The 113940-nt window shown below is 46.7% G+C and overlaps 3 protein-coding genes across 5 annotated transcripts; 2 read left to right on the plus strand and 1 right to left on the minus strand.

Annotated features, from left to right (window-relative positions):
- Positions 1–11431: 11431 nt before the first annotated feature.
- On the plus strand, positions 11432–41404 carry tmco6 (transmembrane and coiled-coil domains 6). 3 transcript variants are annotated; one of them, XM_078411162.1, is made up of 13 exons: positions 11432–11538; positions 13840–13952; positions 16175–16284; positions 17230–17413; positions 18556–18660; positions 19989–20074; positions 26689–26805; positions 29790–29904; positions 30826–31006; positions 32577–32671; positions 35260–35430; positions 38481–38600; positions 39805–41404. In XM_078411162.1, the coding sequence occupies exons 1-13, from the start codon at positions 11457–11459 to the stop codon at positions 39811–39813; spliced, it is 1488 nt and encodes a 495-aa protein (XP_078267288.1). In that variant the 5' UTR covers positions 11432–11456; the 3' UTR covers positions 39814–41404. The 3 variants fall into 3 exon arrangements, with proteins under 3 accessions (XP_078267288.1, XP_078267290.1, XP_078267289.1); XM_078411164.1 differs by lacking the exons at positions 30826–31006; positions 32577–32671; XM_078411163.1 differs by lacking the exons at positions 26689–26805; positions 29790–29904; positions 30826–31006; ... (2 more) ...; positions 38481–38600; positions 39805–41404 and adding an exon at positions 20674–21932.
- A 2627-nt stretch (positions 41405–44031) lies between these two features.
- Positions 44032–51137, minus strand: ndufa2 (NADH:ubiquinone oxidoreductase subunit A2). The gene is made up of 3 exons (XM_078411165.1): positions 50987–51137; positions 46400–46506; positions 44032–44242 (listed from the first exon to the last, which is right to left on the minus strand). The coding sequence occupies exons 1-3, from the start codon at positions 51091–51093 to the stop codon at positions 44154–44156; spliced, it is 303 nt and encodes a 100-aa protein (XP_078267291.1). The 5' UTR covers positions 51094–51137; the 3' UTR covers positions 44032–44153.
- Positions 51138–51337: 200 nt separating this feature from the next.
- ik (IK cytokine) lies at positions 51338–98472 on the plus strand. The gene is made up of 20 exons (XM_078411166.1): positions 51338–51470; positions 53236–53302; positions 55770–55862; positions 59115–59174; positions 61193–61360; positions 62259–62373; positions 64145–64215; positions 65612–65658; positions 67270–67433; positions 68203–68311; positions 69693–69738; positions 71616–71832; positions 80441–80459; positions 83834–83911; positions 84893–84974; positions 87554–87611; positions 89422–89510; positions 93263–93371; positions 96984–97018; positions 98097–98472. The coding sequence occupies exons 1-20, from the start codon at positions 51455–51457 to the stop codon at positions 98122–98124; spliced, it is 1671 nt and encodes a 556-aa protein (XP_078267292.1). The 5' UTR covers positions 51338–51454; the 3' UTR covers positions 98125–98472.
- The last annotated feature ends 15468 nt before the right edge of the window (positions 98473–113940 follow it).

The raw sequence follows: 113940 nt of genomic DNA on the forward strand, positions 1-113940 counted from the left end.
AAGGCGACCAGCATAATCAAGGATCAGTCTCACCCCTGTCACTCACTCTTCTCCCCTCTCCCATCATGCGAGGGGTACAGAAAAGTGAGAACGCACACCTCCAGATTCTGGGACGATTTCTTCCCAGCTGTCAACAGACAACTGAACCGTCCTCTCACCAACTAGAGAGTGGTCCTGATCTACCATCCACCTCATTCGAGATCCTCAGACTATCTTTAATTGGACTTGACTGGACTTTATCTTGCACTAAACGTTATTCCCTTCATCTTGTATCTGTACACTTTGGACGGCCCGATTATAATCATATAATAGTCTTTCTGCTGGCTGCATAGCTCGCACTTAAAAAGCTTTTAATTGTACCTTGATACAGGTGACAATAAACCAAAATAACTAAACTAAATCACATTGCCTGTTTCCACGCTTTATCTCCAAACTAAACTTGTTTGAAATGTCATTGAGACAATCGAGGAAGAGTCAAAGGACACTGAGCATTTCACGAAGATTAAAACACCAATCTTGTCCATTCCTGGACTTCCTCTGACTGACCTTTCCTCCCGCGTTCAGCACCAAAGCAGTTGAACTTCTTAAATCTTTGATGGTCACAGATGTTAATCCTCCTTCTTCCTCGTCTGCACATCCAGAAAAAAATGTTGTCAGTAAATGGAAGTGGTGTTCCAATCATTTAGAACATAGAGCCGTACAGTACAGGAACAGGCCCTTCAGCCCACAGGCCCTTCAGCCCACAAGTCTGTGGTAGACTTGATGCCAAGTGAAACTAATCTCCCTTGCTTGTACATAATCAACTACAATGCTAGTTATAGAGTCATAAAGTCATACAGGATGGAAACACGTGCTTCGGCCCAACGTGTCCATCCTGCCCAAGATGCCCATCTACACCAGTCCTACCTCAATGGTCAATGGTCATTATTGTCACATGTACAAACGCAGAGTGAACACAGGGAACGGCAAGGTGGCGCGGCAATGGAGTTGCTGTCTCACAGCGCCAGAGACCAGAGGTCGATCCTGACGACTGACACAAAAAGCTGCAGTAACTCAGCGGGACAGGCAGCATCTCTGGAGAGAAGGAATGGGTGACCTTTCGGGTAGAGACCCTTCTTCGGACTACAGTCGTAGAAAGGAAAACAAAAGATATAGACGATGATGTATTGGGATATTAACAATAAATGAAAGAAATGCAAAAAAGTAACAATGGTAAAGGAAACAGGCCATTGTTAGCTGTTTGTTGAGTGAAAACGAGAAGCTGGTGCAACTTGGATGGGGGAAGAGAGGGAATGCTGTGGTTACTTGAAGTTAGAGAAATCAATATTCATACCACTGGGCTGTAAGCTGCCCAAGTGAAATACGAGATGCTGTTGCTCCAATTTGCGTTTAGTCTCACTGTGACAATGGAGGAGACCTCACTCAGACAGAGAGGTCATTGCGGGAATGGGAAGGAGAATTAAAGTGTTTAGCAACTGGGAGATCAGGTGGACTGAGCGAAGGTGTTCAGTGAAACAATCGCTGAGTCTACATTTGGTCTCACCGATGTATAAGAGTCCATATCTTGAACAACGGATAGAGTAGATGAGATTGGAGGAGGTGCAGGTGAACCTCTGCCGAACCTGAAAGGACTGTCGGAGTCCCTGAACAGAGTCGAGGTAGGAGGTATAGTGACAGGTGTTGCATTTCCTGTGGTTTCCGGGGGAAGGCACATGGGGAGGGGGTGGTTTGGGTGGGAAGGGATGAGTTAACCAGGGAGTTGCGGAGGGAATGGTCTCTGCGGAATGGGGTGGAAATGGAATGATGTGAATAGTGGTGGGATCCTGTTGGAGGTGGCAAAAATGTCCGAGGATTATGTATTGTATGCGACGGCTGATGGGGTGGAAGGTAAGGACTAGGGGGACTCTGCCTCTGTTGCAACTAGGGGGAGGGGGAGCAAGGGCGGAGCTGCGGGGCACAGAGGAGACACGAGTGAGGGCCTCATCTACGATGGGAGAGGGGAACCTCTCAAGGGCGGCACGGTAGCGCAGCGGTAGAGTTGCTGCTTTACAGCGAATGCAGCGCCGGAGACTCAGGTTCAATCCTGACTATGGATGCTGCACTGTAAGGAGTTTGTACGTTCTCCCCGTGACCTGCGTGGGTTTTCTCCGAGATCTTCGGTTTCCTCCCACACTCCAAAGACGTACAGGTATGTAGGTTAATTGGCTGGGTAAATGTAAAAATTGTCCCCAGTGGGTGTAGGATAGTGTTAATGTACGGGGATCACTGGGCGGCACGGACTTGGAGGGCCGAAAAGGCCTGTTTCCGGCTGTATATATATGATATGATATGATATGATAAGAATGAGGACACCTTGGATGTCATGGTATGGAATGCCTCATCTTGGCCGCAGATGGGGCGTAGATATAGGAATTAGTAGTAGGGGATAGAGTCTTTGCAGGAAGCAAGGTGGGAAGAAGTGTAGTTGAGATATTTGTGGGAGTCAGTGGGTTTGTAATAGACGTCAGTCGATTGTCTATCTCCTGTGATGGAGACTGTGAGATCAAGAAAGGGGAGGGAGGTGTCGGAGTCCAAGTGAATTTGAGTGCAGGATGGAAATTGGTGGTGAAGTTAATCCCGATCCTGAGTACGGGTGCTGTCTGTACGAAGTTTGTACATTCTCCCTATGACCGTGTGGGTTTTCCCCGGGTGCTCTGGTTTCCTCTCACAACCCAAAGACGTACAGGTGTACAGGCCTCTACACATACCAACATAGACACACACACACACACAGATTTATACACACAAGGATACAGACACTCACTCAAAGACACAGACATAAACACACAAACAGACACACGCATACACACAGATGCACACATGCAGCCACAGGCACACACGCACACACCCACACACCCACACATGCACGCACGCTCAACGGTAGAGTTGTTGCCTCACAGCACCAGAGATCAGGGATCGATCCTGACTACGGATGCTGTGTGTACGGAGTTTGTACGTTCTCCCCGTGACCGTGTAGGTTTTTCCTCGGGTGCTCCCGTTTCCTCCCACATTTCAAAGACTTGCGGATTTATAGGTTAATTGGTTTCTGTAAATTGTCCCGAGTGTGCGGGATGATCGCTGGTTGGCACAAACTCGATGGGCTGAAGGGCCTATTTCCACACAGTATATATAAACTAAACTAAACACAAACACACATACACTAACTCTGAAAGCACAAGCACATGCACACAAACACATACATACACACACCCATAGACACACATACACACAGGCACACACTTACAGACACACTAACACAGATACGATAACACAGACACAGTGACAGTGTGAGCTGGCTGCAAGATGGGAAGGGTCCATCTCGTAGTCCTCACCTGGTATCTGCTTGATTCCCACTGCTACTCGCACTGCAGCCTCTTCTGTCATCTAAAACCAAAAGCACAAGCAGCTGGAAATTCCATCTGACAATCAAGAGTCAAGAGCATTTAATCGAAACAAAACAATGAAATTATTTCTTGCAGCAGCACAACATATCTATATACACTATATATCATTTCATTTCATTTCATTTTATTTTATTTCGAACATGTTAAAAGACATCAATTAAAAAACAAAATAAACAAAAAAACAGAAGAAATACAAGGAATTTCATCCATTACTTAACATGTGCGAAAAGGAGTAGGAAGAAGTGTGAACTTATTTAATCCTACCCCCATTCCCTAATCAATATTTATCAAGTATCAGATATTAATACAAAAATACCCATACACCCTTATATGTTCATATAGATATACTTATTTAAATAATGATGTGTTATTATATGTAGACCCCTGGTGACTGCTAATCCCCCTCCTCACTGTACCTAGAAAAAATCATGTGTTTATATTTGTTTTTAAACTGGATGATGTTTGAACATTGTTTTAATTCCGCATTCATTCTGTTCCATAGCTTTACTCCACTGATTGATATAGAAAATCTTTTCATTGTTGTTCGAGTATTGCGAATCTTGAAATTAAATGTTCCCCTTAAATTATACCCCCCCTCTCTTTCATAAAACATTTCCTGTAAGTTACTTGGTAGCAAATTGTTTCTCACTTTGTACATGAATTGAGCTGTTTGATATTCCACAATGTCATAAAATTTGATTATTTTAGACTTTATAAATAATGAGTTGGTGTGTTCACAAAAACCAACATTATGAATTATTCTAATGGCTCTTTTTTGCAGTATGAATAGTGGTTGTAGTGAACTTATATATGTACTTCCCCACACCTCTATACAGTAACTTAAATAAGGTGAAACTAGTTAACAGAACAGAATGCGAAGTGATTTGTTATCTAGGAAATGTTTTGCTTTGGCCAGAACTGAAATGCTTCTAGATACTTTACTGTGGATATGTTTAATGTGAGATTTCCAGCAAAGTTTTTCATCTATTATCACCCCAAGGAATTTAGTTTCATTTACTCTTTCTATGTTAACACCCTCTATCTGTACCTGTGCTTGATTGTTTATTTTACTGTTCCCAAATATCATAATTTTTGTTTTGCTCAAGTTTAGTGATAATTTGTTAATGTCAAACCATTTTTTAATTTTGCAAAATTCTGAGGTGATACTGTCCAAAAGTTGCTGTAAATTTTCACCAGAACCAAGAATGTTAGTGTCATCAGCAAATAGGATGAATTTCAATATTTTTGATAATTTACATATATCATTGATGTAGATGATGAAGAGTTTAGGACCCAACACTGACCCCTGGGGGACTCCACACACAATGTCCAAACATCTAGACTGATATTCTCCCATCTTCACGAATTGTTTCCTGTTCTTTAAATAACTTCTAACCCACTCTAAAGCCAACCCCCTAATCCCATATAGTTCCAATTTATTGATTAATATTTCATGATTTATTGTATTGAATGCTTTTTTTAGATCAATGAATACCCCAACAGCATATTTCTTTTTATCTATAGAATTTGTGATTTGTTCAATGAGTTCAGTTAAAGCTAGTGATGTTGACCGGTTACTTCTGAATCCATATTGACTATTAGAGAGTAAATTGTGCTTATCTATGAAATTGTCTAATCTGTTGACGAAAAGTTTTTCCAGAATTTTAGAGAACTGTGGGAGAAGAGAAACAGGTCTGTAATTTGTGAAGTGGTGTTTATCTCCAGTTTTATACAGCGGAATAACTTTAGCTATTTTCATATTATTAGGAAATTGACCGGTTTGTAATGATAAGTTAAAAATGTGTGTTAGTGGTTTAGAAATCCCATCAATTACCTTTTTTTACTATTTTCATATCTGTCTCATTATAATCAGTGGATGTTTTATTCTTGCATTTATTAACAATATCTACAATCTCCATTTCTTCTACCGGTTTAAGAAACATTGTACTTGGATTCGTTTCTATAAGATTATCATTAGATGTCACCGGATCTGGGATTTTTTCTGCTAAATTAGGTCCAACACTTACAAAAAAATTATTAAATTTATTAACCACGTCATCCATGTTATTTATTGTCTTATCATTTTCTATAAAATACTGCAGGTAATTAATCTGTCTAGTTATTCCATATACCCTTAATGTTGTGTTTATTGTTTTCTAATAGTTTATTATAATATTCTTTCTTACAATTTCTCATGATATTAGTTAACTTGTTTTTATATTTCTTATATTTATTTTCTGCTTCTATAGTTCTATGTTTAATGAATTCTCTGTATAGTGTGTTTTTCTTTTTGCAGGCATTTAGCAATCCTTTTGACATCCAATGATTATCTTTATACTTTATTTCTCTACAATATTGTTTCATTGGACAATTTTTATCATATAGTATTTTAAATATTCTTAAAAATTCGTCATAAGCTTTATCAATATCATTTTCTTTATATATTAATTCCCAGTTTTGTGCAAGTAAATCATTTTTAAGTGCAACCATGGTCTCTTCTGTCCTAACCCTTCGGTATTCTTGTTTATTATCCTGCCTATTTTTTCTGTAGTTGCTGTTATAAACTGTAAAAACTGGAAGGTGGTCACTGATGTCATTTACTAATAATCCTCCTACTGTATTGTTATCTATATCATTAGTAAATATATTATCAATTAATGTAGCACAATGGGAAGTAATCCGACTGGGTCTGGTGATTTTGGGATATAGGCTGATACTGTACAATGTATTGATAAATTCCTCAGTCATTTTATGATTATTCGGATTTAGCAAATCAATATTGAAGTCGCCGCAGATAAACATAACTTTATGATTTGTTTTTGTAAAATGCTCCTCCATCCAGTCTTTAAATGTGTCTATATTAGACCCTGATGTTCTATATATACAACTTACAATTACATTTTTTTTCTTTCCCATACATATTTCTATTGTAACACATTCAAGTACATTATCTACCACAGTTGAGATTTCTTCCACCACCTTATAATTATAATTCATGTCTACATAAAGAGCTACACCACCACCATTTTTGTTTTTTCTGTTCATACAAATCAGTTCATATCCTTCAAGTTCAAAATCCATGCCCCTTACACTGTTGATCCAAGTTTCTGATATTGCAATTATGTCAAAGGGCTGTGTAAATTGATTTAAATAATCCTTGATGTCATGGAAATTAACATACAGGCTTCTACTGTTGAAGTGGATTATTGAAATATTGTTTTCGGTTTTGAATGTGCTATTGTACTGTTCATCAGTATAATAGTGACAGTCGTTGTTAATGTTCAAGAAAAAATTGTTTTCTGGATCAATGTCATTTTCGATATCATGTGGCTTATGAATAGTGTATAGATGAGTAGTTAACTCCAGATCATCCAGTTCAGCAATCCGTGTTAGCATGTGATTAGCTTCAGGATATGGGTGAATTGTGTTTGTAGTCATATGCGAGTTTTATGGTTCAGCATACCTGTTGTGGATTAGATGTCTCATGGTAGTTTTGGTGTGCTGGTACGTGGATGAATAATCAGTTTGTCATGGCGTAGAAAAGCGATATCCCCCCTCCCTCTGGCAGCTCTCAGCTCCGGCATCAGTTCTTTCCTCCTTCGTCTGACAGCGTCCGTGAAGTCCTCGTTAATGTATATTTTAGATCCCTTGAGAGACTTGGTGCGTTGTAGTATGGTTTCTCTGTCCTTATACCTTAGGAGTTTCACCATTATGGACCTCGGTCGGTCGCCACCGGGTTTCCCTGCCCGGTACGCCCGTTCAACCTCCACCTCTCGCTGGAGCTGGAGCTTCTCAGCCAGAACTTTCTGGACTTTCTCCTCCGTCTCGGTCCAGGTTTCTCCCGGTGACTCCACTATCCCGTCGAATACCAGGTTGTTGCGTCTGGTCTGCCCCTCCAGATACTCCATCTTGTCTGTGATAGTCAGTAAACCGTCACAGACTTTGAAAATGTCCGACTGCATTGTGTTGCAGCACTCAGCTAGTTTGTTGTGGTCGGCCTTCAAATCGTCCACATCCTTTTGTGTGAACTGCAGACTCGTTTTGATATCTTGTAAGTCCCGGGTTATTGCATCCAGTCTGGTGTTTGTAGAATCCACAATGATTTGGACGAAACCTTTGAAGTTTTCCTGTTGTTGTTGAAGTAGCGCCGAGAACATTTCCTTCTGCTGTTGCAAAAGTTCTGTTACCTGAGTGAGTGACACATACTCCTCGTCCGGTTTAATTTCGGCTTTTGACCCTTTTGGTGGCTTTCTAAGGCAATGTTTTCCCTCCGTTTCCCCTCCGACCCTTGTGCTGCCCGCCGCCTTTAGAATTTCTTTCTAATCCGTCAAGTTTTCTTTTGACTTCTAGTTGTCGCTCCCCCACTCATTCCAATACAGAATAGTGCGATTTATGTGGCAATTAGTGAATTAAGGGAGGATAGTTTTAACTTGCTATCGGGAGCTCAAGATTAAGCAGCCATCTGCTCGCCCCGCCATCTTATTCTCAATAGATAGATAACAATAGATAGATAGATAACAAAATAAAAGAGACAAAAAAAAGTTAAATAAATAAAAATTAATTAGAATAAAACAAAGACATTCCAAAGACGTGCCTGTTTGTCGGTTAAAAGTGTAGGAAGGGACTGTAGATGCTGGTTTATACTGAAGATAGACACAAAATGCTGGAGTACCTCAGCGGGTCAGGCAGCATCTCTGGAGAAGGGTTCCGAAGAAGGATTCCGACCTGAAACATCACCTGTTCTTTTTCTCCTGAGATACTGCCTAATAGTCTTTTTTTAGTTGTGTATTATGTGGGGGGGGGGGGGAGGACTTTAAAAAAATCTCTTTCTTCAACGGAGATGCAACTTTTTTTCCGACGTATCTCCTTTCGCACTGCGGCCTAACATCGGGGAGCTGGGCGGCCTCCAGCTCGGATCGACGTTGAGGGCTCCGATCGCAGAGCCTGTGAACTCGTGGAGCTGGCTGGTCTTCGGAGGCTGTGGTGGGGCTGCGATTGTGGCTGCGACTCAACTTTTGTAGGCTTCGGGCCCAGTGGTCTGTAACATCGGGAGCTCGCAGGTTCCTGGTTGGAGACCGACGTTTCGGGAGCTCCAGCCACAGCAGCTTCGTCCGCCCCGAATCGCAACCCGTTGCAGGACCTATCATCACCCGGTGCAGCTCGGCCGTGGGATCTTCCATCGCCCGGCGGGGGCTTCAATATCGGGAACCTCGATCGCCTCGACACAGCAGTTTTGACTGCCTGACCGCAGGAGAAGAAGCAAGGAAGAGATAAGACTTTTTTTACCTTCCATCACAGTGAGGAGGTGACTAGACGAGAGTCACTGTGATGGATGTTTATGTTAAATTTATGTAATTGTGTGTTTGTTTGCTTTTTAATATTATGACCGTATGGTACCGACATTTCATTCAAATTTTCTTTTTTGAATGACAAATAAATTCAATTCAATAACCTGCTGAGTTACTCCAACATTTTGTGTCTATATCAGGTTTGTAGGTTCATTGGCCCCTGCAAATTGTCCCCAGTGTGTAGGATAGAACTAGTGCACGGTGTGATCACAGGTCGGCATGGACTCGGTGGACCGAAGGGCCTCAGAGACTTGTGGACGATGCCCAGACCATCACACAAACCATGTCCCTTCCATTAACTCCATCTACACTTCACACTGCCTCGGCAAGGTCATCAGCATAATCAAGGACCAGTCTCACACCGATCATTGGAGTCCCTCTGGCTATCTTTAATCTGACTTTACTGGACTTTATATTGCAATAAACGTTATTCCCTTGATCCCGTATCTGTGCACTGTGGACGACTTGATTGTAATCATGTATAATCTTTCCGTTGACTGGATAGCATGCAACAAAACAGCTTTTCACTGTACCTCGGTGACAATAAACTAAATTAAACTAAAATGCAATAAAAGCTCCTTGTTAATGTTTTGGACACACCGAGTGCTCCTGTTTCCTCCCACATTCCAAAGATGTGCAGGTTTGTAGGTTAATTGGCTTTGATAAAAATGGTAAATTGTCCCTAGTGTGTGTTAGTGTATGGGGATCGCTGGTCGGCGTGGACTCAGTGGGCCAAAAGGCCTGTTTCTATGCTGTATCTCTAAACTAAACTAAACTAAACCAAGTTAAACTAAACCAAACTAAAAACTCAAAACTAAACTCAAACTAAATTAAACTCAATCAAATTACCTCTTGCAAACTTACCTCTTTGACCAAAAGCTTCTTACCTTTGCTCTGCATCAATTTGGGGCTGAAAACCTGGATGCAAAGAAGTCGAGCGATGTTTAGTAATCCTGGTTTGTGGCGCTGTTGTTCTGCAAAGTATCATTTAATCCACTTAGTCATTTCAACTGGGAATCCACCACACCCAATACCCAACCAATTAATAATTAAAACCCGGCCAATCCATCTACTGCAAATTTACAATGAATATTTTATCAAGCTGGGAATTGGTTTACAATGGAAAGAAAATGGGGTTAAATTATAAATAGTGTTTCAATTTATCTGTTTTTATCTACTTGTTCTCACTGCTCAAACCTTTCTTGCCTTTTGTCCCCAGACTTTGCTTCCTCCCATTTGCAGTTTTTGAGCTCCCAAAGGATTGTTTCATCAATTCAGTGATGTTTTCTCCCAAAGGTTGGTGATCTTTCTCTCTGCGTCAATGTATGCGAGAAATCTTTCTTTCCAGAACAGAATGTGAAGGTTGTTAGGTTTAGGTTTAAGTTTATTATTGTCACGTATAGCAGTTCCATAGACAAAGTTCAATGCCCGCAATGGGGTGGAGGTGAATGGGACAATACCCTAGCTGATGGAAGGACCATACATAGCGCAATGCTAGAGATGCTGCTTCACAGCACCAGAGATGCTGCCTCACAGCACCAGAGACCCAGGTTCAATCCTGACCTCGGGTGCTGTCTGTATGGAGTTTGCACATTCTTCCTGTGACCGCGTGGGTGTTCTCCGGGTGCTCCGGTTTCCACTCAAATCTCAAAGATGCGCGAGTTTGTAGGTTAATTGGCCTCTGCAAATTGCCCCTAGAGTGTAGGATTGAACTAGTATGGGTGATTGCTGGTCAGTGTGGAGTCAAATGAGGTGGGGGATGAGGAGGGATCTTATTGAAATGTACCAAATAATGCAAAGCCTGGATAAAATGGATGTGGAAAGGATGTTTCCACTGGTGTGAGAGTCTTGGACCAGAGGGCCCATCCTCAGAATAAAATGATGTACCTTTAGAAAGGAAATGAGCATGAATTTATATAGCCAGAGAGTGGTGAATCTGAGAGATTCATTACCACATTGGGTATTTTTAAAGAGGGGATTGACCGATTCTTGATTAGTAAGGACGTCAGGAGTTATGGGGAGAAGGCAGGAGAATGGGGTTGTGAGGGAAAGATAGATCAGCCATGATTGAATGGTGACGCGGTGGGTTGAACGGCCTAATTCTGCTCCTGTGTCCTATGGTCTCTTGTGCCTGCGGTGCTGCTCCAAGCAAGACTTTTATGATAACTGTATGCAAAGGTACCAGAGGAGCAAGATGAACCACTCTGTCGAAATCACCTGTACTGAAGTGCAGTATGCAAAGGAGCGTAGTATGCAAAGGAGCCATTTTAGTATGCAAAACCTGCCGTTTGCTATGCCTCTCGCAGTGTAATCAGTGTTGTGATGATACCATAAAAATGCAGAATATATCTCATCTATCAATTCGCAGATTTTTATTCTTTTTTTTAAATGTCTCTGCAGGTTTCTGCCTACTAAAATGGCGCCATGACATACTACGGTTTTTAGGGTCGAGTGGTCTATCACTGTTCTATCGGCTTCACCTGTACCTCACCCCACTTGCGGCCATGGGACATGAGGGGTGTCAGCCTCATTGCTTGGGAGCTGAGGTCCTCCTGGGCTGCGGGGGGCGCTGTGGTGGCGGCGCCAGGCCGGGCAAACGTCATCGCCAGGCGCCCGCGGCGTCACCAGCGAGCGCCGGAGAGCCGGCGGTGGAAACGGCGGCGCCATGTTGCGGGCGGGCGGAGCCTTGTCCCACGGCCACGGGGCCGTGGAGGCGATTAGAGCCCGGAGGAGGCAGCAGGAGTGGGGTGAGCGGCGGGGGCCGCGACCCGGAGAGCTGGGTCTCCCCCAATCTGCCCCCACCCCTGTCTCCCCGCTCCCATACCCCCATCTCATGACAGTCTCCCCTCCCACATCCATCCCCCACCATCCATTCCCTCATGTACCTCCTCCCGTGTTCCCCCTCCCACATTATTCCCCGTCCCGCACACCCCCGCTCTCCCCCTCAGCACCGACCCATTGTGACACGTGGGGTATATTAATTAAAATACAGATTCACAACATCAAACGTATGAAACTAATAATATATTGAAGGGTCCCGACCTAAAATGTACCATATCCACGTTTTCCAGACCTGCTGAGTTACTCCAGCACTTGTGTGAACCTGCATCTGTCGTTCCTTGTGTCTCAATATATCGTGGAGCTGCTGGCTCTCCTGGCCAGAGACCCGGGTTCAACCATGCCCTCAGGTGCTGTTTGTGTGTGGAATTTGCCAATTAACCTACAAACTTGCACGTCTTTGGACTGCAGGAGGAAACCGGAACACCCGGAGAAAACCCACGCGGTCAAAGGGAGAACATGCAAATCCACAGGCAGTGCCTGAGGTCAGGATCGAACTCGAGTCTCTGGTGCTGTGAAGCAGCAACTCCACCGCTGTGCCACTGTGTGCCGCCTTTGCGAATGTGTTGTTGAAGTGTCAAATAGTCCACGACAGTAGAGGACCTGGTTGGGCAGTGATATAGCTAGTTGTTTGGGAACAGTTTGGGTTCAAGCAAATACTTCTGATCAAACGCTGGATGTTGGAACAGGTTGGGAACAGGCAAGGAGTCAGGAACAGGCTTCAAGTTTCAGAATGGATTTGATAAGACAGAGGTGGGGTTGATGTTTTCAGTTGGGGGGCAGGAAAAAAGAGACAAAGTGCTTTAGATTTTCGACTTTAGAGATACAGCGCAGAAACAGGCCTTTTGGCCCTCCGTGTCTATGCCAATCAGCGATTCCCGTACACGAACACTTTCCGACACGAGGGACAATTTACAGAAGCCAATTAAGCTACAAACCTGCATGTCTTTGGAATGTGGGAGTAAAATGGAGCCAGAGACCCGGGTTTGATCCTGACTAAGGGAGCTGTCTGTATGGAGTTTATGTTCTCCCTGTGACCGCATGGGTTTTCTCCAGGTGCTCCGGTTTCCTCCAACACTCCAAAGATGTACAGGTTTGTAAGTTAATTGGCTTCTGTAAATTGTCCCTGGTGTGTAGGATAGTGCTAGTGTACGGAGTGATTGGGCTGGTCAGCGCAGAATCGGTGAGCGGAAGGGTCTACCCTGGTTTAGATATACAGGTTTCCACCCTGTATATCTAAAGTCTAAAATGTATGAAAACAAACGTCCAGGTTCAGGAACAGCTTCTTCCCTACAACCATCAGGCTGTTGAACACTACGAACTGCCAGGGTTGCACAAGGGACTTTGGGCTTGTTTTTACACCGTGTGGGTTTTTTATTTATTGAACAACTTTTGTTCATAAGATTATTGAGTATTATGTTTACAAACCAGTTGTGCTGCTGCAAGTAAGAATTTCATTGTTCTGTTTTGGTACATGCGATGATAAACTCTTGACTCTCTTGGTTGTGCTTTGTACAAGGTGAAATAAATAGTATGAGAACACTTGTGTGGAGTTTCTATACTGCAGTGTATCGCCAGTCGTGTGCCTGTGCTACTGTCATTTTAGTTTTGCTGTCACATTTCAGGCCACAGTCCACAATAATTCTTGGCTTAAATCCACACAGTTCCTGACAACTTTGAACTTTTCTGCAACGTTTTGGGTGACATAAGTTCTAGGAGCAGAATTAGGCCATTTGGCCCATCAAGTCTACTCTGACATTCAATCATGGCTGATCTATCGTTCCCTCTTAAATCCATTCTCCTGCCTTTGTCCCATAATCCCTGACACCCGTACTAATCAAGATTCTGTCAATATCTGCCGTAAAAATATCCATTGAGTTGGTCTCCACAGCTGTCTGTTAATGAATTCCACAGATTCACCACTCTCTGACTAAAGAAATTCTTTCTCATCTCTTTTCTAAAGGTACTTCCTTTTATGCTGAGGCTATGCCCTCTGGTCCTCGACTCTCCCACTAGTGGAAACATCCTCTCCACATCCACTCTATTTAAGCCTTTCACTATTCAGCAGGTTTCAATGAGGTCCCTCCTCATCCTTCGAAACTTCAGTGTCGAAACACTCATCATACGCCAGCACATCTTTCCTCAGGATGTGGAACGTTACTGCAGGACAGTATGGTTTCAAAGCGGCTCCATTTTCTTTCTGTTCTCAGCTCTGAGGAAAGCAAGGAGGGAGACGCAACTCGTCAGTAAGAGATTGTTGAGGGAGCTTCAAGATGATGGAGAGGAGATGGAGACGCGAGAGCCCTCGGTCACTCAGGAAGAGGTGAGACCCAGTCAATCCAGGCACTGTTTAGTTTAGAGATACAGCGTGGAAACAGGACCTTTGGCCCACAGAGTCCGTGCTGACCAGTGATCACCCCATACACTAGCTCTATCCTACACCAGCGACAATTTACAGAGGCTGGTTTACTTTCAAACCTGCACATCTTTGGAAACCGGAGACGTCGGAGAAAACCCACGGGGTCACAGGGAGAACGTACAAACTCCTTACAGACAGCACCCAGGATGGAACCCAGGCTTCTGGCGGTGTGAGGAAGCAACATTACCACCGTGCCTCCCACACAGGCCTAATGCTAAGGAATGTCACAGCAGTTATTTTAATGCATGGCACGCTTCTTACATATTTGCAGAGCAGAAGGATCTAGGAGTAACGGTGCACAGTTCCCTGAGAGTGGCATTACAGTAGATAGTGGTAAAGAAGGTTTTTGCTACATTGGCCATCAATCACGGTACAGAGTATAGAAGTTGGGAGACAGACACAAAAAGTCATAACTATCTAGACGACACTTCTTCCAACCCTGCTTCCAGCAAAGACTCTATCCCTTACTCCCAATTCCTCCATCTATACCGTATGTGCATCCAAGATAAGGTGTTCCATATCAGGACATCGGAGATGTCCTCATTCTTTAGGGAATGGGGGTTCCCCTCTTCCATCATAGATGAGGCCTTCACTCGTGCCTCCTCTGTACCCCGCAGCTCCGCCATTGCTCCCCCTCCCCCAAACCACGCGGTCATAGAGAGAACGTACAAACTCCTCACAGACAGCACCCGTACTCAGGATCGGGATTAACTTCACCACCAATTTCCATCCTGCACTCAAATTCACTTGGACTCCGACACCTCCCTCCCCTTTCTTGATCTCACAGTCTCCATCACAGGAGATAAACAATCGACTGACATCTATTACAAACCCACTGACTCCCGCAACTATCTCAACTACACTTCTTCCCACCCTGCTTCCTGCAAAGACTCTATCCCCTACTACTAATTCCTCCGTATATGCCGCATCTGCGGCCAAGAAGAGGCGTTCCATAGCATGACATTCTAGGTGACCTCATTCTTTAGAGAACAGGGGTTCCCCTCCCATCGTAGATGAGGCCCCCACTCGTGGTACCCCGCAACTCCGCCCTTGCTCCCCCTCCCCCTCCCCCTAGTTGGAGAGACAGAGTCCCCCTAGCCCTTACCTTTCACCCCCATGAGCCATCGCATACAATACATAATCCTCGGACATTTTTGCCACCTCCAACAGGATCCCACCACTATTCACATCATTCCATTTCCACCGCATTCCGCAGAGACCATTCCCTCCGCAACTCCTTGGTTAACTCATCCTTTCCCACCCAAACCACCCCCTCCCCTTGTACCTTCCACTGCAACCGCAGGAGGTGTAACACCTGTCCCTATACCTCCTCCCTCGACTCTGTCCAGGTCGTTGAACACCATCGTTCAGTCCACCTGATCTCCCGGTAGCCAAACACTTTAATTCCTCTTCCCATTCACACACAGACCTTTCTGTCCTTGGCCTCCTCCATTGTCAGAGTGAGGCCAAACGCAAATTGGAGGAGCAGCATCTCATATTTCGCTTGGGCAGCTTACAACCCAGTGGTATGATGTTAATTTCTCTAACTTCAATTAACCCCTGTTTTCCCTCTCCATCCTTCCCCCACCCAAGTCGTACCAGCTTCAAAGTCATCTTGAGTCTCATTGTCTGTTCTTGTTCTCCCCTAACAAACAGCTCACAAATGGCTTGTTTCTTTTATCATTGATACTTTTTTGCACATCTTTCATTCATTTGTTCTATATCTCTCCACATCACGTCTATATCTCTTGTTTCCCTTTCCCCCGACTCTCAGTCTGAAGAAGGTACTGTAATAGCATTTAAAAGATATTTGGACAGGTTCATGGATAGGAAAAGTTTAGAGGGATATCGGACAAACGCAGACAGATGAGACGAGTGTAGATGGGGCATCTCGATCGGCATTGGCAAGTTGCGCTGAAGGGTCTGTTTCCGTGCTGTCTGACTTCTTATTTGTTTCGTTTTATTCACATGTACCTAACATTTGTCCATTACTACCACCGTTTGCATGGGGGTAGATTAGGAAAGGGGTCATAAGTGTTGGAGGAGTGTGGTCCTGTGAGTAAGTATTTGTACGTTGCAAGTAACTTGACAATTAAAGTTTAACAAAGTACCTTCCTTTCCTGAAGGTGTTGCAACTATACCAGAGGATTCAGCGTGGATCAGAAGATCGGCTTGCTGCCTTACAATCCCTGTGCCAATTACTGCACCTGGCAGAGGCACAGAAGATGTTTGTCAGGTACCAAGGAGAGAGGTCTAATATTTTTATTGTTTTAGGTGCATCCATGCACTCGGCCGATCCTACGAATCGAATGCCTTCTGAGATCTTTGTATTCTAATTCTGTCCTTGAGCACATCATTAATTTTACCATCGATCAGAACCCACCCCTCACCTGTATCCACCTATCACTGCCCCCACCGCTCTTCCAGCTTTCTTCCTCCCACGACTTACAATCAACGTGGAGATGGGTCTCGACCCGCAACGGCATCTATCCATGTTCTCCATAAATGCAACCTGGCCCGCTGAGTTACTCCAGCACTTTTTGCCCAATTTTAATGATTTTAATTTACCCTACTTTAGTTTACTTTAGAGATACAGTGCGGAAACAGGTCCTTTGGCTCACCGAGTCCGCGCCAACCAGCAATCACCCCGTCCACTAGCACTATCCTACACACTGGGAACAATTTACAATTTTACCAAAGCCAATTAACCTGCAAACCTGTGTGTCTTTGGAACATGGGGGGGGGGTACTTGAGCACCCTGAGGAAACCCACACTGTCACATGGAGAACGTACAAACTCCGTACCGCCAGCAGTCAGGATCGAACCTCGGTCTCTGGCGCTGTGAGGCAGCAGCTCGACCACTGCTCCACTGTGTCGACTCCTGCACCTTCATCATTAGAGGCCTTAAGTTGTCAGGGCTTGAGCTTCATTAAACATTTCTGCTTCTCTTAGCTTTCCTTTAACCAAACTTCTGGTCTCTGGTCTTAAAATGTGGTGTCAAAAGTAAGCAGGTAATCAAGGGAAGACTTGATAGGATTGTATAAAATTATGAGGCTTAGATAGGATAGACAGTCAGAACATTTTTTCCCCAGGGTGTAAATGTTGAAGAGCAGGGAACCAAGTACCACCATGTTCTGTGAGTGTGATCTGGGTGTTTTTATCCCCCCCCCCCCCCATGCAGGTTGGAGAACAGTATCCACGTCCTCATTGGACTCTTCACCAGTAACCTCGCGTCGGTTCAGCTCAAAGCCGCACAATGTTTACTCCGGCTCTCCCATGCCGACGATCCCATCGTCTCGCTCGTGTGTCTGCCGGCAACACCGTATCTGCTGACGTACCTCTCCGGACAGAGTGCAAAGTTCACAGTAAGTGCCTGACTGTTCACCTCGCCACAAAAAATTATTTTAGTTTATTATTGTCACGTGCACCGAGGTACAGTGAAAAGCTTTTTGTTTCGTGCTACCTAGTGAGCGGAAAGTCTATATGTGATGACAATCGAGCTGTCCACAGTGTACAGATACAGGATAAATGGAGGAATGTTTAGCGCAAGATAAAGTTCAGTAAAGTCCGATTAAAGATAGCCCTAGGGCAGATGGGAGATTTTGTGGAAGTAGTGGAGCTCGCATTGCACAAGTTTACACTCCAAGAGTATGAGAGTACAAAACTATAAGGATTGTAGGGAAGAGTTCCACGGAATGCTGGTTACCACTTTCTTAGCTTCAACTTGCGTATAGGTTTATTATTGTCATATGTACTGAGGTACAGTGAAAAGCTTTGTTTTACATGCTATCCAAACAGATCAGATAACACTATATACAAATACAATCGTCAAACTCAAGTACAATAGGTAGAGCAAAGGGGAAGATACAGAGTGCAGAATATAGTTCTCAGCATTGTAGCGCACCAGTTCCAGGGACAAAGTCCAATATCCGCAATGGGGTAGAGGTGAATCGACAGTATATGAAAGGACTGTTCCGAAGCCTGATAACAGAGGGGAAGAAGCTGTTCCTGAGTCTGGTGGTGCGAGCTTTCAAGCTTCGGTAATGTCTGCCAGACTTGAGCAGGGAAAAGAAAGAATGACCGGGGTGGGACAGGGACAAGTCTTTGATTATGTTGGGGGAGAAGAAAGAATGAACGGGGCATTGCTGAGAACAGGGTGCAATCCCGAATTTCCAAACTACTACATTGCAAATGCTGGACTTTAAGCTGTGTAGGAAGGAACTGCAGATGCTGGTTTATACCAAAGATAGACACCAAATGTTGCAGCAACTCGGTGTGTCAGGCAGCCGACCTGAAATTTCTCCAGAGATGCCGCCTGACCCGCTGAGTTACCCCAGCACTTCATGTCTATCTTCTGAAGTTTTTACTTCTTTTCTGAGGCAGTGTGGTCTAGATGGAGTCATTGGTGGGGAGATAGGTCTGTGATAGACTGGGCTACATCTATAAAGTATACTGTTGCTGGAAGGCTCCAATGTGAATCTCCTAATGTTTTTGGAAACACTTTCAGGAGCAGTGCCTATATATCCTCGGCAATCTGGCAGCGGAGAATGAGGCTGTTCGGAATCAACTGCTGCTGCAAGGTGTGGTCCATGCACTGGCCGGCTGCCTGCAGGTGAGAGATGTTCCCTTAACATTTGCTATTCAGGGTTGTTACTGTTTAGTTGAGTACTTAGAGATACAGCATGGAAACTGCCCCTTCGGCCCACCAGATCCGCGCTGACCAGCGATCACCTGCACACTAGCACTATCCTACACACTAGGTGTGGGAGCCATTTGTGTGTGTTAGCTGTCTTAGCATATTATATAATTTTTTATCCTGCTGTATTATTTTTGGACACTTGGGGGTTATCATGAGATGAATACAAGGCATTCATATATGGACTGGGAGGAGCCAGAATTATGAGTATAATTGGGAATGCAGTGATGCTTCAGACACAAAGGAGCCATGGCTAGATACAGTTCTTATCAAGTCTATGATGGGAGAAATACTATCTGTTTGAAACACTACTTCAATAAACGGCTAATTAAACTGAAACGTTGTGAAGATCTCTGTTGTTTGCGTCAAGAATGATCACTCCACTCCCTTCATGAAGATGGCAAGCGGAGACAATTCGATGGGAAAGATTGAAGTTGCCATTAAGTTTATTACAATTTACAGAAGCCAATTAACCTACAGACCCCACGTCTTCATAATGTTAGAGGAAACAGGAGCACCCGGAGGAAACCCACGCGGTCACAGGGAGAAAGTGCAGACAGCACTCAAGGTCAGGATCAAACCTGGGTCTCTGGAGCTGTAAGGCAGCAAATCTACTGCTACGCCACTGCCACCCCAGAGAGATAGTTTAGAGATACAGCATGGAAACAGGCCCTTCAGCCCACTGAGTCCACACTGACCATTGATCACCCGTTCACACTAGTTCTATGTTATCCCACTTTCTCATCACTCCCTACACACTAGGGGGTAATTTGCAGAAGTGAATTAACCTACAAACCTTTGGGACGTGGGAGGAAATTGGAGCACCTGGAGTAAACCCTTGCGGTCACAGGGAGAACGTGCAAAGTCCTCACTCACTCACGCACTCACTCATTACTCACAGCACCCAAGGTCAGGATTGAACCCGGACTGTGGCGCAGTGAGGCAACAGCTCGGCCATCTGTGCCACTATTTGCTTGGTAGCTTTACTGGGGTGCGCGAGCAGACCTGACGTGTATCTGTCGTACAGAAACAAGGAGCTGGAGCTGCAGCTGCAGGTTTACAAAAATACACAAATCACTGGAGTAGCTCAGCGGGTCAGGCAGCATCTCTGGAGAACAAAGATAGATGATGTTTGGTCCCGACCCGAAATGTGACTATCCATGTTCTCCAGAGATGCTGCCTATCCCGCTGAGTTACTCCAGCACTCTGTGTCTGTGTCTGAGTTTTTGTTTGGTCTCTTTCAGTCACCTCATGGAGCTGTGGTGGAGGCGGCTGCTTATTCACTTTCACAATTGCTGCAGGCCAAGGAAGCGAGAGAGAAGATTGTGCCGTAAGTTCTCTGAGAGTCACACAGAGTCCAGCGTGGAAATAGGCCCTTCGATCCAAATTGCCCACGCTGACCACATGAGTCCCACCTGCCTATGTTTGGCCCTTATCCCTCTAAGCCTGTCCTATCCATGTACACTTCCTAATGTTTCTTAAACGTTATGATAGTACTTGCCTCAATTACCTCCTCAATTACCTCCATACATCCATCGCCCTTTGTGTGAAAAGGTTACCCCTCAGGTTCCTATTAAATCCTTCCCCCCCCACCTTAAACATATGTCCTCTGGTTCTTGATTCCCTTACCCAAGGCAAGACAATGTACAGTGCCCTCCATAATGTTTGGGACAAAGACCCATGATTTATTTATTTCCCTCTGTACTCCATAATTTAAGATTTGTAATAGAAAAAAATCACATGTGGTTAAAGTGCACATTGTCAGATTTTATTAACGGGTATTTTTATACATTTTGGTTTCACCATGTAGAAATTACAGCTGTGTTTATACATAGTCCCCCCCATTTCAAGGCACCATAATGTTTGGGACACATGGCTTCACAGGTGTTTGTAATTGCTCAGGTGTGTTTAAATGCCTCCTAAATGCAGGTATAAGAGAGCTCTCAGCACCGAGTCTTTCCTCCAGTCTTTCCATCACCTTTGGAAACTTTTATTGCTGTTTATCAACATGAGGACCAAAGTTGTGCCAATGAAAGTCAAAGAAGCCATTATGAGACTGAGAAACAAGAATAAAACTGTTGGAGACATCAGCCAAAACTTAGGCTTACCAAAATCAACTGTTTGGAGTATTATTAAGAAGAAAGAGAGCACTGGTGAGCTTACTAATCGCAAAGGAACTGGCAGGCCAAGGAAGACTTCCACAGCTGATGACAGAAGAATTCTCTCTGTAATAAAGAAAAATCCCCAAACACCTGCCCAACAGATCAGAAACACTCTTCAGGAGTCAGGTGTGGATTTGTCAATGACCACTGTCTGCAGAAGACTTCATGAAGAGGAATCCAAAGGCTACACTGCAAGATGCAAACCACTGGTTAGCTGCAAAAATAGGATGGCCTGGCTACACTTCGCCAAGAAGTACTCAAAAGAGCAAACACAGTTCTGTAAAAAGGTCTTGTGGACAGATGAGACGAAGATTAATTGATATCAGAGTGATGGTAAGAGGAAAGTATGGAGGAGAGAAGGAACTGCCCAAGATCCAAAGCATACCACCTCATCTGTGAAACACAGTGGTGGGGGTGTTATGGCCTGGGCATGTATGGCTGCTGAAGGTACTGACTCACTTATCTTCATTGATGATACAACTGCTGATGGTAGAAGCATAATGAATTCTGAAATGTATAGACACATCCTATCTGCTCAAGTTCAAACAAATGCCTCAAAACTCATTGGCCGGCGGTTCATTCTACATCAAGACAATGATACCAAACATACTGCTAAAGCAACAAAAGAGTTTTTCAAAGCTAAAAAATGGTCAATTCTTGAGTGGCCAAGTCAATCACCCGATCTGAACCCAATTGAGCATGCCTTTTATGTGCTGAAGAGAAAACTAAAGGGGACTAGCCCCAAAACAAGCATAAGCTAAAGATGGCTGCAATACAGGCCTGGCAGAGCATCACCAGAGAAGACACCCAGCAACTGGTGATGTCCATGAATCGCAGACTTCAAGCAGTCATTGCATGCAAAGGATATGCAACAAAATACTAAACATAACTACTTTCATTTACATGACATTGCTGTGTCCCAAACATTATGATGCCCTGAAATGGGGGGACTATGTATAAACACTGCTGTAATTTCTACCTGGTGAAACCAAAATGTATAAAATTACCGTTTATTAAAATCTGACAATGTGCACTTTAACCACATGTGATTTTTTTTCTATTACAAATCTCAAATTGTCGAGTAAAGAGGCAAATAAATAAATGATGGGTCTTTGTCCCAAATTTTATGGAGGGCACTGCATCTATCTGATCTATTCCTCTCATGATTTTGAACACCTCTATAAAATCACCCCTTATCCTCTTGCGCTCCAAGGGATAAAGTTCTGGCCTGCTCAACTTCCCGAAAGTTCAGGCCCTTGCGTCCTATCAACATCCTCGTAAAAATTTCTGCACCCTTTCCAGCTTGTCACATCCTTCCTATAACATGGTGCCCAAAACTAAACAGAATACTCTAAATGCGGCCTCACCAATGTCTTGTACAACTGCAACATGACTTCCCAACTTCTGCACTCAATGCTGTGACCGATGAAGGCTAATGTGCCAAAAGCCCTTTTTTGACCACTCTATCTGCCCAATTGTTTTTTCAATGTTGTGATAGTACCTGCCTTAACTACCTACTCAGGCAGCTTGTTCCATACACCCACCACTCTCAACAACAGACAGAGCTTTATTTGTCATTCGGTACCAAGGTACCGAACGAAATTACATAGCAGTCATACACAAAAAAGAACACAAGACACATGACCCCAACACAAACGTCCATCACAGTGACTCCAAACACCCCCTCACTGTGATGGAGGCAACAAAACTTCCACTCTCTTCCCCACGCCCACGGACAGACAGCTCGTCCCTGACCGACCCGCACAGTCCCCGCAAGGGGATGGAAGTCCCCGCGGCCGAGCCGCACCGGGCGCTGAAACATCCCGCGGCCGAGCCGGGCGACGGAAGGCCCCGCGACCGAGCCGTGCGCAGCTAAGTCCCGCGGCCGAGCCGCACCGGGCATCGCTAAGTCCAGCGGCCGAGCCGCACCAGTGATGGTAGGCCCCGCGGCCGAGCCGTGCCGGGCGATGTTAAGTCCAGCGGCCGAGCCGTACCGGGCGATGGAAGGCCCCGCGGCCAAGCCGCACCGGGCGATGTTAAGTCCAGCGGCCGAGCCGCACCAGCGATGAAAAGTCCCGCGGCCGAGCCGCGCCGGGCTATGTAAAGTCCCGCGGCCGAGCCGCACCGGGCGATGTTAGGCCCCGCGGCCAAGCCGCGCCGGGCGATGTTGCGCCCCGCAGCCGAGCCACACCGGGCACTGTTAAGTCCAGCGGCCGAGCCGCACCGGACGATGTTAAGTCCAGCGGCCGAGCCGCACCGGACGATGTTAAGTCCCGCGGCCGAGCCGCACCGGGCGATGGAAGGCCCCGCGGCCGAGCCGCACCCCGCGCCGTGAGGAAGAGACCTAAAAGAGAAAGGTTTCCCCCACACCCCCCCCCCCCCACACCACCACCCCCCACACATACACAAAAAAACAAAACAAAAAAAAACATCCCAACACCGACACACAACAAAAAAAAAGGAAAGAAGACGAACAGACTGCTAGCGAGCCGCAGCCGTTAGGCGCCGCCACTTCCGCCATGTGCCACTTTCTGTGTGAAAGAAAAAGTTGCCCCTCGGGTTCCCATTAAATCTTCCACCCCCACCCCTCACCTTAAACCTTAATCCTCTGGTTCTTGAAGTCTTGAATCATGGCGTCATACAGCATGGAAATAACCCCTTGGGCCCAAGTCGCTCAGGCCAATCAAGATTCCCCATCCATGGTCGTCCCATCTACCAGGGTTTGGCCCATATCTCTTCCTATATGTCCAATTTTTAAGGTCATACATTTTGGGACATCAAATATTTCTCTCTCTTTAAACCCTCTGCTGCTGTTTTTTCCTCTTTTCCTTTGTACTCAAGGTGTTTACTGGAAGATTTACCAAGAGTAGGGGAATCAAGAACCAGAGGACGCAGGTGAAGGTGAGAGGGGAAAGATTTAATAGGAACCTGAGGGGCAAATTTTTCACACAGAGGGCGGTGGTTAATGGATCGAGCTGCCAGAGGAGGAAGTTGAGGCAGGTACTCTAAAAGCATCTAAAAGATATGTGGACAGGTAACTGGATAGGAAAGGTTTAGAGAGAGAGATGGATCAAACTCGGGCAGGTGGGACTATTGTAGATGGGACATCTTGGGCAAGTTGAGCCAAATGGCCTGTTACCATGCTGTATGACTCTTTGATTCTATCATAAAATATGAATTTAAAGTATTGCAGATGTTATCAGTAGTAATGCCTTCCAATAGTCTGGAAAATCTGTCAGTCCATCTGTCAAAGGTGTTTTATTGTATTTTGCTGTTATTGGAGTTTTATTGTATTTTGTAGCACCTTACCTCATTCTGTAGAATGTCTGAAGGAGGGTTCTGACCTGAAACGACACCTATGCATTCAGGTTGAAGTACATTATTGTCCAGTGTACCGAGGTACAGTTAAAAGCTTTTATTTTTCTCCAAAGATCTGCCTGAATCACTGAGTTCCTCCAATACTTTGTGTTTTTGCTCACGATTGCAGCAAGTGCAATTCCTTGTGTCTCCCAAACTGAAGAAGGGTCCTTACCTGAAACGTCATCTGTCCATTCCCTCCACAGACTTGTTGAGTTCCTCTAGCACTTTGCGTTTTGCAAGATTTCTGCATCTGTAGTTCCTTGTTCAGCGCATACCAACCTCCCTTCCATCTACACCACGCTGCCTCGGCAAGGCCACCAGCATAATCAAGGACCAGTCTCACCGCAGTTACTCCCTCTTCTGCCCTCTCCCATCAGGCAAGAGGTACAGAAGTGTGAAAACGCACACCTCCAGATTCAGGGATAGTTTCTTCTCAGCCGTTATCGAGCAACTGAACCACCCTACCAACAACTAGACGGCAGTCCTGAGCTATTCTCAACTTCATTGGAGACCCTCGGACTATCTTTGATTGGACTTTACTTCTTGCACTAAACGCTATTCCCTTTATCTTGTATCTGTACACTGTGAATGGCTCGATTGTAGTCATGGATTGTCTTACTGGATAGCATACAAAAAAAGCTTTTCATTGTATCTCAGTACAGGTGACAATAAACTAAACGAAGCTAAAGACAGACTCACCTGTGCATGAGCATGAGGTGCAGTACCTCTCGAGCCATGCACATGACAATAATAAACCTGAACCTCTGGAATGTCCTTACTGGGCCCTGCCACCAGGGGGTGATGGTGCTCCGTCTGACTGAGTTACTAGCAAGCACTGGAATAATCATTCATGGCTGGAGAGGGAGAAGGCTTTGTACCTCTGCCAAAGACCAGGATGTTCTCTTCATGACTATATTCGTCCACTGTAAGATCAAAATACTGCAGATACTGGCACGTAAACATACGTTCTGGAAATATCTGACACCCTTTAGTCTCCTTTTCATCTGTGGCCTTTGTCCACCCATCCGCCAATCAACCCTTTTAAGCTTTAGAGATGCGCGCGGAAACAGGCCCTTCGGCCCACCGAGTCTGCGCCGACCAGCGATCACTCCCTACACTAGCACTATCCTGCACTTTTGGGACAATTTATAATTTACAAAAGTTAATTAATCTACAAACCTGCACATCTTTAGAGTGTGGGAGGAAACCGAGGCACCTGGGGAAAACCCATGTGGTCACAGGGAGAACATATAATTTTCGTACAAACAGCACCCGCAATCAGGATCGAACCCGGGTCTCTGGTACTGTAAGCAACTATACTGCAGCGCAACTGCGCTGTTAGTGTTGTGTAGTGTTCAAGAGTCTGATTGTTGTTGGGAAGAAGCTGTTCTTGAACTCAGAGGTTTAGGTTCTCAGGCTCCTGTAAGATCTCTCCGATGGCAGGAGTGAAATGAGAGCATTGCCTAAGTGATATGGGTCTTCGATGCTGGCTGCCTTTTTGAGGCAGGATTTCATGTCCATAAGTGTAAGGAGCAGAATTAGACCATTCGGCTCATCGAACCTACTCCGCCATTCAGTCATGGCTGATCTCCTGTAGACCCCTTCGATGGTGGGGAGGACGGATAGGGGAGAGGTGCAGAAGAGAGTAACGAGAGTGATCCCGGGGTTGAGAGAACTTGGTGAGGTTCCCCATGGAGTGGAGAAGGCCAGGAGCAGGTTTCATCGGCATTGAACACCACAGAGGGGTGAAATAAGCAAAGCGAAACTCCCCCGTATTTGCAACCGAAGGAAATTGGTGGACCTTCATAGTTGAGGTTAGTGTTGTGCATTGTTCAAGAGCCTGATGCTTCTTAGGAAGAAACTGTTCCTAAACTTTGGGAAGGCTGGAAGACTGGTGGGGAGGCCAAACCTTGGCAAGATCACCACTCTATAAGATCACCCCTCGGCCTGCGCACCCAGGAATAAAGTCCTAGCCTGCCCAACGTCTCCCTACAGCTCAGGCCCTTGAGTCCTGGCAACGTCCGAGTAAATTGCAAAAGGTGGTGAACACTGTCCGACCCATCCCGGGAACTGACCTACCCACCACTGAAGGGATTTACAGGAGTTGCTGCCTCAAAAAGGCAGCCTGCATCATCAGAGACCCACACCATCCTGGCCATGCTCTCATTTCACTCCTGCCATCGGGGAAAAGGTACAGGTTGAGAGAACTTGGTGAGGTTCCCCATGGAGTGGAGGCTGCTGAAAGCAGTAACGTCCAGATTCAAGTAAGAATTTCATTGTTTGGTTTCAGGGCTTATGGCAATAAAGCACTCTTGCCTCTTTAAATCTTCACTGCACTTTTTCCAGCTTAAAACTTCTGCTCTTGTCATTGGCAAGACATTATTTCTTTCCTCTCTTGCATCTGATTTTGTATTCCCGGCAGTGCGGTTCTGGAAGCGAGCCTAACGCCACGTTTGATTGAATTGCTGGATCTGGACTCTGAAGTGGGGATGCCCACGGCCGTGGAGTGTGCCTGGTGCCTGCACTACATCGTGAGTAGGTAACGCATCCCTTCAGCTTGCTGCAGTCCAGTTTACCACTCTGGAGAGAGACATAGGGAGGGTAGACAGTCACAACCTTTTTTCCCCAGGATGAAAAAATCAAGTACTGAAGAGCACAGCTTCACGATTCGATGGTCAACGTTTAAAGGAGGCGTGCGGGGCAAGTTTTTTTTAAACACAGAGTATGGTGGGTGCCTGGAACACACTGCCAGGGTTTATGAGGCCTTTATTTAGGCACATGGATATGCAGGGAATGGAGAGACGTGGGTTAATCCTAACGCTAAAGCATGGAATGGAGGGATATGCGTTAGCCCTAACGCTAAAGCATGGAATGGAGGGATGTGGGTTAACCCTAACGCTAAAGCATGGAGTGGAGGGATATGGGTTAACCCTAACGCTCAAGCATTTGAATGGAGGGATGTGGGTTAGCCCTAACGATCAAGCATTTGAATGGAGGGATGTGGGTTAACCCTAACGCTCAAGCATGGAGTGGAGGGATGTGGGTTAATCATAACGCTAAAGCATGGAGTGGAGGGATGTGGGTTAATCATAACGCTAAAGCATGGAGTGGAGGGATGTGGGTTAACCCTAACGCTCAAGCATGGAGTGGAGGGATGTGGGTTAATCATAACGCTAAAGCATGGAGTGGAGGGATGTGGGTTAATCATAACGCTAAAGCATGGAGTGGAGGGATGTGGGTTAATCATAACGCTAAAGCATGGAGTGGAGGGATGTGGGTTATGCGCAAGCAGATATGGTTGAAAGGAACTGCAGATGATGGTTTATACCAAAGATAGAGACAAAATGCTGGTGTAACTCAGCGGGACAGGCAGCATCTCTGGAGAAAAGAACAGGCGACATTTCGGGTCTACTTCAGACTAAATTCATTTTTGCGACAGGCCCATTCTTTGCTGATTGTTTTTTAAGATGGGATACTTGAGAGGCAAGAATCAGTTGTTGCAGATTGATTGATGATAGATGCAACATTGATGCAGGCCCTTCGGCCCGCCGAGTCCACGCCGACCATCAATCATCCATTCGCACTATTTCCATGTTATCCCATTGTCTCATCCACTCCCTACAAACTGGGGGCAATTTATAGAGGACAATTAACCTGCAAACCTGCCATCTTTGGGATGTGGGAGGAAACCAGAGCATTATTGTTAAGGCGGTAGTTTTATACATCGGTAGCAGATTGATGCAGGACTTCCAGAATGGTAAAGAAGACCTATGGTATGTTTGCCTTCATTGGTTGGGGCATTGAGGATATGTGTAAGATTTGTAGGATTTGGGTTAGGCCGCATTTGGAGTGTTGTGTACACTTCTTGTCGCCCTATTCCAGCTGTATATCTACTGAGAGGCCACCGTTAGTGCAGCTTTCTCTTTGAGGCACAGACTGCCCCTTAACTTTCCACCATCCCACCGCCCTCGTCCAGCTGCCCCTAACCCGTGCCGCCGCCCCAAACCCTTCCAGCCGCTTCACCCTGCCCCATGAGCCGGCTTCTATTCCACTTGCCTAGAAAGATTGGTTGAAACATTTGTCTCTCTCTCCATCTCTCTGTCTACCCCCTCCCCTCCTCCTTCCACCCACCCGCTCACCCTTTCCTCCTCTCTCCCCGTCCCCGCTTCCCCTCCCTCCCCTACACCCTCCCTCCCCTACACCCTCCCTCCCCTACACCCTCCCCCCCCCCTGCACCCTCCCCCCCCCCCCTGCACCCTCCCCCCCTGCACCCTCCCTCCCCTGCACCCTCCCTCCCCGGCACCCTCCCCCCCGGCACCCTCCCCCCCCGGCACCCTCCCCCCCCGGCACCCTCCCCCCCCGGCACCCTCCCCCCCCCGGCACCCTCCCCCCCCCCCCCGGCACCCTCCCCCCCCCCCCCCCCGGCACCCTCCCCCCCTCCCCCGGCATCCTCCCCCCCCCCGGCACCCTCCCCCCCCCCGGCACCCTCCCCCCCCCGGCACCCTCCCCCCCCCCGGCACCCTCCCCCCCCCCGGCACCCTCCCCCCCCCCGGCACCCTCCCCCCCCCCGGCACCCTCCCCCCCCCCGGCACCCTCCCCCCCCCGGCACCCTCCCCCCCCCCCCGGCACCCTCCCCCCCCCCGGCACCCTCCCCCCCCCCGGCACCCTCCCCCACCCCGGCACCCTCCCCCCCCCCGGCACCCTCCCCCCCCCCCCGGCACCCTCCCCCCCCCCCCGGCACCCTCCCCCCCCCCCGGCACCCTCCCCCCCCCCCGGCACCCTCCCCCACCCCCGGCACCCTCCCCCCCCCCCGGCACCCTCCCCCCCCCCCGGCACCCTCCCCCCCCCCCGGCACCCTCCCCCCCCCCGGCACCCTCCCCCCCCCCCGGCACCCTCCCCCCCCCCCCGGCACCCTCCCCCCCCCCGGCACCCTCCCCCCCCCCGGCACCCTCCCCCCCCCCCGGCACCCTCCCCCCCCCCCGGCACCCTCCCCCCCCCCCGGCACCCTCCCCCCCCCAGGCACCCTCCCCCCCCCCCGGCACCCTCCTCCCCCCGGCACCCTCCCCCCCCGGCACCCTCCCCCCCCCCGGCACCCTCCTCCCCCCCGGCACCCTCCTCCCCCCCGGCACCCTCCCCCCCCCGGCACCCTCCGCCCCCCGGCACCCTCCCCCCCCCGGCACCCTCCCCCCCCCGGCACCCTCCCCCCCCCGGCACCCTCCCCCCCCGGCACCCTCCCCTCCCGGCACCCTCCCCCCCCCGGCACCCTCCCCCCCCCGGCACCCTCCCCCCCCCCCCGGCACCCTCCCCCCCCCGGCATCCTCCCCCCCCCCCCCCCGGCACCCTCCCCCCCCCGGCACCCTCCCCCCCCCCGACACCCTCCCTCCCCCCCCTACACCCTCCCCCCCTGCACCCTCCCTCCCCTACACCCTCCCTCCCCTACACCCTCCCTCCCCTACACCCTTTCCCCCGACTCCCTACTTCACACACACTCACTCTCTCTCTCTCTCTCTTTTTCGCCTGCAGCGGTGTCGACAGTGAGTGTTTGATCTCCCAGGGCTTCCTGCACCAAGCTGTAACGCTGCTGATAGCTTTGGGCCGAGCCATTGATTCTGGCGCAGCAACAGATGGTGTGGAATTAGTAAGTGAAGCTGGGAGATTCTCTAATTTATCCCCACTTGCCCATTGCCGGTGCCATTACAGAGCGGGAGAGAATCCATCTGATGCATAATAGAAAGTAAAATGAGTATTTATGCAATGCCTTTTACAGCTCTGGGACTTCTTCCAGCACTTTACAGCTTGTTTCTATGAAGCGTGGTTACTGTTGTAAAGTAGGGAACTTTACAGATCCTTCGAACATCCTGACCCCATGTTTAGTAATATGATAACGACCAGATAATGCACCTTTGGGGTAAACGTTGGCTCAGGGTTTGTGCAAGATCAGAGATCATAAGATCACAAGACACAGGAACAGACTTAGGCCATTCGGCCCATCGAGTTTGCTCCGCCATTCAATCGTGGCTAATCTATTTTTCCCCCTCAACCCCATTCTCCTGCCTATGACTATCCTATCAAGGGGTGGCACATTCCACACTCCAAAGACGCGCAAGTTTGCAGGTTAATTGGCATCTGTAAATTGTCCCTAGTGTGTAGGATAGAACTTGTGTACGGGGTGATCGCTGGTAGGAGTAGACTCAATGGGACGATGGGCCTGTTTCCACATTATCTCTAATCTCTAAACTCTGACTGTCTAAGTGCCTCTTAAACACAGTGATTATATCTGGAACTCTGGCCCTGCCGGAGCTGGGAGATCCATTCCCATAGCCAACTTCTGTGGCCGAATTTGCGGGCCGATATGTCGGCTCCCTGGCGGCCCAGGTGGATCATTCCGGTACCATTGGACTCCTCTTGGAGGCCGTGACCTCTGTTGGTCGGGCAAAGCGGATAATCCAGAAAGGCTCTGGAACCAAGGGTGCCGGGGAATTGATGGGGGACCTGGTGGGCCTACTGTTTTCTGGATCTCTTGCTTGACCATCGCTGCATGTGGTTTTGGCTGTTCCAGCTGATTTACCCGGTGGCCCGGTGTTTGGGGAACCTGACTGCAAGCCGTGACACAACTCCGCGCAGAAGCCGACTGGTTGACTGCGGACTGCTGCCCGCGCTGAGCTCAATCATCAGCAAGTTCCTGCCGATGCAGCCCTCCGTCACTCGGGAATGCCTCTGGCTCCTCAACAACCTCACTGGTGAGTCTGCTCTGAGATGGAGCCTCACAGCATGGAAACAGGCCCTTCAGCCCCACTCACCTGTGCCGACCCACAGTCTCACAGAATAGAAACGGGCCCTTCAGCCCCACTCACCTGTGCTGACCCACAGTCTCACAGCATGGAAACAGGCCCTTCGGCCCCATTAACCTGTGCCGACCCACAGTCTCGCAGCATGGAAACAGGCCCTTTGGCCCCACTCACCTGTGCTGACTTACAGTCTCACAGCATGGAAGCAGGCCCCTCGGCCCCTCTCACCTGTGCCGACCTACATTCTCACAGCATGGAAGCAGGCCCCTCTCACCTGTGCCGACCAACAGTCTCACAGAATGGAAATGCGCCCTTCGGCCCCACTCACCTGTGCCGACCCACAGTCTCACAGCATGGAAACGGGCCCCTCGGCCCCACTCACCTGTGCTGACCAACATGCCCCATCTACACTCGTCCCTCCTGCCTACTTTTGGCCCATATCCCTTCAATGTTTTCCTATCCATGTACACTACGCACTAGGGGACAAATAAACCACAGACACGCACACCTTTGGGATGTGTGAGGAAACTGGAGAAAACCCACGTATGGTCACGGAGAGAACATGCAAACTTGACACAGATAGCACCCTTAGATACCCATTATATTACATGGAAATGCAAAATCAATAGAGTCACATAGCACGGAAACAGGCACTTCAGCCCAACTGGCCCATGCCGACCAACATGCCCCCTCTAAGCTAGTCCCACCTCCCCACGTTTGGCCTATATCTCCCTCAACCTATCTAATACATGTACCCATCCAAATGTCTTTTAAATGTTGTTGGAGTACCTGCCTCAACTACCTCCTCTGGCAGCTCGTTCCATACACCCACCACCCTCTGTGTGAAAAAGTTGCTCTTCAGGTTCCTATTAAATCTTTCCACTCTCACAAACCTATGTCCCCTGGTTCTTGATTCACCTGCTGCCGCTAAAATACTCTTTGCATCCCCCCCTCTCTATTCCCCTCTATTAAATCTTTCCCCACCACCTTTAAAAGACACTTGGACAGGTACATGGATAAGAAAATTTTGGAAGTATATGCACCAAATGTGGACAAATGGGACTCGCTTAGATAATGTATCTAGATTGGCATAGTTGGGCCGAAGGCCCTGTTTCCATGCTGTATATCTCTTTAACTGTCACCTCAAACATATGTCCTCCAATTATTGATTCCCCCAACCCTGAGTAAAAGATTCTGTGCATTCACCGTACCTATTCCCCTCATGATCTTATACACCTCGAGGGGATCGTCCCTCATTCTCCTGCGCTCCAAGGAATAAAGTCCTAGTCTGCTCAACCTCTCCCTACAGCTCAGGCCCTCGAATCCTGGCAACATCCTCGTAAATCTTCTCTGCACCCTTTCCAGCTTGACAACATCTTTCCTATAACATGGTGCCCAAAACTGAACACAATAAATGTGGCTTCTCCAGCGCCTTGTACAACTGCAGCATGACCTCCCAAACTCTATACTCAATACTCTGACTGATGAATGCCAACTCTTGACTCTTCATTGTTCCCTGCAGTTGGCGAAGAACAATTCTGCTCTGCCTTCTTCAACTATAATCTGGTGCCAGTGTTACTCCAACTTATCCCCTTTTGTGGTGGCATTAACACGCTGGTGAGTTTGCACTTGGATTTGATATCTGCGCTCTTCGAATATAGGTTGTGAATATCGGCTGTCAGGGGAAAGGCACAAAGTGCTGAGGTAACTCAGTGGGTCAAGCAGCATTTCTGGAGAACATGCATAGGGGACGTTTCGGGTCGAGACCCTTCCTCAGACTCTGAAGAAGGGTCCTGAGCCAAAATGTCACTTATCAGGCAACTGAGCAACAAGAGTGCGGCTCATCGAAGACCTTCAGACTATCTCTAATCCGGCTTTACTGGACTTTATGTTGCATTAAACGCCATTCCCTTTATCCTGTATCTGAACATTGGACGGTTCAGCTGACAGCTTAGTAGGTAACAAAAACCTTTTCACTGTACATCGGTACACGTGACAATAAACTAAACTAAACCATGTTCTCCAGCAATGCTGCCTGACCCGTTGAGTTACTACAGCACTTTGTGCCTTTCCTTGGTAAATCAGCATCTGCAGTTCCTTATTTCTACATATTGGTTCTGATTTCTCTCCCTGACCGACTATCCTTTAGGATTCTTGCTGTCTGTCTCCTGGGTGTCCCTGATTATCACCACTCTACTACTGCCTCTATAAGTTTGTACCTTTGTCCTCCCCATTCCAGTATCTTTTTTATCTTAGTTTAGTTTTAGAGATACAGTATTGAAGCAGGCCCTTCGGCCCGCCGAATCCGTGCCGACCAACGATCACCCGAACACCAATCCTATCCTACACACCAGGGATAATTTACAGAAGCCAATTAACCTACAAACCTGTACGTCTTTGGAATGTGGGAGGAAACCAAAGCACCTCGGAAAAAACCCACGCGGTCTCTGGGAGAACGTACAAACTCCGTACAGACAGGACCCGCAGTCAGGATCGAACCTGGGTCTCTGGCGCTGTGAGGCAGCAACTCTACCGTTGTGCCACTGTGCTGCCCTGTCTCCTCCTGATGTTGACACTGTCTCTGCTGAAAGCACAAGCCTTGCTGGTGTACTCTAGTCCATCCACTCTCGTCGTAAGGATTCCACAGAAGTATCGGTTTATTCTTGTCATGTGCATTGGGATGCAGTGAAAAACTTTGTTTTGCTTGCTAGTACCATCCAGGCAAGTCATACCATTGTAGAAAGAAAGAACCGCAAGTGCTGGTTTAAATCAAAGATAGACACAAATTGCTGGAGTAATTCAACCGGTCAGGCAGCATCACTGGTGAAAAAGGATGGGTGACGTTTTGGGTCGGGTCGAGACTGAAGAAGGGTCCCGACTCGAAACATCACCCATCCTTTTTCTCCACAGATGTTGCCTGACCTGCTGAGTTACTGCAGCACTGTATCTCTATCTCAAGTCATAACATTCCTGAATTAAAAAAATCGGTACATAAGTACAACAGATTGTGGAAAGAGAAAGGAAACAGTGTGCAGAATATAGTTTAGTTTACAGATACAACATGGAAACAGTCCCTTTGGCCCACTGAGTCCATGCCGACCATCGATCAACCCGTTCACACAAGTTCTATGTTATCCCACTTTTGCATCCACCCCCTACACACTCGGGACAATTTTCAAAGGGCAATTAACTCCACACAGACAGCACCCGAGGTCAGGATCGAACCCGGGTCTCTGGCACTGTGAGGTAGTGTCGACCAGCTGTGCCAGCTGTTTCAACTGCAGAGAAAGTACCTATCTATGCCTCTCATAATTTTAGAAACTTCTATTAGGTCTGCCTTCAACCATCGGCAGTCAAGAGAAACTTCTCCTTGTAGCGAATACCCTCTAATCCAGGCGTCATTCTGGTAAACCTCTGCACCCTTTCCAAAGCTTCCACATCCTCCCTGTAATGGGGTGACCAGAACTGCACACAATACTCCAAATGCCACCAAACTGAATTCTTATAAAACTGTAATGTGACTTTCAGTCAAAGGTTATGGGGAGAAAGCAGGCGAGTGTGGTTGAGAGGGAAAGATACGTCAGCTATGATCGAGTGGCAATGTACACCCCGATGGGCTGAATGGCCCAATTCCGCTCCTATGACTTATGAACTGACTCTCATAGTCAATGTCCTGACGGATGAAGGCAAGCATACCGCATGCCTTCTTTACCACTCTATCTACTTGTTTTTCGGGGAGTATATTAAGGCTTTATCCGCAAGAGCTACGACATTTAAGTACAGTAAGCCCTCGCAATAACGGATCTCTAAATAGCGGATTTTGGTTGTAGCGGACTGTGTTGAGTTCAGTTTAGTTTGAGATACAACACGGAAACAGGCCCTTTGGCCCACCCAGTCAGCACAGACCAGCAATTCCCGTATACTAACACTTCCTGTGTGCTGGGGAGAATTTACAAAAAAAAATTCCACTAAAACCAGTTAACCTACCCACGTCTTTGGAGAGTGGGAGGAAACGGGAGTGCCCGTACAGAAACCCACGCGGTCACAAATGCCGTACAGACAGAATCCATAGTCAGGATTGAACCCAGGACTCTGGTGCTGTAAGGCAGCAGGCCCACCGTTGCACCACTGTACGCCCTCTACTCCAGCGCTTGTGCCTATCTCCAGTCTTGTACAACGTGTGTATGATGATGTGTTTAATGTAGGTCCTGACGCTGTTGGGCAACATTGCGGAGACAGGGCCGCAGCTCTGTGAGAAACTGCGGCAACATCGGGAGATATTTTCTGCCCTCTGCACCTCCATGAGGACAGCTGATACAGAGACCGTGCGCATGGCTCTAGAAGTACTGCACCTCATCCTCATGCACTGTGCGCAGGTGAGTCTGGCTTCAGCTTAGTTTCGTTTATTGTCGGTGAAACGCTTTTTGTTACGTACTATCCAGTCAGCGGAAAGACACGGCATGATTACAATCAGGCTATCCACAGTGTACAGATACAGGATAAAGAGAACAACGTTTAGTGCAAGATAACTTTAAGTGAAGTCAGATCAAAGATAGTTGAACGGTCTCCAATGAGGTAGATGGTATCTCAGGACTGCTCTCTAGTCCAGCGGAGTCAGGGGGTATGGGGAGAAGGCAGGAACGGGGTACTGATTGAGAATGATCAGCCATGATCACATTGAATGGCGGTGCTGGCTCGAAGGGCCGAATGGCCTCCTCCTGCACCTATTGTCTATTGTCATAGTATGGTTCAGTTGCCTGATAACTGCTGGGAAGAAAATGTCCCTGAATCTGGAGGTGTGCATTTTCACACTTCTTTACCTCTTGCCTGATGGGAGAGGGGAGAAGAGGGAGTGACCGGGGTGAGACTGGTCCTTGATTATGCTGGTGGCCTTGTCAAGGTAGCGTGAAGTGTCTAATGCACCTTGCACAGGTGAGCCTATCTCTTGCAGTCAACTAAACTAGATTTAAACTAGATAAACTAAATTTACTCCCTCCCTATCTCAGAACTCTTGGATGCTATTGTGAATGGGCGATCGATGGTCGGGGTGAACTCAGTGAGCTGAAGGGCCTGTTTCCATGCTGTTTCACTAAACTAAACAAAACTAATTGTCATATGTACTGACAACAGAACAATGAAATTCTTACTTGCAGCAGCACAACAGGACTGTAAACACTGTTCATCAAGGTTAAACAAGAGGCACAAGAAACTTCAGATGCCAGGCCTAGATCGAGTGGATGTGGAGAGGGTGTTTCCAATCGTGGGAGCGTCGAGGAACAGAGGCCTCAGCCTCAGAATAAAAGGCCGTACCTTTAGGAAAGACATGAGGAGGAATGTCTTTAGCCAGAGGGTGGTGAATCTGTGGAATTCGTTGCCACAGAAGGCTGCCGAGGCCACCTCAATCGATATGTTTAAGGCAGAGATTGACCGATTCTTGATTAGTACGGGTGTCAGGCGTTATGGGGCGAAGGCAGGAGAATGGGTTTAAGAGGGAAAGATAGAACGGCCATGATTGAATGGCGGAGTAGACTTGATGTGCCGAATGTGATGTAGATGAGGTATGTTGGTCGGCGTGGGCAAGTTGGGCCAATGACCTGTTTTCACGCTGTATGACTATGACCCTAACCATATTCTTAATCGCCATCAACCCTGAAGGAATTCAGCTGAGACAGCAGAAGCTGACTTGTGTATAAATGGTACGTAGTGACAGATGCAACGGTTCAATACTTGGCTCCCTCAGTGACCCTTGTTAAAATGTATAAATTCCTTTCATATTTTACTCAAAGAACAGATGCCGGAAACTGGTTGAATAGCTTTGCCCATTAAACTTTTGATTCAAATCTGCACTAATTCAGAAGCTTAAAGCACCCAGGCGATAGTGTTGGCACGTCACACCAGTGACTGGCATTTTGATTTGAAAGGAGATTACGTTACAATAAAGTGGCGGCACAGTGGTGCAGCTGGAAGAGCCGCTGCCTCACAGCGCCAGAGACCTGGGTTCCACCCTGAACTCGGCGTGTGCGTGCGTGCGTGCGTGCGTCCCATCGACTCCTTGCCGTCCATCAACTGCATAACCCGTAATTGTCAACAGTATTTTCTTGTCACGATTCCAGCAAACATGTTTTCTTGTACGTGTACAAAGCAGTGCATCCAGTGCAATGCTTTCTTTTGTATACAATTCAGTAAAATAATACTATGCATAAGCACAATCATTCATAAGTACAAGGGTGCAATGGTTATAGTGTAATAATGTAACAATAGTCGATATCTTTCCAAGGTAGTACAGAAACAGTTACCACATTTAGTTTTGAGATGCAGCACAGAAACAAGCCCTTCGGCCCACCAGGTTTTGTGCCAACCAGCGATCCCCACACACTAGCACTATCCTACACACTAGGGACGATTTTACAACTTTCCAAAGCCAATTAACCTAAAACCTGTATGTCTTTGGTGTGTGGGAGCAAACCGGAGCAACTGGAGGAAACCCACGCGGTCACAGGGAGAACGTACAAACTCTGTACAGACAGCACCCGTAGTCGAGATCTAACCCGGGTCTCTGGCGCTGTATGGCAGCAGCACTGCCACTGTGAGGCAGCAGCACTGCCACTGTATGGCAGCGGCAATGCCACTGTGGGGCAGCGTCACTGCCACTGTGGGGCAGCAGCACGGCCACTGTGGGGCAGCGGCACTGCCACTGTGGGGCAGCAGCACATCCACTGTGGGGCAGCAGCACGGCCACTGTGGGGCAGCAGCACGGCCACTGTGGGGCAGCAGCACGGCCACTGTGGGGCAGCAGCACGGCCACTGTGGGGCAGCAGCACTGCCACTGTGGGGCAGCAGCACTGCCACTGTGGGGCAGCAGCACGGCCACTGTGGGGCAGCAGCACTGCCACTGTGGGGCAGCAGCACTGCCACTGTGGGGCAGCAGCACGGCCACTGTGGGGCAGCAGCACGGCCACTGTGGGGCAGCAGCACGGCCACTGTGGGGCAGCAGCACGGCCACTGTGGGGCAGCAGCACTGCCACTGTGGGGCAGCAGCACGGCCACTGTGGGGCAGCAGCACGGCCACTGTGGGGCAGCAGCACGGCCACTGTGGGGCAGCAGCACGGCCACTGTGGGGCAGCAGCACTGCCACTGTGGGGCAGCAGCACGGCCACTGGGGCAGCAGCACGGCCACTGTGGGGCAGCAGCACTGCCACTGTGGGGCAGCAGCACGGCCACTGTGGGGCAGCAGCACTGCCACTGTGGGGCAGCAGCACGGCCACTGTGGGGCAGCAGCACTGCCACTGTGGGGCAGCAGCACGGCCACTGGGGCAGCAGCACGGCCACTGTGGGGCAGCAGCACGGCCACTGTGGGGCAGCAGCACTGCCACTGTGCCGCCACAATCTGCTTTTCAGTTGATTTCTAAATCTCTCATTCTGACAGGCCTGCGAGGAGTTTGCAAATCATAATGGGGTCGAGGCGCTTGAAGCGATTCAGTACAACAGCAACAAGGAAATCAGAGACCGAGCCAATTTTCTAATGGACAGATACTTCACAGATAAGGTAGGCGTCTGGTACCTGTAACAGGAGCAACACGATTGTTTACCAAAAATCTTCGAACCTCTAATTTTAAATTAACTTCTACAAGATGCTGGTGAGGCCGCACTTGGAGTGTCGTGTAGAAACATGGAACTGCAAATAGGCATAAAGTGTTAGAGTAACTCAGCAGGTCAGGCATCATCTCGAGAAAAGGAATTGGTGACGTTTCGGGTTGGAACCCTTCTTTAGACTGAGACCTTTTGTCTCACACCTTCTGTCTTTTCATCTCTGGCCTTTGTCCAATCTTCACTTATTAAAACCCCCCTCCCGTGCACAGTTGCAGAAACACGCACAGTGTGCACACACGCACAGTTGCGCGCACATGCACACGCAGAAACGTACACACATGCACACAGACACACACACGTGATCGTACCCGGGCCTCTGGCTCTGTGAGGCAGCGGCTCTGCCTGCTGCACCACTGTGCCCTCCACACTTACTCCAGTACTTTGTGTCCTTTGTTTTTGCAAACAAATGTCTTACAAGATCAGTCCCACCAGGGGAGATCGCTGATTATCTTGTCTGTATGCAGAGAGCGCGCACAGATGTGTGAGAGAGAGCACGCGGAAATTGAGAGAAAGAGAGAGAGCACGGATGTTGATAGAGAGAACGCAGATGTAGAGTGACAGAGAGCCAGAGAGAGAGAGAGAGCGCGGATGTCGAGAGAGAGAGCCAGAGAGGGAGAGAGAGAGAGAGAGAGAGCGCGGATGTCGAGAGAGAGAGCCAGAGAGAGAGAGAGAGAGCAAACACGCAGATGTTGAGGGCAGTGAGAGAAGGCTGCCCTGCCAGAGAGTGGGACTGGTTCCACTCTCGCATCCAAAACCGACAGATGGGGATGAAAGACTCGTCCCTGCTGGCTGCTGCCACAAGCCCCTTTCTTCCCATCCGTCTGGAGCCAGTTTACTGCTGCAGTACTGCTGGCAATGCTAGAGCGGGATGACTCCTGCCAGCCTCTGCTCTTCCCCCCGGGGGAGTGCAACAATAGACCTCTCTTCCCTCAGTCAGGAGGCCGAGGGGTTTCACCGACTGCCAGGGATTAAAGGCCGCGCCGGTGGTCTCCATGGAAACCGGTTATCTGATTAGAAAACCCATGATAACGCACAGGCCTGACTCGCATAACATTGCAGGCAAATTCCTCCCCGATTAATTACTTCCTCTCTCTCCACAGGCAGTTTGACAAGCTGCTGTTGGCGGTCAGAATAGAAATGAAGTTCATTTGAAGGTGGAATAATGAAGATGAGCTCTCTTTACCTCTCCCGTTCCCGGGGGTCCGAGATGTTTCCCCACCTCTCAGCCTCTGCATCGCTTGAAGAATATAGACGCTCGCCAGTGTCTGGGTTGATGGACAACTTCCCCTCATCTCCCGAGGCCCTTTCCACTCTGACAGATGCGTCAATTGCTCGCCGTATGCCCATGTTCTCCAGAGATGCTGCCTGACCCACTGGCTTACTCCATAAACACCACTTGGTGCCTTTTTTTCTCCTAAACCAGCATCTGCGGTTCCTTGTAGTTCCAGTACAAGGCAGCACAGTGGCACAACAGGTAGAGGCATGCCTTGCAGCGCCAGAGACATGGGTTTGAAGCTGACTACAGGTGCTGTCCGTATGGAGTTTGCACGTTCTCCCTGTGACCATATGGGTTTTTTCCAGGTGCTCTGGTTTCCTCCCACACTCCAAAGACGTGGGGGTTTGTTGGTAAATTGGCCCCCGGTAAAATTTACCCTTGGTGTGTAGGGAGTTAGTTTAGTTTATTGTCACATGCACCAATGTACAGTGAAAAGACTGGATGAGAAAGTGGGAATAACATAGAACTAGTGTGAATTGGGTGGTCAGTGTGGGCTGAAGGGCCTATTTCTATGCTCTTTAAACTAAACTATACTAAAACTAGATAAACTAAATTGACACCCTATCTCAGGAATCTTGGCCACACCCATTGTCACCTGCTGAACTGTCTGCGAATTGAACAAAACAGTGCTGGAGGCACTCAGCGGGTCAGGTAGATCTCCGGTGAACATGGATAAGTGACGGTTCGCGTCAGGACCCTTCTTCAGGCTGATGGAGTAGGGGAAAGCTGGAAGAGAGATAGTGGCGGGACAAAGCCTGGCAAGTGAGAGGTTGATACAAGTGGGGGGGCTGATTGGCAGGTGGGTGGAGTGACAAAGGCCGGAGATGTAAAGGAGACATAAGGGTGTCAGGTAACAAGAAAGCGAAGGTGATAAGGAAAGAAGTCCACCTGTTACTTGCCAGCTTTGTCCCTCCCCCACCTCTCTTCCAGCTTTCTCCCCCACCAGCCCCCCACAATCAGTCTGAAGAAAGATCCCGACCCGAAAAGTCACCCATCCATGTTCTCCAGGGATATTGCCTAACCCACTGAGTTACTCCAGCACTTTGCGTCTTTTTGATTCGTAAACCAACATCTGCAGTTCATTGTGTCTTCAAAATCCAAGCTATTCTTTATGGTTTATCATCATTTGTTACAGAATAAAGTCTCAGCCTGAACCCAAGCACCACTTTTCACTATTTCCCATATTAGCATTCTCCCGATTAGCAGATTAGAAGTGTGTTTCATTTCAGACTACAGTGGCTTTATGAGAGTGTTTGCATTTATATAACTCCCTTAATGTAGCACAATACCCCAAGGTGATTTGGAGCTGTGCGGGGGAATGACTGCATCAGGTTTCTGATGCATAGGTTTAATATCAGTGAAGCACAAAAACTACAGCGGCACACTTGTCTGCCTTTACCTTGTAATAAAAATACAAATGTTCTTCAGTGTCATCATCTTCAAAATAAATTGACGTATGGGACATTACCTTGTCATGGTGAGCTTTAAATGCAAAATGTGATTGGGTGGGAGGGAAGGTTCTTATTGTAAAAGTCGACAAAGTTCATAAATAAGGAAAGTTAAGTATGTCCTTAGATGGCTTAGAAAGTTTAGCTTGACACCAACAACCCTCACCAATTTCTACAAATGTGGCACAAAAAGCATCTTATCGGGATGCATCACAGCCTGGTTTTTGGAACAGCTCAGAGCAAGGTCGCAAGAAGTTGCAGAGAGTTGTGGAAGGAGCCCTGACCATCGCACGCACCAACTAGGAGCAAAAAATGCACAAGCCATGCAGAGTTGGTGTTTGAAGTAACGGGCGATTTATTGAACTGGAGTGGTGCACCAGGAGGCCAGCCAAAGCTGACCTGTCAAGTGTGGCTTTGGGACATTTTTTATATTCTCAGATGACAAGACTACTCAGAAACTTGATTGACAGTAACGGGATTTTGCAGAGACTTGATTAACAATACAACAAAGTCTTAATTAGGTCACAAACAGAATGAGATGATTATCCACAAGTCTAAATTCGTCAACAGAAGGTCCAAATTTCTGTTACAATGCTCGGTACACGCATGATCAATGACATTCTTGTTAGACTTTGTCTGCAGTTTCCAGCCGAGTCTGATACAATGATAGGGTGCACGCATAATCAATGACATTCCTGTTAGACTTTGTCTGCAGTTTCCTGCCACCACATTGGCACAATCCACATCCCTATTCACTAATTATCAGCTCTCAATATTGTTTACAACACCAACCACACTTCCATTGACTCCATCTGCACTTCACGGTGCCTCAGCAAGGACCAGTCTCACCCCGGACACCCCCTTCTCCCATCAGGCAAGAAGTACAGAAGTGTGAAATCGCACACCTCCAGATTCAGGGATTGTTTACCAGCACTTATCAGACAATTGAACCAACCTCTCGTCAACAAGAGCTACTATCCACCTCATTGAAGATCCTTGGCTGATGGAGTGGAAGGTGAGGACAAGGGGGACTTTATCTTTTGTTAAGAACTGGGAGCAGGGGAGCAAGAGTGGAGCTGCCGGATATAGAGGAGGCCCTAGTGAGAGCCTCATCTATAATGGAAGAGGGGAAGCCCCGTTTCCTAAAGAATAAGGACATCTCTGATGCCCTAGTGTGAAACACCTCTTCCTGGGCGCAGATGTGGCATAAACGGAGGAATTGGGAGTAGGGGATAGACTTTTTACAGGAGACAGGGTGGGAAGAAGTGTAGTCCACAAAGCTGTGGGAGTCAGTAGGTTTGTAGTAGTCACTAGTCTGTCTCCTGTGATGGAGATGGTGAGATCCAGAAACGGTAGGGAAATGTCGGAGATGGTCCAAGTATATTTAAGAGCAGGGTGGAAATTAGTGGTGAAATGTATGGTCAGTGAGTTCTGCATGGGTACAAGAGGTAGCACCAATGCAGTCGTCATTGTAGCGGAGGTAGAGTTCGGGGATGGGGCCAGTGTACGTCCGGAACAGGGATTGTTCGACGTACCCGACAAAGAGGTAGGCATAGCTAGGGCCCATGCGAGTGCCCATAGCTACGCCTCTGGTTTGGAGGAAGTGGGAGGAGTACTGTGTTCTATTGATGACTGAGCCTTGCATTCTAGGATTGTCCACTGCTTTGGAGACACCAGAGATGACAGATGCTTAAGTCTTGAGCATTAATAACACAGTGCTGGATGAATTCAGCTGGTCAGGCAACATCTGTGGAGGACATAGACAGGTGATGTTTGTGGTCGTGCCCCTTCTTCAGTTTGGGTTTTCTTGTTTTAGTACACCATCTATGGCCAGAGGATAAAGGTTTAAGGTGAAGGGGGTAAGATTTAACGGGAATCTGAGGGGTACTTTTTTCACACAAGGGTAGTGGGTGTATGGAACGAGCTGCCAATGGCGGTAGTTGAGGCAGCAACATTTAAGAAACAATTAGACAGGTAAATGGATAGGATAGGTTTAGGAGGGATATGGGCCAAATGCAGGCAGGTGGGACTAGTGTAGATGGGACATGTTGGTCAGTGTGGGCACGTTGGGCTGAAGGGCCTGTTTCCATGCTGTATGACTTTATGACTCTATAACTTTCCACTGTTTTGCATGGTTCAATACATAACTGTGGACCTACCTCACTGTTGTTATTCGGGTCACACTTTCTTTTGATAGTTCCATGCGGCACTTAACAGCAAATAGTCGCAGGGAGAGAAGCAATATCGGGTCAGGGAAGGGAGAAGTTTTTTTTCCACTGGAACCATTTTGAAGAGTGTTTGGTATTTAGTTTAACTACTTTCGCATCTGGGAACTTGAATTGCAATCCATTTCACACAGCTGGGACGAAGATCTGTGCAAACCATTAAATGAGCTAAGCGAATCGAGACTCACAAAATCCCCAAGCAAACTCGCACACAAATTGCCCTTAACTCGTGCACGGATGGGAAATTGTCATTCCAAGATGGTGTTTAGGCAATTGGGGACAGGTTTAATATTTTATCCTGCTCGCTCATTAAGAACGTTACCGCCAAAGACATTTGGAATATTACCGCAGAAAATGGAAGCACACGCAGATCACAGATTCATTTTAAATTAGATTTATTTTACTGTTAGATTTATTTCCACTGAGGGAAAACTGGCAATGCATTGAAATGCACGTCACCGAGCGACTGTTTGTTCTTCGTGGAGTGATTGGACTATAGTTCATGGCTTGGTAATTAGAGACTCCAATGCCTTTGCCACCTGCTCAGAGTTTAAATTATCCAACACTACATTCCTCTCTCTTCCAAAGTCTGAAACAAGAGGGAAATAAAGAAGACATGCATCATAATCAGATCCGTTAATTGCCTCTTGTGACTGATTGTTCAGCCAGGCAACATTAAAATATGGGACATGCTTGGGAGAAATATCAATAATTCTGCAGATTGTTTTGCCATTTGCTTCATGTATGCAACGTGAAGACAATTCAAATACAAGGAACTGCAGATGCTGGTTTACCACACAAAAAAAGAGACAAAGTGCTGGAGTAACTCAGTGGATCAGGCAGCATCTCTGGAGAAAATTATTTTACTTATAGTCATAGAGACACACAGGGTGGCAACAGGCCCTTCAGCCCAACTTGCCCACCTTTCCTATCCATGTACCTGTCTAAATGTTTTTTTTAAATGTTATGATAATACCTGCCTCAACTCCCTCCTCCGGCAGCTTATTCCATATACCCACCATCCTCTGTGTAAAAAAAAATTACCCCTTATGTTCCAATTGAATCTTTCCTCACCTTATAAAGTAGATTTCATGACTACAAAAACACTGAATATAGAAACAAGGAACTGTGGATGCTGGTTTACCAAGGAAAGATACAGAAGGTGCAAAATGTAAAACCATAGGAAGGGATATAGGTAGAAGGGAATGTGAAAGGTGGGGGGGGGGGATGGGTTGGGATAATGGAGGAAATGGGTGCCCATCCAGGTGGGGCACAGGGAAAAGAGAGGGGGGAAAGGGGGTGGTTTCCTAACCTAAATTGGAGAATTCAATGTTCATCCCGTTGGGTTCTATGCTACCCAAGCGGAATACGAGGTGCTGTTCCTCCAGTTATTGTGTGTGGCCTCACTCTGGCAATGGAGGAGGCCCAGTACAGAACGGTCAGTAGGGGAATGGGTAGGAGAGTTACAATAGTTAGCTGGTGACCAGAGGTCATGAGAGGAATAGATCTGGTAGATGCACAGAGTCTTTTGCCCAGTGTAGGGGGATTGAGAACCAGAGGACATAGGTTTACGGTGAGGGGTGGAAAGATTTAATAGGAACTTGAGGGGTAATTTTTTTTCCACAATGGTGATGGGTGTATGGAACAAGCTGCCGGAGGAGGTAGTTGAGTCAGGTACTATCGCAATGTTTGTGGCATTTAGATAGGTACGTGGATATGATAGGTTTAGAGGGATATGGGCCAAGCGCAGGCAGGTAGGACTGGTGTAGATGGGGCATGTTGAGTCGAAGGGCCTGTTTCCATGCTGTTTGACTCTAAAAACAATTAGGTAGATTTTAAAGAGCATTTATTAGAAGAATGGATTAGGGAGGTCATTTCAGAGTTTTTTGGCTAGGTAACGTTGGTGGAATGATTAAAATTATTGATACAAAAAGATCCAATGGAGCAATAAAATTACAGAGACTGATCAAGGTGGGAACAGCTTGTAAAGTTAGGGATGAGAATGTAGATGGGCTGTTTATGATGACAACACCCTTCACAAGCCAGAATGGCCTGGATAGAGTGGAAATGTAGAGGATATTTGCACTAGTGGGAGAGTCTAGGATCAGAGGGCACAGCCTCAGTATAAAAGGATGTACCATTAAAATGGAGATGAGGAGGAATTTGCCAGAAGGTAATTAATCTGTGGAATTTATTGCCACAGATGGCTGTGAAGCCAAATCTTTGCATGCTTTTAAAGTGGAAATTGACACGTTCTTGAATAGTAAGGGCGTGAAAGGTTACGGGGAGAAAGCAGGAGAATGAGTTTGAAAGGTAAAGATAGATTAGTGGAGCAAAGATTGAAAGGTGGGACAGATTTGATGGTCTAAATATCCTCATTCTGCTTTAAAATTTTATTTTTGACTTGCACTGTTATTCTTTATTTATTTGTGTTTTTTTTATACACACACACATGTATATGTGTATGTATATGTATATACATGTATATACACTTATTATGGGTTTTACAGAATACTACATTTACATATCTGTTTTACTGTTGCAAGTAAAAATTTAATTGTTCAATTTCAAACATAATAAAATACGCTTGACTTATGAACAGAGGAGCTAACAGCCTAATTTCTTGTTGATCAAATCAGTATAAAACAGCATGGAAACAGGCCATTCGGCCCACTCATTCCGTGTTGGTCACCAAGCATATATTTACACCCACTCCATTCAACCCCTGTTGGACTTGCTTCCTTACCATATCGAGCCCACGCTTTCGGCTGCACACCGGAACATTCACGGATTAGGATTGGAAATTCGGGATTGGCTTTCTTCATCGTCACATAGTGCTGCTCAATGAAGTCCCTGAATGAGGCAAAACAAGAACCATGAGGAGGTCATGACGCACCTTCACAGAACCTTGATCAGGCTGCGTGTTGAGCGTGGTGTGTACTTCTGGTCTCCCCATTACAGGAAGAACATGGAGGCTTTGGAAAGGCAAGAGGAACAGAAGGCCTCTGACCAGTTGGCGGCTGGGATCAGCGCTGGGTCCTGTTGTACACATCACTGATTTGGATGAGGATGTAGGTGGGATGATTACAAAGTCTGCAAATGATACCAAAACTGGGAAGAAAGTCATCTCAGGTCGCAATAGGATACAGATCAGCCCATAAAGTGGGCAAAGGAATGGCAGATGGAATTTAGCTTATGCCTTTTGGGAAATTACGATACGATACAACTTTATTTATCGCAGGGGGGAAATTGATCTGCCAACAGTCATAAAACACAAAATACATGAAACTAAAGTGATAAGTGCAAAGGATGGGGGATGTGCAAAGATTGGGGAGGGGAGTCAGTCTACCCCACAACAGAGGGGGGGGGGGGAGTTAAACCAGAGAAGAGCAGACCCAGTGAGTAGCAGGACCATGAGTGACCTAGAACACGAGTACTAGTTAGTTCTCTGAAAGCGGCAACAGAAGTAGACTGGGAGCTAGTAAAAGGTATGACGTGTTTTTCTTTTCTCTTCTTTCCTTGTTTGACACCCTTTTGTCTCCTTGTCATCTCTGGCCTTTATCCACCCATCTACCAATCAACCCCGCCCCTTCACCTGTGTTGGAAGGAACTGCAGATGCTGGTTTACACCGAAGATACACAAAATTCTGTAGTAAATCAGCGGGACAGGCAGCATGTATGGAGAGAAGGAATGTGTGATGTTTCGGGGGAAACAAGTATACCAGATGCCTTCTTTCACACAGACACTGTGTGGAGCAGTGGGTCAGATCTGGCAGCAACACACCACTAGTTGGCTTCTGACTTTTGGGTTGCATAGTGCAGCAGTGGACATCTGCCATGTTCACTCAGCCTCGCTCCAGTTAGCCAACATTTGCCATGGTGGCACCGAGGCGCAGCGGTACAGTTGCTGCCTTATAGCGCCAGAGACCCGGGTTCCATCCTGATTACGGGTGCTCTCTGTACAGAGTTTGTATGTTCTCCCTGTGACCACGTGGGTTTTCTCTGCGTGCTCCATTCCCCCCACCCACACTCCAAAGACATACAGGTTTGTATGCTAATTGGCTTGGTATAAATGTAAATTGTCCCTAGTGTGTAGGATCGTGCTAGTTTACAGGGTGATCACTGGTCGGCTCGGACGCAGTCATCCGAAGGTCCTGTTTCCACACTGTATCTCTAAAACTCAAAAACTAAAGCTAAATTTCTCTGCACGATCTGCTGAAATTCAGTTGGCTCCAGCTCAGTATCAAATCTGTTTCCACCAGACTTTCAGGCACTACATTCCAGATAACGAGTTGCCACATAGATATTTTCATCATCAATCACCTTAATTCTGTTTCCCCATGTATTTATTTTTGAGCAGATGGTCCGTTTTCTCATCAAATACTGACGTTTCCCCATTGCCAACTCAATCAAATTAAATATGAACAGACTCATCAGATACCAAAAACCAAACTGACCTCCCTCCAAAACTTTGTGATTCAGCTCTCCATTCTTTAGAGATATTACAGAAACAGGCCCTTTGACCTAATTCGTTCATGGGCAACCCTTTCGCTCAACACCTGCATTCAGTCCACCTTGGCCTACGTGATCTCCCGGTTGCTAAACATTTTAACTCCTCCCTCCCACTCACACACGGACCTTTCTGTCCTGAGCCTCCTCCACTGTCAGAGTGAGGCCACACACAAATTTGAGGAACAGCACCTCATGTTTCGCTTGGGCAGCTTACAACCCAAATTAGAATAATTGATCTCTAATTTCAAGTAACCCTTGCATTCCTTCTCTCTCCGCCCATCCCCCACTCTAGTCGTCCTGCTATTATCACCTCCTTCGCAGCCAACAATGAACCATTGTGGGCTCCACCTTTCCCGGGTCATCGGTGCCAGCTCTGATCTATTCTGTACCTTTTCATACCTCTAGTTTCCCTCTCCCCTGACTCAGTCTGAAGAAGGACCACCAGTCGCCAGAAAATCGGTGGTGGACCTGTATTTAAGAGGCTCTCAGATAGGTAGGTTGATATGCAGAGCATGGATCATGTGCAGGGAGATGAGATTGGTTTATCATGGCATCATGTTAGGCATGGACATTGTGGACCAAAGGGCATGTTCTTGCACTGTACTGTTCGATGTTGCATGAAGAATAATTTCTTGACTCAGGATGCTCATCAGAAATTACCCTCATTTTCAAGCCTTTAATTCTGCATGTTTCAATGAAAATACATTTTATTTTATTTTCCAAAACATCATTGAATGTGTACGCAGACCCCATCCTGCCAGCAACCCCTTCATTATAGTACTTGAATTGAATTGAATAAATTTTATTACCCAAATATGTATACATACAAGGAATTTGCCTCGGTGCTTTGCTCGCAAGTAACAACACGACATACAGTAAACAATTAAGAATAAAACATTATAATTTAAAGAAGGCTTGTATTTCCTCCAAGACGAGTACATTCTCATCATTCTCTCCCCCCCCCCCCCCCCAATCCATGGTGTCTTCCACCCTCAGTCCAATTTAATTTGTTGTCACGTGTACCAACGTACAGTGAAAATCTTTTGTTGCGTGCTAACCAGTCAGTGAAAAGACTATTCATGATTACAATTGAGCTGTCCACAGTGTACAGATATAGGATAAAGGGAATAACGTTTAGTGCAAGATGTTTGATTAAAGATAGTCCGAGGGTCTTCAATAAGGTAGTTGGTAGTGTGCATTTTCACACGTCTATACCTCTTGCCTGATGGGAGGGGACAAAAGGGAGTGCCCAGGATGAGACTGGTCTTTGATTATGCAGGTGGCCTTGCCAAAGCAGCATGAAGTGCAGATGGAGTCAATGGAAGGGAGGTTGGTTTGTGTGATGGTCTGGGATGTGTCCACAACGCTGCAATTTCTTGCGGACTTGGATGGAGCTGTTCCCAAACCATGCTGTGATGCATCCCGATAAAATGCTTCTCCGGCACATCTGTAGAAGTTGGTGAGAGTTGTTGGGGACATGGCAAACTTCCTAAGCCTTCTGAGGAGGTAGAGACGTTGGTGTGCTTTCTTTGATATTGCTTCAATATGCTTGGTCCAGAACAAGTTGCTGGTGATATTTACTCCAAGAAACTCTATGGAAACCCTTCCCACCTCAGCAGCCCCAGCCCAATCACCTCTCCCAATGTAACTTAGAGCCACAGAGCTATACAACAGAGGCCTGTCAGACTAGTTGTCAATGCTGACCAAGATGCTTAACTAAATCAGTTCCACTTGCCCACACCTGACCCATATCCCTCTCAACCTTTCCTATTCAGTGGTGGAGTTGCTGCCTCACAGCGCCAGAGAGCTGATTCGGTCCTGACCATGGGTGCTGTTTGCACAAAGTTTGCATGTTCTCCTTGTTAAGTGTGGGTTTTCTCCGGATGCTACGGTTTCCTCCCACATTCCAAAGAAGTCTGGGTCTATAGGTTAATTGGCTTCTGTAATTTATCCCTAGTGTATAGGATAAAAATAGTGTATGCGGTGATCGCTGGTCAGCACAGACTCAGTGGGCTGAAGGGCCTGTTTCTGTGCTGTATCTCTAGACAAAAAACTTCAGAGGGCCTTTAATGCTGTTATTGTACAAGCTTCTAATTACTCTGACAGCTCATTTTAACTACCCACAACCCACTGTATTTAAAGTTTCCCTTTAAATATTTCCCCTCTCATCTAAAACTCATATTCTCCAGCTTTTGGCTCCCCGAACCCCTGGGGAAAAGACTCACCCCTCAGCCTGATACACGCCAGTGGAAAAAGACCCAGCCTTGTGGCTTAAATCCTCCTGAGCCAGTAGCATCCTCGTGAATCTATTGTGCCCCCTCTCCAGTTTAATGCTGACCTTCCTGCAGCAAGGTGACCAGAACTGTACACATTATCCCTCTCTCCTCGATGCTGCCTGACCTACTGAGTTACTCCAGCATTTTGTGATACATTATTCCCCTTCCCATGTCACCAGCAACTCCCCCATCACTTTCTGCCCCACCCCCCATCTCTTTCTGCCCCACCCCAACCTCAGCTGTCTCTCCCACCCATCGCCCCATTCCCCCATCAGCCACCAATGCTCCCACCGAACATCTCTCCACACCCCGCCCCCCGTTACCTCTCTCACCAGGGCCCAGCCTCCCCAATACGTCCCCCATTACCCCACTCCCACCTCTAACCTCACCGATCTGCCCCATCACTTCTCCCCTCCCATCATCAACCTGCCTACCACCTCTTCCTCCCAATAACCTCCACAGTTCACGACAACCCCTCTCCCCTTCGGCCCATCAGCAGCTCACTCTCCCCCTTCACTTGGTCCACGTCCACCGGCCTCACTCACCGGACTCCCTGGCTGCCCGCCGAGCTCTGGCACAGGTGAATGCGCAGCTCCCGGAGGTTGTGGCTCAGCTTTGACCCGATGCCCCTCACCACGGCCGCCGCCGCCATCTTGCGCCCGTTCAGGTGACGCCTCCACCCGTTGATTGACGGTGCGGGCAGCCATTCAGCGCGCGGCGCATTGACGGGCGTGGGAACAGACCAATCGCTGTGGCCTTCTGGGAAAATTCACCAATAGTAACGGAGCGGTGTCGGGAGCGTCGTGGGATGACCAATCGGAGAGCGCGCTCTGGCGGCGCCTGACCAATCGGAGGCAGGTGGAGGCGGGACGTGGGGCGGCGGGGGCTTGTGGGATAGGTGGGGGAGTTTGGGAGGACCGCTCGGGTTCGTCGTTCGTTTGTTTGTTTGTTCCCGAGTTTGTCGAGTGCCGGCGCCGTCACTCGGTGCCGCAGACCCCGAGGGGCCGTTCAAGATGCCGGAGAGAGACAGTGAGTGGTCGGAGCCGCGCTAGCGTGGGGGGCGGGAGCGGGACGCGGGACTGTTGAAGGAGGCCAGAGGCTGGGAGTTGGTGGGAGGCGGTGCGGCCTGTAGCCGCTGCTTCTCCCGGCCCCGCCGAGGGGAGAACCACCAAGGCCCGGGGGTCCGACTCCTGGGGCCCAAGTTGCCCACGCCGACCAACATGCCCATCTACACTAGACTAGTCCCATCTGCACTAGTCCCACCTGCCTGCCTTTTGTCCCATATCCCTCCAAACCTGTCCTATCCCTGTACTCTGTACATCCCTGTATCCAAGAGAGAGCTAGATAGAGCTCTTAATGATAGCGGTGTCAGGGGGTATGGGGAGAGGGCAGGAACGGGGTACTGATTGAGAATGATCAGCCATGATCACATTGAATGGTGGTACTGGCTCGAAGGACGAATGGCCTACTCCTGCACCTATTGTCTACCTGTCTAACTGTTTCTTAAACAGCCTCATCTACGTCCACTGCCAGAGGCTCTGGCATTTCCTTCCACACACCCACCCACCCTCACCCTGGACCTATGCCATGTCCTCTGGTTCTACATTCCCCCACTGGGCAGGAGACTCTGTGTGTCTACCCGATCTATTCCCCTCATGATTTTGCACACCTTCATAAGATCGCCCCTCATCCTCCTGCGTTCCTAATGCTACCCATTTTAACAACCATTTCCATGCTGACCTTTCTGTCCTGAGCCGCCTCCATTGCTAGAGTCAGGCCACACGCAAACTGGAGGAACAGCACCTCATATTCTTCTTGGGTACCAAATGGTATGAACATTGAATTCTCCAATTTTAGGTAACTACAAAACCCTCCCCCTCTCTCTTCCCCCAACTCCCCCTCCCTTCCCTCCTGCTTCCCCTGTGTCCTACCTGGACTTGCACCACTTTCGCCCCTCCCCTTTCACCCACATTCCTTCCTCCAGCTTCACAATTTGCAACTCTTCAATCCTTTTGTCTCACCCCTTCTGCCTTTTCATCTCTGGCCTTTGTCCAACAACAGCATGTCAAAAACTCCTTTGCATGTATCAACCTAATACCGGCCAGGCTCGGTGCTGTGTCTTGTTTCTTCCGGCTTTCTTTCCCCCAGTACAATCCGTCTGACAAAATGTCACCTATTCAGAGATACTGCGTGACTTGCTGAATCCTATTCCTCTTTCGACTTCAGACAAAAAGTCTAGAAAAGTCACAAAGCTTGGTAGCTTTTTTAGGTGGATACAGCCCCTTCAGCCCACTGTGTCGCATTGACCAGCGATCACCCTGTACTCCATTACCCCGCACACTCGGGACAATTTACATTTTTATCAAAGTCAATTGACCTAAAAACATGTATGTCTTTGCAATGTGGGAGGAAACTGGAGCATCCAGAGCATACCCACGCGGTCACAGGGAGATCATGCAAACTCCATACAAACAGCACCACAGTTGGGATTGAATCCCGGGTCTCTGGTGCAGTGAGGCAGCAACCCCACCACTGCGCTACTGTGCTGCCATTGAGCCCTAGAGTCGTAAACATTAGATTTCAAACCAGGTAATGTGGGAAAGGTTTGCTAGGGACAGTGAAGTGGTTAAGTTATTGGAAGAAGCTTAGACTGTTGATCTAGGAAATGAATTGACGTCCTACTGTGCCCCGTCAAAATGGGGTTTTATATTTCTTTCTCTGTAAGAATCTGAAAGGCTTTCTTTTCCATTTGGAAAAACATCTTCACCTGATATCTATTTTTCTCTTGTTGCAGATGAGCCGTTTTCTAACCCTCTGGCCCCGGACTCGCACGAGATCGAGGATGCTCGATCGGCGAACCAGTGAGTATTGCGTAGAATATAGAATGGGTTGTCCTGATTCTTTAAGCATCATTCAGATGGACATATTTGGACCATCCCGCCTATGCTACCGCTTGGAACACACTATCTTTTTGCACCACTGTGCAATTTATTTTCTTTCTGACTTTTTCTTTGTAAGTTACTACTGAGTGAGCTTCCACCCCCAGTTTATTTGTGCACTGCTCTCTCCCCAACCCTGTTCAGGTAAGCTTTGAAACCATGTAATAAGGCAATGGAGACAGGCCCTGCAGGAACCTGGGGATTACCTGGATCGGGAGCACACAGGCGGATTGCACATTTTACTTCGGACACGGCGCCAAAACATGGCAGCGCCAGCAGGTGCGAATATGAAAAAAGGATGTCACTGTGCAGTTGCACGTGTGACAAACAAAGCACCGTTGACCTGATTGCAACTCATTGTGTCGATGAAAATGATTTTCCCAGGAGTCGCATTGATACCTGTGTGGTATTTCACATCTCCTTGCAAAAGACAAGGTGATAATCCAGCTCATCAAATCTATGCTGGCTCTCAGAGCAATTCTCCCACTCATTAAAGTGTCTAAGGTTACGGGGAGAAGGCAGGAGAATGAATAAGTTAGAGGGATATGGGACAAACGCAGTCAAATGAGAACCGCTTACTTGGGGCACATTGGTCAGCATGGAAGAGTTGGGCCAAAGGATCTGTTTCTATGCTTTATGACTTGAGCCAGAGGGTGATGAACCCATGGAATTCATTGCCACAGACGGATGTGAAGGCCAGGCCAATGGGTATTTTTAAAGCTGAGATTCGTAGGTTCTCAGGCATGTGAATTTCCACGGATTACCGCATTTTTAAAATCCATTTTGCGCGCTTTTTGCATGATTTCCGCGTTTTTCACTTTGCCAAAATCGCGTTTACCAACGGAGAAATCGGATCAAGAAAAATAAAATAAACTATGTAGAGCAGTGTTTCTCAACCGGGGTTCCCCGGGACACTAAAGTTCCGCTAGAGGTCGCGAGGGGTTCCGCGAGAAATAGCCGCTAATCATTGAATTCCAGCCAAAATTACGAGAGCCCACTTGAAATCCCCCCCACCCTGGAAGTCTCCCAGAAAATGTAGTACCTACGCTGGGCAAGGCAAGCCAATCTCGACCTCATCGGGACTTCCTCGGCCAATCGGTGGGTTGAATTTGCAATCTGTGGCCGGGGCTCTGGAACTGCAGCCCAGCTGGAGCCAGCACATCTGTCCCCATAGCCGACTTCCTTGGCCAGCTGGATAAACCAGCAAAGCTTTGGAACCAAGAGTGCCAGAAAATCAGTGGTGGAACTGTAATGAGTAAATATTAAATTTAAGTGCAAGATTATATAACTAAATTAATTAAAATAATAAAAATGTTATTAGTATAGTGACATATTCACATTATTTTGTAATGTCTGTTTTTACTTTGAAATGCACTAAAAGAGGCTTGAAAATGGTAAATTTGTGTGCACGCCTCGCGCAAGCACTCTGCTCTTTTCCTCTTTTTTTTTGCCTCGCTCACATGCCTGGGTTCTTGATTAACAAGGGCATTAAAGGGAAGGAGAATGGAGTTGAGAGGGAAAAAACGTTTGTCTGTGTTCGACTGGCGGAGCAGACTCGATAGTCCGAATTACCCAATTCTTCTCCTATGTCTTATCATCTAATTTCTCTGCAACCTATTCTCTTCTACACCCTTATTAACTCCAATTTCCACAAATCCCACACCCCCCCTCTACTAGTAAAGAGCTGCTAGAATTTTAAACAGCGAATGCTGGAGGAATGAAACGCATACAAAATGCTGGAAACACTCAGTAGGTCAGGCAGCATCTGTGTAAAGAGAAACGGTTAAGCTAATATGAGTGGATGATGTAAGGTGCTCAGTGGTTTGGAGAAGATTTTGATATTGAAGGTTTGGGTCCATGTTGCTTTCTAAGAACTGGGAAATAGGCACTGAAATTTATCAAAAAGGAATGCAGAAGCTGGTTTATACAAAAGATAGACAGAAAATGCTCGAGTAACTCAGCGGGTCAGGCAACATTTCTGGAGAAAACGGAAAGGTGACGTTTCAGGTCGGAGTCCTTCTTTGGACTGAGTCTGAAGACGGACCTTGACTTGAGCCGTCACTTATCTATATTCTCCAGAGATGCTGCCTGACCCGCTGAGTTGCTTCAGCATTTTGTTTCTATCACAGGAATGTAACTCTGTTTCTCTTTCCATAGATGCTGCCTGACCTGTTGAGTGTTTCCGACATTTTTCTCTTTTTATTTCTGGGATTTCATCTTTGTTGTTAAGATTCTTAGCCAGAGTGCATAACTTCCTGAAAAGTCAATGGATAACCAAATTAATTAAAAAGGAATTGTTCAAAAGCAGAATTAGGAATTCCCCCTCCCCAATCTATGTTGAAATATGCTTGTTACACTTTGATTAAAATTGTAACGTTGCTTCTTGCAGATCCAAGCTGACCAATGAAGACTTTCGAAAGTTGCTGATGACCCCAAGGTCAACACCATCATCAGCTCCACCTTCAAAAACCCGTCAACATGAGTGAGTATAATGAGAAGCTCAATTCCTTCTCCCCGCTCCCGTCCGGCAGAAGGTACAGATGCTCAAAAGCGCGCACCAGCAAACTCAGGAACTGCTTCTTCCCCTCTGTTATCAGGCTTGTGAACAGTCCTTCCATAAGCTAGGGTACTGTCTGAATCCACCTCTACTCCATTGTGGACATTGGACTTTGTCTCTGGAACTGATGCGTTACAATACTGAGAACTAAATTCTGCACTCTGTATCTTCCCCCTTGCTCTTCCTATTGTACGAGTTTGAACTGATTGTATCAATGTATAGTATTATCTGATGTGTTTGGATAGCATGCTTATTTGAGCTGAACATCTCTAGTTGGAAAGTTACAAGAGGGTATTCTGAGTGATAGGTTATACAGTATGTTCAGGCATTTAGACGAACAAGGGCTGATTAGGGATAGTCAGCATGGTTTTGTACGTGGGAGATCGTGTCTCACAAATCTGATTGAGTTTTTTGAAAATGTGACAAAAAAGGTGAACGAGGACAGAGCTGTAGATGTTGCTTATATGGACTTCAGTAAAGCATTCAACAAGGTTCATCATGGTAGGCTGCCCTGGAAGGTTAGATCACATGGGATCCAAGGAGAGATAGCCGAATGGATAGAAAATTGGCTTCATGGAAGGAAGCAGAAGGTGATGCTGGAAGGCTGCTTCTCGGACTGAAGGGCTGTGACTAATGGTGTGCCCCTGGGTTCATTGCTGGGCCTGTTACTGTTTGTCATCTATATCAATGATTTGGATGAGAACAACACGGCAAGATTAGCAAGTTTGCAGATGATACAAAAGTGGTTTGCTTTGCAGATGGTGAAGATGGTTGTGAAAAATTGCAACAGGATCTTGATCAATTGGCCAAGTGGGCTGAGGAATTGTTGTAGAAAAATGTGAGATGTTGCATTTTGGGAAGTCTGACATGGGCAGGACCTACACAGTGAATGGTAGGGCTCTGTGTAGTGTTGCAGAGCATAGGGATCTAGGAGTGCAGGTGCTTAGCTCCCTGAAGGTGGAATCGCAGGTAGATTGGGTGGTCAAAAAGGCGTTTGGCACATTGACCTTCATCAGCCAGAATATAGAAGTTGGGAGGTCGTTGCAGTTATATAAGACATTGGTGAGGCCACATTTAGCGTATTTTGTACAGTTGCTGGGCACCGTGTTATAGGAAAATTGTTGTCAAGCTGGAAAGGGTACAGAGAAGATTTACAAGGATGTTGCCAGGATTAGAGGGTCCGAGCTAAAGGCAGAGATTGAGTAGGCTGGGACTCACTTCCTTGGAGCTCAGGTGATCTTATAGTGTATAAGACCATGAGAGGAAAAGATTGGGTAGATGCACAGGTATCACAAAATGCTGGAGTAACTCAGCAGGTCAGGCAGCATCTCAGGAGAGAAGGAATGGGTGACGTTTCGGGTCGAGACCCTTCTTCAGACTGATGCACAGTAGATGCACAGAGTCTCTTGCCCAGAGTAGGTGAATTAGGGACCAGAGGACATAGGTTTAAGGTGAAGGGGAAAGTTTTAATAGGAATCTGAGATTTAATAGGAATCTTTTTCACACAAAGGGTGGTGGATCCATGGAACAAGCTGCCAGAGGAGGTAGTTGAGGCTGGGACTATCCCAACATTTAAGAAGCAGTGAGACAGGTACATGGATAGGATAGGTTTGGAGAGATATGGGCCAAATGCTGGCAGGTGTGACTAGTGTAGCTGGGACATGTTGGCCAGTGTGGGCAAGTTAGGCTGAAGGGCCAGTTTCCACACTGACTCTATAAAACAATACATCAATACATGTGACAATAATAAATCTAAACGTAATCCTAAACTAATGGTTTGAAGCAGAGTTTGATTCTGATCTTAAAGTCACAGTTGCCTGCTTTGTTCCCTTTCATGATCTGCAAGAGTTCCCCTTTCTATTCAAAGAAGCTCCTTTTCACTACTTCCTTTCGTTATATATCATATCATATATATACAGCGCGGAAACAGGCCTTTTCGGCCCACCAAGTCCGCGCCGCCCAGCGATCCCCGCACATTAACACTATCCTACACCCACAAGGGACAATTTTTTACATTTACCCAGTCAATTAACCTACATACCTGTACGTCTTTGGAGTGTGGGAGGAAACCGAAGATCTCGGCGAAAACCCACGCAGGTCACGGGGAGGACGTACAAACTCCTTACAGTGCAGCACCCGTAGTTTGTTTTTCCTCTCTTGCAAGGGAGACACTGACCCGGATGCCAGAATACCCTGTATTCTTCGCTAGTCCTTAGACCATTACAGTTTACTCCTATCCTGACTTCAAATTTTTTCACCATTCATTTACATGTGAAAAACTTGGAACCCATCCTTGCCTCCATCCAAGACGGCAAGAAATTGCAGAGAATTGTGGATTGACCCCAGACCATCACACATACACACCGACCTCACCTCCATTGACTCCATCTATTCCTCACGCTGCCTCGGCAAGGCCACCAGCATAAACAAGGACGAGTCCCACCGCGATCACTCCCACTTTTCCCCTCACCCATCTTGAAAGAGGTGCAGAAGTTTGAAAATGCACACCTCCAGATTCAGGAACAGTTTCTTCCTGGTTGTTATCAGGCAATTGAACCGTCCTATCACCATCTCGGCCCGCATCCTTCCAGACCAACCTTGTATGCGAGACTATGCAAAGGTCTTCGTTCCTAACTTTAGTTTATTGTCATGTGAACCGAGGTACAGTTAAAAGCTGATTTGTTGCATGTCAATCAGCGGAAAGACTATACATGATTACAATGAAGCTGTCCACAGTGCACAGATCCAAGTGGTGAGAAGCCGGTTCAGTTGCCTGATAACAGCGGATGACAACTTGGATGTAGTATCTTAATCTGACTATTAAGCATGGGGCCACATGGTGGTGCAGCGGTAGAGTTGCTGCCTTACAGTGCCAGCGCCCCTGGTTTGATCAGGACTATGGGTGCTGTCTGAATGGAGTTTGTGCATTCTTCCCGTAACCTGCGTGGGATTTCTCTGGGAGCACCGGTTTCTTCTCACACTCCAAAGACGTCCAGGTTTGAAGGTTAATTGGTAAAATTGTGATTTGTCCCTAGTGTGTGTAGGAAAGTGTTAGTGCGCGGAAACCGCTGGTCGGCGAAGACTTGGGGAGGGCGAAGGGCCTGTTTCCGCGATATCTCTAAATGAAACGAAATTTGGTGCACGTGTAATTGAATGTGTGCTTGTGTCTTGTCCCAGGATGCCAAGGGAATACAATGAGGAGGACGATCCAGCCGCTCGTAGGAGGAAAAAGAAAAGGTCAGTTTGATGCATCACTTCAGATGGTTGCAAGGGTGTATGATCTAGTTGTACACAGAGGGTGGGAAAAAATAATTATTAAGATCCGCACATTGTGTCACTAAATTGATTTAACTTTCCAGCAGTTGTGCAGCTGGTAGAGCTGCTGCCTCAGCACCTGGAACCCGGGTTCAATCCTGACCTTGGGCACTGTTTGTGTGGAGTTTGCACGTTCTCCCAGTGACCGCGTGGGCTTCCCACATCCCCAAGACATGCGGGTTTGTAGGTTAATTGGCCCTCTGTAAATTGTTCCCTAGTGTAAAGGGAGTGAATGCGAAAGTAGAATAACATGAATCTAGTTATTGATGTGAGCATGGACTCGCTGGGCTAAAGGGTCTGATTTATATTCAGTTTGGTTCAATCCCCAGCCCAATTCAACTTCACATTCAAATTCCAAAATACTGAATCTAAGCTAGTCCCTCTACCTTTCCAATCCATGCACTTGTCTACATCTTAAATGTTGGTATGGTATGTGCCTCAACAACCTCCTCTGGCAGCTCGTTCATACACCCGCCACCTTCTGCGTGAAAAAGTTGACCCTCGGATTCCTCTTAATTCGTTCCCCTCTCGCCATTAACCTATGCCCAATTGTTCTTAATTCTCTTCCCCTTAGGAAAAGACTGTGAATTCCCACTATCTATTACCCTTTATATTGCTCCATAATATTTATTGTGTTCAGTTTTGGGCACCATGCTATAGGAAGGATGTTATCAAGCATTAAAAGGTGCAGAGGAGATTTAGGAGGATGTTTCCAGCTTAGTATGGGAATGGGAAGAGCAGGTAAATGGTTGGCAATCCGGTGATCCGGCAGGCCTTGGTGGACCGCGTGCAGTATTTGGCAAAACAGTTGCCGAGTCTATGCTTGGTCTTGCCAATGTAAGGAGGCCACATTGGGAAAACCGGATACAGTAGATGAGGTCAGAGAAGGTGCTTGTGCGCCTCTGTCTCGCCTGGAAGGGCTGCTGGGGTCCCTGGATGGAGTCGAGGGAGGAGGTATAGGGACAGGTGTTACATCTCCTGTGGTTGCAGGGGAAAGTATCTGGGGAGGGGATTGTTTGGGTGGGAAGAGGTGAGTGAGCCAAGGAGTTGCAAAGGGAGCGGTCTCTGTGGACAATGGTGAGGACGGGAAGATGTGTCTGGTAATGGGATCCTGTTCATAAGTTCATAAGATAGAGGAGCAGAATTAAGCCATTATGCCCATCCAGTCTACTCTGCCATTCAATCATGGCTAATCTATCTTTCCCTCTCAACCCCATTCTCCTGCCTTCTCCCTGTAACCTTTGGCACCCTTACTAATCAAGAACCTGCCAATCTCCATTTTTAAAATACCCTATGACTTGGCCTCCACCATCTGTGGCAATGAATTCCACAGATTCACCACCCTCTGCCAAAAAATATTCCTCCTCTTCTGCATTCTAAATGTACGTCCTTTTATTCTGAGGCTGTGCACTCTGGTCCTAGGGTCTCCCACTAGTGGAAACATCTTCTCCACATCCACTCTACCTGGGTTTTTTACTATTCCATAACTTTCAATTTGGTCTCCTCTCATCCATCTAAACTCCAGTGAGTACAGGTCCAGAGCTGTCAAACGCTCATCATACTTTAACCCATTCATCCCCGGGATCATTCTTGTAAACCTCCTCTAGACACTTTCCAGTAGCAGCATGTCCTTTCTTAGATATGGTGCCCAAAATTGCTCACGATACTCCAAATATGGCTCATCAAAATCTTGAAGGTGGTGGAAATGCTGCGTTGGATACGGAGGCCGGTGGGGTGAAAGGGGAGGACCGGGCTAACACTGCAATAAAAATGAACTGCGGATGCGTGTTTATACCGTGGATAGACACAAAGTGCTGGAGTAACTCAGCGGGTCAGGCAGTGTCTCTGGAGAACATGTATACGTGACGTTTTGGGTCGGGGTAATTCTATCCTTGTTCCCTCTGGCAATTGGAATGAGCCGTTGTTCGATTTGCTTCCAGTTACTACGCCAAGCTGCGACAGCAGGAGTTGGAGCGAGAGCGTGAGCTGGCCGAGAAATACCGCGATCGGGCCAGGGAGAGGCGGGATGGCGTGAACAAAGATTACGAGGAAACTGAGCTCATCAGTACCACGGCAAACTATCGAGCGGTGGGACCGACGGCTGAGGCGTAAGTGCAAGCGATCCGGTAAACACCATTCATCCTTTAGGCTGTGACACTGAACCCACAGCTTGCAATCTTTGCAGTGGTTCCTTGGAACTTTATTTGTCACAAATAGCAGGGTACATTGGGATTCATTTTTACATTGAGCAGCTAGTCACTTTATACTGGTTTAAGAATGATTTTGATTAACATCACTTTCAAATTTGCCAAATAAAGTGGTCTTAATTGCATTTCCCATTAAGTCGCAGGTTGGTGAACCTGTGGAATTCATTGCCACAGACTGCTGTTCAGGCCAAGTCAATGGATATTTTTAAAGCGGAGATTGACAGATTCTTGATTAGTATGGGTGTCAGGGGTTATGGGGAGAAGGGGGTTAGAGGGAAAGATAGATCAGGCATGATTGTATGGCAGAGTAGAGTTGATATTGGGACAGATTCTTAATCTAAATGTACGTCCTTGGGACCAAAATATTTTAGGAGGCTTGGATCACGAGCAATCTTCAGTGAGTGATAACTCTACATTGATCTATGACATGCAGCAGTTATGCAGTAGTTTTACACTGGTCTGCTTCTCCGTGTACAGGAGCTAATGGCTGGCGCAGTGGCGCGGATGGTAAACTGCTGCCTCATGGTGCGATCTTAACCTCGGTTGGTGTGTGTGTGTGTGTGTGTGGGGTTTTCTCCAGCTGCTCCGGTTTCGTCCCACACCCCAGAGACGCGTGGGATTGTGCATGAAATTGCCCCCAGTGTGTCAGGAGTGGTGGAGAAAGTGGGATGACGTAGAACTAGTGCACGGGTGATCGATGATCGGCGTGGACTCAGTGGGCTGAACCCTTTAAAAGGTGACATGAATGCTGTTGGTATTTTCTGCCGTTGCCTGTAATTCCTTTTTCTGTCCGATGCAGGGACAAGTCTGCTGCAGAGAAGAGGCGCCAGCTGATCCAGGAGTCCAAGTTCTTGGGTGGTGACATGGAGCACACTCACTTGGTGAAGGGGCTGGATTTTGCCCTCCTGCAAAAGGTTAGCAGCTACGCATTTGAAGGGAGGGTTGAGATCCTCAAAGTCCGGGAGGAGGGAATCTTTGAAACTGCATTATCTGTGCTGGAGTAACAGGCAGCATCTGTGGAGGGAATGGACAGGTGGCGTTGCGGGTCGGGGCCCTTCAAGGTGCATGATAGACGCAAACATGCTGGAGTAACTCAGCGAGACAGGCGGCATCTCTGGAGATGAATGGGTGACGCCTTGGGTCGAGACCTTTCAGACTGACGCCAGGGGCGAGGGAGATACATAGGTCAGGAAGTGTCAAGGTGTGAAAACAGGACAAAGGGAATGGAGATCAAGGAACATGTAGAATAGATCATTGTTAGCTGGGAGAAGGTAACAACGAAGCAAACGGATAAAATGTAGTCAGAGGTAGTAAGACTGGTCAGAGAAGGGGGGAGGGATGGAGAGGGAAAGCAAGGGTTACTTGAAGTTAGAGAAGTCAATGTTCATACCGCTGAGAGAGTTAGATTTAGCTCTTAGGGCTAAAGGGATCAAGGATATGGGGAAAAAGCAGGAACTGGCTACTGATTATAGATGATCAGCCATGATCATATTGAATGGCAGTGCTGGCTCGAAGGGCTGAATGGCTGACTGTGGCACCTATTTTTTCTATGTTTCTAAGTGTACCAACCGGGAGATCAGGTAGGTTTAGGCAGACTGAGCGGAGGTGTTCAGCGAAACGATCTCCGAGTCTGCGCTTGGTCTTGCCGATATATAGGAGTCCACACCTGGAACAGCGGATACAATGGATGAGGTTGGAGGAGGTGCAAGTGAACCTCTGCCTCACCTGAAAAGACTATCGGGGTCCTTGGACGGAGTCGAGGGGGGAGGTATAGGGACAGGTGTTGCATCTCCTGCGGTTTCAGGGGAAAGTACCTGGGGAGGGATGAGTTGATGAGGGAGTTGCGTAGGGAACGGTCTCTGCGGAAAGGGGTGGTGATGGGATCCCGTTGGAGGTGGCAAAAATGTCAGAGGATTATGTGCTGTATGCGATGGCTGATGGGGTGGAAGGTGATGACTAGGGGGACTCTGTCCCTGTTATGATTGGGGGGAGGGGGAGCAAGAGCAGAGCTGCAGGATGTCATGGAGACCCTAGTGAGGGCCTCATTTCATCTGCATCACAGCCTGGTTTGAGAACAGCTTCATCCAAGTCCGCAAGAAATTGCAGAGAACTGTGTACCTAGCCCGCACTATCACGCAAAGCTGAGGCTCCATAAGGTGCCGATCAGGTCGCATTTAGAGTACTGTGAGCAAATCTGGGGCCCATATCTGAGGAAGAATGTAGTGGGTCTGGAGAGGGTCCAGAGGTGGTTTACAAGAATGATCCCAGGAATGAGTGGGTTAGCATATGATGAGCGTTTGACAGCACTGGGCCTCTGGAGTTTAGAAGGTTAAGTGAGGACCTCATTGAAACTTACAGAATAGCAAAAGACATAGATAGAGTGGATGTGGAGGGGGAGGGGAAGGTGGGGAGTGGGGGAGGAGAGGGTGTTGCACCAATGCAGGAGTGGTTTGAGCCCAACAGGTCCACTTGGTCTAGTCTCCATTAAACCTTCCCCCTTGCGCCTTATCGCAATGCCCTCTAGTGTTGGACATTTTCATGCTGGGAAACAGGCTCTGACATCTCGCGACATGAGGAAATAATAATCAGGCCCCACAATGAGTAGCTAACATGAACAGATGGGTGGAGGGAATTCATCTTGTTCAGGTGGGTCTAAAGTAATTCATCTCGTCTGCTGTTTATTAGGTCCGTGCGGAAATCACCAGCAAAGAGAGAGAAGAAGAAGATCTGATTGAGAAAGTGCAGAAAGAAGTGAAGTAAGTAACTTGAAAGGCATAGGGGAAAGAAAAGGAAGATATTCATGTGATTTGGATGTGAAGATTGATGCCACACTCATCTATATACTAAAACTCTCGTTTGTTATCTTGTTTGTGACTGAACTTCAGCCAAAACGGTACACGATAGCGTGAGAATTTTAGGCCCACCTTACTCACCATTGTCGTTTCAGTGATAATGCAAGTAGTTTTATTGAAATCGGTGTTATATTTTTAAAGTTATTCACATTTTAAAGTTTAAAAGGAGGGGAGGAGAGGAGGGAGGGGGGAAGGAGGGAATGGGTGAGAAAGGGGAGGGGGGGTTGAGAAGTGAGGGGAGGGGGGGGAGACAGGGTGCTGCACCAATGCAGGAGAGGTTTGGGTCCAACCTCTCCTGCATTGGTGCTGTTTGAGCCCAACCTCTCTCCAGTTTGGGCCCAATCACTGTGTCTAGTTACAGTTATAATCCGAGGTGAACACCGTGTTTACATCGTGAGGTCCAAGTCCTTGAATGCTCTAACCAGCAGTATTGTCACAGTCCACTATATATATTATATACACTGGCTATATATAGTCCACCATTCTATATATATATATATATATGTAATAATATATATATATATAATAATATATATATATATATATCAGTTTACATCATGACAAATAAGTGCATGATACATGATATATACCATCATGTACCGCACACACAACTATAAATACATACACATATATAAACACACACTATATATATTGTGTTTATGTGTGCATATATATGTATACAATTGTGTGTGTGCTGTATATGATAACATATCATGTAATATGTAATTCAGATTTCAGACCCTAGTTTCAGATGAAAACAAATAATTAAATATTAATAATCTTAGATTTAAGACCCTACATAAAATCATTTATATATTCTAAATAAAATTTCATGTCTAATATATTTGGGTCATAAATCCACCAAAGCAAACTTTGAAAGCATGAGTTATATTGGTGGATCTAAACTTAATGTATTCAGTAAACCAGAAGTAGCTAGCATTTAAAGAATCAATACATAGTCCACAATGTAAACCTTTAAAAAAAATGCACATGGCTTAGTCGTAGGTCGTAAGTTAAAGGTGGTATTTGGTCAGAAAAAAATGAAATTGCCAAATAAAGCACTACGTCCGGGAGTTTGGGGAAAAATCAGATTTCAGCAAAAGAGATTGAAGACGGGATGGGAGACAGTACCATGCAACAGCAGCAGGTAAGAAACACATACTAATGCGAAAGAAAGTGTTTTCATCGTTGCCTGCCTGTGGGAGCAAGCTTTGAGTTGTTGACCTTTGAAATGCTCTGTAGGTGAACTGCCACAGTGCATTTCAATATGTATGTTAATTATTTTCTAATTGCCCTTCAGGAAAGATGAAGACCCGGAACACAAAATTGAATTTAAGACACGCTTAGGTAAGCAACTTTAGTTGGAACTTGATTGCAGATTTGTTCCCTGATTGAAAGCAGGAGACTCTTGCCCTTGCTCCTGACCTGGTGTGTGTTCCTCCAGCATTTTGTGTCCAGCTACGGTGGGGGGCTAGCTTTGACTGAACCCATCAGGTTCCTTCCCCCCCTCCCCCGCAGAGCATCAGTCCTGCTGGTAATGGGATTTTTCTGCAAACCAAGGAATGTACAATTCTCTACAACGAGGATTCTCTGAACAATGTATTCCTAATAAAATTATTAAACCCTTTCTCTCTCCCCCACCCTAGTTGTTCTACCAGTTCCATTGTTCTCATCATTCTTGAATCCTTCTTGTTATCATACCTTTCCCAGCCAACAATGGACCATTATGGGATCCACTCTTCCAGAGGGCATCTGTTGATAGCCTTGATTTGTTCTGGCCTTTTCTCACCTCCAGATTATTTACATTCCCCCACCTCTATTTTTAATCTGTAGATGGGTTCCGACACGAACAACACCTATTCTTTTTCTCCAGCGATGCTGCCTGGCCCATTGAGTTACACTGGCATTTTGTGTCTAACTTTGGTATAAACCAGCATCTGCAGTTTTTTCCTCCCACTTAAAACTGGTCAGTTGCATATTTCAAGACGCGTTGAGTTCTCTCATTCCACCGAATATTCCTTGCTCTGGCTTCACAATATGCACCTTTATCTCACTTTTTGTTTCATCATGGTCTTGGTGCAACCATCTACCTATCACTCCCCTCACCTGCGTCCACCTCCACAGAAAGAATTTGAGTGTTTGTACATTCTCCCTGTGACCTACGTAGGGTTTCTCCGGTTTCCTCCCACACTCCAAAGACATGCAGGTTTGCAGGCTAATTGGCTTCTGTAAAAACTGTAAGTTGTCCCTAGTGTATATAGGATCAGGTTCATGGTGAGGGGATCGCTGGTCGGCGCAGACGCGGTGGACCAAAGGGCCTGTTTTCGTGCTATTTCTCTAAACTAAACTAAATAGTCCAGAGATCAGAAATTCTATTTATTGTGAGGCTATGCCCTCTATGCTCCTAGACTCTCCCACTACCGGAAACATCTACACCACATCCACTCTTCGCATGCCTTTCATTATTTGGTAATGACACTTGGTGTGAGGTGTTATAAGAAAATAACTGCAGATGCTGGTACAAATCGAAGGTATTTATTCACAAAATGCTGGAGTAACTCAGCAGGTCAGGCAGCATCTCGGGAGAGAAGGAGTGGGAGACGTTTCGGGTCGAGGCCCTTCTTCAGACTGATGTCAGGGGGGCGGGACAAAGGAAGGATATAGGTGGAGACAGGAAGATAGAGGGAGATCGGGGGAGGGGAAGAGAGGGACAGAGGAACTATCTAAAGTTGGAGAAGTCGATGTTCATACCACTGGGCTGCAAGCTGCCCAGGCGAAATATGAGGTGCTGTTCCTCCAATTTCCGGTGGGCCTCACTATGGCACTGGAGGAGGCCCATGACAGAAGGGCCAGAGTGGGAGGGGGAGTTGAAGTGCTCAGCCACCGGGAGATCAGTGTGGTCGTTTGGGGCTTGTGGAGCTGGAAGAGCTCAGCACTAACGTTACTCTTTCTTTCCAGGGCGTAACTCATACCGTATTCTGTTTAAAATAAAGCCCCAGGAACGAAATGAGTTGTTTTTACCAGGCCGCATGGCATACGTTGTGGATCTAGACGATGAATATGCAGACACAGATGTTCCTACCACACTAATCAGGAGCAAAGCCGACTGTCCTACTATGGAGGTGAGAATAGTTCTGCAACATATTTCTGAAGCGTGACACAAAGTGCTGGAGTAACTTTGCGGGTCAGACAGCATCCCTGGTGGACATGGATAAAGCGGCGTTTCGGGTCGGTTAATTGGCCTCTGCAAATTGCCCCCAGTGGGATTTCATAGAACTAGTGTGAACAGGTGATCGATGGTCAGCAAGGACTCGGTGGGCCGAATGGCCTGTTTCCACGTTGCTTCGTTCAATCAATTTAGAGGCAAATATTTATAAAGAACTAGGTTTTATTCCTGCACCGAGGGCGGCGCAGTGGCCCAGAGATGGAGTTGCTACCTTACGGGGGCTGTCTGTACGGAGTTTCTACATTCTTCCCGTGACCGCGTGGGTTTTTCCCCAGGTGCTCTGGTTTCCTCTCACATTCCAAAGATCTACAGGTTTGTAGGTTAATTGGTTGCGGTAAAAATTGTAAATTGACCCTAGTGTATAGGATAGTGCTAGTGTATGGGGATCGCTGGTTGGCGAGGACCTGGTGGGCCAAAAGGCCTGTTTCCACGCTATATCTCAGAACTAAACTAAAACAAAAATTGGAAGTCAATTGAGATTTATAAATGGGAAACTTTAATCTATTATCTTTTATTTGCTTATTTTCTCGATCCAGATTTTATTTAAACTAAACGAATGAAAATGAAATGCATTGCTGCTCTAAGATACTCAATCCCACAAGATTTGATTATGTACTGTGATGATTCTGTTTCTCTGTTCTGATCAAATTGTCCTTTCTCTTAAGGCACAAACAACATTGACCACCAATGACATTGTCATCAATAAACTGACCCAGATCCTGTCCTACCTGCGTCAAGGAACTCGTAACAAGAAAATGAAGAAGAAAGATAAAGGTAGTATAGAGCAAATGGAACATACAACAGTGCAGCACAGGAACAGGCCCACAAACTGCATGCCAACATAAGGCCAAGTTAAATTAATCTTGTCTGCCTGCATGTGATCCATGTTCCTCCATTCCCTGCCTGTCAATGTGCCCATCTAAAAGCCTCTTAAACGGCACTATCGTATCTGCTTCCATCACTTCTCTCGGCAGTGCATTCTGGGCACCCAACTGATGGCACAACAGGTGGAGCTGCTGCCTCACAGCGCAAGAGACCCGGGGTCGATCCTGACCTTAGATGCTGTGGGATAACTAGTATGTACAGGTGATTAATGGTCGGCGTGGACTCTGTGCTCCAAAGGGCCTGTTTCCATGCTGTATCTCTTTAAAAAAATCACTCACCTTAAACCTATGTCCACTGGTTGTTGATTCCCCTAGCCTGGGTAAAAGATTATGTGTGTATTCAGGTCCATTAAGTCTTCACCTTCCATGAATCGAGGGCTTCTTAACCAGACAGTTTTCCTAGTGAGTGAGTCAGAGTCAAACAACACAGAAATAGCCCCCTTCTGCCTATACAGACCAAAATGCCCCTTCTACACCATTAATCGCTCTAAAACTTTTTTATCCAAGTGTGATCTAAATGTTGTTGTACCTGCCTCAACTACCTCCTCTGGGAGATCGTTCCATATTCCCACCACCTTCTAAGTAAAAAAGACGTCCCTTCGATTCCGATGAAATCGTACCCCTCTCACGTTACCCCTATGTCCTCTGGTTATGGATTCTGCAAATCTGGGTAAAAGACTGTTCATTGACCTGATTAACTCCCCTCACATTATACACCTCTATACGATTACCCCACATCCTCCTGTGCTCTAAGGAATAAGGTCCTAGTCTGCCTATAGATCAGGCCCTCGTGTCCTGCCAACATCCTCATGTTCATGTCATAGATGCCGAAGTAGACCATTTGACCCATCGAGTCTACTCCACCATTCAATCATGGCTGATTTATATTTCCTCCTTATGCCTTCTACCCATAACCCCTGACACCGTTACTAATCAAGTATCTGTCAATCTCCGCCTTAAATATACCCAATGACTTGACCTCCACAGCCGTCTGTGAATCTCATCATCTTAAATTTTCTCTGCATTCTTTCCAGCTTAACAAAATCCTTTTGCAGTGTGACCAAAACCAAATACAATACATCCAATGCGTCATTGATAAAGGATACAAAACTAGGTGTCTTTTCTCTGCATTGACTGTATCTGCATCGTTCATTGGGAAGGGAGGGGACTGGAATTTTGTGTTCTGCAAAATGTGAACATGTGACACAATTGTTACACATTTTTGTGATTGTTAATAATTTTTAACTTTCTTCGTTTATTTTCTTTCTCAGGTAAATTGGGAGGTGATGAAAAGAGACCACCAGAGGCTGATATAAGGTGATCTTTCTTTTAAATCTCTGGGACACTTGTACTTTGGCAGGTGCCTGGAACGTGGCGGTATGGTGGCAGATACAATAGTGACATTTATGAGGCTTTTAGATAGATGCACGGATGCGCTGAGAATGGAGGGAGATGGATCGTGTGCAGGCAGAGGAGATTAATTTAATTTGCCATTATGTTTGGCACAGACATTGTGGGCCGAAGGGCCTGATCCTGTGCTTTACTTTACTGTTCTATTTGAGATTGAGCTACATCCCACGAGGTGAAGGGGTTGAAGAGAAGGGTAAAGATCCTTCCTTCTTAACTACTTGTTAGACTTGCTTGCCAACTTCTTGTGATTAGAGAGTCATAAAGTCATACAGAGCCGTGAAGCTGCAGCTCTACCCGCTGTGTCACCGTGCCACCCTGAAATCTGAAACAAAAATAAAATGCAGGAACTGTTCAACTGGGAGAATGGAATGGAGTCCTTGGAAGAGGGATGGGAGGAAACGGACTCAATGTGATTGTGAATAGATTAGTTTAGTTTACTATTGGCACGTGTACCGAGGTAGAATGAAAAGCTTTCCAGTCAAAGAAAATAATACATGATTAGTTACAATCAAGTCGTCCACAGTGCACAGATAAAGGGTTCAGCATTTTGTGCGGGATATAACATTGAAGACCGATGAAGTCAGAAAACGTGCTGGCCATTTCCTTTCCAACTCTGGTGGCACAGTGGGGCTGCGGTAGAGTTGCTGCCTCAATGCCACAGTCCCGGGTTCAATCTTGATTAAGGGTGCTGTCAGTATGGAGTTTGCACGTTTTTCCCTGCGACTGCGTGGGTTTTCTCCATGTGCTTCGCTTTTCTCCCATGCTCCAAAGATGTGCAGGTTTGTAGGTTTAGCTGTGGGAAAAATTGTGAATTGTCCTCGGTGGGTAGGAGAGTGCTGGATTCTGGGGTGATTGCTGATCGACCGGCGCAAACTCAGTGGGCCGAAGGACCGCATTCCCTGCTGTATCTCTAAACTAAACCTAAACTGTCCTAATTTTGAGGAAGATTGGCACAACATGCTGGAGTAACTCAGCGGGTCAAGCAGCACCTCTGGGGAAAAGGAATAGGTGATGTTTCGAGTCGAGACCCTTCTTCAGACTGTCATGTCAGGAGGAACACAGAAAGCAAGCTCAATGCTAGCATTTATTTCAAAAGGGCTTGTATACAAAAACAGGGACGTAATGCGGAGGTTCCACAAGGTGCTGGTAAGGCCGCATTTGGAATATTGTGGGCAATTTTGGGCACCATACCTGAGTAAGGATGTGCTGGCTCTGGAAAGGGTCCAGAGGAGGTTTACAAGAATGCTCCCAGGAATGAGTAGGTTAACCAATGATGAGCGTTTTTCGGCACTGGGCCTGTACTCGCTGGAGTTTAGAAGAAAGAGGGGGGGCCTCATTGAAACTTACAGAATAGTGAAAGGCTTGGATAGAGTGGATGTGAAGAGGATGTTTCCACTAGTGGGAGAGTCTAGGACTAGAGGTCATTGCCTACGAATTAAAGGACGTTCGTTTAGGAAAGAGATGCAAAATTTCTTTAGTCAGCGGGTAGTGAATCTGTGGAATTCTTTGCCACCGAAGGCTGTGGAGGCCAAATGAGTGGATATTTTTAAGGCTGAGATAGATAGATTCTTGATTAGTACGGGTGTCAGAACAAGGGGAGAAGGCAGGATAATGGGACTAGGTGAGAGAGATCAGCCATGATTGAATGGCGGAGTAGACTTGATGGGCTGAAAGGCCTAATTCTACTCCTATCACTTATGACCTTATAAATCTCTGACATTTTGCGGGGTGTTTGTACAATTTCCACCTCACGGACTATGGTGCTGTGGCCTCTTCTCTTCCAGCATCTTTGACGACATCGGCGACTACGTGCCAACAACCGCAAAGGTTGTTCGCGAAAAAGAGCGTGAGAAATTCCGTGAGAAGGAGCGAGAGAGGGAGCGGGAACGGGAAAGAGAACGGGAAAGGGAGAGAGAGCGGGAGCGGGAGAAGGAACGAGAGAGGGACGAGGAGAAAAAATCGAGACACAATTACTTTGAGAAACCAAGAGTGGACGATGAGGTAAGTGCTAATGATTTGGTAATAACTGCAGCACTCGCACCTAATTCAAAAGCAATGACACTTGTCAAAGACTCCTGGGATGGTTCACTTGTGGCCTTCAACAGCACATTGTCTATGTATGGGCCTTGATTAATCTCAAGTAGTAGCTGTACTTCAGTGGTCAAATTTACTATATTGTCACATATCTTGGTACAATGAAATTCGTTGTCCTGCTTACAATCCAGTAAAATTGTACTATACATAAGCATAACCATAATTAAGGACAAGAGTGCAGGAGGTTGAGGGGTGATTTTGCAGATATGTACAAAATCATGAGAGGAATAGATTGGGTAAATACAGAGTCTCTTGCCGAGAGTTGGGGAATCAAGAACCAGAGGACAAAGGTTTAAGGTGAGGAGAAAGATTAAATGGGAGCATGAGGGGTAACTATTTTTAGACGAAGGGCAGTGGGTATATGGAACGAACTGTCGGAGGAGGTAGTTGAGGCGGGTACTACCGAAAAATTTAAACAGGTACATGTATAGGACAGGTTTAGAGAGATATGCACCAAAAGCCGGGAGGTGGGACTAGTGTAGATGGGGCATGTTAGTCAGTCTGGGCAAATTGGGCCGAAGGACCTGTTTTCACACTATATGACTGTGAGTGTAATGAGTGTCGTGTAAGAATGCAGATGCATGGCAGATGCAGTATAGTGTGGATTAAATGCGAGGTTATCCACTTTAATGGCAAGAACAGGAAGGCAGATTATTATCTGAATGGTAGGAAACAAACCTTAGATGCTGGTTTAAATTGATGGTAGACACAAAATACTGGAGTAACTCAGCGGGTCAGGCAGATTCTTGGGAGAGAAGGAATGGGTGAGGTTTCTGGTCAAGACACTTCAATATAGAGAAGTTGACACCTGGACTAGCAGATACAGTAGATGAGGTTGTAGGAGGTGCAGGTGAACCTCTGCCTCACCTGGAACTGTTTGGGTCCTTGGATGGAGTCGAGGGGGGAGGTAAAGGGACATGTGTTGCATCTCCTGCGGTTGCAGGGGAAAGTACCTGGGGAGGAAGTGGATTTGGTAGGAAGGGATGAGTGGACCATGGAGTTTCAGAGGGAATGGTCTCTGCAGAAAGGGGTGTAGATTGGAAGATGTGGCCAGTAGTGGGATCCTGTTGGATTCTTTCTCTCACCCATTCCTTCTCTCCCGAGATGCTGCCTGGCCCGCTGAGTTACTCCAGCATTTTGTGTCTACCTTCGATTTAAACGAGTGTCTGCAGTGTGAACTGCGAAGAGGATGCTAGGAGGTTGCAGGGTGACTTGGACAGGTTGAGTGAGTGGGCAGATGCATGGCAGAAGCAGTATAATGTAGGTAAATGTGAGGTTATCCACTTTGGTTGCAAAAACAAGGAGGCAGATTATTATCTGAATGGTGTCAGATTAGGAAAAGGGGAGAAGCAACAAGACCTGGATGTGCTTGTATATCAGTCGCTGAAAGTAAGCATGCAGGTACAGCAGGCAGAGAAGAAAGCTAATGGCATGTTGGCCTTCATTGTGAGAGGATTGGAGTTTAGGAGCAAGAAGATCCTACTGCAGTTGTTCAGGGCCCTGATGAGACTGCACCTGGAGTATTGTGTGCAATTTTGGTCTCCTAATTTGAGGAAGGACATTATTGCTATTGAGGGAGTGCAGCGTCGGTTCACCAGGTTAATTACCGGGATGGCAGGACTGACATATGATGAAAGAATGGGTCGACTGGGCTTATATTCACTGGAATTTAGAAGGATGAGAGGGGATCTGATAGAAACATGTAAAAAAATTAAAGGATTGGACAGGCTAGATGCAGGAAAAATGTTCCCGATGTTGGAGGAGTCCAGAACCAGGGATCACAGTTTAAGAATAAGAGGAAGACCATTTAGGACTGAGATGAGGAAAAACTTCTACACCCAGAGAGTTGTGAATCTGTGGAATTCTCTGCCACAGAAGGCAGTGGAGGCCAATTCTTTGGATGGCCGAATTGCCTACTCCTGCACCTATTTTGCTATGTTTCTAATAGTAGATTCACAGGAACTCTTCCATTGCTCTGTTATCAGGATTCTCACAGACAATCTCCCAGATGGACATATTCGAACCCTCGCGTTTCTGCTATCGATTTGAACGTTCCCTCGATTTTATTTTGCATTACTGTGTAATTTGTTTCTCATTTATTTTTATTTGTAAGTTACAACGAGTGTGCTTCCACCACCAGTTTATTTCTTTAATTGGTGCACTGCCTCTCTCCCCTTCCCTGTTCTGGTAAGCTTAAATGCATGCCATAAGTCTGTAAACTCTGAGAAGAGTGGATTGGAATGCGGAAAGAATAAAATGAGCTCAGCGTGGAATGTCTAAATTGTTGCATGATAATTGGTGCCCACTCAGTGGCAAAGTGCACGTTTCTCTGTTGTATGGCTTGTGAAATGGTAAGGAATGAATGATCAGAACACTAAATAGAATAGATCTGACACAAGAAACTGCAGATGCTGGAACCTTGAGCAGAACCCAAAGGATTGGTGGAACTGAACGGGTCAGGCAGTATCTTTGGAGGGAATGGACAGAGGATGTGTTAGGTCAGCACTCTTCTTCGTTCTGAGGTAGGAGAGTAGGGAGAGGGAGAAGGGATCACAGAGAGATGGCAGTGAGAGATGGTTGTTCAGAACTCCTGTCAGAGAGACTGAAGTGTGAAAATACACAACTCCAGACTCGGGGGACAGGTTCTTCCCTGCCATTATCAGGCAACTGAAACATCCTCTCACCAACTAGAGGGCGGTCCTGACCCACCATCAACCTCATTGAAGACCCTCAGATTAGACTTTACCGGACTTTATCTTGCACTAAATGTTATTCCCTTTATCCTGTAACTGTGCACGTAGACGGCTTGATTGTAATCATGTATAGTCTTTCTGCTGACTGGACCACACGCAAAAAAAAGCTTTTCGCTGTGCGTCGGTACACGTGACAATAAACTAAACTAAACTAGAGTCATACAGAACTCCCTTTGGAGAGAGGTGGACATCCACTTCAAAGTAGGCATATTTGAGAAGATTTTTCAATGGAGCTGTAAAATGGAGACACCAGGAACTGCAGATGATGGAACCCTGAGCAAAAAACTGTACTGGAGGAACTCAGCGGGTCAGGCAGCACCTGCGAAAGGAATAGACCGATTACATTTTGGGTCGGGACTCTTTTTCAAATAGAAGAAGTCTGAAGACTGATAGAAGTATATAAAATTATGAAAGGCATAGATGGGGCAGAACCGTTTACCTAGGCTGAAAAGGTCCAACACTAGAGGGCTTAGCTGTAAGGCGAGCAAAGGAAGGTTTAATGCAGATGTGTGGGGGAAGATTATTAAACGGAGTGGTGGGTACCTGGAATGTTTTTCCAGGGGCAGTGGTGGAGCCTCATATACAGTAGTTTATGTTTAGTTTATCGTCACGATGTGTACCGAGTCAGCAAAAAGCTTTTTTTTTGCATGCTATTCAGTCAGTGAAAAGACTATAACGTGATTATAATCAAGCCATCCACAGTGTACAGATGCGGGATGAAGGAAATAACGTTCAGCACAAGATAAAGTCCAATAAAAGATAGACTGAGGATTTCCAATGAGGTAGATGGGAGGTCAGGAGCGTCTCTCGTTGGTGATAGGATGGTTCAGTTGCCTGATAACAGCTGGGAAGATACATACAGACTAAATAACAGTAAAATCGAGAGGTTTTCACGTGGAAGTGCAGGGAAATTGGCACAAACATTGTGGGCCGAAGGGCCTGTTCCTTTGCCATACTGTTCTATACTGTTCAATGAGGAAACAAAAAAAGAATGGGAATACTGAGAGCAAATTGGGCAATATATTTCTTGCATTCTCCCAATACCCTTCTGCCTTGAGTTGGAAATTAGAACTGTTTCTTAGAGAGACATGTCAGTATTTCTAAGCAAGTTGTTACTGCTTTTGACAGGATGTTCGTACATAAAACGGGTGCCTGTCCTGTTAGATAGTTCTGATAAAGATTAAAGGCATTTTCTGCATTTTTCAATGCAGCTGTATTTAATAAAATTTGCAAGGCATATTTAGGCGCAACACGAGAAACCAAGTGCATTTTTTATAAACTTCAATCATTTTAAAGTTTAGTCGAGTAACATCTAAATCACCAATATTAATAAACATGATTGAGGCATACCCAAGTGTAAGTAATGCAGTGGGAACTCGACGGATCAGGCAGTGTCTGTGGGGGAGGATGCACAGTGGATGTTTTGGGTCGGGACCCTTCATACTGATGGAGTTGGGGGGGGAGGGGGTGGGGAATGCTTGAAAAAGAGAGATGGGGGCGTGATTCAGGATCAGTTCCTGTGGATTGGAGGATAGCAAATGTTATCCCACTTTTTAAGAAAGGAGGGAGAGAGAAAACGGGTAATTATAGACCAGTTAGTCTGACATCAGTGGTGGGGAAGATGCTGGAGTCAATTATAAAAGACGAAATTGCTGAGCATTTGGATAGCAGTAACGGGATCATTCCGAGTCAGCATGGATTTACGAAGGGGAAATCATGCTTGACAAATCTACTGGAATTTTTTGAGGATGTAACTAGGAAAATTGACAGGGGAGAGTCAGTGGATGTGGTGTACCTCGACTTTCAGAAAGCCTTCGACAAGGTCCCACATAGGAGATTAGTGGGCAAAATTAGGGCACATGGTATTGGGGGTAGGGTACTGACATGGATAGAAAATTGGTTGACAGACAGAAAGCAAAGAGTGGGGATAAATGGGTCCCTTTCGGAATGGCAGGCAGTGACCAGTGGGGTACCGCAAGGTTCGGTGCTGGGACCCCAGCTATTTACGATATACATTAATGACTTGGACGAAGGGATTAAAAGTACCATTAGCAAATTTGCAGATGATACTAAGCTGGGGGTTGGTGTGAATTGTGAGGAAGATGCAGGGTGACTTGGACAGGTTGTGTGAGTGGGCGGATACATGGCAGATGCAGTTTAATGTAGATAAGTGTGAGGTTATTCACTTTGGAAGTAAGAATAGAAAGGCAGATTATTATCTGAATGGTGTCAAGTTAGGAGGAGGGGTAGTTCAACGAGATCTGGGTGTCCTAGTGCATCAGTCAATGAAAGGAAGCATGCACGTACAGCAGGCAGTGAAGAAAGCCAATGGAATGTTGGCCTTCATAACAAGAGGAGTTGAGTATAGGAGCAAAGAGGTCCTTCTACAGTTGTACCGGGCCCTGGTGAGACCGCACCTGGAGTACTGTGTGCAGTTTTGGTCTCCAAATTTGAGGAAGGATATTCTTGCTATGGAGGGTGTGCAGCGTAGGTTCACTAGGTTAATTCCCGGAATGGCGGGACTGTCGTATTTTGAAAGGCTGGAGCGATTGGGCTTGTATACACTGGAATTTAGAAGGATGAGGGGGGATCTTATTGAAACATATAAGATAATTAGGGGATTGGACACATTAGAGGCAGGAAACATGTTCCCAATGTTGGGGGAGTCCAGAACAAGGGGCCACAGTTTAAGAATAAGGGGTAGGCCATTTAGAACGGAGATGAGGAAGAACTTTTTCAGTCAGAGAGTGGTGAAGGTGTGGAATTCTCTGCCTCAGAAGGCAGTGGAGGCCAGTTCGTTGGATGCTTTCAAGAGAGAGCTGGATAGAGCTCTTAAGGATAGCGGTGAGGGGGTATGGGGAGAAGGCAGGAACGGGGTACTGATTGAGAGTGATCAGCCATGATCGCATTGAATGGCGGTGCTGGCTCGAAGGGCTGAATGGCCTACTCATGCACCTATTGTCTATTGTCTATTGTCTAAAGCCGGGCAAGTGATACAGTGAGACTGGCCAGTGTCAAAAAACCCTCCTCACCTGTATTAGACTATTACCCGCCCTGTCCTGCATCCCCTCTCCTCCAGCTTTCTTCCTCCCTCCACCCCCACCCTCAACCCCCACAATCAGTCTGAAGAAGGGTCCCGACCTGACACCTGAAACGTTCTCTCTCAATGTTCTCCAGAGATGTTGCCTGACTCGATGAGTTACTCCATCACTTTGTGTTTTCTCTGGCAAGTGATGGGTGGATACAGGAAAGGGGGAGATTGGCAGATGGGTGGAGTAAGTGGCAAAGGTTGAACATGAAAAGGGGACAAAAGGGTGTCAGATAAAGAGAGTTGAGTGAAATGAAAAGCCAGAGAGAAGGATGTAGGTGGAAGGGGAAATTGGGGGGGGGGATAAAAGGAAGAGGGGGAATTCAGAAAATGATGGTGAGTGATGAAAGGAGGGGAAAGGAGCAGGGGGGGGGGGAGAATGCATACGCATTGGTATGCGAGGGGCAGGGAAAGAGAGGAGTGTAGTACTTTACATTAGAGTAAACTGCCCAAGCAGAATGTGAGGTGCTGTTCCTGCAGTGTCGGTGTGGTCTCACTGGCCATGGAGGAGAACATTCAACAACCTGATAAGAGGCAAATGATTAGCTGTGGATGATGATTAGCCCTGAATAATAGAGCAAAACCAGAAAACAAGACCTGGAACAAGAGAAGTCAGTTTGGCCCATTGACCCCATTCCAGACGTGTGTCTATTCAAAGCATATTTTACCTCTTTCATCAGCCACATGCACAATCTTACTGTGTATTGTGGCCTAACCATTTAATCTGTCCTTTTCAGAGTTAGACTTTAGACATACAGCATGGAAGCAGGCTCTGGCCCACCGAGACTGCGCCCATCAGCGATTACCTCATACACTAGCACTATCCTACACACTAGGGTACATTTACAGAAACCAATTAACAAATACCTGTGTGGCTTTGGAGTGTGAGAGTAAACCGGAGCACCCGGAGATGACCCACATGGTCAAAGGAAGAACATACAAACTGTTCAGATAACACCCGAGGTCAGAATGGACCACGGGTCTCTGGCGCTGTAAGGCAGCAGCTGTGCCACTGTGCCGGCTAAAGCAAAGTTAAAGCAAACATTTTACGACATTGGTTTTTATTATCGTGTGCACCAAGGTATAGTGAAATTCTTTTTGTAGCATACACATGCAACATACGAAACGTAAACCAGGATCGGCAAAGTATTCTATGCTTGGCGAAACCTTACAGGAAGTCACTGAGGACAAATATCTCTGTGTCTTTATACAAAACAACCTGAAGTGGGATAAGCAGTCACATTATGCTGCAAACAAAGCCACGAAAATGCTTAACTTCGTCCAGAGTAACTTCCACCATTGTTACAAAACTGTTTAAAAAAAATTGTGCCAAACAATGGTCCAACTGCACTCGGAGTATGCCTTCGCTGCTTGGAACCCCGGTACCAAGAGAAATAAAGATGTTCTTCAAAATGTTCAACGAAGAGCAGCCTGGTTTGGGTACGGCAACTTCAGATGACAATCCAGTGTAACCAAACTGCTCACCGACTGAAACTGGGACTCCCTTGAAACCAGACGCCAGATGCTCAGATTGACTACCCTTCACAAGATCATCAACAAGGACATCGACCTCGACGCTGACTTGTACGTCAAAGAGAAAACAACAAGATCCAGAAGAAGCCACAACAAGCAACTTATAGTTCAACAACACACAGTCATTTTTCCCTGAAGCAATTTCCCTCTGGAATGCCCTCCCACAATCCTCTGTTGACATGCCCAGCTACGCAACCTTCAAGACCTCCATCTAGGCCAACTGAAGGCACAGTACCCGCAAGACCAGACCCACTCTCTTCAACTTCCAGTATAGTCCCTGGTGGACTCTCGGAATTGATGACCACAAGATCCATCAGTACGATTATTGCCATCCACAAGTACAATCCATGGTTAGGTAGAGAATGCATAGAAACAGCCCACTAGGTGGAACAGTGGCGCAGCAGCAGAGTTGCTGCCTCACAGCACCCGGCAGAAACCTTGAATGTCACAAATTCCACACTGACAGGATGACTGAAGACTTGATCTCCAGCAAAATTACCAGCTATATTTGACCTACACACCATCATGATATTCTAGTCACACCTTGGCTAAGGAAGTATAGATCCGGTTCATGATCATCCCACTACTGCAGAAACCGATTAATATTTGAGATTAATGTTTTAAAAAAAAGAAAAGCATAAAGTTGCTTTTGACATACCAAGGTCATCCTCCGGCAACCTGTTCCATACACCCACTACCCTACTGTGTGTTTAAAAAAAAAGTCGCCCCTCGGGTTCCTATTAAATATTTCCCCCCTCACCTTAAACCCATGTCCTCTGGTTCTCGACTCCCTTACTCTGTGTAAAAGACTCTGCGCATTTACTTGATCCATTACTCTCATGATGTGATGCTCATCTATAAGATCACCTCTCTGCCTCCTGTGCTCCAAGGAATCCAGTCCTAGCCTACCAAACCTCCCTGTGGCTCAGTCCTTCGAGTTTGAACCCACTCTTTGACGCCTAAGATTAAGAATATGTGGCACTATTTTCAGCATGTTAAAATATTTGTGAACAGCAAAAACTCGCAATATTGAATTCCATCATGTCTTTGCATTGCTTTTGAAATATATAATTGCAGCAGTTTGTGGTTATGTGTTGTCATTAATTATATCTTATTTATTTTCTATTTTCTTGTTAAACAGCCAGCAGAATTGGAAACGGGTGAGTATTTTTTAAATTTGTGTTTATTTCAGGGATTGTGAATGGTCTCTCTGGATTAGTTACTTTAGAAACGAGATGGGGAAGAGTTTCTTTAGTCAGGGTGCTGAATCGGTGGAATTCTTTGCCACAGACGGCAGTGGAGGTCAAATCCTTGGGTATTTTTAAGGCAGAGATTGACAAGTTCTTGATTAATTCGGGTGTCGGGTAATTGGGAGAAGGCAGGAGAATGGGGTTGAGAGGGAAAGATAGATCAGCCATGATGGGCCGAACGGCTTAATTTTACACCTATGACAAAGAAAAAAAACTATTCATGAGATTACTGTATGAAATTCTCTTAATTTCTTGGGCAGTTTAAAATAATTCAATAATAATAATAATCCATTTATTTTATATAGCGCCTTATCGCATGCTCAAAGCGCTTTACAAAAACAATTAACATAGAAACAAACAGACAAACTATCCTGACGGAAAAGCAGCGAATACACAACGCCAGCGTCCTCTCACGTCAGGGTCCGGCAGTAGACATTAAAAAGCACAAGACACACAGATATAATTTTTTACACAAACAGCCATCACAGTGATTGCTCTAGGCACACCCTCACTGTGATGGAAGGCAAAGTCTTATCTCCTCCTCATTCTTCTCCCGTGGTGCCACGAGGTGATCGAGGCTCCCAACTTTTTGAAGCCCCCACCGGGCGATGGAAAGTCCCAGGGCCGAGCCCTGGTTCTTTATCACATGTGCTGAGGTACTGTGAAATTCTATCTACGCAGTTCAGTAAATTATTACTATACATAAGCACGATCCCAGATCAAGTACAAAGTATACAGAAACAGTCCATTAAGACCAAATACAATAACCGGCAAGTTTTGGCGCAATTTTCAAATGCCCAGTTGCTTTAAGTGCAGCTGGTCATAAAGGCTCGTTGTGCTGGCAGCGTTGCAATATCGGCCAGGCCAAGTGAAGTTGCAGGCGTCCTGTAGCCCGACCCAGGCGAGCCCCAGGTTACTGCAGGACCTCCGTCCAGATCGTCGAGCAACCCGTTGTCTCCTCATCCCAGCCACCCTTCAGCCTTTGTGCCCCGGGGATGCCTGCCCGGTTCCTCTCACCGGCCCTTTGCTCTTGCGTCCACTGCCATCTTGATTCACTCCACTCCAGTCCTCGGGGCCAGCAGGGGCCAGGCTCGGGGGGGGGGGGATCCCCTCTTCAGCGCGGGTTTCCCAGTTCTACAGTGTGTGAGCCAGGCCTGCTGCCGGGGTGTAGCTGCGGAACTGCTGCCTTAATGGAATGAGAAAATATAGCCATGGGGCCTTCTTGAGTGAGGAGATGGACGATGGTTTGCTGGTGATCCGGAGTGGAGGCCACGGCTGCAACGGGCCTTCATGGCCAATGGCAACTGGAACTGTGAAAATGACGGCAAAACCTGGCGGTTCTTGCTTGTAGACTCTGGGCCTTTTCTGTACATTCTTTACTTAATCGGGTATTGTACTAATGCATGCCAATAATCTCACTGATCTAGTTTTAGTTTAGAAATACCATGTGGAAACAGGCCCTTCTGCCCACCGACCAGCAATCCCTGCCCACTAGCAGTATCCTACATACACTAAGAATAATTTACAATTTTATCAAGCAAATTAATACAAACATGATTGTCTTTGGAGTGCGAGAGGAAACCCGATTGAGAGTGATCAGCCATGATCGCATTGAATGGCGGTGCTGGCTCGAAGGGCTGAATGGCCTACTCCTGCACCTATTGTCTATAAACCGGATCACCTGGAGAAAACCCACTGCGTCACAGGGAGAACGTGCAAACTCCGTACAGACAGCACCCTTAGTCAAGATCAAAGCTGGGTCTGTGGCGCTGTGTAGCAACTGTACCACTGCGCCACTGCACGCAAAAAATAAATTTCATTGTACCTTGGTACATGCAATAAAGAACTATTGTACCATTATTCTGTGCCAATTGATCGTAGTCGTACATTAGTCCCACCTGCCTGTGTTTGGCCCATATCCGTCTAAACCTATCCTATTCCATTACCTGTCCAAATGTTTCTTAAAAGTTGCAATAGTACCTGCAAAACACCAAATCGTAAGTTGTTTATGTTGTGCAACTGCCAATTCTGGTCTATAACTCCTGTGTGATAAGAGTTGAGTAATATTCACCTTTACGAGGCTCGGCCGCTGGACTTAACATCGCCGGCGCGGCTCGGCCGCGGGACGTTTCAGTGCCCGGTGCGGCTCGGCCGCGGGGCCTTCCATCCCCTTGCGGGGGCTGTGCGTGTCAGTCGCCTCGGTAGGGGTCGAGCTGCCTGTCCATGGGCGTGGGGGGAAGAGAGTGGAAGTTTTGTTGCCTTCCATCACAGTGACGGGGTGTTTGGAGTCACTGTGATGGATGTTTGTGTTGGGGTCGTGTGTTCTGTGTTCTTTTCTTTTTTGTTGTGTTCTGTGTTCTTTTCTTTTTTGTTGTGTTCTGTGACTGCTGTAATTTCGTTCGGTATCTGTACCGAATAACAATAAAGTTCTGTATTCTGTATTTAATTGTAGCATATTTCTGAAATTGCCACCTTATAATAGCAGATAATAAGCAGATAAATTACTTCCTTGTGGACGACAGATTTATCAGGTTATTCCGTAAAAGATAGAAAATTATTTAGTGTTCCGATGGTTAACTCTGGAGAGTGCACAGATTTCCTTTCATTAAAAAATAACAGTCAATTTTTGGTTCCATGCCCAGTCCAGCCCGCTCATTCACAGTCGATGAATGCTGCCTCTGTCTGCAAACTGTGAGCCTCTCTATAATACAATTTTGGCAACTGCTGCCCAGGTTGTTCAGTCTCAGAAGCTCACTATAAATTTGTTCAGAATACGCTCTCGTGGTCATGTCACCCCACAGTCAATTCTGGAACCCTGTACTGATGAAAAGCTTAGAGTTAATCCTTCCCCCACCTCTTGCTGTTTAACAATTTTTGATTTTTAAGCAACATATCTGTCCGAATGGAGGGTCTCGACCCAAATTGTCGCCTCTCCGTGTTCTCTAGAGAGGCTGCCTGGCCTGCTGATTTACTCCAGCACTTTGTATCCTCTTGTGCTCCATATCTAATCTTGGCTGCAGGGTGATGAGTGGACTGATTGAGTGGCCACTAATGTGGCAAATGGAGTAGATCTGATTTTTTTAACTGACCTGATGTCCGTGCAAGCTGCCAAGATATTAAATAGTTTCCTGAAATGGCACCGCTCACCAAAACACAAAATTCACATGGGCTTGTTGGAAGGGGGGATTGTTGGGGTATTCGCGGCCCTGACAAGTTGGGGGGAATGGGGTTATCTTACTCATTCAAAAAACAACCTAACATCTCCCCCTGTTTGTTTTATCCAGGTCCTGGGACGGCTAAGGATCTGATTAAATCGATCAATGAAAAGTTTGCAGGAACTGGAGGTTGGCAAGGAGCAGAATCATATCCTCTCTATGTTTCAGGGATTGTCCCAAAGCAATGCATTAGTGAGAAAGAGAGCAAAAAGACACAGTTGAGAGATCAATGAAGGAGTTTTTCAGTGCAGAAATAGGTTGGCCCAACTCATCATTGCCAACCAAGATGCCTATCCACAGTAATCCGATTTGCCTGCATTTGCCCCCTTTTGCTTCTTTAGAGGGACACGCCTTTAGAAAGGAGATAAGGAGCAATTTCTTCAAACAGTGGGTGGTGAATCTGTGGAATTCATTGCTGCAGATGGCTGTGGAGACCAAGACAATGGATATTTTTAAGGCAGTGATTGACAGATATTTGATTAGCATGGGTGGCAGGGGTTATGGGGAGAAGGCAGGAGAATGGGGTTGAGAGGGAAGGATAGATCAAACATGATTGAATGGTGGAGTAGACTTGATGGGCCTTGATAGCCAAATGGCCTAAATCAGCTCCGATAACTTATGGACTTATGAACGTAAACATTTCCTAAGGGTGGCACAGAGGTGCAGCGGTAGAGTTGCTGCCGCAGAGCTCCAGAGACCCGGGTTTGATCCTGACCTCGGGTGCTGTCTGTACGGCGTTTGTACACTCCCCCTGTGACTGCGTGGGTTTTCACCGGGTGTTCCGGTTTCCTGCCACATCCCAGGTTTTTAGATTAATTGGCTTCTGTAAGTTGTCCTTGGTGTGTCAGATAGAACTAATGTACGGGTGATCGCTGGTCCGCGCGGACCCGGTGGGCTAAATGGAGTGTTTCCACGTTGTATTTCTAAGTAACTAACAAAATTCCCCAGCCACGTGAGATTTGACGAAAATTTTCTTCAAAAGAGCTTCCATTCAGAAAAAGATTATCCTTTGCCCATGAAACACACTCACCCTTGAGTCGTTTCGTGCCTCCCCTATCATAAAAGGCTTTTGGGGCTCTTTGCCTTCAGGACAAATATGAAGACCATTATTTCCTTAACTGAACATCACGGTGAAGAGACAGGAGGAGAAGAAACGACTTGGAGATTTCTTCGGCACGACAGACAGTTATGCAGAGTGCTACCCAGCCACGTAAGTGTTATTAGAGGAAAGAAATTCTTCATTTGGAAAAATGTTTAGGACTTTATTCCTTGGAGCTCAGGAGTCTGAGAGGTGATCTTATCGAGGTGTAAAAAACCACGAGAGGAATAGATTGGGTGAATGCACAGAACCTTTTGCCCAGAGTTGGGGAATTGAGAACGAGAGGACATCAGTTTAAGGTGAGGAGGAAAAGATTTAATAGGAATCTGAGGGGTAATTTTTTTACACAATGATGGGTGTCTGAAATGAGCTGCTGGAGGAGGTAGTTGAGGTAGTTACTAGCGCAACATTTAAAAAACATTTAGACAGGTACATGGATAAGATAGGTTTAGAGGGATATGGACCAAACGCGGACAGGATGGGACTAGTGTAGATGGGGCATGTTGAGCCGAAAGGCCTGTTTCTATGTTCTATGATCCAGATTATTTGTAAAGAATACTGGTTTCCCATCTCCATAAATCCATTTAAGCCATTTAATCTCCATTAAATCATAACATTTATTTTCTTTAATGTATTTATTAAATTCATCTATTACTATTGTATATGTCAATTAAGTGTTTGTTAATTATTTATTTATCATTTAGTAATTGATTTATCATTTAGTAATTGATTAATTAGCTACTTTATAGAGAGTGCAGAAACAGGCCCACCGAGTCCATGCCAACTAGCGTACACTAACACTATCTAACACACTAGGGACAATTTGCAATTTTTACTGAAGCCAATTAACCTACAAAACTGTACATCTTTAGAGTGTGGGAAGAAGCCGGAACACCCAGAGAACACCCGGTCACAGGAAGAACAAACTCCACACTGACAGCATCCATCGTCAGGATCGAACCATCTCTCGGTCTCTGGCGTTGTAAAGCAGCAACTCTACCACTGTGCCACTGTACCGCCTGTAAACAATATATATTTCTTAATAATTTTTTTAAGATTATTAATTTGTTTTTTAAAAGTCTGAAAAGGGGTCCCAAACCCATCCTATCCATGTTCTCCAGAGATGATGCCTGACCCACTGAGTTACTCCAGCATTTTGTGCCTATCTTAAATAGGCCTTTGCATAGAATGTCACTTGCCAAGACCAACTCTTATCTGCCTGCACAAAATCCATGTCCCTCCATTCCTAGCATATTCATGTGCTAACATTGTCTTAAATGCCACTATTGAATCTGCCTCCACCCCCGGCAGTGTGATCCAGGCACCCACCACTCTCTGTGTAAAAAAAAAAAACCTTGGACTGCTCGTCTCCTTTTAATTTTGCTGCTTTCACCTTAAAGCTGTATTTAATTTTTCCACCATGGGAAAAGTTTCTGAATGTCTACCCTATTTATGCCTCTCATCATTTTCTATACTTCTATCGGGTCTTCCTGCAAACTCTGGCGTTGGAGAGAAAAAATCCAAGTCTGTCTGACCTCTCCCTGTAGCAAATACCCCCTAATCCAGGCATAATTCTGGTAAAACTCTAATGCACCTTTTTAAAAGCCTCCACATCATGCCTGTAATGTGGTAACCAGAACTGCACATAATACTCTAAACGCCGTCTAACTGAAGTCCTATCTACATCATGACTTCCTGGCTCTTGCACTCAATGCCCTGGCCAAGGAAGGCAAGCACAGCACGCTCCTTCTTTACCACACGTTATACTCATGTTGGTGCTTTCAGGGAGTTATGGACTTGGATCCCAAGATTCCTTTGTGCATCACTACTGTTAAGGGTCTTGTCATTTATTGTGTATTTTCCCCTTGCATTCTGCCTCCCAACTGGAACAGGGGTGGCAGAGTGGCACAGCGGTAGAGTTATATAATATAAGAAAATAACTGCAGATGCTGGTACAAATCGATTTATTCACAAAATGCTGGAGTAACTCAGCAGGTCGGGCAGCATCTCGGGAGAGAAAGAATGGGTGACGTTTCGGGTCGAGACCCTTCTTCAGACTGATCTGACAGCGGTAGAGTTGCTGCCTTTAGCGCCAGAGACCTGGGTTCCATCTTGACTGTGGGTGCTATCTATGTGGAGTTTGCACGTTGTGCTTGTAACCGAGTGGGTTTTGTGCCGTTGTTACGATTTTCTTCCACATCCCAAAGACGTGCAGGTTTGTAGCTTGACAAGCCCTCTGTAAATTGTTCCTGGCGCGCAGGGAGTGGATGAACAAGTGGGATAATGTAGATCTAGTGTTCGGGTGATTGTTTGTTGGCGTGGACCCAGTGGGCCAAATGACTTGTTTCTATGCTGTATCTCTAAAATAAATAAAAACAAAAAAGTGTTGCACTTTCTCGAACTAAACTCCTTTGCCATTTAGAGTCATAGAGTCAAACAGTGTGGAAACAGGCCCTTCGGCCCAACCTGCCCATGCCAACCCGACGTGCCCCATCTACACTAGTCCCACCTGCCTGTTTCAGGTCCATATCCCTCTTAAGCTCCACCCATTTCTGTGGATGTGGAATGGGACGTGTTAAAGGGTGATCGTTCCATTCTTCCTCTTGCTCCCCAAGGCCATGATCCCCATGCGATCGAGCTTTGTGCACGTCTGCTTGACCTCACTCCCTGCCGTTTCTTCCCCATTGCAGGCTGGACGACATGGCTGTCGACAGCGATGAAGAGGTGGATTACAGTAAAATGGATCAGGTGAGTGAGTGGCAGCAGAGGTGACAAGTTGGTGAAAGAGCAGTGTGCCCTGTTAGTGCAGCAATATTGTACGATGGAATTGTGTATCGTACTGGTGTCAGCTTCCTTGGTCAATGGGTCATGGAGCTGTACAGCACAGAAACAGGCCCTTTGGCCCACCTCATCCATACCGGCCAAGTTGGCATACCGGGCGAGTCCCCTTTACCTGTATTTGGCCCATGTTTCTTTCAACCCTCCCTATCCATATATCTGTTCAGATATCTTTTTAAAATTGTAATTATATCCACTTCTATCGCTTCCTCTGGCAGCTATAGGAACATAGCCAGATATATTCCTGATACATTCCAGATATGGACCACTCTCTGAGTGAAAAAGTTGCCCCTGTGATGAAGGGGTGGATCGGTGGCGCAGTGGTAGAGTTGCTGCCTTACAACACCAGACACCTGGGTTCAATCCTGACTGTGGGTGCTGTCTGTACGGAGTTTGTACATTCTCCCCTTGACTGCGTGGGTTTTCCCCGGGTGCTCAGTTTTCTGCCCACACTCCAAAGTTGTAAGTTAATTGACTCCGGTAAAGATTGTAAGTCCTAGTGTACGGGGGGGGGGATTTCTGGTCGGTGCAGACTCATTGGGCAGAAGTGCTTGTTTCTGGACTGTATTTCTAAACTAAACTCTTTAAACGAAACTAAATTAAATCTATCCTCTCACCTTAAACCTATGCACTCTAGTTTTAGAATCCTCAATCCGTGGGGAGAATATTGTATGCGCTCACTGTATCCTGGCCCCTCATGAGTTTTTGTTCACCTCAGTAAGGTGTACAGTAAGGCTTTTGTACATCTCACCCTCTTGCGTTACAAACGAAAAAAGTCCCAGCTTGTCCAAGGAGGCAAAAGAAATCCATTGTCGATCTCCCGGTGGCTCAGCACTTCAACTCCTCCCATTCCCAATCTGATCTTTCTGTCCTGGGCCTCCTCCGTTGTCAGAGTGAGGCCCAGCGCAAATTGGAGGAACAGCACCTCGTATTTCGCTTGGGCAGTTTACACCCCAGCGGTATGAACATTGACTTCTCCCACTTCAGGTAGTTCCTGCTTCCCCTCTCTATCCCCTCCCCCTTCCCAGTTCTACGAGTCTTCCTGTCTCCGACTACATCCTATCTTTATCCCGCCCCCTCCCCTGACATCAGTCTGAAGAAGGGTCTCGACCTGAAACGTCACCCATTCCTTCTTTCCTGAGGTGCTGCCTGACCCGCTGAGTTACTCCAGCATTTTGTGTGTGCCAGCGTATCCAACTTCTCCCTGTAACTCAAGCCCACAAGCCTCGGTAACATCCAACAGTATGAACATTGAATTCTCCAATTTTAGGTGACTACAATCACCAGTACACAAGTTCTATCCCACACTAGGGACAATTTACAGAAGCCAATTAACTTACAAACCTACATGTCTTTGCAATGTGGGCGGAAACCAGAGTACTCCGAGAAAACCCACATGGTCACACGGAGAACGTACACTCTCCATACAGATAGCACCCATAGTCATGATCGAACCTGGCTCTCTGGGGCTGTGAGACAGCGGCTCTGTTGCTGTGCCACTGTAACACCCGTTCTCCTGCCTTCACCCCATAACTTGACACCTTTATCAATGAAGAACCAAATAACTTGGCCTCCACAGCCCAGCTCTGTGGCAATGGATTTCACAGATTCACCACCCTCTGGCTAAAGAAATTCCTCCTCATCTCCATTCTAATTTTGAAAAAGGTCTCTAAAACAGGCAGGTACAACAGTGTGACATGTTTATTCCTTTCTTCATCAGGGTAATAAGAAGGGGCCTCTCGGGCGTTGGGATTTTGATACCCAGGAAGAATACAGCGAATACATGAACAACAAGGAGGCATTGCCCAAGTAAGTCGACAGTGTTAACATAAGGACATGCAGATCCTAGGATCTTGTGGTTAAAAACAGACTGCTGGAGGTGTAGCAAGGAACTGCAGATGCTGAAATCTTGTAGTTAAAAGTAGATTGCTGGAGGAGCCAAAATGTGTAGGAAGGAACTGCAAATGTTGGTTTACACCAAGGATAAACACATTGCCTAACTCAGCATCACTGGAGAAAAAGAATGGGTGACAATTCGTGTTGGGATCGTCCTTCAGACTGAATGTAGGTGTTGGGGGATAGGGGAAATAAACTGGAGGTGAGAAAAGGCCTGAACAAATCAGGGCCAGCAACAGATGACGTCAGGATGGGCGGTGTCATGAAAGGTGATGTCATTAATGGCCCATTGATGGCTGGGGAAGGTGGGATAACAAGAGGGATACAAGGATGCAACCAGTGGAACTGGTCGGACGGTGGGGGGGGGGGGGGGGGTGAGGGAAGGGAATGCAGGGGTTAATTGAAATTAGATAAATCAACTTTCACACCACTGGGTTGTAAGCCACCCGAACGGAATATGAGGAAATCAGCGAGTCAGGCAGCATCTGTGGAGGAAATGGACAGATGATGTTTTGGGTTGGCAGCCTTCTTCAGACTAAGCAGGAGAACAGAGGGGGGAAATGACAGAGAGGCTCGCAGGAGTCCCGTTGGAGAGGGGGAGGAAGAGAACATAAAGCAGGTGGATTCGAGGAGATTCTAAGGTAAAGCTGTAAAATGGAGACACCGGGAACTGCAGATGATGGAACCTTAAGCAAAGAGCAGTGCTGGAGGAACTCAGCGGGTCAGGCAGCATCTGTGGAGGGAAATGGACAATGGTTCCGATCCAGACACTTCTCCCAGCTGGTAAATCTGAAGAAGGGTCCTGACTCCAAACGTCACTTGATTTCTCACTCTCGTTCATTTTCTCTTTCATTTGTTTTCTCACTCTCGTTTCTTTTCTCATTCTCGTTTCTTTTCTCTCTCTCGTTTCTTTTCTCTCTCTTGTTTCTTTTCTCACTCTCGTTTCTTTTCTCACTCTCTGCAAGGTGCGGGTGCAAGTTGAATCAGGAGCTAAAATTGGCATGCCGCAAATGTAATACTACGGTGGTTATGGGAGATCTCAACATGCAGGTAGACTGGGAAAATCAGGTTGGTAATGGACCCCAGGAAAGAGAGTTTGTGGAGTGTCTCCGAGATGGATTCTTAGAACAGCTTGTACTGGAGCCTACCAGGGAGAAGGCAATTCTGGATTTAGTGTTGTGTAATGAACCTGATCTGATAAGGGGACTCGAGGTAAAAGAGCCATTAGGATGCAGTGATCACAATATGATAAGTTTGACTGTACAAATTGAGAGGGAGAAGGGAAAATCGGAAGTGTCAGTATTACAGTATAGCAAAGGGGATTACAGAGACATGAGGCAGGAGCTGGCCAGAATTGACTGGAAGGAGGCCCTTGCAGGGAAGACGGTGGAACAGCAATGGCAGGTATTCCTGGGAATAATGTAGAAGTTGCAGGATCAATTTATCCCAAAGAGCAGGAAAGATTCCAAGGAGAGTAAGAGGCACCCGTGGCTGTCGAGGGAAGTCAAGGACAGCATAAAAATAAAAGAGAAGAAGTACAACAAAGCAAAGAAAAGTGGGAAGCCAGAGGATTGGGATTCTTTTAAAGAGCAACAGAAGATGACTAAGAAGGCAATATGGGGAGAAAAGATGAGGTACGAGGCTAAACTAGCCAATAATATAAAGGAGGATAGTAAAAGCTTTTTTACGTATGTAAAGAGGAAAAAAATAGTCAAGGCAAATGTGGGTCCCTTGAAAACAGATGCGGGGGAATTTATTATGAGGAACAAGGAAATGGCAGACGAGTTGAACCGGTACTTTGGATCTGTATTCACTAAGGAAGATACAAGCAATCTCCCAGATGTTCTAGTGGCCAGAGATCCTAGGGTGACGGAGGAACTGAAGGAAATCCACATTAGGCAGGAAATGGTGTGGGTTGACTGATGGGACTGAAGGCTGATAAATCCCCAGGGCCTGATAGTCTGCATCCCAGAGTACTTAAGGAGGTGGCGCTAGAAATTGTGGATGCATTGGTGATCATTTTCCAATGTTCTATAGATTCAGGATCAGTTCCTGTGGATTGGCGGGAAGCTAATGTTGTCCCACTTTTTAAGAAAGGAGGGAGAGAGAAAGCGGGAAATTATAGACCAGTTAGTCTGACATCAGTGGTGGGGAAGATGCTGGAGTCAATTATAAAAGATGAAATTGCGGAGCATTTGGATAGTAGTAACAGGATTGTTCTGAGTCAGCATGGATTTACGAGTCAGCATGGAAGGGCAAATCATGCTTGACTAATCTTCTGGAATTCTTTGAGGATGTAACTAGGAAAATTGACAGGGGAGAGCCGGTGGATGTGGTGTACCTTGACGTTCAGAAAGCCTTTGACAAGGTTCCACATAGGAGATTGGTGGGCAAAATTAGAGCACATGGTATTGGAGGTAAGGTACTGACATGGATAGAAAATTGGTTGACAGACAGAAAGCAAAGAGTGGGGATAAATGGGTCCCTTTCAGAATGGCAGGCAGTAACTAGTGGGGTACCGCAAGGCTCGGTGCTGGGACCGCAGCTATTTACAATATGCATTAATGACTTGGATGAAGGGATTAAAAGTACCATTAGCAAATTTGCAGAGATACAAAGCTGGGTGGTAGTGTGAACTGTGAGGAAGATGCTATGAGGTTGCAGGGTGACTTGGACAGGTTTTGTGAGTGGGTGGATGCATGGCAGATGCAGTTTAATGTGGATAAGTGTGAGGTTATCCACTTTGGAGGTAAGAATAGTAAGGCAGAGTATTATCTGAATGGTGTCAAGTTAGGAAAAGGGGACGTACAGCGAGATCTGGGTGTCATAATGCATCAGTCACTGAAAGGAAGCATGCAGGTATAGCAGGCAGTGAAGAAAGCCAATGGAATGTTGGCCTTCATAACAAGAGGAGTTGAGTATAGGAGCAAAGAGGTCCTTCTGCAGTTGTACTGGGCACTAGTGAGACCGCACCTGGAGTACTGTGTGCAGTTTTGGTCTCCAAATTTGAGGAAGGATATTCTTGCTATTGAGGGCGTGCAGCGTAGGTTTACTAGGTTAATTCCCGGAATGGCGGGACTGTTGCATGTTGAAAGACTGGAGCGACTAGGCTTGTATACACTGGAATTTAGAAGGATGAGAGGAGATCTTATCGAAACGTATAAGATTATTAAGGGGTTGGACACGTTAGAGGCAGGAAACATGTTCCCAATGTTGGGGGAGTCCAGAACAAGGGGCCACAGTTTAAGAATAAGTGTTAGGCCATTTAGAACTGAGATAAGGAAAAACTTTTTCAGTCAGAGAGTTGTGAATCTGTGGAATTCTCTGCCTCAGAAGGCAGTGGAGGCCAATTCTCTGAATGCATTCAAGAGAGAGCTAGATAGAGCTCTTAAGGATAGCGGAGTCAGGGGGTATGGGGAGAAGGCAGGAACGGGGTACTGATTGAGAATGATCAGCCATGATCACATTGAATGGCGGTGCTGGCTCGAAGGCCGAATGGCCTCCTCCTGCACCTATTGTCTATTGTCTATGGTTTATTTTCTCACTCTCTCGTTTCTTTTCTCACTTTTGTTCATTTTCTCTCTGTTTTCTCTCTCCCTTTCATTTTCTTTCTCCTTCATTTTCTCTCACTCGCTCGCTCATTTGTTTTCTTTCTCCCTGCTCAGAGCTGCTTTCCAGTATGGCATCAAGATGTCAGAGGGACGTAAAACACGACGTTTCAAAGAAACAAATGAGAAAGCAGAACTGGATCGACAGTGGAAAAAGATCAGTGCGGTATGTGCCCTCCTCAAATCCTCGCTGGTAACAAACTTGTCCCTCTTCATAATTAGCTCATTGTTGTCTTCAACATTTAGTGCCTCTGACGTGAAGCATGCTTAAAGTATTTTCCAAAAGTTACAAAGATCAGGAATTAATATCTAGAAAAAGGTTAGATGAGGCAATTTGTGAATAAATGTATCATGTCAATGAGGATATGTGGTCAGACGTTACTCTGCTGTACTCTGCTGACATGATATTCCAATGTTTCCAGATACATGTCTGGCACAATGTTGTAGAACCACATGATCCAGGGCCCATTTATCCTTCGGCATCATTCATGATTGGGGTGTGTACTCCCCCAAGCCTCCCAAAATAAGCAGACTTACTAAAACTCTCATCTTGTCTGTTTGTTTGTGCGTTCCCGAAATACAGCCAAAAAGGTACACGATAGTGCAACAATTTTAGGACCACCTTACTCACCATTCTCCTGCGGTTCAATTGGTTGTTATATTTTAAAAGTTATTAAATTTTCTCAACTTTAAAAAAATCACTTTTTTAACTTTAATAAGTTTGATTGGCTGTACCACCTCCCCCCCAAGTGGGGTCCAGCATGTCCTGATTGGCTCCTGCTGCTCCCCCCCCCCCCCCATGTGTGGTCGATTGATTGGCTCCGACCTCCTGCTCAATGCTTGAATGGTTGCTGTTCCGGACCCCACGTGGGGAGAGTGCCGCTGCCGTTGCAAAGCAACGGCCGTCGAGCTGCCGCTGCAGGAGAGGTTTCCACCCAACGATGGCCGCCCGGGGCCGGGGTGAGTGGCTTCCTCTCCCCCCCCCCCCCCTCCCCGGCCGGCAACAGGTCCACGTGTCTTTAGCTGGGGGAGGGTTGCTGGGAGAGGTTTGTTGAGATTCACATTAGGCAGGAAATGGTGTTGGGTAGACTGATGGGACTGAAGGCTGATAAATCCCCAGGGCCTGATGGTCTGCATCCCAGGGTACTTAAGGAGGTGGCTCTAGAAATCGTGGACGCATTGGTGATCATTTTCCAATGTTCTATAGATTCAGTTCCTGTGGATTGGAGGGTAGCTAATGTTGTCCCACTTTTTAAGAAAGGAGGGAGAGAGATAACGGGAAATTATAGACCAATTAGTCTGACATCAGTGGTGGGGAAGATGCTGGAGTCAATTATAAAAGATGAAATTGCGGAGCATTTGGATAGCAGTAACAGAATCGTTCCGAGTCAGCATGGATTTACGAAGGGGAAATCATGCTTGACTAATCTTCTGGAATTTTTTGAGGATGTAACTAGGAAAATTGACAGGGGAGAGCCGGTGGATGTGGTGTACCTCGACTTTCAGAAAGCCTTCGACAAGGTCTCACATAGGAGATTAGTGGGCAAAATTAGAGCACATGGTATTGGGGGTAGGGTACTGACATGGATAGAAAATTGGTTGACAGACAGAAAGGAAAGAGTGGGGATAAATGGGTCCCTTTCAGAATGGCAGGCAGTGACTAGTGGGGTACCGCAAGGCTTGGTACTGGGACCGCAGCTATTTACAATATACATTAATGACTTGGATGAAGGGATTAAAAGTACCATTAGCAAATTTGCAGAAGATACAAAGCTGGGTGGTGTGTGAGCTGTGAGGAAGATGCTATGAGGTTGCAGGGTGACTTGGACAGGTTGTGTTAGTGGACGGATGCATGGTAGATGCAGTTTAATATGGATAAGTGTGAGGTTATCCACTTTGGTGGTAAGAATAAGAAGGCAGATTATTATCTGAATGGTGTCAAGGTATTATTATCTAAATGGTACAACGAGATCTGGGTGTCCTAGTGCATCAGTCACTGAAAGGAAGCATGCAGGTACAGCAGGCAGTGAAGAAAGCCAATGGAATGTTGGCCTTCTTAACAAGAGGAGTTGAGTATAGGAGCAAAGAGGTCCTTCCGCAGGTGTATAGGGCCCTAGTGAGACCGCACCTGGAGTACTGTGTGCAGTTTTGGTCTCCAAATTTGAGGAAGGATATTCTTGCTATTGAGGACGTGCAGCGTAGGTTTACTAAGTTAATTCCCGGAATGGCGGGACTGTCATATGTTGAAAGACTGGAGCGACTAGGTTTGTATACACTTGAATTTAGAAGGATGAGAGGGGATCTTATTGAAACATATAAGATTATTAAGGGGTTGGACATGTTAGAGGCAGGAAACATGTTCCCAATGTTGGGGGAGTCCAGAACCACGGGCCACAGTTTAAGAATAAGAGGTAGGCCATTTAGAACGGAGATGAGGAAAAACTTTTTCAGTCAGAGAGTTGTAAATCTGTGGAATTCTCTGCCTCCGAAGGCAGTGGAGGCCAATTCTCTGAATGCATTCAAGAGAGAGCTAGATAGAGCTCTTAAGGATAGCGGAGTCAGGGGGTATGGGGGAGAAGACAGGTACAGGGTACTGATTGAGAATGATCAGCCATGATCACATTGAATGGTGGTGCTGACTCGAAGGGCCGAATGGCCTACTCCTGCACCTATTGTCTATTGAGGAGAGGTTTGGATCCAACAGGTCCATGCCCGTCTTGTGTGATATCGTTTGGTAAAGGTGTGGTATCGTTTAACTGAATGGCGCACATTTTTCACTGCATCCACAACAAACCAAATAATTAAAAGAGTTTCCTCATATTTCTCCTTTAAACTTTCTTCCTCTCAGCTTAGTTTCACAGGCTGGAGTGTTTGTGAGGAGAATGTTTCCACTTGTGGGAGAATCTAGGACACAGCCTCAGAATAAAAGGACGTACCTTTGAAAAGGAGATGAGATGGAATTGCTTTAGCCAGAGGTTGGGGAATCTGTGGGATTTTTAAAGCGGAGATTGACAGGTACTTGGTAAGGGTGTCAAGGATTTTGGGGAGAGGACAAGAGAATGGTTCTGAGAGGGAAAGATAGATCAGCCATGATTGAATGGCGGAGTAGACTTGATGGGCCTTATGGTCTAATTCAGCTCCTGTGACTTATGAACTTTGGAGTTTGTATTAGTTGCATATAGAAATCGCCTCACCTTTAGAGTATTTTGCCATCCAGCTGATTAAATGGATTTAACAGACTAAAATCAAAATTACCACCACGCTGGTGCTTCAGAGCTGACCACATTTGTATTAAATGTTCAATGTTCTTATTAATTCGCTCAGTCCCTAGAATTATGAACAAAACAGCTACAAGTACAGACCCTTTGACCACAATGACTATGCCGAACATGATGCCAAGACCATGACTTATCTACCTGCACATAACCCACATCCCTCCATTCTCTGCATATCTATGTGCCTGTGTATTTGAGTTTTCCTTCCTGAGAAAAAGGTTCTGTCTTTCTACCCTACCTATGCCTCTCATAATTTTAGAAACATATCGGATCTCCCCTCTACCTCCAGCATTCCAGAGAAAACAATCCAGTCTGTCCAACTTCCCTCTGTAGCTAATGCCTCTTAATCCAGGCATAATTCTGGTAAACCTCCGTTGCACTCTCTCCAAAGCTGCCACGTCCTTCCTGTAAGTGTATCTTTCTAGTCATATTATGTGTAAGTGTGTATAAACGTGGACATGATTCTTTACTGGTTGAAAGTTTAATGGCTGTTTCTGTTTTAGATCATTGAAAAGAGAAAGAAGTTAGAAGCGGATGGGTGAGTGATTTGTCTTCTGTTTCAGTGTTCTCTAAAGGTAGTTATTGTTAATTGACAAAGTCTGCCTTTCTTGTCTTCCCAAAGTATCTACACAGTGGCTTTGGAGTCTAACCTCTTGTAGTGTAAAAACATAGTCACACAGCATGGAAACAGTCCCTTTGGCCCAACTTGCCCATGCCAATCAAGATGCTCCATCAACAGTAGTCCCATCTAAAGACGTTCAGGGGTGCAGATTAATTGTCTTTGGTAAAATTATGCTGTCTCTAGTGTGTAGGATAGTACTAGTGTACAGGGAGGACTCACTGCTCAGTGAGGACTCGGTGGGCTGAAGGGCCTGCTTCCGCACTGTATCTCTAAATCTGCCTGCGTTTGACCCTTATCCCTCTAAATCTTTCCTAGCCATGTACCGGTCAAAGTGTCTTTTAAATGTCTCAACTATCTGGAGGACGAATCATTTAGAGAAGGCTAGATAGATCGTTGAAAGATAAAAATAATTAAGGGTTCTGGGGAACAGGAACAGAAGAGGCTGTATTGAATGGTGGGATAGGCTTGATGGTCTCCTATTTTCTCGTGTGACGGAAGTATTTAGCACAAGCTGGTAGACCTGCTGCCTCACAACACCAGGATCTGGGTTCAATTCTGACCTCGGGTCATAGAGTCACACAGCTGTGGAAACAGGCCCGACTTGCCCATGCCGACCAAGATGCGCCATCTACACTAGTCCCACCTACCCACGTTTTGCTCATAATCCCCCTAAGCCTTTCCTATCCATGTACCACGATGCTGACTGCGTGTGCAGAATTTTCACATTCTCCCCGTGACCCTGTGGGTTTCCTCCAGCTGCTCCGGTTTCCTCCCACATCCCAAAGGCGTGCGGGTTTGAAGGTAAATTGGTCCCTATTGTGTGTATGGAGTGGATGCGAAAGTGGGATAACATACAACTAGTGTGAACGGATGTGAACAGGGCGTGTTTCCATGCTGTATCTCTAAACAGAACTGGCCACTAATATTCCTTCCCCAAATGACTTCCTGCTGTTGAGTTATGAAGCTTAATCCTGCCTCTGTTTTTGTTTGTCAGTGTGGAGGTGAAGAGACCCAAGTACTGAGCTCGGAGCAAGAGAGCAGAGTGGTGTCAACTGTTTCTACATTCCATGACTTTGTTTGCTCGTTGGCAGTGCTTTGTGCGTTACCTGCCCCGAATGTCTTCTCCACCGTCATCAGTGAACGGGCGGCAATGCTTCATCGCGATGTAGAATGTTTGAAGAGCATTCAGGCAGATTGCGCCGATCACCACGCCTTTATATTGAGTCAGCTGAGATTTGTAAGCTCAAATTTGCTCAGTAGAGTCTAAGATTGAGGAAGAACGCTGTCAATGACAATCGGCTAGTTAATCCGTGGAGATCGCGTTTTCTTTCTGTTCTTTGATTGTGATAACCTGCAAACTATTACATTTCTTGAGATATTTAATATATTGTGTCTTGTGTGGTTCTTGTCAAGAATCTGTGAGCATTGATTGAGACATGGAGCCATAAAGCATAGAGACAGGTTTTTCAGCCCAAGTTAGACACAAAATGCTGGAGTAACTCAGCAGGTCAGGCACCATCTCTGGAGAAAAAGAACACAGTCGGTGACGTTTCAGGTTGAGACCCTTCTTCGGACTGAAAGTCAGGGGGGGGGGGGGGGGAGAGAAACTAGGGGTATGAATAGGTACAGAACAAATCAGAGCTGGCCAAGGAAAAGACAGCCCATAATGGTCCATTGTTGGCTGTGGAAGGTGACAGTAAAGGGATGTAAGGTGGCCAAGCGAAGTGTGAGGTGCTGTTCCTCCAATTTGCATGTGACCTCACTCTGACAGTTGAGACCCAGGACAGAAAGGTCAGTATGGGAAGGGGAGTTGGAATGTTTGGCAACCGAGAGATCGCGTAGACCAAGGCAGACTGAGCGTAAGTGTTCAGCGAAATAATCGTCCAGTCTGCGCTTGGTCTCGCCGATATATAGAAGTCTTCAGCCCAACATGTCCATGTCCACCAAGATTCCCAATCTATATTAGTCCCACATGCCCACGTTTAACCCATATCCATATACATCTTTCCTATCCATGTACCAGTCCAAATGTAATTTAAATGTTGTTAAAAGTACCTACCTCAATTACCTCCTCTGGCAACTTGTTCCACCCTCTGGGGAAAAGTTGCCCCTCAAGTTCCAATTAAATCTTTCCCCTCTCACCTTAAATTCCTTGATTCCTCTCCTCTGGGTAAAATACTCCATGCATTCAATCAAGAAGGAATTACAGGGGTGGAAAAGGTCTTGATTATAGTGTAGAAAAATGGATTTAGAGACACTGGTTTACACAAAAGGGCACAAAGTGTTGGAGTAACTCAGCGGGTCAGGCAGCATCTCCGGAGAATAAGGATAGAGGTGATTTGGGAAGGGTCCAAAGATGGTCTATCCTCAGATGCTGCCTGACCTGCTGAGTTACTCCGGCACTTTGTGTCCTTGATTATATTGGCTGCTCTCCCGAACCAGCATTGTGTTGATGGAGAGAACTTTATTTGAGATTAGTGGGCGGCACAGTGGTGCAGGTAGAGTTGCTGCCTTCCAGCTCCAGGGACCCAGGTTCGATCCTGCCCTGTTGGAGTGTGGGAGGAAACCGGAGCACCCGGAGAAAACCAACGCCGCCACATGGAGAACTTACAAACTCTGTACAGACAGTACCTGTAGTCAAGATCGAACCGAGTCCCTAGCGCTGTGAGGCAACAACTCTACTGCTGTGCCACTGTCATGCAGGTTCTGAGGTGGGATTTCTAGACTCTGCCATGGGTGATGATGATGGGGAAGATGGGGAGGCAGGTGGGTGCTAGATCAGCGGGCATCAGCTACAGCAGTGCATCAATGGCAGAGGTAATCTAAATGTTTCGTTTATTAGTTTAGAAATACAGTGTGGGAACAAGCCTTTCAGCCCACCAAGCCGACGCCGACCAACAATTACCCCGTACACTAGCACTATCCTACTCTCACTCCGGTCAATTTATAATTTTTACTGAAGCCAATTAGCAAACAAACTCACACGTATTTGGGGAGGGGGAGGAAACCGACGCAGTCACTGGGAGAACTTACAAACTCTGTACAGCCAGTACCTGTCGTCAGGATTGAAGCCGGGTGTCTGGCGGCTGTGAGGCAGTGTCTCTACCAGCTGGCCCACTGTGCCGCCCAACACAATTATTACCAACATTGTGCAGTTTCCTTAAACAAAGGAGTTCTTCGTTCCCCCAAAATATCTCTACACAACATATGTAGATGCTGCAGGTGCTGGTTTACACCAAACATAGACCCAAAGAGCTGGAATAACTCAGTGGGCCAGGCAGCATCTCTGGAGTAAAGGAATAGGTGACATTTTAAATCAAGATCCTTCTTAAGACTGCGAATCATGGGAAAGGAAACGAGAGAGATATAGAAGGGACATAGAACAAATGAATGAAAGTTAGACAAAAGAACAAATCGAAGCCGGCGGCACGGTAGCACAGCGGTAGAGTTGCTGCTTTACAGCGAATGCAGCGCCGGAGACTCAGGTTCGATCCTGACTACGGGTGCTGCACTGTAAGGAGTTTGTACGTTCTCCCCGTGACCTGCGTGGGTTTTCTCCGAGATCTTCGGTTTCCTCCCACACTCCAAAGACGTACAGGTATGTAAGTTAATTGGCTGGGTAAATGTAAAAATTGTCCCTAGTGGGTGTAGGATAGTGTTAATGTACGGGGATCGCTGGGCGGCACGGACTTGGTGGGCCGAAAAGGCCTGTTTCCGGCTGTATATATATGATATGATGATATGATAAAGCCATCAACAATGATCAAGGAAAGGTGGAGCCCACAATGGTCCATTGTTGACTGTGGGGAAGATGATAACAAATTACACAGACAGTGAAACTCAACAGTGGAACGAGTACGATGATGGTGGGGGAGGGACGGAGAGAGAGAGGGAATGCAAGGGTTATTTGAATTTAGATAAATCAATACTCGTACCGCTGGTTTGTTAGCTGCCCAAGCGAAATGCAACATCGCTCCCTTCTCTTGGAAGGAGCATTTCTGACTGGTCCTCAGGGTCCCTGAGGGTATGGAAATGCTGTGGTTGCCAGGGAAACGGGACCAATTTGTGCATCTGTACTTTAACCGGATGAGGTAACATCTGGGATTGATTAGTGAGTCAGCAGATATTCCTCGGGGAAATTATTTCGCAACTGGTGATCAACTGTAACAAGGGCTGTTTGTCTGAATGTACTGGACAACATCCAAACGAAGGGAGTTGCTCAGAAAGTGACTGGATGAAGACCAAGGTCTGCCTGTACCCCTCAGCCCTGACCCTGGAGAATTCACACTGCCTGTACCCCTCAGCCCTGACCCTGGAGAATTCACGCCCGACACATCTCATTAATCGCATTAAGGGAGGCACAGTGGCGCAGCGGTAGAATTGCTGGATCGTGGCGCCAGAGACCTGGGTTCGATGCTGACCTCTGTTGCTGTCTTCACAGAGTTTATCTTCTCACTGTGACCATGTGGGTTTTCTGCGAGTGACCTTTGACCTTAGGTTTTACTTTAGAGACATTTATTCTGAGGCTGTGGCCTCTGGTCCTAGACTCTCCCACAAGTGAAAATATCCTCTCCACATTCACTCTGTCCAAGCCTTTCACTATTCGTTCTACCTGTGACAGCGTGGGTTTTCACTCTAGTTTCCTCCCACACTACAAAGGCACACTGGTTTGGAGGTTTCAGTAAAAAATTGTAAATCGCCATAGTGTGCGGGTGATTGCGGGTCGGTGTGGACTCAGTGAGCCAAAGGGCCTAGTTCTGCACTGCATCTCTAAAGTAAAATAAAGTAAATAAACGTGACTAAAGGAAAGAGTTGAAAGTAGTCTCTGTTCTCGGATTCAATGACATGCCGTTCCTGTTTATTTTGGATGCTTCTACTAGAGGGAGTCATGAAAAGTCGATGCAGCTAAAGAAACAAGGAGCCAGTTATTTAGAACTGAAGTGCATAGAAACGTCTTCTCTCTGAGATGGTGAATATCGTGAATTCCCTATCCCAGAGGGTGGTGGAGAGCACATACCAACACTTCTACTTCTTTAGAAGGCTTAGGAAGTTCAGCATGTCCCCAACAAACTTCATCAATTTCTACAGATGAGCCACCGAAAGCATCTCACCGGGATGCGTCACAGCCTGGTTTGGGTACAGCTCCATCCAAGACCACAAGAAATTGCAGAGTTTAGATTTTTTAGATTTTTAGATTTAGAGATACAGCGCAAAAACAGGCCCTTCGGCCCACCGGGTCCGCGCCGCCCAGCGATCCCCGCACACTAACACTATCCTACACCCACTAGGGACAATTTTTAAATTTATTTTTTAACATTTGCCCAGCCAATTAACCTACATACCTGTACGTCTTTGGAGTGTGGGAGGAAACCGAAGATCTCGGAGAAAACCCACGCAGGTCACGGGGAGAACGTTCAAACTCCGTACAGACAGCACCCGTAATCAGGATCGAACCCGAGTCTCCGGCGCTGCATTCGCTGTAAAGCAGCAACTCTACCGCTGCGCCACCATGCCGCCCCAGACCATCACACAAACCAACCTCCCTTCTATTGACTCAATGTACAATTCACGCTGCCTCGGCAAGGCCACCAGCATAATCAAGGATCAGTCTCACCCCGGTCACTCCCTCTTCTACCCGCTCCCATCACGCAAGAGTTACAGAAGTGTGAAAACACATCCCTCCTGATTCAGGGACAGTTTCTTCCCAGCTGTTATCATGCAATTGAACTGTCCTATCACCAACCAGAGAGGTCCTGACCTCCCATCTACCTCATTGGAGACCTTTGAACTGTCTTTAATTGGACTTTGTCAGACTTCGATACTGTATATTTGCACTAAATCTTATACCCTTAATCTGTGCACTGTGTACAGTTTGATTGCAATCATGTATAGTCTTTCTGCTGACTGGATAGCACGCAACAAAAAAGCTTTTCACCGTACCTCCATAAATGTGGCAATAAACTCAACAAAACTAGAGTTAAGCTGAAATATTTGAAAGATGAGGGAACTGAGGGTGACGTGTAACTGGCACAGAAGAGGAGTTTTAGTTTAGAGATACAGTGTGGAAACAGGCCCTTCGGCCCATGAAGTCCATGACCATCGATCGCCCATTCACACCAGGTCCATGTTATCCCACTTTCTCATCCACTCCCTGCACTTTAGGGGCAATTTACAGAGGGCCAATTAACCTACAAACCCGCACGTCTTTGGGATGTGGGAGGAAACCCATTGGGTCACAGGGACATGGTGTGAACTCCACACACAAACAGTACCCGCAGTCAGGATCGAACCTAGGTCTCTGGTGCTGTGAGGCAGCGGAACTACCCACTGCGCTGCCTCACTATTGAGGCCAGCATAGATTAGCAAAGATCATATCAAAAGGCGGGATTGTTTTGATGGCAATATTTTGCCGCCTCCTGCTTCTATTTCCTTGCCTTCTTATAATCTAAATGAAGAGGCAAAGTTGAGAATGTAAATCACGAAATGATGGAGTAACTCAGCAGGTCAGGCAACATCTCTGGAGAATATGGATAGGTGACAATTCGGGTCAGGACCCTTCTTCAAGCTGACAGTAGTAGGGGGGAGAAAGTTGGAAGAGTGGTGGGGGCGGGACAACCCCTGGTGAGTGATTGGTGGATACAAGTCAAGTCAAGTCAATTTTATTTGTATAGCACATTTAAAAACAACCCACGTTGACCAAAGTGCTGTACATCTGATTAGGTTCCAATGGAAAAAAAATGAAACATACAGTAGCACGTAAACAGTTCACAGCGCCTCCTCAATGAGCCTCAAACGCTAGGGAGTAGAAATAGGTTTTGAGCCTGGACTTAAAGGAGTCGATGGAGGGGGCAGTTCTGATGGGGAGAGGGATGCTGTTCCACAGTCTAGGAGCTGCAACCGCAAAAGCGCGGTCACCCCTGAGTTTAAGCCTAGACCGCGGGATAGTGAGTAGCCCCAAGTCGGCCGACCTGAGGGACCTGGTTAGAGAGGGGGGTTAGAAGATTTTTGATGTAGAGGGGGGAGTGTCCATTTAGGGCTTTATACGTGAATAGGAGGAGCTTGAAGTTGATTCTGTACCGTACAGGGAGCCAGTGGAGAGAGGCCAGAATCGGGGTGATGTGGTCCCTTTTACGGGTACCCGTCAGGAGTCTCGCTGCGGCATTTTGGACCAGTTGCAGGCGGGACAGGGAAGATTGGCTGATCCCAGTGTATAGGGAGTTGCAGTAGTCTAGGCGGGAGGAAATGAAAGCGTGATAGGCAGGATAGACTTCCAAGACTGCCTGTTATCGATTTGATGGAGTCGGGGGAGCCGAATAGGATGACCTCAGACTTGCTCTCATTTAATTGGAGGAAGTTCTGTGCCATCCAACATTTTATGTCCTCAAGGCAGGGTAAGAGGCTGTTTAAATTTGACTGGTTGTTGGGTTTCAGGGGGAGGTAAAGCTGAGTGTCATCGGCATAGCAGTGGAAAGAAATGCCGTGCCTTTGAATGATTTGGCCAAGGGGGAGCATGTATAGAGAGAAGAGAATGGGGCCTAGGATGGAGCCTTGTGGAACTCCGCAGGAGAGGCTAGCTGGAGCAGAGGAATAACTGCCTATGTTGATGGCGAAACTCCTATCTTTGAGGTACGAAGCGAACCAGCTCAGGGCAGTGCCATCAATGCCAACCGCGTACCGGAGACGGTCAATAAGGATGGTGTGGTCCACTGTATCGAACGCTGCGCTGAGGTCGAGAAGGAGCAGGATTGCACAGTCGCCGGTGTCGATGGCGAGAAGCAGGTCGTTGTGTACCTTCAACAAGGCAGACTCTGTGCTGTGGTGGGCTCTGAAACCTGACTGGAAACTTTCCAGGATGGTGTTTTGGTGCAGGTAGGGCACTAATTGGTTTAGAATTGCCTTTTCAAGGACTTTTGACAGGAATGGCAGTTTGGAAATTGGTCTGTAGTTGCTAGGCAAGGTGGGGTCCAGGTTAGGTTTTTTCAGTAGGGGCTGGACCACCGCGTGCTTGAAACTGGTTGGAACAGTGCCAGTGGCCAGAGAACTGTTGATAATAGAGAGGATGCTGGGACCGGCTATTGCAACGACATCCTTCAGAAGTGCAGTGGGGGCAGGATCAAGGGGGCAGGTTGCAGGTTTCATAGCGGAGACAAGCTTTGCAAGGGAGGATAGAGTGACGGGTTGGAAGCAGTCCAATTTAGATGAACAGACTAGTGAGACAGCTAGGTCACGGGTGGGAGGGGAAATGTTCATTCTAATGTTCTCAACTTTGTTGGTGAAAAATTTAGCGAATTCTTCGAACTTAGCAGGGGACCCAACTAAGCTGGTACTGGGGGCGGGACATATGACAGAGGTAATTGTTCTAAATAGGACCTTGGAGTTATGAGAGTTTTTGGAAATAAGGTCGGAGAAGTATTGTGCTCTAGCAGACTTTACTGCTTCCTGGTATTTGAGAAGATTGTTTCTCAGAATTTCGAAGGAAATTTGAAGCTTGTCACATTTCCACCTCCTTTCTGAGTGGGTGGGGTAGATTGGGTTAGATTGGCAGAAGGTTGGACAAAGGCCAGAGATGAAAATACAAAAGGCCTTGAGGCAATTAGACAAGAGGCATGAAACATAGAAACATTGAAAATAGGTGCAGGAGCAGGAGCAGGCCATTCAGCCCTTCAAGCCAGCAACAGTAGGGGGTATGGAGAGAAGGCAGGTACAGGTTACTGAGCTGGATGATCAGCCATGATCATATTGAATGGCAGTGCAGGCTCGAAGGGCCGAACGGCCTACTCCTACACCTATTTTCTATGTTTCTACATGTAATAAATTTAGCAAATGTTAAGCAATATAAGTGCAGTAGGATGTAAACATGTATTAAATTGAGGCTTATGTTTTCTGACAAGTAACTGACAGTGTTCCGATCAGTTCCATTCCTTCCATTCAGTTTTATGTGAGTGTCTGGCAGTGTTCAGCTCACGTATGATGCTGGGGTAGAAGCTGTTCTTGAGTCTATTAGTCCGTAATGTAATGGACCTGAACCGTCTACCAGAGGGCAGCAGTTGGAGCAGCTGATGACCAGGGTGGGAAGGATTCCTCAGGATGTTGGCTGCTCTGCTGAGGCAGCGGACGGAGTAAAGTTCCTCTAGAGAGGGCAGTGTCGCAGCCAATGATTTTCTTTGCAGAGTTGATGACCCTCTGAAGGGCTTTCTTGTCTGCCTCTGAGCTGCTGGTGTACCACATAGAAATACAGTACGTCAGCACACTCTCGATGGTGCAACGGTAGAAAGTCACTAGCAGCTGCTCTTGCAAGTTGTTCTTCCTGAGGATCCTCAGAAAGTAGAGCCGCTGCTGTGCCTTTTTGACTGCCGCTATGGTGTTTGTGGTCCAGGAGAGATCCTCAGCAATATGCGTGCCCAGGAACTTAAAGGCAGGGACCCTTTGCACACAAACCCCGCTGATATGCAGTGGTGTGTAGCCCCTATTGTGTCTTCGGAAGTCTATTATGAGTTCTTTTGTCTTGGAAGGATTCAGAGCCAGATTGTTTTCTGCACACCATCCTATCAGTTTTTGGACTTCATCTCTGTAGGCTGTCTCGTCATCTCCTAAGACGAGTCCAACCACAGTCGTGTCATCCGCAAACTTGATGATGGTGTTGGTTGGATGAGTGGGGGTGCAGTCATGGGTGTAGAGGGCGTAGAGAAGAGGGCTCAACACGCATCCTTGTGGGCAGCCGGTGCTGATTGTGAGAGTGGAGGATGTGTGAGGGCCTAATTTGACCATCTGGGGCCGATTGGTCAGGAAACATAGAAACATGGAAACATAGAAAATAGGTGCAGGAGTAGGCCATTCGGCCCTTCGAGCCTGCACCGCCATTCAATATGATCATGGCTGATCATCCAGCTCAGTAACCTGTACCTGCCTTCTCTCCGTACCCCCTGATCCCTTTAGCCACAAGGGCCACATCTAACTCCCTCTTAAATCTTGCCAATGAACTGGCCTCAACTACCTTCTGTGGCAGAGAATTCCACAGACTCGCCACTCTCTGTGTGAAGAAATGTTTTCTCATCTCGGTCCTAAAAGACTTCCCCCTTATCCTTAAGCTGTGACCCCTGGTTCTGGACTTCCCCAACATCGGGAACAATCTTCCCGCATCTAGCTTCTCCAACCCCTTAAGAATTTTATATGTTTCTATCAGATCCCCCCTCAGTCTTCTAAATTCCAGTGAGTATAAGCCTAGTCTATCCAGTCTTTCATCATATGAAAGTCCGGCCATCCCAGGGATCAATCTGGTGAACCTTCTCTGTACTCCCTCTAAGGCTAGAATGTCTTTCCTCAGATTAGGAGACCAAAACTGTACACAATACTCCAGATGCGGTCTCACCAAGGCCCTGTACAACTGCAGCAGAACCTCCTTGCTCCTATACTCAAATCCTCTTGCTATGTCCTTAATCCAGTTACAGATAGATTGGGAGAGTCCTAAATCAGTTAGTTTAGAAACCAGTCTGTCCGTGATGACCGTGTTAAATGCTGAACTATAATCTATGAAGAGCATCCTCACGTAACTGCCCTGCCGCTCAAGATGGGTCAGTGCGGTGTGTAGGGCAGTAGTAATGGCGTCCTCTGTAGACCTGTTTGATCTGTAAGCGAATTGTTGTGGGTCGATAGTGGCTGAGAGGCTGGCTTTGATGATTATCACAACCCGTGCCCACCTTCTCCCCATATCCCTTGATTCCACGAGCCCCAAGAGCTCTATCTAACTCTCTTAAATTCATCCAGTGAATTGGTCTCCACTGCCTTCTGTGGCAGAGAATTCCACAAATTCACAACTCTCTGGGTGAAAAATATTTTTCTCCAGTTTTAAATGGCCTCCCCTTTATTCTTAGACTGTGGCCCCTGGTTCTGGACTCCCCCAACATTGGGAACATTTTTCCTGCATCTAGCTTGTCCAATCCTTTTATAATTTTATATGTTTCTATAAGATCCCCTCTCATTCTTCTAAATTCCAGTGAATACAAGCCCAGTTTTTCCAATCTTTCCTCATATGACAGTACCGCCATCCTGGGGATTAACCGTGTGAACCTACGCTGCACTCCCTCAATAGCAAGGATGTCCTTCCTCAAATTAGGAGACCAAAACTGCACACAATACTCCAGATGTGGTCTCACCAGAGCCCTATACAACTGCAGAAGGACTGCTTTACTCCTATACTCAAATCCTCTTGTTACGAAGGCCAACATGTCATTAGCTTTCTTCACTACCTGCTGTACCTGTATGTTTACTTTCAGTGACTGGTGCACAAGGACACCCAGGTCTCATTGGCCTTCCCTTTTTCCTAATCTGACACCATTGAGGTAATAATCTCCCTCCTTGTTTTTGCTGCCAAAGTGGATAACCTCACATTTATCTATATTATACTGCATCTGCCATGAGTGCCCACTCACTCAACCTGTCCAAGTCACCCTGCAACCTCCTAGCATCCTCTTCGCAGTTCACACTGCCACCCAGCTTTGTGCCATCTGCAAATTTGCTAGTGTTACTTTTAATTCCATCATCTAAATCATTATTATATATTGTAAATAGTTGAGGCCCCAGCACCGAGCCTTGCGGCACTCCACTCACCACTGCCTGCCATTCTGACACGGACCCGTTTATTCCTACTCTTTATTTCCTGTCTGCCAACCAATTTTTTATCCATATCAATACCCTACCCTTAATACCATGTGCTCTAATTTTGCCCACCAATCTCCTGTGTGGGACCTTATCAAAGGCTTTCTGAAAGTCTAGATACACGACATCCACTGATTCCCCTTCATCCATTTTACTTGTCACATCCTCAAAAAATTCCAGATTAGTCAAGCAGGATTTCCCCTTCATAAATCCATGCTGACTTGGACCAATCCTTTTACCACTATCCAAATGCGCCATTATTACCTCATTAATAATTGACTCCAGCATCTTCCCCACCACCGATGTCAGGCTAACTGGTCTGTAATTCCCCGTTTTCTCTCTCGCTCCTTTCTTGAAAAGTGGGATTACATTAACTCCCATCCAATCCACAGGAACTGATCCTGAATCTATAGAACAATGGAAAATGATCACCAATGCGTCCATGATTTCTAGAGCCACCTCCTTGAGTACCCTGGGATGCAGACCATCAGGCCCTGTGGATTTATCAGCCTTCAGTCCCATCAGTCTACCCAATACTATTTCTCGCAAATTTCTTTCAGTTCCTCCGTCTCTCTGGATCCTCTGTCCTCTAGTACATCTGGGAGATTGTTTGTGTCTTCCTTAGAGAAGACAGAACCAAAGTACCTGTTCAACTCTTCTGCCATTTCCTTGTTCCCCATAATAATTTCACCTGTTTCTGCCTTCAAGGGGCCCACATTTGTCTTTACTAATCTTTTTCTCTTAACATACCTAAAGAAGCTTTTACTATCCTTTATATTCTTGCGAACTTACCTTCGTATTTCATCCTTTGACCCTGTATTACCCTTTTTGTTACCTTCTAATGTCCTTTGAAAGTTCCCCAATCCTCTGGCTTCCCGCTACTCTTTGTTATGTTACACACCTTTTCTTTTAGTTTATACCACCGCTAACTTCCCTTGTCAGCCACTGTTGCCTCTTACTCCCCTTAGAATCTTTTTTCCTCTTTGGAATGAAATGATCCTGCATCTTCTGGATTATGCCCAGAAATTCCTGCCATTGCTGTTCCACCATCATTCCTGCTAGGATCCTTTTCCAGTCGACCTTGGCCAGCTCCTCTCTCATGTCTTCACAGTCCCCTTTGTTCAACTGCAACACTGACACTTCTGATTTAACCTCCTCCCTCTCAAATTGCAGATTAAAACTTATCATATTATGGTCGCTACCTCCTAGCGGTTCCTTTACCTTGAGTTCCCTTATTGAATCTGGTTCATTAGACAACACTAAATACAGAATTGCCTTCTTTCTGGTAGGCTCTAATACAAGCTGCTCTAAGAATCCATCTTGGAGACACTCCACAAACTCCTTTTCTTGAGGTCCAGAACCAACCTGATTTTCCCAGTCTATCTGCATATTGAAATCTCCCATAACCACAGTGGCATTACCTTTGTTACATGCCAATTTTAACTCCTGCTGCAACTTGCACCCTATATCCAGGCTACTGTTTGGGGGCCTGTAGATAACTCCCATTAGTGTCTTCTTACCTTTACAATTCCTCAATTCTATCCACAGTGACTCTACATCGTCAGTCCCTATGTCACCCCTCGCAAGGGACTGAATTTCATCCCTCACCAGCAGAGCTACCCCACCTCCTCTGCCCACCTGCCTGTCCTTTCTATAGGATGTGTAACCCTGAATATTCAGTTCTCAAGCTCATCCACTTTACTTCTTATACTGTGCCCATTTGTATATAGTACTTTTAATCCATTACTCACCTCACCTTTCACATTGATTCCTATTTCACTTGGCCATACTCTCCTATCCCTTCGTGAGCTTTCTGTCCTGTTAATTCTGGTGTCTTTCTTAACTTTTCCTATTATCTCTTTCCATTTAACTCCATCCTTGTATTTCCAATTTGTCCCCCCCCCCCACTATTTAGTTTAAACCCACCTGTGTAGCAGTGGAAAACCTGAAGTGTGAAGCCAGCTCATAGAGTCATGCAGTGTGGAAACAGGCCCTTCAGCCCAACTTGCCCACACTGACCAACATATCCCATCTACACTAGTCCCACTTGCCTGCGTTTGGCCCATGTGCCTCTAAACCTGTCCTATCCTCTGTCCCTCCCTTCCCCTCCTCCTTCCCAGATCTCCCTCTATCTTCCTGTCTCCACCTATATCCTTCCTTTGTCCCGCCCCCCTGACATCAGTCTGAAGAAGGGTCTCGACCCGAAACGTCACCCATTCCTTCTCTCCCGAGATGCTGCCTGACCTGCTGAGTTACTCCAGCATTTTGTGAATGAATCTATCCATGTACCTGTCTAATTGCCTCTTAAATCTTGTGAGAGTCCCTGCCTCAACTACCTCCTCCGGCAGCTCATTCCATGCATCCACCACCCTTTATGTGAAGGGGAAGGGATATAGGTGGGAGGGGATGGGGAGGAGGTGAAAATGGGCGGCATTGTGGAAAATAATGAAAGGCCTGGATAGAGTGGATGTGGGGAGTATCACAAAATGCTGGAGTAACTCAGCAGGTCAGGCAGCATCTCTGGAGCGAAGGAATGCGTGACGTTTTGGGTCGACACCCTTCTTCAGACTGATGTCAGGGGGGCGGGACAAAGAAAGCATATAGGTGGAGACAAGAAGACAGTGGGGGAAGGGGGAGGGGAAGATAGGGACAGAGGAACTATCTAAAGTTGGAGAAGTCAATGTTCATACTGTTGGGCTGCAAGCTGCCCAAGCGAAATATGAGGTGCTGTTCCACCAATTTCCGGTGGGCCTCACTATGGCACTGGAGGAGGCCCATGACAGAAAGGTCAGACTGGGAGTGGGAGGGGGAGTTGAAGTGCTCAGCCACCGGGAGATCAGGTTGGTTAAGGCAGACTGAGCGAAGGTGTTGAGCGAAACAATCGCCAAGCCTGCGTTTGGTCTCGCCGATGTAGAGAAGTTGACATCTGGAACAGTGGAAACAATAGATGAGGTTGGAGGAGGTGCAGGTGAACCTCTGTCTCACCTGGAAGGACTGGTTGGGTCCTTGAATGGAGTCGAGGGGGGAGGTAAAGGGACAGGTGTTGCATCTCCTGCGGTTGCCGGGGAAAGTGCCTGGGGAAAGTGCCTGGGGAGGGGGTATTTTGGGTTGGAAGGGACGAGTGGATCAGGGAGTTACGGAGGGAACGGTCTCTGCGGAAAGCAGAAAGGGGAGGAGATGGGAAGATGTCAGTAGTGGGATCCCATTGGAGGTGACGGAAATGTTGGAGGATAATTTGTTGGATACGCTGGCTGATGGGGTGGAAGGTGAGAACGAGGGGGATTCTGTCCTTGTTACGAATGGGGGGAGGGGGAGCAAGATCGGAGCTGCGGGATATAGAGGAGGCCCTAGTGAGAGCCTCATCTATAATGGAAGAGGGGAAGCCCTGTTTCCTAAAGAATGAGGACATCTATGATGCCCTCGTGTGAAACACCTCATCATGGGCAAAGATGCGGCGTAGACGGAGGAATTGGGAGTAGGGGATAGACTTTTTGCAGGAGACAGGGTGGGAAGAAGTGTAGTCCAGATAGCTGTGCGAGTCAGTGGGTTTGTAGTAGATGTCAGTCACTAGTCTGTCTCCTGTGATGGAGATGGTGAGATCCAGAAACGGTAGGGAAATGTCGGAGATGGTCCAAGTATATTTAAGAGCAGGATGGAAATTGGTAGTTCTGCATGGGTACAAGAGGTAGCACCAATGCAGTTGTCAATGTAGCGGAGGTAGAGTTCGGGGATGGGGCCAGTGTACGTCTGGTACAGGGATTGTTCTATATACCCTGGTTGTGGGGAGGATGTTTGCACTTGTAGGAGAGTCTTGGACCTGAAGGCACAGCCTCAGAATAAAAGGACGCTTTAGAATGGAGATAAGGAGGAATTTCTTTAGCCAGAGGGTGGTGAAATTATGGAATTCATGGCCACAGATGGCTGTGGAGGCTATCATTGGGTATTTTTAAAGCAGAGATTGATTAAATATGGGCCAAATGCAAGCAAATCAGACTAGCATAGATGGGGCATATTGATCGGCATGGACCCGGTGGGCCAAAGGGCCTGTTTCCAAGTGAAATCTCTAAACTAAACTATAAACAAAAAAGTTGAGTATATTAGAAAAAACAACAATAGTCTAATTTTTTTAGTTTGGGGATGCAGCATGGTAACATGCCCTTCAGCCCACCGAGTCCACGCCGACCACAATCACCCACATACGAGTTCCATCCTACACACTGGGGACAATTTACAGCTAATTAACTGACAATTAATGACTAATTAACCAGGCAGTGTCTAGTGGGGTACCGCAAGGCTTGGAGCTGGGACCGCAGCTATTTATAATATACATTAATGACTTAGACCAGGGGGCTCCAAATTTTTCAGCATGAGGGCCACATTAAATATTTGGCACATTTTTGCGGGCTGTAGGAAAGAATAGAGAAGTGTGAGTTATATAAATTGAATGAACTCCAAAAAGTTTAGTCTGGGTTACGTTCGATTAGATTAGGAAAGGTTAAACTCGGTTAGGTTAGATTAGGTTAGTTCACATTAGGTTTATATGGCAACAAATAAATAACATTCAATTTTTTAAAAGAGCTTGAAATATTGGAATATATATATACCATTGGTATATAATTATTTATAAACCAGAAAAAATACAGTGACCACCACGGGGGAGAGAGAGAGGTAGAGGGGGGTGGGGGTAGAGAGGGGTGGGGGTAGAGAGGGGGGGGGGAGAGTCGGGGTGGAGGGAGCAGCGGGAGCATGGGGAGGGGGGAGGGTATTAGAGGGTCCGGTGAAGGAGCACCTCCACTTGCGGGGGCTGCTCCCTCCCTCTCTCTCTCTCTCTCTCTCTCTCTCTCTCTCTCTCTCTCTCTCTCTCTCTCTCTCTCCCCCTCTCTTTCCCCTCTCCCTCTCTCCCAGAACCAGCAAGATCTTCGCCGCTCCTCCACTCTCTCCCCGGCCCCGTCTCCTTTTAACGCAGAGAAATAAGAACAAACACAAGTATAGTTGTTGTTCAGAAGCCCCGCATCCCCGGAGTTGAGTATAGAAGCAAAGAGGTCCTTCTGCAGTTGTACAGGGCCCTAGTGAGACTGCACCTGGAGTACTGTGTGCAGTTTTGGTCTCCACATTTGAGGACGTTCTTGCTATTGAGGGCGTGCAGCGTAGGTTTACTAGGTTGATTCCCGAAATGGCGGGAG

This window comes from Rhinoraja longicauda, chromosome 14 (assembly GCF_053455715.1).
Source record: "Rhinoraja longicauda isolate Sanriku21f chromosome 14, sRhiLon1.1, whole genome shotgun sequence".
Taxonomy (NCBI): domain Eukaryota; kingdom Metazoa; phylum Chordata; class Chondrichthyes; order Rajiformes; family Arhynchobatidae; genus Rhinoraja; species Rhinoraja longicauda.

Excerpts from the sequence above, each read along its gene's own strand:
- tmco6 (XM_078411162.1), top strand. The coding sequence starts at position 11,457 with ATGTTGCGGGCGGGCGGAGCCTTGTCCCACGGCCACGGGGCCGTGGAG. Across the intron at positions 11,539-13,839 it reads GAGGAGGCAGCAGGAGTGGG|CTCTGAGGAAAGCAAGGAGG; the intron begins GTGAGCGGCGGG and ends TTCTGTTCTCAG. Across the intron at positions 13,953-16,174 it reads CCTCGGTCACTCAGGAAGAG|GTGTTGCAACTATACCAGAG; the intron begins GTGAGACCCAGT and ends CCTTTCCTGAAG.
- ndufa2 (XM_078411165.1), bottom strand. The coding sequence starts at position 51,093 with ATGGCGGCGGCGGCCGTGGTGAGGGGCATCGGGTCAAAGCTGAGCCAC. Across the intron at positions 46,507-50,986 it reads GCGGGCAGCCAGGGAGTCCG|GGACTTCATTGAGCAGCACT; the intron begins GTGAGTGAGGCC and ends TGCCTCATTCAG. Across the intron at positions 44,243-46,399 it reads GAAAGCGTGGGCTCGATATG|ACTTTGGAAGAGAGAGGAAT; the intron begins GTAAGGAAGCAA and ends CTCTTGTTTCAG.
- ik (XM_078411166.1), top strand. Across the intron at positions 69,739-71,615 it reads CCACCAGAGGCTGATATAAG|CATCTTTGACGACATCGGCG; the intron begins GTGATCTTTCTT and ends CTTCTCTTCCAG. Across the intron at positions 97,019-98,096 it reads AAGAAGTTAGAAGCGGATGG|TGTGGAGGTGAAGAGACCCA; the intron begins GTGAGTGATTTG and ends TTTGTTTGTCAG.